The following is a 144,179-nucleotide window of genomic DNA, read 5'->3' as shown; positions in this document are numbered from 1 at the left end:
ACAGGAATCCCATACAATCCACAGGGACAAGGCATAGTTGAAAGAGCACATCAAACTATTAAAATGTACTTATTAAAGTAAGAAGACGAAATTGGGAAGTGGTATACATTCCCCAAAGAGAAACTTAAAATAACCCTTTTTACTCTAAACTTTTTAAATTTGGATTCATCAGGACTTAGTGCTGCGGAAAGGCATATGTGTCCAAAAAAATGTGTATAAGCCCAAGGTACTTTGGAAGGATATTCTAACAGGACAATGGAAAGGTCCTGACCCATTAATTGTCTGGAGTTGGGGGTCTGTTTGTGGGTTTCCACAGGAAGGACAGCAGCCGATCTGGATTCCAGAGAGATTAACTAAGGTTCTGACCCAGTGATTGCCTGGAGTCGGGGGTCTGTTTATGTGTTTCCACAGGGAGAACAGCAGCAGATTTAGATTCCAGAGAGATTAACTTAAGGGATTTCTATAGACCAAAATAAGATGATTTGGCTCAAATCCATAACAGCTGATATCCAAAACTCCAGTTTGTCTATCCTTACATCTTCGACAGAACAGGGATGCTTTTTTCAATATCTATTTTGTTATTCCCCTTTCCCACATCATGAAGTTCTATTTTGTTTATTTGAGCTCATACAGACCTAGGTAAATGTTTTGCTGATCAGTTCTATTTTTTGACTATAGAGTTTTTAAACATTGTAATGGTGATTTCACCTGTAAAAAGTTATAAGGCCTTTACTGTTATGTTATGTGTTGTATGTATTTATTATGTGTGCACACTTCTGTTTTGTGTTATATGTTTGAATGTACGTATGTCCATATATCATATATGATGAGTGCTCATGAAAAATTCATCCATTTTTTTTATTCACGTGATTTAAATGGTTTAATTTAAATTGGGTAAACAACTGTTAAGGATTGTTTTAATATGTGAAAAAATAGGAGGTTAACAGACCTGTTTGTTTACTTTCATTTTTCCTTTCCATTATATTTAATAATTCTCTTCAAGATAATGTAAATTGTTAAGAAAATTGTTTTCTTTTAGTGCTTTCTGGAATGTTACATAATTTTTTCTTTAGCCATTATTGCCAGAATTCCTATCTTCATCCCAGTGCCAGTGAAGACAAAGATAAAACCAATCTACAGCTTCTGCAATAGCCATCACTGAACTTCTTGCAGAACTTGCCTGGACTATGTATCACTAGTATGCATTTTGAACTCACTTGTATGCATTGTGAACTATCTGCTGGTGCAACAAATTGTGGTAGTGTTGGGATACTTATGCTGATGCTGTCATCAGTGCTACAATATTTCCAAAAGGAGCCATCAATTGGCTTGGTGTATCTTCCCTATTCACACTTGACAGAGGTGAGGAAGCTTACAGAGGAAGGCAAAAGACTTCATCCTCAATGACTGCTCTTTTGGCCATTTTGGTTTTGGATGCACACATGGGATATTTCTTTAGATCTATCAGGTTCTGAAAATCAAAGCCACAGCCTCACACAGGGCCAAGAGGCTGATTCAGACACAAATTGCCTTTCCAAAGCAATTAAGCAAAGAGCCACAGGTGATGCCCATTCATTTCCATTTCAAAACTGTTTTCTTCAGGCTTCACAAAGGGGTGGCCTGAGGCAAAGGCCTTCCTGATATTAAGGGCAAGGGAACCATAGGTAAGCAAATGGCCCAAAGCAGGGTTTCCCCACTGAGACTTTTCTGGTTACACTGATATCTGAGTTTTCTGAGATGTTCCCATTCCCTTCAGCTATTCAGTACATGGCCATGTCACAGAGTTTGGAGGTGGTACATATCTTGGACACAAAACCATGAGCCTATTCTGGAGACAGGCCAGAAATCAGGAATTGATTTCATTGTGAATGAATTCTATTGCCTTCCTCTGTTCGGTTTCTGAAATCCATCAAGTGAGAATAGGGATCCTTTGGGTCAAATGAGTTCTTCAAATCTCAGCAGAGGTGCTTAAATAATTCAATCCATTATTTAAAGTTGGAACCATTTATATTATATATTCACTGTATGGTCTATTCATGCATTATCTCTATATTCATAGACACAGGGTACACCTATTTGTACCCCAATACTAATTTATACATCTTCAAAATATTGCTCCCAGAAATGGTGGAAGAAATACTCATGTCACCTGATCTACATATACATTTTATCACAATAGTATTCTGGGCACAAAATGTAAAGGTCACACTTATGATTGTACCGAAGTCTAAATGGAAAGTGAGTACGAATTACTAAAAACATCCATGTCCAGGTTGCCTAATGCTCTCAAATGTCAATCCTATTGGTGACTACATATTTTTTTCTTCCTAAGATTATATATTCAACTTCAACACTGTTGAAAATGTCTGATCCTATCACTCACTTTATACTTTGCCTGATTTCCTAATGTCTCTATTGACATATGGTTTCTTACATATTTTCCAGAGTTCATCATTGTGACTGACTCTTCACATGTGCTGATTTTTACATTCATTCTCTACCAGAAACCCTACTGATAAAGAACTTTTGGTCCAAATCCTAAACTCACTCTGCCTTCTAAACCTACTGTCTATCTTCCTAATCCTATTGACTATACTTTTGACTGGATATTCTTTTCGTCATTCAATCAAACAAGGTATAAGGTCCTATGCCATTGTATATCGATTTATCTGAGACATCTGTGCAGAATATAATTCAAAACTAAGTATCTGAATCAATGGCTCAATGCACTTCTGGGCTTCAAATCTTACCTAGATTTCTGTTTTCACAATTATATTTCACCTATATATTCTTGTAAATATCTCAGGTTCCCAATACCATTATTCATCTCGCAGAATGATTCCTAACCCAAATCAAACCTGTTACGAATCCTAACCATACACTGTTCCCTCATTCGAACTTTACAATAGAGCAGGGACAGAATGTAGGGGATCTTCCACCTGCTGAGAACCTCAAAGGTCCATGCAGAAATAATACCTGGAGAAGACTTAGGCAGCTATGAAGGACCTGAGAGAGCAAAATCATCTTCCGTGGCAAAAACCCCGGTCAGGATGAAGTGTTGTGTCTGAATCAGCCTCTCTGTTCTTAATGTAGAGAAGATGGACCAAACCAGGCCTGTGTGGAGAGCTGTTCCCTGGTGCCTATGGTTTATATATACCATTCTAACTCGTGAATGTGTCACAGGAAGTAGGGGCAGCCTCCATCTCCTGGGACCCTTGTAAGCAACTGTTAGGACAACGTGGTTGCCAAGGTATTGACCTCACTAAATTCCTGAAGGAAGTGACCTACCTCACTTCCTTGGTGATGGAACTCTCTGAAGTTGTGATCCAGGAAGCCAGGCACCCAGAGCCAGTCTCAGTCCTAGTCCCAGTGGGCTCACCTCTTTGGATTTACCAAAGATAGAGACAATCTTTCTTCTAACCTCCTGATGTGAGGATGGCCAAATGCCAGGGGAGCTCTGAAGAGGGGCCTTTCCTGAGAAAGCAGGTAGTGGTTCACTGCTGGCTCCTGAAAACTTAAAAGAGTTGGCAAAGGAGGTCTGATCTGATACAGGACAGGCCATTTTGGGGGAACATAGTATGGTCCACCAGTCAGAAGACACTCCAGATAGTCACAGACCCACTTGTGAGAAGGAGGTGCCTTTGTGGGTGTGGGTGTGAGTTCGTGGTTTTGTCTCATGTTCTGAGAATAGGTAGGAAAGGTGGTTTGTTTCATTTGGAGTCAACTGTTCCTAGTAAGTTGTTAGACAAGGTGAGTTTTTCTATGTCTGTGTATTCACTGTGTCCGTGGTTGTAGTCTTTAAAAAAGAGAATGCATCAATAAAGGTGTCCTGTCTAGTAGGAAGCTTCCAGGCATTCATTCTGTCCATTTCATTCATTCACAATGAAGGGCAAGGGAACCATAGGTAAGCAAATGGCCCAAAGCAGGATATATTCACTGAAATTTTCCTGGTCATACTGATTTCTGAGTTTTCTGAGATTCTCGCCATTCCCTCAGCTATCCAGAACATCCAAGATCACAAACCATGGAGTTGGTAAATATCTCAGACACAAAACCATGAGCCTATTCTGGAGAGTGGCCAGAATTCAGGAAGAAAACAGGGACTTAGGAAGATAGTTGGTATTGCCCATCCATAAGGCAAGCCACACGCCATTCATAAATTTGGCAGCATGAATGCTGGGAAGCTGTCTTCTTGACAGGACACATCCATTGTTGCATTCTCTTTTCTCATCTCTACAACCACAGACACAGTGAGATACACAGACATAGAAACACTCACCTTGTCAAATGCCTTACTAGAAACAGTTCACTCCAAACCAAACAAACCGCCTTTTCTACCTATTCTCAGAACATGAGACAAACCCACAACCCCACCCACAAAGGCACCTCCTTCCCCAAGTAGGTCTGTGACTATCCGGAGTGTCCTCTGAGTGGTGGGCCATACTATGTTCTCCCGAAATGACTTGTCCTCTCTCCGATCTGGTTTCCTTGGCCAACTCTGTGAAGTTGTCATGAAAAAGTGGTGAGCCACTACCTGCTTTCTCAGGAAAAGTCCCTCTTCAGAGCTCTCCTGGCATTTGGCCATCCTCACATCAGTAGGTACCGAGAAAGACTGACTCTGTCCTTGTCAAATCCAAACAAGTGAGCCCACTGGGACTAGGATTGGGACTGCCTTTCGGTGCCTGGCTTCTTGGATACCATGTTCAGAGTTCCATCACCAAGGAAATGAGGTATGTCAGTTTCTTTGGAACTGAATGAGGCCACTGCCTTGGCAACCACTTTGTCCTAACAGTTGCTTCCAAGGGTCACATGAGATGGAGGCTGTCCCTACTTCCTGTGACACTTTCACAAGTTAGAATGGTATATCAGTCATAGGCACCCCGGAACAGTTCTCCACACAGGCCTGGTTTGGTCCATCTTCTCTACAATAAGAAGAGAGAGGCTGATTCAGACACATCTCTTCATCCTGACTAGGTTGTTTGCCATGGAAGATGACCTTTGCTCTCTCAGGTTCTTCATACCTGCCTACAACTTCTCCGGGTATAATTTTTGAATGGATCTTTGAGGTTCTCAGCAGGTGGAAGGTCCCCTACTTTTTTGTATTGTAAGAACAACTCTGTCCCTGATCTTCTGTAAAATGAGATTGAGGGAACAGTGTATGCTTAGGGTTAATAACAGGTTTGATTTGGGTTAGGAATCATTCTGTGCAATGAATAATGGTATTGGGAACCTGCGATATTTACAAGAATATAGAGGTGAAATATAAATATGAAAACAGAAATCTAGGTATGATTTGAAGCACAGAAGGTCAATGGGCCCTTGATTGGGGTACTTAGCTTTGAATTATGTTCTCTAAAGATGTCTCAGCTTATTCAATATGCAATGGTATAGGACCTTGTACCTGGGATGATTGAATGTAGAAGAGAACATCCAGTCAAAAAGGGATAGTCGGTAGGATTAGGAAGATAGTCCATAGGTTTAGGAAGCAAAGAGAGAGTATAAGATTTTCACCAAAAGTTTTTTAGCAATAGGGTTTCGGTTAGAGAGTGAATGTAAATGTCAGCACATATGAAGAGTCAGTCACTATGATGAACAGGGGAAAATATGTAGAAAAGCAGATAGCAATAGAGACATTACGAAATCAGGCAAAGTATAAAGTGAGTGATAGCATTAGACATTTTCAACAGGGTTGAGTTTGAATACATAATCTTAGGAAGAAAAAAATATGTAGTCACCAATAGGATTGACATTTGTTAGCATTAGGCAACCTGGACATGGATGTTTTTATTAATCCATGTTCACTTTCCATTTAGTCTTTGCTACAATCATAAGTGTGACCTTTACATTTTTTGTCCAGAATATTACTTTGATAAATTGTATATGTTGATCAGGTGACATGAGTATTTCTTACACCATTTCTGGGAGCAATATTTTGGAGACATATACAACAGTATTAGGGGTACAAAGAGGTGTACCCTGTGTTTCTGAATCTAGAGATAATGCATGAATAAACCATACTGTTAATAAATAATACAACTGGTTCCACTTTAATTAATGGATTGAATTGATTTCTGAAAATATATAAGAAATCTTATATTGATATACAATCATTCATTCCAACCAGTTATACATATAATAGTAATATTAGTGTTTTTGTTTATCATGAAGAGTGCGTGAGTTTTGCTTCAACAGTGATTATTGAAATCGAAAATAATGTTTTTGGAAAGAAGCCTCATGAAAATACCAGTCAAAAAACCCTGACAATACTCAGGTTCTGAAGTAGGAAGTGATTAAAGTTGAAACAAATGCCTATAAATTTGCGAACTTGTGGATGAAATATATATCCTATGATGTGCATAAACTGAGGAAATAATAACATACCTGTGTTGAATAAAAATAAACATCAAAATACACATCATGTCCCCTAGGAATCTACTTGCATTGATGTTAAACTGGGTCAGTAACTGTAGAAATATTAGAGTTTGTATGCACTATTCACTGAAGTTAGTTTTCAGTACTAGGAAACAAATATGTATTTCAGGTGGATGATTATTTCTGATAATAATCTTGTGGAAAGTTTGTTATAAATCCACATATATGAATATGAATGAATTTATGGAGTGTATAATATGACACATATATTTTATATTTTGAAAAATCTGGAGAGTATATATATATATATATATATAATATATATATATATATATATACACACACACACACACACGCACACACACAGACATTAAAAAGTAGCAATATAGGAGATCCAACATGGCGGTGGGCATGGAGAAATCGAGTCTCTGACCTCTTCAGCTGCACGGGCATAGGGAGTCGTAAACTGTCTAAATGCTGTTTGCTCAGAATCACTAGGCAATGCTGACCTTATGTGGATCTGCGGCGAACAGTCTGGCCCCCTCAGAACACACAAAGAGCCCGGATCAGCTGCATTCAAGCTCAGATTCACCTGTTTCTCATGACTCAGCACTAACTTTCTCACAGAAATAACTGGTCGGCCCTTCTGAATTTACAGAGGTAAAAGGCAACTGATCCTTCATAGGCAGTGGCCACAGGATTGAAATGGGGCTCGGGAGATACAGTCAGGACCCACTCGTTGAATTGGTCACCTGGGAAAGGGAACGAATGGTCACCATTTGCATGGGATACTACCATGGAAGAGAACTGACGTCATGGGCGGAGGAGATAACTTCATTGAAACCAGCGCGACAGGTGTGTAATCCCCTATCTATCTCTCTCCACACAGCGGGGAAACCTTAAGGGCCCCTCCCAGCTCTCCCATAAGGGCCCCTCCCAGCTTTCCCATGAGCAAGATAGCCAGACCGAGGAAATCAGGGGTGGCGCGGGACTCGTGGCAAGGAATTCCCGGCTACCGCTCCCACCAGTGCTGACAACTGAGGTCTCTTGCACCAGCTACCGGGGGCATGGCTACTGGAGGGCAAGCAAATTCGCTGGGGGTTCTCAGCCCCAAGCTCTACAAACTTAGGGTCTGAGGGAGGCATAGAGGGAGAGTGTGCCCAGGCGTTCATGAAAACAGGGCTACCAGGAGCAGAGACCTGGCATGCAGCCAGTATTGTGGTGAGTGTCACAGTTGAACGGGGCCTGGCTTGAAGAAACAGAAGAGAAGGCCCAAGGCACTCAGGATTGGAGACCCGCCCAGTCTGGGAGGAAGAGCAGCTGCACAGTGATTGGTTCCCACTTATTGAGAGGAGAAACTTGGCTCAGGGTGCACAGCTCCACCTACTGGAAGAGAAGTTAACTGAACTCTATGACTGCATGTATTATTATTATTTTTTTTTCTTTTTCTTTCATTTTCATTTTTTTGTTGTTGTTCTTTAACTTTTTTAAATGTGTTTTTTTATTATTTTAATTTTATTATTATTATTATTTTAAATTTTAAATTTCATTCTTTTAATGATCATTATTATTTTTAAAAAATTTTATTTCTTTTTTTATTTTCTATTTTTTTTCTTTTGTCTTTTCATTTCTTTTCAATTTTCTTATTTCCCCTTCCGTGAATTCTACCTGCCTACTCTCATTCTCTTTAGTGACTTCTTCCCATCCCTTCTAATATCTTTCCTCCCAAGCATCAAATAAATTTATAAGAGTAAGCAGTAACTCAGCAGTAAAACAAAACAAGAAGTAACATGAGCAGGATAAAAAATCAAGGAAGAAAAGGAGTACAAACAATGAAAGACAGCCTAAATATTCAGGAGGACCTAGAGTCATCAGAAAAATGGTCATATAAAGAACAAAAGGAATACCTTAGACAGATGGAATGGAACCTTAAAGAGGATACGAGACAGCAAATCCAAACAGTGAAAGAACACATTGAAAATGAATTACATAAACATATAAAAGAAGAAGTTAATCATCTTTATGAGGACATAGAGATTATAAAAAAAAATCAAACAATAATTCTACAAATAAAGGAAATGATAAACCAAATTAAAAATTCAATTGAGAGTATCACTAACAGAGTGGAGCAAGTAGAAGCCAAAACGTCAGATAATGAAGACAAAATGTATCATCTTGAAAAGAGTCGAGCCAACTCAGAAAGGCTGTTAAAAAATCACGAGAAAAACATCCAAGAGATATGGGATAACATAAAAAAACCAAACTTATGAGTCATCGGAATAGAGGAAGGTACAGAGATTCAAACCAACGGAATGAGTAACCTGCTGAATAAAATAATTACAGAAAAGTTTCCAGAAATAAAAAAAGAAAATGAATATACAAATTGTAGATACCTAGAGTACACCGAGCACACAATATCACAGTAGACCAATGCCAAGACACATTTTTATGAAGATATCCAATACACAGAAGAAAGAGAAAATATTAAAATCTACAAGAGAAAGGAGGCAGATTACATTCAGGGGTAAACCAATAAGGTTAACAACAGATATTTTATCACAGATGCTGAAAGCAAGAAGATCCTGGAACAACATATTTCAAACACTGAAAGACAGCGGATGCCAAACAAGAATTCTGTATCCAGCAAAATTAAGCTTCAGGTACGACAACGAAATAAAAATCTTTCATGATAAACAAAAGCTAAAAGAATTTGCAGCCAGAAAACCAGCATTGCAAAGTGTCTTGAGCAAAACACTACACGAGGAAGAAATAAAAAACAACAACCAAAACCATCAGTGGGAAGTGCCTCAGTAATGACAGAGGGCGGGGAAAAAGCTAATCATGAAGAAACAAACAAAATTTAAAAAAAAGATAAATAATCAAACATGGCTGGCAGTACAAACCATATACCAATAGTAACTCTAAATGTTAATGGCTTAAACTCTCCAATAAAGTAATATAGGCTTGTAACTTGGATTAAAAAACAAATCCAACGATATGTTGCCTCCAGGAGACACATCTGAATGGAAAAGACATACACAGGCTGAAGGTGAAAGGTTGAGAAAAAATATACCATGCACACAGTCCTCGTAAGCAAGCAGGGGTGGCCATCCTCATATCGAATAAAATTGACTTCAATACTAATTTAATCAAAAGGGATAAGGAAGGACATTATATACTGTTAAAAGGAACCATTCACCAACAAGACATAAAAATTATCAATATTTACGCACCAAATAATGGTGCTGCGACGTTCAGAAAACAAATTCTCCTCAAGTTCAAGAATCAATTAGACCACAACACAATAATTATGGGTGACTTCAACACACCTCTCTCACCATTGGACAGATCCTCCAAACAAAAGTTGAATAAAGAAACTATAGAACTCAATATCACAATCAATAACCTAGACTTAACTGACATATATAGAATATACCAACCATCATCAAGTGGATATTCTTTTTTCTCAGCAGCACATGGATCCTTCTCAAAAATAGACCATATATTATGCCATAGGGCAACCCTCAGAAAATATAAAGGGGTGGAGATAATACCATGAATTTTATCTGATCATAATGGAATGAAACTGTAAACCAATGATAAAAGAAGGAAGAAAAAATCCTATATCACATGGAAAATGAACATATTACTGAATTATCAATGGGTTACAGAAGACATAAATGAGGAAATAAATAAAGTCTTTGAGATAAATGAAAATACAGACACAACATATCGGAATCTATGGGACACAATGAAAGCAGATTTAAGAGGGAAATTCATCACCTGGATGTCATTCCTCAAAAAAAGAAAAAATCAACAAATAAATGAGTTCACACTTCATCTCAAAGCCCTAGAAAAGGAAGAGCAAAACAACAGCAAATGTAGCAGAAGGCAAGAATTAATTAAAATCAGAGTGGAAATCAACAAAATTGAAACAAAAGAAATTATTGAAAAAATTAACAAAACTAAAAGTTGGTTCTTCGAAAAAATAAATAAGATCGATAGACCCTTAGCCATGCTAACAAAGAGAAGAATAGAGAGAACTCAAATTACTAACATATGAGATGAAAAAGGCAATATCACAACAGATGCTACAGAAATACAGAAGACAATTAGAAATTATTTTGAAAACCTATATTCCAATAAAATAGAAAATAGTGAAGACATCGATAAATTTCTTAAGTCATATGATTTGCCCAGACTGAGTCAGGAGGATACACACAATTTAAACAGACCAATATCAATGGATGGAATAGAAGAAGCAATCAAAAGGCTACCAACCAAGAAAAGCCCAGGACTAGATGGGTATACAGCAGAGTTTTACAAAATGTTTAAAGAAGAATTAATACCAATACTGTTCAAGTTATTTCAGGAAATAAAAAAGAGGGAGCTCTGCCAAATTCATTCTATGAGGCTAACATCACCCTGATTCTGAAACCAGACAATGACACCTCAAGGAAAGAAAACTACAGACCAATATCTCTGATGAACCTAGATGCAAAAATCCTCAATTAAATTCTGGCAAATCGGATACAAAGGCACATCAAAAAATTGTGCACCATGATCAAGTAGGATTCATCCCTGTGATGCAAGGATGGTTCAATATACGAAAATCAATAAATGTTATTCACAACATCAATAGACTTAAAGGTAAGAACCATATGATCATCTTGATAGACACAGAAAAATCATTCAACAAAGTAGAGCATCCCTTTATGTTCAAAACATTAGAAAAAAACTAGGGATAACAGGAACTTACCTCGACATTGTAAAGCTATCTATGTTAAGCCTCAGGCTAGCATCATTCTGAATGGAGAAAAATTGAAGGCATTCCCTCTAAATTCTGGAACAAGACTGGGATGTCCTCTATCACCACTTCTATTCAATATAGTTCTCAAGACACTGGCCAGAGCAATTAGACAGATGAAAGAAATTAAAGGCATAAAAAATAGGAAAAGAAGAAGTTAAATTATCACTATTTGCAGATGGCATGATTCTATACTTAGCAGACCCAAAAGGGTATACAAAAAAATTACTGAAATGGAAATGAGGAAAAACACTCCATTCACAATATCTTCAAAAAATAAAAATAAAATACTTGGGAATCAACCTAACAAAAGAGGTGAAAGATTTATACAATGCAAACTACAGAACCCTAAAAAGAGAAGTAGAATAAAATCTTAGAAGATGGAAAAATATACCCTGTTCATGGATAGGCAGAACTAACATCATCAAAATGGCTATATAACCAAAAGTCCTCTATAGGTTTAATGCAATGCCAATCAAAATCCCAAAGGCATTTCTTGATGAAATAGAGAAAGCAATCATGAAATTCATATGGAAAAATAAAAGACTCAGAATAGCAAAAGCAACTCTAAGCAGGAAATGTGAATCAGGCAGTATAGCAATACCAGATTTCAAACTATATTACACAGCAATAGTAACAAAAACAGAATGGTACTGGTACCAAAACAGGCGGGTGGACCAATGGTACAGAATGGAGGACACAAGACTAATCCACAAAGCTACAAGTATCTTATATTTGATAAAGGAGCTAAAAGCATGCAATGGAGAAAGGATAACATCTTCAACAAATGGTCCTGGGAAAACTGGAAATTCATATGTAACAAAATGAAACTGAATCCCTTTCTCTTGGCATGCACAAAAGTTAACTCAAAATGTATCAGGGAGCTTGATATCAAATCAGAGACATGGCGTCTGATAAAAGAAAAAGTTGCCAAGGAGACCAGAACTGAGACAGCACAATCCATTTTGAGGAAACATAGAATGGCCCACCAGTCAGAGGACACTCTGGATAGTCACAGACCTACTTGGGGGAAGGAGGTGCCTTTGTGGGTGTGGATGTGAATTTCTGGTTTTGTCTCATGTTCTGAGAATAGGTAGGAAAGGCGGTTTATTTGGTTTGTAGTGGACTGTTTCTAGTATGTCCTTTGACAAGGTGAGTGTTTCTATTTCTGTGTATCCCACTCTGTCCGTGGTTGTAGTATTAGAAAAGAGAATGCATCAATGGATGTGTCCTGTCTAGTAGAAAGCTTCCCAGCATTCATCCTGCCAATTTATGAATGGACTGAGGCTAGCCTTATCAATGGGCAAAACCTACTATCTTCTTAAGTTCTTGTTTTCTTCCTGACTTCTGGACACTCTCCAGAATAGGCTCATGGTTTTGTGTCCAAGATAAGTACCACCTCCAAGCTCTGTCATATGGCCATGTACTGGATAGCTGAAGGGAATGGGAGCATCTCAGAAAACTCAGATATCAGTGTGACCAGGAAAGTCTCAGTGAAGAAACCCTGCTTTGGACCATTTGCTTACCTATTGTTCTGTTGCCCTGAATGTAAGGAAGGTCTTTGCCTCAGGCCACCCCTTTGTGAAGCCTGAAGAAAACAGTATTCAAATGTAAATGAATGGGCATCACCTGTGGCTCTTTGCTTAATTGCTTTGGAAAGGGATGTGTCTGAATCAGGCTTTTGGCGCTGTGTGAGGCTGTGGCTTCGATTGTCAGCACCTGATGGATGTAAAGAAAGATTCCCATGTATGCATGCAAAACCAAAATGGCCAAAAGAGCAGTCATTGTGGATGAAGTCTCTTGCCTTCCTCTGTAAGGTTCCTGACCTCCACCAAGTGAGAATAGGGATCCTTTGGGTCAAATGAGTTCTTTAAAGCCCTGCAGAGGGTAGTCCATTGGTGCTTGGGTTTTCTCATGACTCCAATACACATAAAGAATCTAAACCCCACAGTCAGTAGGCCTCAAATTGGAGAAGCAGAGCAGTATAAAATGCAGGCCTATTTGATCACTCCTGGTTCACAGGAAGGGTGTCCAGGCCACTCGAACTTTAGGCAAACGAGGGGCAAGGGAGCTTATTTTGGACACTGTCTTGGAATGTGCCCCTCATGGAAACCTCTAGCAAGAGGTTATGTTGAGTGTCTATATGGAAGAAAATGAGGGCCATGTGGGAGTGTTTTGGTTTCAATTGTGGTCATTTGTGTGGTGGTTGGAAGAGATGACTGGGTCCACCTGGGCTTGAACTCTGGTGTGATTCCCCTTAGAGACTGAGTTCTGAAACTGAGAAGTATTGCCATGAATTGTGTTGGGATATTAGGAGGACACACATGAGAGTCGCCCTTGGAATCTGAGATATAGGCCCAGGGTGGCTTTCCTCAGAGCACTGGGAATCTAAGCCAGGATATCACATGATTATATTCTTAAAGACACGTCAGCTATAATTGAGAATCAAAACAAACATGGAACTCACATTATGGACCTCAATGAGCCTGGCTTCATGTGACCTTTTGGCCACTGTTTGGAAAGCCTTGCCTGTGAGAGTTCTCCAGAGCATTCATTGAAATCAGCTTCCTCACCATTTAATGGTTCTTGAATGAATTGAAACCCACAGTGCCTCCAACTTCATCCTTGAAAAATGCCTAGATAAATACCATGAAATTTTTGAATTTCCCATGACCTGGTCACACTGGGAACCTTTGGATGTCATACGTCTGATCATGAGTGTATCAGGCAGTGCCTTGATTGACTGGGATTCATAAAAATGGTGTAGAACAGAGATACCAGTAAGTTGGAGCCTGCTGAGTGGTGGGCCTAGAGCAGAGGTGGGAAGGTGAATGATAAAACAACTGTGTGGGGCCATGTGGATCTGCCATTAGCTTCCAAATGGCTTGTGACTGACGTGGTGCAGCCAGCAGAATGTTCTATGTAAAGGCATATTTTTATATGGAGAGGTTTCAGGGCAATATTCAGAACCAGGTTGCTATGGACAAGGGGGCAAGCTATGAGGGATAGAAGCCTGGTTGATGCATTCTCCTGAGAACCCTGACTCAGCGCACATGACAGAACTCCCTCCAGCACTGTGTCCATTTGAACTCCTTGTATATCATGAAGCAAATACCAATGTCCCAGTGCAGCAGCAAGAAACACCATGAAAATTGGAGGATGACTAAATGGCTTCACAGTCCACATGGGGAGACACTTAGCCCACAATGGCCACAATTTACCTACAAAGAGAGGATTCAGCACTGCTGCCTCATGTTCATTGGAAAATAAGAAACCATGTCCTCCAGGTCACATAGATGCAGACCCAGCTTTGATGGTCACACTAGAAAGAAAGCAAAAGCTCCTGATAACAATATATATTTCAAGTGCCCAACCTCATAGGCAGTTTCCCAAGAAGTCTTTAGGGCACCAGAGCTCCACATTTGTGGAATGTTTACCATGTCCCTTACTTTGGGAAACTCCTCTAACACCTCCAAGGTTGTGAACTCCTGAGCATATTCCATTCCAGATATGTATTCACAGGTTTTCTAACTCTTCTCCTCTAATTGTGTATTACTTGGGGCAGAGGTAATTACAATGAATTGTTCTGAAAGAGAGTGGGAAGATTTTTGTGTAGCACATGTTTGCATACACATTGGATTTCATTTTCCAATTTTCCATTCTAAATACTGATTCCCTGAAACTAATTCATAGCCTACTAGATTCTGACTATTAATCTTAATATGATGGAGAAAAATAACTCAAACAGAATAGAAATACAAGCAGTTCAGAGGAGGGGTGGTGCATAGTTGGGCTTGCCTTTTGCAATATATAGGTTAGGAGTTATAAATCTGGTCAATTTTTAATTGAAGTAGTTCTCCGTGTGTTTTTAAAGTTAACAAATATGTGAATTCCTGTCTCCCTTTCTCTGTAGCCTATTGAGCACATGTATTTTATATGCACATATAGAATCCTACCTGGTATCACACGTAAATATTTGTGAGGTGGATAACTTGTCAGATACAAATTGTGAGAAGAGATCGCTCCTCCTAAACGCTATTGGAACTGAAAATTCAACCTATGGGGGAGTTTCTTAGTTGATCAACATCATATATAAATCCATGTTCAGTAAAATAAATACTTTTGGATCTGTGGACGATATATATTTCATGATGAATTTTGATTTGCATATATATTGCTACTTTTTAATTTCTCTGTGTGGGTTTTTTTTTTTTGTGTGTATATATATATATATATATATATATATATATATATATATATATATATATTCTCCAGATTTTTCAAAATGTGAAATATATGTGTCTTATTATACACTCCCTAAATTCATTAATGTTCATATATTTGGATTTCTAATCAACTTTTAACAACATTATTCTCAGAAATATTCATCCACCTGAACTACATATTTGTTTCCTAGTACTGAAAACTAAATTCAGTGAATGGTATATACAAATACTAACATTTCTACAGTAACTTACCCAGTTTAACATCAATGCAAGTAGATTCCTATGTTCCATGATGTCTATTTTGATGTTCATTTTTATTCAACACTGGTATATTAGTTTTTCTTCATTTTATGCACATCATACGATATATATTTCTTCCACAAGTTAGCAAATTTATAGGCATTTGTTTCACTTTCAATCACTTCCTGCTTCAGAACATATGTATTCCTCCATGTTTCTTGACTGGTTTTTTTATGAAACTTTTTTCCAAACACATTGTTTTCAATTTCCATAATCACTTTTGGGGCAAACTCACACACCCATCATGATAAACCATAACCCTATTATTATCATTAGATGTATAACTCTTTGGAATGAATGATTGTATATCAACATAAAATTTTTTATATATTTTCAGATATCAATTCAATCCATTATTAAAAGTGGAACCAGTTATATTATTTATTCACAATATGGTCTATTAAGGCATCATCTCTATATTCATAGACCCAGGGTCTACGTATTTGTATCCCCAATACTAATTTATAAGTCTTTGAAATATTGCTTTCAGAAATGGTGGAAGAAATACTCTAGTCACCTGATATACATATACATTTCACCACAGTAATATTCCTGACACAAAATGCAAGGGTCACACTTATGACTGTACCAAAGCCTAAATTGAATGTGAGCATGTATTACTAACAACATCCATTTCCTGGTTCCCTAATGCTCTCAAATATGATTCCTATTGGTGACTACATATCTGTTTCTTCCTAAGATTATATATTCAACCTCAACCCTGTTAAAAATGTCTAATCCTACCACTCACTTTGTACTTTGCCTGATCTCCTAATGTCTCCATTGATATTTGCTTTCAAACACCTTTTCTCCAGTTCATCAATGGGAATGACCCTTCAAAAGTGCTGACATTTACACTCACTTTCTCACCAAAACCGTATTGCTAAAGAACTTTTGGTCCAACTCCTAGACTCACTCAAATGGGTTCTTCAAAGCCCTGCAGAGGGCAGCCCAGAGGTGCTTGGGTTTTCTCATGACTCCAATTCACATAAAGAATCTAAACCTCACAGTCAGTAGGCCTCAAATTGGAGAAGCAGAGCAGCATTAATGGCAGGCCTATTTGATCACTCCTGGTTCACAGGAAGGGTGTCCAGGCCACCCTGACTTTAGGCAAATGAGGGGGAAGTGAGTTTATTGTGGACACTGTCTTGCGCTGCGCCCCTCATGGAAACCTCCAGCCAGAGTTTATGATGAGTGTCTATATGGAAGAAGATGAGGGCCATGTGGGAGTGTTTTGGTTTTAATTGTGTTCACTTGTGTAGCGGTTGGAAGAGATGAATGGGTCCACCTGGGCTTGAACTCTGGTGTGATTCCCTTTAGAAACAGAGTTTTGGAAATGACCTTAGAGATGTATTGCCATGAATTGTGTTGGGATTATAGGAGGCCAGGCATGAGAGTTGCCCATGCATGACAATAGGCCTCAAATTGGAGAAGCAGAACTTTATGTCCAAATCCTTCACTCACTCTTCTTTTTAATCCTACCATCTATCTTCCTATTCCTAGATAAATACCATGATATATTTGAAAATTCTATGACCAGGTGGCACTGGATAATCTTTGGATATCCTGTTTCTGATCATGAGTGTACCAGACAGTGGCTTGATTGATAGGTTTCATGAAAATGGTGTAGAACAGAGTTGCCAGTAAGTTGGAGCCTGCTGAGTAGTGGACCTAGAGCAGTGGTGTGCAGATGTGTGATAAAACATCTGTGGTGGGGTCATGTGGATCTTCCATTGGCTTCCAAATGGCTTGTGACTGAAATGGTGTAGCCAGCAGACCCTTATATGTAAAGGCATCTCGTTATATGGAGAGGTTTAACAGCAATTTTAAGAATCAGGTTGCTATGGTCAAGGGGACAAGCTATGTGGGATAGAAGACTTGTTGGTGCATTCTCCTGCAGACCCTGCCCCACCACACATGACAGAACTCCCTCTAGCACTTTGTCCCAGTTGAACTCATTGTATTTCGTGAAGTAAATACCATACTCCCAGTGCAGCAGCAAGAAACACCACAAAAACTGGAGGATGACCAAATGGCTTCACAGTCCACACGGGGAGACACTTAGCCCCGAGTGGCCACAGTTTACCTACAAAGAGAGAATTCAGCACTGTTCCCTCATGTTCATTAAAAAAATAAGAAACCATGTCCTCCAGGTCACATAGATGCAGACCCAGCTTTGATGGTCTCACTACAAATGAAGCTAAAGCTCCTGACAACAACATATATTTCAAGTGCCTGAACTCAGAGGCAGTTTCTCAAGAAGTTTTTAGGCCAGCAGAGCTCCATGTTTGTGGAGTGTTTACCCTGACCCTAACTTTTTGAAACTCCTCAACCACATCCAAGGCTGTGAACTCCTGAGCATGTTCCATTCCATATATGTATTCACAGATTTTCTAACTCTTCTCCTCTAATTGTGTCTTATTTTGGGTGAAGGTAATGTCAATTCATTGTTCTGGATGAGAGTGGGAAGTTTTTTGTGTGGCACATATTTCCATACACATTGTATTCATTTTCTTATTTTCCAATTAAAATACTGAAACCATGAAACTAAACGGTACCCTACTAGACTCTGACTACTAATCCTAATAGGATGGAGAGAAATAACCCATCAAAATAGAAATACATGCAGTTCAGTGGAGGCATGGTGTATATTTGGACTTGCCTTTTGCATGATAAAGGGTAGGTGTTATAAATCTAGTCAATTTTTGGTTAAAATAATTCTCCATGTGTTTTTAAAATTAACAAATATGTGAATTCCGGTCTCCCTTTCTCTACAGACTATTCAGCACATGTATATTTATATGCACATACAGAATCCTACCTGGTATCACAGGTTAATTTTTGTGTGTTGTCTGACTTGGCAGATACAAATTGTGAGAAGAGATCATTCCTCCTAACCGCTGTTGAAACTGAAAATTCAACATATGGGTGAACTCCCTAATAGAAAAACATTATACAAAAATCCATGTTCAGTAAAAAAATTATTTTTGCATATGTGAATGATATATATTTCATGATGAATTTCGATTAGCTTATGTATTGCTACTTTTTATTGTCTGTGTGTATATTTTGTGTATATTTATACACTCCAGATTTTTAAAAATATGAAATATATGTGTCTTATATACACTCCCTAAATTCATTCATGTTAATGTATTTAGATTTATAATCAATTTTTCACAAGATTACTCTCAGAAATATTCATCAACCTGAAATATATATTTGTTTCCTAGTACAGAAAACTAACTTCAGTGAAAGGTGCATACAAATCCTAATATTTCTAGAATAACTGATTCAGTTTAAAATCAATGCAAGTAGACTCCTATGGGACATGATGTGTATTTTGACGTTCATTTTTATTCAACACTGGTACAATATTTTTCTTCAGTTTATGCACATCATAGGATATATATTTCATCCACAAGTTCACAAATTTTTAGACATTTGTTTCAATGTCAATAACTTCCTGCTTCAGAACACATGTATTCCTCCATGTTTCGTGACTGGTCTTTTCATGAGATTTCTTTCCAAAAATATTATTTTTGATTTCCATAATCAGTTTGAAGCAAAACTCACACACCCTTCAGGATAAACCACAACCCTAATATTACCATTAGATGTATAACTGGTTGGAATGAATGTATGTATATCAATATAAGATTTCCTGAATATTTTCAGATATCAATTCAATCCATTATTTAAAGCTGGAACAAGTTATTTTATTTATTCACAGTATGGTCTATTCATGCATTATTTCTATATTCATAGACACAGGGTACATCTATTTTTACCCACAATACTAATTTATACATCTTCAAAATATTGCTCCAAGAAATGGTGGAAGAAATACTCATGTCACCTGATCCACATATACATTTTATCACTGTAATATTCTGGTCAGAAAATGCAAAGATCACTCTTATGATTGTACCAAAGCCTAAATGGAAAATGAACATGGATTACTAAAAACATACATATCCAGGTTGCCTAATGCTGCCACTTGTCAGTCTTCTTGGGTACTACATATTTGTTTTTTCCTAAGATTATATATTCAAACTCAATCATATTCAAAATGTCTAATCCTATCACTCACTTTACAAATTGCATGATTTCCTAATTTCTCTATGGATATCTGCTTTCCTACATATTTCCCCAGTTCATCATTGTGACTGATTCTTCACACGTGCTGACATTTATATTCACTCTCTACCCAAAACCCTATTGCTAAAGAACTTCTGGTCCAAATCATATACTCACTCTTCTTTTTAAACTTACCAACTGTCTTCCTAATAATAGCGACTATCTCTTTTAGCCTGCATGTTCTCTTCGACATTCAATAATCCAAGGTACAAGGTACTATAACATTGTATATCAATTTATCTGAGACATCTGTGCAGAACATAATTCAAAGCTAAGTATCCCAATGAAGGTCCCAATGTCCTTCTGGGCTTCAAATCTTACCTAGATTTCTGTTTCCATACTTATATTTTGCCTATATATTCTTGTAAACATTGCAGGTTCCCAATACCTTTATTCATCCCACAGAATGAGTCCTCACCAAAATCGAACCTGTTATTAACCCTAACTATACACTGTTCCCTGAATCTACCTTTACAGAAGAGAAGGGACAGAGTTGGTCTTACAATACAGGAATGTAGGGGATCTTCCACCTGCTCAGAACCTCAATGGTCCAAGCAGAAATGATCCCTGGAGAAGTTTTAGGCAGCTATGTAGGACCTGAGAGAGCAATAGTCATCTTCCATGGCAAACAACCTTGTGAGGATGAAGGGATGTGTCTGAATCAGCCTCACTCTTCTTAATTTAGAGAAGATGGACCAAACCAGGACTATGTGGAGAGCTGTTCCTGGTTCCCTATGGTTGATATACCATTCTAACTTGTGAAAGTGTCAGAGAAAGTAGGGCAGCCTCCATCTCATGGGACACTGGAAGCAACTGTTAGGACAAAGTGGTTGCCAAGGCAGTGACCTCATTAAATTCTTGAAATAAGTGACCTACCTCACTTCCTTGGTGATGGAACTCTCTGAATTTGGGATCCAGGAAGCCAGGCACACAGAGCCAGTTCCAGTCTCAGTCCCAGAGGGCTCACATGTTTGGATTTACCAATGACAGCCAAATGCCAGGAGAGCTCTGATGAGGGGACTTTCCTGAGAAAGCAGGTAGTGACTCACCGCTGGCTCCTGACAACTTCACTGATTTGACCAAGGAGACCAGATCTGAGACAGGACAGGCCATTTTGCGGGTACATAGAATGACCAATCAGTCAGAGGACACTCCATATAGTCACAGACCTACTTGGGGGAAGGAGGTGCCTTTGTGGATGTGGGTGTGAGTTTGTGGTTTTGTCTCATGTTCTGAGAATAGGTAGGAAAGGCGGTTTGTTTGGTATGAAGTGGAGAGTTTCTAGTAGTTGTTTGACATGGCAAGTGTTTCTATGTCTGTGTATACCACTGTGTCCGTGGTTGTAGACATTAGAAAAGAGAATGCATCAATGGATGTGTCCTGTCTAGTAGAAAGCTTCTCAGGATTAATCTTTCCCAATTTATGAAAGGATTGCAGCTTGACTTATGGATGGGCAACACCTACAATCTTCCTAAGTTTCTGATCTCTTCCTAAATTCTGGCCACTCTCCAGAATAGGCTCATGGTTTTGTGTCCAAGATATGTACCACCTCTAGACTCTGTGACATGACCATGTACTGGATAACTGAAAGGAATGGCGAGCATCTCAGAAAACTCAGATATCAGTGTGACCAGGAAAGTCTCAGTGGAGAAACCCTTCTTTGGGCCTTTTGCTTACCTATTATTCTGTTGCACTGAATGTCAGAAAGGTCTTTGACTCAGGCCACTCTTTTGGAAAGCCTGAAGAAAACAGTTTTCAAATGAAAATGAATGGGCATCACCTGTGGCTCTTTGCTTAATTGCTTTGGAAAGGGATGTGTCTGAATTAGCCTCTTGGCATTGTGTGTGGCTGTGACTTAGATTGTCTGCACCTGATGGATCTAAATAAAAATCCCATGTGTGCATACGAACCCAAATTGGCAAAAGGATCAGTCATTGTGGATGAAGACTCTCGCCTTCCTCTGTTAGGTTCCTGAACTCTATCAAGTGAGAATGAGGATTCTTTGGGTCAAATGAGTTCTTCAAAGCCCTGCAGATGTCCTTGGGTTTCCTCATGGATCCAAATTACATAAAAAATCTATATCTGACAGTCAGTAGTCCTCAAATTCGAGAAACAGTGCAGTATAAAATGCAGGCTTATTTAATCACTCCTGGTTCACAGGAAGGGTGTTTAGGTCACCCTGATTTTAGACAAATGAGGGGCCAGGGAGCTTATTGTGGATATTGTATTTGGCTGCGCCCCTTATGGATACCTCCAGGCAGAAGTTATGATAAGTGTCTATAAAGAAGAAGATGAGGGCCATGTGGGAATGTTTTGGTTTTAATTGTGGTCATTTGTGTGGCGGTTGGAAGAGATGACTGGGTCCACCTGGGCCTGAACTCTGGTATGATTCCCCTTAGACACTGAGTTCTGGAACTGACCTTAGAGATGTATTGCTATGAATTGTGTTGGGATTTCAGGAGGCCACGCATGAGTGTCACCCTTGAAAACTGAGATATAGGCCCAGGGTGGCTATCCACAGAGCACTGAAAAAATCAGCCAGGATATCAAAAGATATTATTCTGAAAGACTTGGCAGTCATAGTTGAGATCAAAACACTCATGAACCTCAATTGTAGACTTCAATGGGTCTGGCTTCATGTGACCTTTTGGACATTATTTGGGAAGCCTTGCCTGTGAGAGTTCTCCAGAGTTTTCATTGAAATGAGCTTCCTCACCATTTAATGGTTCCTGAATGAATTGAAACCCACAGTGCATCCAACTTCATTCTTGAAAAATGGCTAGATAAATACCAATAAATTTTTGAAATTCCCATGACCAGGTGGCATGCAGAACCATTGGATGTCCTATTGCTGATTATGAGTGTACCAGACAGTGCCTTGATTGATTGGGTTTCATGAAAATGGTGGAGAACAGAGATGCCAGTAAGATGGAGCCTGCTGAGTAGAAGGCCAAGAGCAGTGGTGGGCAGGTGTGTGATAAAACATCTGTGATGGGGCCATGTTGATCTGCCATTGGATTCAAAATGTCTTGAGACAGACATGGTGCAGGCAGGAGACCATTATAAGTAAAGGCATCTTTTTATATGAAGAGGCTTCAGGGTAATATATATATAATCAGGTTGCTATGGTCAAGGGGGCAAGCTATGTGGTATATAGGCCAGTTTGGTGCATGCACATGCATACACTGACACACCACAAGTGACAGAACTCCCTCCAGCACTGTGTCCCAGTTGAACTCCTTGTATTTTGTGAAGCAAATATCAAACTCTCAGTGCAGCAGCAAGAAACATCAGGAAAAGTGGAGGATGACCAAATGGCTTCACAGTCCACACAGGGTGTCACTTACCCCCCAGTGGCCACAGTTTACCTACAAAGAGAGAATTCAGTACTGCTGCCTCATGTTCATTGGAAAATAAGAAACCATGTACTTCAGGCCATATAGATGCAGACCCAGCTTTGATGGTCTCACTAAAAAGGAAGCTAAACCTCCTGACAACACCATATATTTCCAGTGCCCTACCCCAGAGGCAGTTTCTCAAGAAGTCTTTAGGCCCACAGAGCTTCGTGTTTGTGGAGTGTGTACCCTGTCCCTTACTTTTGGAACCTCCTCTACCACTTCCAGGGTTGTGTACTCCTGAGCATATTCCATTCCAGATATGTATTCACAGATTTTCTATGTATTCTCCTCTAATAGGTCTTACTAGGGGCGACGGTAATGTCAAGGCATTGTTTTGGATGAGAGTGGGAAAATTTTTGTGTAGCACATATTTACAAACACATTGAATTTAATTTCCAATATTCCAATTGAAATACTGAATCCACGACACTAAACCCTAACCTATTAGACTCTGACTACTAATCCTAATAAGATGGAGAAAAATTACCCAAACAGTATATAAATACTAGCAGTTCAGAGGAGGCATTTTGTATAGTTTGATGGGCCTTTTGCATTATATACGGTAGGAGTTATAAATCTAGTCAATTTTTTGTTGAAATAGTTTTCCATGTGTTTTTAAAGTTAACAAATATGTGAATTCCTGTCTCCCTTCCTATGTAGCCTATTCAGCACATGTATTTTGATATGCACATATAGAAAATTGTGAGGTGGCTGTATTTTCAGATACAAATTGTGAGAAGAGATCACTCCTCCTAAATGCTGTTGGAACTGAAAATTCAACCTATGTGTGAGCTTCCTGGTTTAAGAAAATTATGTATAACTTATTGGAATGAATGTATAAATGTATGTATATCAATATAAGATTTCCTGTATTTTTTCAGATATCAATTCAATTCATTATTTAAAGTTGGAACTAGATATATTATTTATTCACAGTATGGTCTATTCATGCATTATCTCTATATTCATAGACACAGTGTACACCTATTTGTACTCCCAATTCTAGTTTATACATCTTCAAAATATTGCTCCCAGAAATGGTGGAAAAAATACTCATGTCACCTGATCTACATATACATTTTATCACAGTAATATTCTGGACACAAAAAGCAAATGTCACACTTATGATTGTACCAATGTAAAGTTCGTTTGAGAGTCAAAGGATGAGACCACCAAGAGACTGTCTCATGCAACAGCAAAGAGTTTATGGGGGGTCCAGCTTACTGGGGCTCAGAGCTAACTTGAATAGAGCAGAGAGGCCTGAGAACAGCTTAAGCAGAGCTTATATACTTTCCTTGGAGAGGCCAGGGAGGGAAGTTATTGATGGGTCAGGGCGAGTGGGCGGTTTGCGTGAAACTGGGTGAGGGAGTGCATTCTGCAGTTTGGCAGTTGGGGACTGCACATTCTGGGAAAAAGATTAGCAAACAGTTTTCAAAATTTCAACAGTGTTTTGTTAAGCATACAGAAAAACAGGAAGTTGCAAATACCTATTTTATTAACCTTTCATTCCCCAATTCTTCTGGTTACTTTTAATCATAAAAGTGATCATTGGACGGCGTCATATTTTATGTCTGCTAGTGGGGTATATTGTTGTCTGATTACCAAAAGTTTAACTTGTCCAATTTGAGCTTGGAGAAATAAAACTACACAGTGGAGCAAGCGAGGTCCTACAGTTAGCAATAAATGAGGATTATTAAAGGACCGGCCAGGGCTGATAAAATGTAGTTAACCAGGGGGACTATGTTAACGAAGATTCAAACCACCCTTTTTGGGCCTCTCTCTCTCATTGACACTCTTCAAAGAGTCTTCTTAATTTACTCATAGATTCTTTTACAACCAGTATGGTCGGCATAAAAACAACATTCTTCCCACAATGCAGCATAAAGGCCCCCTTTTCTCATGAAAAGGAGTTCCAACCCTCGGGTGTTCTGTAAAACAACTTCAGAGAGAGAGGTTAAAGATTCCTGTAAAGCTGTGATGGAGGTTTTTAATATCTTTAAGCTTTGGTGTACTGCTGTTCTAATTGGGTCATTTGTTGTGTCCCATGGACTAGGGCAGTTGTTCCTGTGCCCACCCCTGCAGCAACTCCTATTCCTAATAGGATGGCTAAAGTGAGGGATACAGGTTCCCGGCAGAACCGGGTTGTATGCACCCCTATTTGAACTTTAAAAGATCCTGCGTCATGATAGAGCACTCTGGAAAACATCTGCACCATTACATACCTAATCACATCTGTTGACCATTTTATGAAAACATAAACAATGTTTAAGTATATAGAATTATACTGTTGTAGGTTTGAACAAGGCAAGGCACCTAAGATAGAACGGAAGACAGGGAAACAGTCCTATGTAGTTGCATCCTGATTTAGAAGGCTTTGCTTCTTTGTTATCAATTAATCCCCTGAACCCCCAGTTTAGGTAGTTTCAGAATTTTGTACCCAACATGTAAGGAAAGGGGCTCAGAAGTTCACAGTCTGCAGAAGTTCACAAAAAGCAGTTTTTTTTTTTGTTTTTTCTTTCCTCTGTTCTAGGCAAGTTACATTTTTAAGAACACCTACGAGGGGGAGAGCTTTTTTCTTCTCTTTTTTCTTTTCTCCATGCCAGCTATTGCCATGGAGCCCAGTTGGTAACTTATTTATCTTAGGAATGTTGCCATCTCTGTGAAGCCCCAGCACAAGGCCAGGGGCCTTGTTCACATATTTTGTGAAAAACTAGTAAGGGGGTGTCTAGCTTAGGAGTGCTGATTTTTTCAGCCAGTGCCCAAGTAGAACAGGCAACACAAAAACAGGAAGTTTATCTACATTGAACTCTTTTATAGGGACTCTTTTGCTGAAAGTCCTAAAGTCAGCCATGGTGAAGACTTCTGGAGAAGGTCAGTTAAGAATTTTCTGTGTGCCTCGTACAGAGGGGGAAGACTGGGAAGGCGGGGGTGAGAGCAGCTCCATGGATCTGAGTATGAGGAAGGAGAGATGTAAAAGAATAATTGGAAAGGGGTTTGGGATTTTCCTTGCAACAAAAACTTGAGCAGTAGAACAGATACAGCCAAGGGGAAGATGGGAGTGAGTATCCCACAAAGCCTGTGAGGGACTTTAAATTCTTAGTAACCTGTTTTCAGTGATGAAAAAGCAACTTTAAAGGCCATTTTCATTACATCTTGGATAGGGTCTGAGGGCTCTCCTTAGCTGGTTTGAGCTTTGGGTTAGCTGGTAAGAGGACCTGGTGGGACCTGGTGTGGGCACTGACAGAAGAAGAGAGGAGTGAGTGGGTGGAGGGGTGCCTCAGTACCTGCTACCTCAGCAAGGGGGCAATGGTCTGAGAACCGGCGGAGGTTTGGGTTTTTGATCTAGTATTTGGAGGGGAGAAATCAGGTTTCTGAGGTGGGAGTGACAGCAGAGAGTCTGGAGCAGAAGTCTGAGGGTGAGGATCTATTGGAGAAGCATAGTTCAGGATGTGAGTGAAGGAGGGAAATGGCCTCCACATAGGGAAATCTCCTTTTTCCCTTTTGAGCACTTGCAGAAGTTAAAAAGGTCACACAGAATTTGAGGATCTAGAGACCCCTCGGGGGGCCATCGGTTTTGGTTGTCTTATTGGTAATATGGCCAATGCTGTGTACTGAGTTTGATGAGCAGTTTTGGTTACACCAGGCACCCCCTGTATGCTCACATCCCCTTGACTCCCAGAAGAAGTCGGTTTTTCCCCCACATAGCCATGGCTATTTGTGGCTTTGATAGTCTGCTGGGCAGACATAGTAATCTAGTTTAGCCAACCTGCAACTGGCTCACGTGTCCCTACATTCATAATGTTTGTTTCCATTATCTATGGTACAGAAGGTATTTAATGGAATTTTAGTGGGATCCTCTCATCAGGGATATCCCAATCTGAAAAGACCTAAAGCCAGCTAAAAAATGTCTGGGTGGAGAGATGGCCACCAGGCCCCTAAGGGGGCTGTATCCAAGATAGACCATACTTCTTGTCTAGCAGGATTTGTGATCAGCCATCACTGCTGAGCTGGCTGATGAGGGTTAGGACTACTGGTGGCCATGGGGAGAGTCTATAGCCATATCCACATGGCGAATATGCAATTTGAAAGGGTTTCCAGCCTTTTCCAATTTCCAGCCAGAGTCTGGACAGTGCGCAGGCTTGAGACTTGAGGCATGGATCCAGGAAGTGATTCCATCTACTTTTACCGCTTTAGGTGTTATAAGTAGCACCTGGTATGGTCTTTTCCAGCGGGGTTCCAGGGATGACACATGATGTTGTCTTATGTAGATGAAGTCTCTTACTTGATAGCGATGTGGAGTCCCCTCATCCCCAGGTTGGTAGGCAGTGCCCAGCTGTTTCAACAGGTATCGCTGAGTTCTTCCGAGAGATTTTAGTCTGTCAAGCAAGAGGGTGTGGAAGTGATCATTAGGCCTTAGAGTTGGGGTTAGGTCCCTTACTGGAGGAGGGGCACCATAGAGAATTTCATAGCGGGTGAGGTTACACAAAGAAACAGAGGGAGAATTTCTTGCATGAAACAGTGCATAAGGCAGGAGCATAGTCCAATCTTTTATGCTGGTCTCTAAGCTTAATTTCTTTAAGGTCTCATTAATGGTTCTATTTATTTTTTACCTGTCCTGAGCTCTGGGTTCTAAAAGCACAATGTAACTTCCAATTAATCCCCAGGGTCCTGACTAACCACTGACTTATCTGGGCCATTAATGCCGGTTCATTATCAGACCCTGTTACCTTAGGCAGGCCGTTTCTTGGTAAAATATCATCCAAGATCTTCTTGACCACCATTTTCGCCATTGTTTTTTTTTTGTTTGTTTTGTTTTTTTTATTTTGTGGGAAAGGCTTCAATCCATCCTGAAAATGTATCTACAAAGACTAGGAGATATTTAAGTCCATACCTTGCTGGCTTAATTTCAGTAAAGTCCACTTCCCAGAATTGTCCTTGTCTGGTTCCTCGTAGGTGCTTTCCTGCAGAAAACTTGGAAGGGTAAGCACTAACCAATTGATAGACCCGACAGGCTTTTATTACCCATTCAGATATTTCCTTTCGCTGTGTGTCAGTAAGTCAAAATCTCTGTTCTTGATCCTGCAGGAAAGCCTGCAGTTTCTTTGAACCAAGGTGAGTGAGTTGATGTACATTTTTAAAGTAGTGTAGGGCTTTCTGTAATTGCAGGCTGGGCTCAGTGTAGTTGAGGAATTCAGTGTCAGTGTCCTTAGATGTTATCAAAGACTGCTGGTGCTCAGGGGTCCATTAGAATTGGGCATCCTCATTTAACAGCAGGTATAAAGGAGCAGCTAAGAACACAAACCCAGATATCCATAACCTGCAAAAGTCAGCAGTGCCAAGAAACTCTCTGAGTTGTCTCCTGTTAGAGGGGGGTGGTATCTGCACAATGGTTTGTTTTCTGGGCTCAGTGAGCCATCATTTACCGCTCCTAAGGGAATACCCCAGGAAGATTACTTTGCTGGCAAATTTGGGCCTTTTTGGCAGAAGCTCTATACCCGAGTTGAGCAAGCTCGGATAACTGTGCTTGGGTCCCAGACTCACAGTTTTCCTTGGTGTTGGCTGCCAGTAGCAGGACATCCACATATTCAAGCAGGGTGAATTGGGGGTGCATAGTTGTGAAGTTGTTGAGATCTCTGTGGAGGTTTTCATCAAAGAGAGTGGGGGAGTTTTTGAACGCCTGTGGGAGTCTAGTCCAAGTTAGTTGACCAGACATTCTGGTTTATGGGTATACCCACTCGAAAGAAAAAAGCAACTGACAATCTTTATGCAGAGACAAGAAAATGAAAGCATCTTTTAAGTACAGAAGAGTATACCATTTTCACTCAGCAACAACAAAGTTTTTATTAGGGCTCCAGCATGCTGGGGCTCAGAGCTCACTTGAACAGAAAAGAGAGCCTTGAGAACAGCTTAATCAGAGCTTATATACTTTCCTTGGAGAGGGCAGGGAGGAAAATTTATTGATGGGTCAGAGCAAGTGGGCGGTTTGCGTGCAACCAGGTGAGGGAGTACAGTCCTCAGTTTGGGTGTTGGGGACAGCACATTCTGGGAACAAAATTAGCAAACAGTTCTCTAGATTTCAACAGTGTTTTGTTAAGCATACAGAAAAACAGGAAGTGACAAGTACCTATTTTATTAACCTTTAACAAAACCGAAATGGAAAGTGAGGATGGATTACTAAAGGAACCATGTCCAGGTTGTCTAATGCTCTCAAATGTCAATCCTATTAGTGACTACATATTTATTTCTTCCAAAGATAATATATTCAACCTCAACCATGTTGAAAATGTCTAATCCTATCACTCACTTTATACTTTGCCTGATTTCCTAATATCTCTATTGATATCTGCTTTCCTACATATTTTCCCCAGTTCATCATTGTGACTGACTCTTCACATGTGCTGATATTTATGTTCACTCTCTACCCGAAACTCACTCTTTTTTATAAACCTACCGACTATCTTCCTAATCCTACCGACTATCCCTTTTTAACGGGATGTTCTCTTCTACATTCAATCATCCAAGGTACAAGGTCCTATGCCATTGTATATTGATTTATCTCAGACATCTCTGCAGAACGTAATGCAATGCTAAGTATACCAATCAAGGGCTGTGGGTTTTTTGTTTTGTCTCATGTTCTGAGAATAGGTAAGAAAGGTGGTTTGTTTGGTTTGGAGTGGACTGTTTCTAGAAGGAACTTTGACAAGGCAAGTGTTTCTGTGTCTGTGTCTCCCACTGTGTCCGTGGATGTAGACATTAGAAAAGAGAATGCATCAATGGATGTGTCCTGTCTAGTAGAAAGCTTCCCAGCATTCATCCTGCCCATTTTAGGAATGGACTGCAGGTTGCCTTATCGATGGGCAACACCTACTATCTTACTAAGTTCCTGTTATTTTCCTGACTTCTGGCTACTCTCCAGAATAGGCTCATGGTTTTCTGTCCAAGGTATGTACCACCTCCAAACTCTATGACATGGCCATGTAATGGATACCTGAAGGGAATGGCGAGCATCTCAGAAAACTCAGATATCAGTGTGACCAGGAAAGCCTCAGTGGAGAAACCCTGCTTTGGGCCTTTTGCTAACCTATTGTTCTGTTGCCCTGAATGTCAGGAAGGTCTTTGCCTCCGGCCACCCCTTTGTGAAGCCTGAGGAAAACAGTTTTCAAATGGAAATAAATGAGCATCACCTGTGGCTCTTTGCTTAATTGCTTTGGAAACCCATGTGTCTAAATCAGCATCTTGGCCCTGTGTGAGGCTTTCCCTTAGATTATCAGCACCTGATGGATCTAAAGAAACATCCAATGTGTGCATCCAAAACCAAAATGGCAAAAAGGTCAGTCATTGTGGATGATGTCTCTTGCCTTCCTCTGTTAGTTTCCTGACCTCCTTCAAGGGAGTATAGGGATTTTTTGGGTCAAATGAGTTCTTCCAAGCTCTGCAGAGGTGCTTGGGTTTAATTATGAATCCAAATCACATAAGGAATCAATACCTGACAGTCAGTAGGCCTCAAATTGGAGAAGCAGAGCAGTATTAATGGCAGACCTATGTGATCAATCCTAGTTCACAGGAAGGGTGTCCAGGCCACCCTGAGGTTAGGCAAATGAGGGGCAAGGGAGCTTATTTTGGACACTCTCTTGGGCTGTGCCATTCAAGGAAACCTCCAGCCAGAGGTTATGATGAGTGACTATATGGAAGAAGATGAGGGCCATGTGGGATTCTTTTGGTTTTAATTGTGGTCATTTGTGTGGTGGTTGGAAAAGATAACTGGGTGCACCTAGCCTTGAACACTGGTGTGATTCTCCTCAGAGACTGAGTTCTGTAACTGACCTCAGAATAGTAATTGCTTTGGAAATGGTTGTGTCTTAATTAGCCTCTTGGCCCTGTGTGAGGCTGTGACTTAGATTATCAGCACCAGATGGATCTAAAGAAAGATCCCATGTGTGCATCCAAAACCAAAATGGCCAAAAGAGCAGTCATTGTGGATGAAGTCTCTCACCTTCCTCTGTAAGGTTCTGAAAGAATAAAAGAAATTGAAATTGAAATGTAAAGAACCAGGTTTTGTAAACTTTCCAAGCTGCATTCAGCACCTGAAATTCCTGTGGCAGTTAAAACAATTCCCGGATCTGCCCATTAAATGTGTGTTGAAATCTTCCCTGACCCCCTAGTTACTTAACAACCCCTTCCCAGAATCCCTGCAGCTCAGCACGTATACATCTCAGGGCTTCATCCAATCAGTTTAAATGTATACCCCTTCTTATGGCTGACCAATCACCCCCTGCCCGAATTGTTCCCGCAAATGAATGTGCCAATCATGTTTTAGAGTTGTTATTTAATTTTCCCACGGTATATGATGATTTTCTAAAGGAGGCTATGATGTATGTAAAGTCCCTGCCCTCTCTAAAGAATGTATATAAACTCTGCTCAAGTTGTTCTCGGGGCTCTTTGTTCTTTGCTCCTCTGAAGTGAGCTCTGAGCCCCAGCATGCTGGACCCCCAATAAACCCTTTGCTGTTGCATGAGATAGTCTCTTGGTGGTCTTTTCCTCTGACGTTCGCCCCACCTTTTCATCTGGAGGCCCCAGGTGAGATATCCGGCAGCTGCGGACGAAAGACCCCAACAGACTCCTCTCAGGGTAAGTAAGGCGCCTCTTTCTGGTTTCGGGTTTCAGGTGATTGAGTGGCAAAATGGCTGTCGGTGAAGAGCATTGGCTCTCTCTGACGGTGGCTGACAGACGTGTCACAGAGCTACAGGCCACGTTCCTGGGGGACACTCCAGAGGACTAGGAAAATCAAGGAATACTAGTTTCCTCAACTCGGTTATATTTTGCTTCAGGATTCGTTTTGCCAGCCCATCAAGTTTTGCCGGCTACTCAGTTTTGGTCATTGTTCTGAACTCATGTTGAGTTTACTGCCTGTCTTTATTGTCTAACCCATCCGGTTTTGCCAGTTACTCAGTTCTAATCTTTGTCTTGAACTCATGTTAAACGTTTACTGTTTGTCTTTGTCTGTGTTGCGTTCATGTCTTCAATGTCCCTGTTTGAGTAACTCCCATTATGGGACAAAGCACTTCCACTTCTCTGTCCCTGACCCTTGATCATTGGACTTATGTCCGCTCAAGGGCCCAGAATCTTTCTTTTTCAGTAAAACGCCATACCTGGCAGACTCTCTGTGCTTCAGAATGGCCCATTCTCGGAGTCGGGTGGCCCCCAGAAAGATCCTTCTACTTCCCTCTAATGCGAAAAGTCAGAGATATTGTCTTTCAGCCAGGGCCATGTGGCCACCCAGATCAACATCCATATTCCCTTTCCGCCAGCATCCTATCATTCAAACCTTCCACTCCCCCCCCTCTTCCCTCCATTCTCCCTGAGTCACAAGACTGGACACTCCTCCCCCTCCTTATCCTCTACCCTCGCTCTCCAACCCCCAACACGTTCCAGAAGATACTCCCGCCGCTGACTCAGCCTCTCCACCGCTAGAGGCAATTGGGCCAGACCCAAGCCCTCCAGGGGACTTCTCCGAAGCAGCAGCAGCTCCTCCTCCCCTGGAGGAAGCTGGGCCACCTAAAGGAACGCGCCAGCGATGGATAATAGAAAACTCAGAAGCCCCTGTGATGCTCCCTCTCCATCCCTACGGGCACATGAACCGACCCAACTGGGACCCCAACACCTTTGAAGGTAGGTAGCATCTGTCCACTTATCGCCAGGCTCTAATAGCGGGTCTCCGAGTGGCCACCAGAGGGTCGACTAATTTGGCCAAGGTAAGAGAGATTATCCACGGGCCTAATGAGTCTCCCTCTATGTTTCTGGAGAGAATTATGGAAGCATACAGGAAATATACTCCTTTTGATCCTCAGGCAGAGGACGAAAAAGCATCTGTTGCAATGGCCTTTATCGAGCAGGCTGCCCTAGATATTAGAGAAAGTTACAACGTCTAGATGTATTACAAGATAAGACCTTAAGAGATTTAGTAAGAGAAGCTGAGAAAGTATATTATAAGAGAGAAACTGAGGAGGAAAGGGAACATAGGAGAGAGAAGGAAAGGGAACAAAAGGAGAATGAAAGGAGCAAAAGGCAGACTAAAGCATTGGCTAAGGTTCTGGTCAGAGCAGCAAATAGGCCAGAAGTTAAAAAGCAGGGAGACAGGAAGGGATACCTGGGCCCCCGCCAATGGCTGCCCCTGGCCTCAGATCAGTGTGCCTACTGTAAAGAAAAAAGGACACTGGGCCAAAGAGTGCCCCAAAAAGAAGCAGCCACGCCAGCCCGCCGTGCTGACTATAGAAGAGGACTAGAAAAGTCGGGGCCCGGATCCCCTCCCCAATCTCAGGGTTACATTTTAAGTGGAGGGGACTCCAGTGAACTTTGAAGTGGATACAGGAGCAGTATATTCAGCCTTTAAGACCCCACTGGGCCCCATATCAAATAAATGGTCCCTTGTTCAAGGTACTAATGGCAGTAGATATCGGGCTTGGACAACTAAGAGGACTTTGGACCTAGGAAATGGAAAAGTCCACCACTCTTTCCAAGTAATCCCAGAAGCCCAGCCACATTGATGGGCAGGGATCTTCTTACCAAACTCCGGGATAGAATAACCTTTAAACTTGATGGTCCCCAAGTGGAGTTTCTAAAGCCTTCAGTAAAAACTCCCATAGTCACGGCTTTGACAACGTCCATGGAAGATGAACATCAACACTTCATGCCCCCTAGGACTGATCAAACAGGCAAACTACCCCAGAAATGGATAAAATATTATCCTAATGCCTGGGCAGAAACTTCTGGGTTAGGTCTAGCCATATAACAACCTCCAATAGTAGTAGAATTAAAAGCCTCTACCTCTCCAATCAGTGTTAAACAATATTTTCTAATCAAAGAAGCTAAGGATGGGATAAGGCCCCATATTCAGAAATACCTGGCTCTTGGGATCCTAAGACCCTGTCATTCATCTTAGAATACCCCTCTGCTACCAGTAAGAAAGCCAGGAACTGGGGACTACCGGACGGTTCAATTCCTAAGAGAGATCAACAAGAGAGTGCAGGACATTCACCCCACTGTACACAATCCATATAATTTGCTTAGCACTCGGAATCCAGAGTGGGAATGGTAAACTGTGCTGGACTTATAAGATGCTTACTTCTGCTTGCCCCTACATAGGGACAGTCAGTTGCTGTTTGCTTTCAAGTGGATAGACCTAGAAACTGGAACATCTGTCCAACTAACTGGACTATACTCCCACAGAGGTTCAAAAACTCTCCCACTCTCTTTGATGAAGCCCTCCACAGGGACTTTAATGACTTCAGAACTGCACACCCCGACGTCACCCTACTCCAATATGTGGATGATCTGCTACTGGCAGCCGACACCAAGGAGAACTATGAGTCAGGGACCAAAGCACTATTATCCTAGTTTGCTCGGCTTGGATATAGGGCTTCTGTCAAAAAGGCCCAAATTTGTCAGCAAGAAGTAATTTTCCTGGGTTATTCTCTTAGGGGTGGCAAAGGATGGCTCACTGAGCCCAGAAAACAAACCTTTGTGCAGATACCGCCCCCATCTAATAAGAGACAACTCAGAGAGTTTCTTGGGACTGCCGGCGTTTGCAGGTTATGGATTCCTGGGTTCGCGTCTCTGGCTGCGCCTTTATACCCGCTGATAAAGGGGGATGCCCACTTCCAATGGACCCCTGAGCACCAACAGGCTTCTGATAATGTCAAAAAAAGGTGCTGCTATCTGCTCTGGCCTTAGCACTCCCAGATATAGAAAAACCCTTTACTCTCTACATCGAGGAAAAGAAAGCAATAGCACGGGTTGTGCTCACTCAGACTTTGGACCTTGGAAAAGGCCGGTAGAATACTTATCAAATAAACTGCACCCAGTGGCTAGTGGGTCGCTCCATTGCTTAAGAGCTATAGCAGCAGCACCCCTTCTAATAATAGATGCTGATAAATTAACGTTGGGACAGAAGCTAAGGATTATAGTCCCCCATGCCCTGGAGTGCATCATCTCTCAGCCTCCAGAGAGGTGGCTATCAAACTCCAGAATAACCCACTACCAAAGCCTCTTGCTTGACAAAGACAGAATAACTCTGAGACCCCCTGCTCCACTCAACCCGGCTACACTGCTGCCAGAAGAATCATCAGAACCCATCGCTCATGAGTGTCAACACATACTGGCAGAGGAAACCAGTATACGACGAGACTTGAAGGATCAGCCACTGCCTTTCCCTGAAGTCGTATGGTTTATGGACGGCAGCAGCTTCCTCCAAGATGGTAAGCGGCGGGCTAGAGCAGCAGTAGTTATTAAAATTAATGTCTTTTGTTTCTCTGATCTCCCAGAAGGGACATCAGCCCCAAAAGCAGAACTGATTGCCCTTACGAAAGCATTGGAACTAGCAACAGGCAAAAGGGCCACCATATACAATGATAGCCGCTATGCATTTGCCACTGCAAATGTGCACGGGGCTATTTACCAGCAAAGGGGGTTATTAACCTCCACCTGGAAAAAAATAAAGAACAAAGATGAGATCCTCCACCTTCTCTCAGCAGTGCAGGGCCCTAAGGAACTAGCTATAGTGCACTGTCCAGGGCACCAGAAGGGAAACGACCCCGTGGTGGTTGGAAACAGAAGGGCAGATGAGGAAGCTTAATTGGCATCCCTAAACGGAGTGACTGTGTTAACTTTTTCCACACCAGGGGGAACAACAATCAGGAGACTTGGCCGCACCGGAACATTCAGGCAACTTATCATCTGAGGAGACAGATACAGAACTCTGGGATCCTACAGAGCCAAGTTTACAATTTCAAAAAGCCCACTTTTATGTGAAAGACGTACACCAGCTCACCCACTTAGGCTCAGAGAAGATATAGGCACTCTTAAAAGACCGAAGAAAGGACTTATTATTGACTGACTCAAAGAGGAAAGAAATAGCTGAGCAGGTGAGTAGAGCTTGTCAAGTCTGCCAATTAGTTAATACTTACCCATCCAAGCTGCCTGCAGGGAAGCGCTTATGAGGAACCAGACCAGGACAATTCTGGGAATTGAACTTTACTGAAATTAAGCCAGCAAGGTATGGACTTAAATATCTCCTAGTCTTTGTAGATACTTTATCAGGATGGGTCGAAGCCTTCCCCATGAAGAAAGAAACGGCTCAGATGGTAGTCAAAAAGATTCTAGAAGACATTTTTCCAAGGTTCAGCCTGCCTAAGGTAATAGGGTCCGATAACGGACCGGCATTCATGGTCCAGGTAAGTAAGGGATTCGCCAGGACCCTGGGGATTAATTGGAAGTGACATTGTGCTTATAGAACCCAGAGCTCAGGACAGGTAGAAAGGATGAATAGAACCATCAAAGAGACCTTAACAAAATTAAGCTTGGAGACCGGCATGAAAAATTGGACTATGCTCCAACCTTATGCACTGTTTTGTGCAAGAAATACCCCCTTCGCCTCTTTGTGTAACCTCACCCCTTATGAAATTCTCTATGGTGCCCCTCCTCCAGTAAGGGACCTAACCCCAACTCTGAGACTTAATGATTCCTTTCACACCCCCTTGCTTGACAGACTTAAAGCCCTTGAACAAACCCACCACTCAGCGATACCTGTGGAAATATTTGACCTCTGTTTATCAGACTGGAGACGAGGGAACCCCACATCGATATCAAGTGGGAGACTTTGTCTACGTGAGACGGCATCAGGTTTCATCCCTGGAACTCCACTGGAAAGGACCATACCAGGTGCTGCTTACAACACTCACAGTGGTGAAACTGGATGGGATCACTTCCTGGATCAATGCCTCCCAGCTCATGCCTGCGCCCTGTACAGACTCTGGCTGGAAACTGCTACAGACTAGTAACCATCTCAAGTTGAGTGTCCGTTTTGTGGGTAGGGCTATGGATTCTTCCCATGACCACCAGCAGTCCTAATCCCCATTAGCGTGTTCAGCAACAAGGGCAAGTTATACATCCTAATGGGCAAGTAGTGTGGTCTATTTCACATACAGCCACCTTATGGACTTGGTGGCCATCTCTCCACCTGGACATTTGTCAGCTTGCCATATTCCTCTCTGACTGGGATCTTCCTGACATAGAGGACCCCACACAGATCCCACTCAAACCCAAACCAGGGCAACATAGACCACCTTACCCCATGAATTATGGATGTCATCTCCCCCAGCTCAGGTGTAAACTAGCCTGTCTTGACTATTATGTGTGCCCACCTGATTTTCAAAGTCGCAAACAGGCCCAAACCTGTGGAGGACCCAGTGACTTTTATTGTAGATCTTGGGGTTGTGAACAAATGGGAGCTGCATGGTGGAACTCCCCAGATAGTATGATTCCAGTAGGATGAAATGACACCTGGATTGATCCCAAGAAATGTGCCGCTAGCCAAGTGGTGTCAAAAACTCGCTGTGGAAAGAATAGTCTATGTTACCCCCTCAATATAACTTTCACTTCCAAAGGAAGGGGCTACCTCAGAAAAACATGGCCTATGGGAAATACGTGGGGAATGCGATTCTATATTTATGGCCCAGGTTATGACTTTGGTCTCTGGTTCACCATCCTGCTTAAAAAGGAAGAAAATCCCACAGCAATAAAACCCAATCCCCTCAAGCCAGGAATTCAGCCTCCTAAACCTCCCATGCCTAGATCTACCAGAACCCCTCTACTATCTCATACTTCCTGGTTTCCATCTTTGCCTACTTCCCCAGTACAGAGTACAGCTGACTCCTCCCCCTGGGAACTAATTAAAGGAACCTTTATGGTACTGAACTCCACACAGTCAGAACTCCTTGTATTTCAGCCCAGGTATTTGACAGCCCGGTAGATTATTGTGTAATGGTGCAGATACTACGCAGGGTGGTCTATCATGATGCAGAATCATTTGAAGGTCTACTAGGGGGACAAACAACCTGATATCAACGGGATCCATTGTCCCTTACACTAGCCATCCTATTGGGGATAGGAGCTGCTGCAGGAGTGGGTATAGGAACAGCTGCTATGATCTGTGGGTCACAAAAAATGGCTCAATTAGAAACAACAATAGATCAAGACTTGAAGACGTTAGATACCTCCATCACAGCTTTGCAGGAATCCTTAAACTCTCTCTCTGAAGTTGTTTTACAGAACAGGCGAGGATAAGACCTCCTCTTCATGAGAAAGGGGGGCCTCTGTGTTACACTGAGAGAAGACTGTTGTTTTTATGCTGACCATACTGGAGTTGCAAAATAATCCATGAGTAATTTAAGAAAATACCTTCAAGAGCTTCAAGGGTTCTTTGAGTCATGGTTAACCCAGTACCCCTGGTTAACTACAATAATATCAGACTTACCTGGACCCCTGATCATCCTTATGGTGTTGCTAACTGTGGGACCTTGTGTGCTTATCTGCATAGTTTCCTTTCTCCAGGCTCAGATTGGGCAGGTAAAACTCATGATAATCAGACAGAAATAGGCTCCACTGGCAGAAATAGAATGAGAGACACCGCAATAATTATGATTCATTACTTTTAAGATTAAAAGTAGTCAGAAAAAGGAGTGGCAAATGAAAGAATAAAAGAAATTGAAATTGAAACGTAAAGAAGCAGGTTTTGTAAAGTTTCCAAGCTGCACTCAGAACCTGAAACTCCTGTGGCACTTAAGACAATTCCCGGATCTTCCCATTAGATGTGTGTTGAAATCTTCCCTGACCACCTAGTTACTTAACAACCCCTTCCCAGAAACCATGCAGATCTGCACGTATACATCTCAGTGCTTCAACCAATCAGTTTAAATGTATACCCCTTCTCAGGGCTGACCAATCACCCGCTGCCCAACCTGTTCCCGCCAATGAATGTGCTAATCATGTTTTAGAGTTGTTATTTGATTTTGCCATGGTTTATGATGATTTTCTAAAGGAGGCTACGATGTATGTAAAGTCCCTGCCCTCTTTAAAGAATGTAATAAACTCTGCTCAAGTTGTTCTCGGGGCTCTTTGTTCTTTGCTCCTCTGAAGTGAGCTCTGAGCCCCAGCATGTTGGACCCCCAATAAACCTTTTGCTGTGGCATGAGACAGTCTCTTGGTGGTCTTTTCCTCTGACGTTCGCCCGACCTTTTCAGTTCCTGACTTACGTCAAGTGAGAATAGGGATCCTTTGGGTCAAATGAGTTCTTCAAAGCCCTACAGTTGATAGCCCATAGGTGCTTGGGTTTTCTCATGACTCCAAATCACATAAAGAATCTACACTTGACAGTCATTAGGCCTTAAATTGGAGAAGCAGTGCAGTATTAAAGGCAGGCTTATTTGATCACTCCTGGTTCAAAGGAAGGGTGTTTAGGCCACCCTGACTGTAGGCAAATGAGGGGCAATGGAGCTTATTTTGGACACTGTCTTGGGCTGCACCCCTCATGGAAACTTCCAGCCAGAGGTTATGATGAGTGTCTATGTGGAAGAAGATGAGGCTCATGTGGGGGTGTTTTGATTTAAATTGTGGTCATTTGTGTGGCGGTTGGAAGAGATTACTGGATCCTCCTGGGCCTGAACTCTGGTGTGATTCCTCTTAGACACTGTGTCCTGGAACTGAGCTTAGTGAAGTATTGCCATGAATTGTGTTGGGATTTGAGGAGGCCATGCATGAGAGTCGCCTTGAAACCTGAGATGCAGGCCCAGGGTAGCTTTCCACAGAGCACTGGGAATCTCAGTCAGGATATCACAAGATTTTATTCTGAAAGACTTGGCAGCCATCGTTGAGATCAAAACACTCATGGACCTCAATTGTAGACCTCAATGAGCCTGGATTCAGGTGACCTTTTGGACTCTCTTTGAGAAGCCTTGCCTGTGAGAGTTCTCCAGAGTTTTCATTGAAATTATCATACTCACCATTTAATGGTTCCTGCATGAATTGAAACCCACTGTGCCTCCAACTTTATCCTTGATAAATGGCTAGATAAATACTTTAAATTTTTGAAATTCCCATGAACAGGTGGCATACAGAACCTTTAGATGTCCTATTTCTGATCATGAGTGTACCAGACAATGCCTTCATTGATTGGGTTTCATGAAAATGGTGTAGAACAGAGATGCCAGTAATTTGGAGCCTGATGAGTAGAGGGCCTAGAGCAGCGGTGGGCAGGTGTATGATAAAACATCTGTGATGGGGACATGTGGATCTGCCATTGGATTCCAAATGTCATGAGACGGACATGGTGCAGCCAGGAGACCATTATAAGTAAACACATCTTGTTATATGGAGAGGTTTTAGGGTAGTTAACAGAATCAGGTTGCTATGGTCAAGGGAGCAAGCTATGTGGTATAGAGGCCGGTTTCATTCATGCTCATGCATACCCTGACCCACCACAGGTTATAGAACTCCCTCCAGCACTGTGTCCCAGTTGAACTCCTTGTATTTCATGAAGCAAATACAAAACTCCCAGTGCAGCAGCAAGAAACACGAGGAAAAGTGGAGGATTACTAAATGGCTTCACAGTCCACATGGGGAGACACATAGACCACTGTGTCCCAGTTGAACTCCATGTATTTCGTGAAGCAAATACCAAACTCTCAGTGCAGCAGCAAGAAACACAATGAAGAGTGGAAGAGAAACAAATGAATATACAGTCCACGCAGATAAACACTTAGCCCCAAGTGGCCATAGTATACCTACAAAGAGAGAATTCAGCACTGCTCCCTCATGTTCATTGGAATATTACAATTTATGTTCTCCAGGTCACATAGATGATGACCCAGCTTTAATTGTCTCACTAGAAAGAAGCAAAAGCTACTGAAAACAACATATATTTTAAGTGCCCAAACTCAGAGGCAGTTTCTCAAGAAGTCTTTAGGCCAGCAGAGCTCCGTGATTGTGGAATGTTCACCCTGTCCCTTACTTTTGGAAACTCCTCTACCATCTCCATGGTTTTGAACTCCTGATTAAATTCCATTCCAGATATGTATTCACATATTTTCTATCTCTTTTCCTCTAATTGTGTCTTACTTGGGACGAAGGTAATGTCAAGGCATTGTTCTGGATGAGAGTGGGAAGATTTTTGTGAAGCACATATTTGCATACACATTGGATTCATTTTCCTATTTTCCATTCAAAATACTGAATCCCTGACATTAAGACATACCCTACTAGACTCTGACTACTAATCCTAATATGTTGGAGAAAAATAACCCAAAAAGAATAGAACAACAAGCAGTTCAGAGGAGGCATGGTGTGTAGTTGGGCTTGCCTTTTGAATTATATAGGGTAGGAGTTATAAATCTAGTCAATTTTTTTTGAAATAGTTCTCCATATATTTTTAAAGTTAAGAAATATATGAATTCCTGTCTCCCTACTCTGAAGCCTATTCAGCGAATGTATTTTAATATGCACATTTAGAATCCTACCTGTTACCACACGTACATTCTTGTGTGGTGGCTGAATTGGCAGATACAAATTGTGACAAGGGATCACTCCTCCTAAACGCTGTTGGAACTGAAAATTCAATCTATGGGTGAGCTTCCTAGTTGAACAACATTATACATAAATCCATGTTCAGTAAAATGAATTTATTTGGATATATTCAATTGGCATATAGTGTTACTTTTCAATGTCTGTGAATGTGTGTGTGTGTGTGTGTGTGTGTGTGTGTATTTATATATATATATATATATATATATATATATATATATATATATATATATATATATAAACTCCCCAGATTTTTCAAAATATGAAATATATGTGTCTTATTTTACACTTCCTAAATTTTTCATATTCATGAATGTGGATTTATAATCATCTTTTCACAAGATTATTCTCAGAAATATTCACATACCCTACTAGACTCTGACTACTAATCCTAATATGATGGAGATTAATAATGGAAACACAATAGAAATACAAGCAGATCAGAGGAGGCATGTTGTATATTTGGACTTGCCTTTTGCCTGATAAATGGTAGGTCTTATAAATCTAGTCAATTTTCAATTGAAATAGTTCTCCATGTTTTTTTAAAATTAACAAGTATGTGAATTCCTGTCTCTCTTTCTCTGTATCCTATTCATCGCATGTATTTTTATATGCACTTATACAATCCTACTTGGTATCACAGGTACATTTATGTGAGGTGGCTGACTTGGCAGATACAAATTGTGAAAAAATAACACTCCTCTTAAACGCTGTTGGAACAGAAAATTCAACCTATGGTTGAGCTCCCTGGTAGAACAACATTATATATAAATCCATGTTCAGTATAATATATATTTTTTAATCTGTGGATGATATATATTTAATGATGAATTTTGATTGGCATATATATTGCTACTATTTAATGTCTGTGTGTGTGTGTTTTTTTTGTATATATATATATATATATATATATATATATATATATATATATATACACTGTCCAGATTTTTGAAAATCTGAAATATATGTGTCTAATTTACACTCCCTAAATTCATTCATGTTCAAGGACTTGGATTTATAATCAACTTTTCACAAGATTATTCTCAGAAATTTTCATCCACCTGAAAAACATATTTGTATCGTAGTACTGAACACTAAGTTGAATGAATGGTGCATGCAAAAACTAATATTTCTACAGTAAATGACCAAGTTTAACATCAATGCAAGTCGATTCCAAAGGGACAAGCTGTGTATTTTGACGTTCATTTTTATTAAACCCTGGTACATTAATATTTCTTCATATTATGGACATCATAGGATATATATTTTATCCACAAATTCACAAATTTATGCGCATTTGTTTCACTTTCAATCAATTCACGCTTCAAAACACATTTATTCCTCCAGGTGTCTTGACTGGTCTTTTCATGAGACTTCATTCCAAACACATTATTTTCGATTTCCATAATCAATTTTGAAGCAAAACTCACACACTCATCATGATAAACCATAACCCTAATATTACCAATAGATGTATAATTGGTTTGAATGAATGTATGTTTATCAATATAAAATTTCCTGTATATTTTCAGATATTACTTCAATTCATTATTTAAATTTGAAACCAGTTATATTATTTATTCACACTATTTTCTATTCATGCATTATCTCTATATTCATAGACACAGGGTGCACCTATTTTACCCCAAATACTAATTTGTATGTCTTCAATATATTGCTCCCAGAAATGGTGGAAGAAATACTCATGTCACCTGATCTACATATACATTTTATCAGTGTAATATTCTGGACACAAAACGCCAATGTCACACTTATGATTGTACCAAATCCTAAATAGGAAGTGAGCATGAATTACTAAAAACATAGATGTCCAGGTTGCCTAATGCTCTCAAATGTCTATCCTATGGGTGACTACATATTTGTTTCTTCCTAAGATTATATATTCAATCTCAAGCCTGTTGAAAATGTCTAATCCTATCACTCACTTTATACTTTGCCTGATTTCCTAATGTTTCTATTGATATATGCTTTCCTACATATATTTCCCAGTTCATCACTGTGACCGACTCTTCAAATGTGCTGACATTTACATTCACTCTCTAACCAAAACTCTATTGCTAAAGAACTTTTGGTCCAAATCCTATACTCACTCTTCTATCTAAACCTACACTATCTTCCTAATCATATCGACTATCCTCTTTTGACTGAATGTTTTCTTAGACATTCAATCAACCAAGGTACATAGTCCTTTGCCATTGCATATTGATTTATCTGAGACATCTGTGCAGAAAATAGTTCAAAGCTAAGTTTCCCATTCCAGTGCCCAGTGCACTTCTGGGCTTCAAATCTTACCTAGAATTCTGTATTCATACTTATATTTCACCTCTATATTCTTATAAATATCACAGGATCCCAATACCCTTATTCATCCAGCAGAATGATTCCTAACACAAATAGAACCTGTTATTAACCCTAACCATATACTGTTCCCTCAATCTAACTTTACAAAAGAGCAAGACTGAGTTGGTCTTACAATACAGGAATGTAGGGAAACTTTCACCTGCTGAGAAGCTCAAAGGTTCATGCAGATATGATCCCTGGAGAAGATGTAGGGAACTATGAAGTACCTGAGACAGCAAAAGTCATCTTCCATGGCAAACAACCTGGTCATGATGAAGGGATGTGTCTAAATCAGCCTCTCTCTTCTTAATGTAGAGAAGATGGACCAAACCAGGCCTGTGTAGAGAGCTGTTCCCAGGTGCCTATGGTTGATATAACTTTCTATCTTGTGAAATTGTAACAGAAAATAGGGGCAGCCTCCATCTCATGAGACCCTTGGAAGCAACTGTTAGGACAAAGTGGTTGCAAAGGCAGTGAACTCAATCAGTTCCAGCAGGAAGTGACCTCACCTAATTTCCTTGGTAATGGAACTCTCTGAACTTGGAATCCAGGAAGCCAGGCACCCAGTGGAAGTCCCAGTCCCAGTCCCAGTGGGCTCACTTGTTTAGATTTACCAAGGACAGAGTCCGTCTTTCTTGGTAAATACTGATGAGAGTATGGCCAAATGCCAGGAGAGCTCTGAAGAGGGGCCTTTCCTGAGAAAGCAGGTAGTGGCTCACAGCTGGGTCCAGACAATTTCACAGAGTTGGCCAAGGAGACCAGATCTGAGACAGGACAGGCCATTTCGGATGAACATAAAATGGTCCACCAGTCAGAGGACTCTCCGGATAGTCACATACCAACTTGAAGGAAGGAGGTGCCTTTGTGGTTGTGGGTTTGAGTTTGTGGTTTTGTCTCATGTTCTAAGAATAGGTAGGAAAGGCAGTTTGTTTGGATTAGAATGGACTGTGTCTACTAAGTCCTTTGACAAGGCAAGTGTTTCTATGTCTGTGTATCCCACTGTGTCTGTGGTTGTAGACATTAGAAAAGAGAATGCATCAACGGATGTGTCATGTCTAGTAGAAAGCTTCTCAGCATTCATCCTGCCTAATTTATGAATGGACTGTGGCTTGCCTTATGGATGTGCAACACCTAATATCTTCCTAAGTTTCTGTTTTCTTCCTGAATTCTGGCCACTCTCCAAAATAGGCTCATGATTTTATGTCCACCATATGAACCACCTCCAAGCTCTGTGACATGGCTATGCACTGGATAGCTAAAGGGAATGGGAGCATTCAGAAAACTCAGATATAATTGTGACCAGGAGAGACTCAATAGAGAAACCCTGCTTTGGGTCTTTTGCTTAACTATTTTTCTTTTGCCCTGAATGTCAGGAAGTTCTTTGCCTCAGGCCACCCCTTTTTGAAGCCTGAAGAAAACAGTTTTCAAATGGAAATGAATGGGCATCACCTTGGGCTCTTTGCTTAATTGCTTTGGAATGGGATGTGTCTGAATCAGCCTCTTGGCCCTGTTTGAGGCTGTGGCTTAGATTCTCAGCACCTGATGGGTGTAAAGAAAGATCCCATGTGTGCATCCAAAACCAAAATTGCCAAAAGAGTGGTCATTGTGGATGGAGTCTCTCGCCTTCCTCTGTAATGTTCCTGCCTCCATCAAGTGAGAATAGGAATCATTTGGGTCAAATGAGTTCTTCATAGCCCTGCAGAGTCTACCCCATAGGTGCTTGGGTTTTCTCATGACTCCAATTCACATAAAGAATCTAAACCCCACAGTTACTAGGCCAAAAATTGGAGAAGTGGAGCAGTATTAACAGCAGGCCTATTTGATCACTCCTGGTTCACAGGAAGGGAGTCCGGGCCTTTAGGCATATGAAGGGTAAGGGAGCTTCTTTTGGACATTGTCTTGGGCTGTGCCCCTCATGGAAACTTCCAGCCAGAGGTTAGGATGAGTGTCTGTATGGAAGAAGATGAGGGCCATGTGGGAGTGTTTTGGTTTTAATTGTGGTCACTTGCGTGGCGGTTGGAAGAGATGAATGGGTCCACCTGGGCTGGAACTCTGGTGTGATTACCCTTAGAGACTGCATTCTGGAACTGATCTTAGAAAAGTATTGCAATGAATTGTGTTGGGATTTTTGGAGGCCACGCATGAGGGTAGTCCTTGGAAAATGAGTCTTGACGCAGTTTTGCTTTCCACAGAGCACTGGGGATCTCAGCCAGGATATCACATGATTTTATTCTGAAAGACTTGGCAGCAATAGTTGAGAGTCAAAACAAACATGGACCTCACATTGTAGACCTTCATGGGCCTGGCTTCATGTGAACTTTTGGTCACTCTTTTGGAAGCCTTGCCTGTGAGAGGTCTCGAGAGATTTTATTAAAATGAGTTTTCTCAACATTTAATGGTTCCTGAATGAATTGAAACTCACAGTGCCTCCAACTTCATCCTTGAAAAATGTTTAGATAAATAACATAAGATGTTTAAAATTCCCATGAGCAGGTGGCATTGGAGAACCTTTGGATGTCCTGTTTCTGATCATGAGTATACCAGAAGTTGCCTTGATTGACTGGGTTTCATGAAAATGGTATAGAAAAGAGATGCCAGTAAGTTGGAGCCTGCTGAGTAGTGGACCAAGAGAAGTTGTGGGCAGGTGTGTGATAAAAAATCTGTGGTGTGGCCATGTGGATCTGCCTTTGGCTTCCAAATGGATTATGACTGATATGATGCAGCCAGCAGACCCTTCTCTGTAAAGGCATCTTGTTGTATGGAGGAGTTTCTGGGCAATGTTCAGAATCAGGTTGCTATGCTCAAGGAGGCAAGCTTGTGGGATAGAAGCCAGGTTGGTGCATTTTCCTGCAGACCCTGACCCACCACACGTGACAAAACTCCCTCCAGTATTGTTTCCCAGTTGAACTCCTTGTTTCGTGAAGCAAATACCAAACTCCCAGTGCAGCAGCAAGAAACAACACGAAAAGTGGAGGATGACCAAATGGGTAAACAGTGCACACGGGGAGACACTTAGTCCCCAGTGGCCACAGTTTACCTACAAAGAGAGAATTTAGCAATGCTGCTTCATGTTCATTGGAAAATAAGAAACCATGTGCTCCAGGTCACAAAGATGCAGACCCAGCTTTGATGGTCTCACTACAATGGAAGCTAAAGGTCCTGATAACAACATATATTTCATGTGCCAAACCTCAGAGGCAGTTTCTTAAGAACTCTTTAGGCCAGCAGAGCTCCATGTTTGTGGAGGGTTTACATTGTCTCTTACTTTTGGAAACTCCTCTACCTCCTCCAAATTTGTGAAAATTGAGCAGTTTCAATTGCAGAGATGTATTCATAGATTTTTCTAACTCTTCTCCTCTAATTGTGTCATACTTGGGGCGAAGATAATGTCAAGGCATTGCTCTGGATGAGAGTGGGAAGATTTTTGTGTAGCACATATTTGCATACACATTAGATTCATTTTCAATTTTCCATTCAAAATACTGAATCTCTGACACTATCCCATACCCTACTAGCCTCTGATTACTAATCCTAATATGAGGAAGAAAAATACCCAAACAGAAGAAATACAAGCAGTTCAGAGGAGGCATGGTGTTTAGTTGGACTTACCTTTTGCATGATAAATGGTAGGTGTTATAAATCTAGTCAATTTTTAATTGAAATCGTTCACCATGTGTTTTGAAAATTAACAAATATGTGAATTCCTGTATCCCTTTCTCTGTAGCCTATTCAGCACATGTATTTATATATGCACTTATAGAATCCTACCTGGTATCACACGTACATTTTTGTGAGGTGGCTGACTTGGCAGATACAAATTGTGAGAAGTGATCATTCCTCCTAATCGTTGTTGGAACTGAAAATTCCACCTATAGGGGAGCTTCCTAGTAGAACAACATTATACATAAACTCATGTTCAGTAAAATAAATATTTTTGCATCTGTGGTTGATATATATTTAAAGATGAATTTCGATTGGCATATATATTGCTACTTTTTAATGTCTCTGTGTGTTTTTTTGTATATATATATATATATATATATATATATATATATATATATATATATAAACTGTCCAGATTTTTCAAAATATGAAATATATGTATCTTATATACACTCTCTGAAATCATTCATGTTCATGTATTTGGATTTATAATAAACTTTCCACAAGATTATTCTCAGAAATATTCATCCACCTTAAATACATATTTGTTTCCGAGTACTGAAAACTAACTTCAGTGAATGGTGCATACAAATCTTAATAATTCTACAGGAACTGATCCAGTCTATCACCAGTGCAAGTAGATTCCTATGGGACATGATATGTAATTTGACATTCATTTTTATTCAACACTAGTACATTATTATTTCTTCAGATTTTGCACATCATAGGATATATATTTCATCCACAAGTTCACAAATTAATAGGCATTTATTTCAACTTTAATCACTTCCTGCTTCAGAACACTTGTATTGTCAGGGTTTCTTGACTGCTCTTTTCATGAGACTTCTTTCCGTACACATTATTTTCGATTTCCATAATCACTTATGAAGTAAAACTCACACACTCTTCATGATAAACCAAAACACTAATATTGATATTAGATGAATAACTGGTTGGAATGAATGATTGTATATCCATATAAGATTTCCTCTAATTTTTCAGATATCATTTCAACCCATTATTTTAAGTTGGAACAAGTTATAATATTTATTCACAGTATGGTCTATTCATGCTTTATCTCTATATTCATAGACATAGGGTACACCTCTTTGTACCCCCAATACTAATTTTATGTCTTCAATATATTGCTACCAGAAATGGTGGAAGAAATATTTATGTCACCTGATCTACATATACATTTTATCACAGTAATATTCTGGACAAAAAATGTAAAGGTCACTCTTATGATTGTACCAATGCCTAAATGTAAAGTGAACATGGATTACTAAAAACATCCATGTCCAGCTTGCCTAATGCTCTCAAATGTCAATCCTATTGGTGACTACATATTTGTTTCTTTCTAAGATTCAACCTCTAGCCTGTTGAAAATGTCTAATCCTCTCACTCACTTTAATCTTTGCCTGATTTTGTAATGTCTCTGTTGATATCTTCTTTTCTACATATTTTCCCCACTTCACCATCGTGACTGACTATTCATATGTGCTGACATATACATTCACTCTCCAACAAAAACCCTATTGCTAAAGAACTATTGGTCCAAAACATATACTCACTCTTCTTCCTAAACCTACTGACTATCTTCCTAATCCTACGGACTATCCCTTTTTGATGGGATGTTCTCTTCTACATTCAATCTTCCAAGGTAAAAGGTCCTATGCCATTGTATATCGAATTATCTGAGACATCTGTGCAGAACATAATTCAAAGCTAATTATCCAAATCAAAAGCCCAATGCCCTTCTGGGTTTCAAATCATACCTAGATTTCTGTTTTCACACTTATGTTTCATCTCTATATTCTTGTAAATATCCCAGGTTCCCAATACCATTATTCATCCAGAAGAATGATTCCTAACCCAAATCGAACCTGTTATTAACCCTAAACATACATTGTTCCCTCAATCTCATATTACAGAAGAGCAGGGACAGAGTTGTTCTTACAATACAGGAAAGTAGGGGACCTTCCACCTGCTGAGAACCTCAAAGGTCCATGCAGAAATGATACCTGGAGAAGTTGTAGACAGGTATGAAGGACCTAAGAGAGCAAAAGTCATCTTCCATGACAAACAACCTGGTCAGAATGAAGGGATGTGTCTGAATCAGCCTCTCTCTTCCTATTGTGGAGAAGATGGACCAAACCAGGCCTGTGTGGAGAGCTGTTCCAGGGTGCCTATGGTTGATATACCATTCTAACTTGTGAAAGTGTCAGAGGAAGTAGGGGCAGCCTCCATCTCATGGGGCCCTTGGAAGCAACTGTTAGGACAAAGGGGTTGCCAAGGCAGTGACCTCATTAAGTTCCAAAGAAAGTGTCATACATCATTTCCTTGGTGATGGAACCCTCTGAACTTGGTATCCAAGAAGCCAGGCACCCAGTCCCAGTCCCAGTGGGCTCACTTGTTTGGATGTACCAAGGACAGAGTTAGTCTTTCTTGGTACCTACTGATGTGAGGATGGCCAAATGCCAGGAGAGCTCTGAAGAGTGACCTTTGCTGAGAAAGCAGATAGTGGCTCACCACTTTTTCCTGACAACTTCACAGAGTTGGCCAAGGAAACTAGATCTGAGAGAGTACAGGCCATTTCGGGGAAACATAGTATGGCCCACCAGTCAGAGGACACTCTGGATAGTCACAGACCTACTTGGGGGAAGGAGGTGCCTTTGTGAGTGTGGGTTTGTGGTTTTGTCTCTTGTTCTGAGAATAGGTAGGAAAGGCGGTTTCTTTGGTTTTCAGTGAACTGTTTCTAGTGAGTCGTTGGACAAGGTGAGTGTTTCTATGTCTGTGTATCCCACTGTGTCCGTGGTTGTAGACATGAGAAAGGACAATGCAACAATGGATGTAGAAAGTCCTGTGTAGTAGAAAAAAAAAAGTCCTGTCTAGTAGAAAGCTTCCCAGCATTCATCCTGCCCAATTTATGAATGGACTGCAGCTTGCCTTATGGATGGGCAGAACCTACTACCTTACTAAGTCCCTGTTTTCTTCCTGAATTCTGGCCACTCTCCAGAATAGGCTCATGGTTTTGTGTCCAAGATATGTACCAACTCCAGGGTCTGTGACATGTCCATGTACTGGATAGCTGAAGGGAATGACCAGTATCTTAGAAAACTCAGATATCAGTGTGACCAGGAAAGTCTCAGTGTAGATACCCTGCTCTGGGCCTTTTCTTACCTATTGTTCTGTTGCCCTGAATGTCAGGAAGGTCTTTGCCTCAGGCCACCACTTTGTGAAGCCTGAAGAAAACAGTTTTCAAATGGAAATGAATGGGCATCACCTGTGGCTCTTTGCTTAATTGCTTTGGAAAGGGATGTGTCTGAATCAGGATCTTGGCCCTGTGTGAGGCTGTGGCTTTGATTCTCAGCACCAGATGGATCGAAAGAAAGATCCCATGTGTGAATCCAAATCCAAAAATGGCAAAAATTTCAGTCATTGTGAATGAATTCTATTGCCTTTCTCTGTTAGGTTCCTGAAATCCATCAAATGAGAATAGCGATCCTTTCGGTCAAATGAGTTCTTCAAATCTCTGCAGAGGTCCTTGTCTTTTCTCATGACTCCAGTTCACATAAAGAATCTAAATGCCACAGTCAGAAGGCCTCAAATTGGAGAAGCAGAGCAGTATTAATGGCAGGCCTATTTGATCACTCCTGGTTTACAGGAAGGGTGTCCAGCCCACCATGACTTTAGCCAAATGAGGGGCAAGGGAGCTTATTTTAGACACTCTCTTGGAATGTGCACCTCATGGAAAGCTCCAACCAGAGGTTATGATGAGTGTCTATAAGGAAAAAGATGGGGGCTATGTGGTAGTGTTTTGTTTTTAATTGTGTTCATTTGATTGACTGTGTGAAGAGATGACTGGGTCAACCTGGGCATGAACTCTGGTGTGATTCCCCTTATGGACTGCGTTCTGCAACTGACCTCAGAGAAGTATTGCCATAAAATGTGTTGGGATTTTAGGAGGCCACGCATGAGAGTCGCCCTTGGAAACTGAGATCTAGGCCCAGGGTGGCTTTCCAAAGAGTACTGGGAATCTCAGCCAGTATATCACATGATTTTATTCTGAAAGACTTGGCAAAGATAGTTGAGAGTCAAAACACACATGGACCTCACATTGGAGACCTCAATGGGCCTGGGTTCATGTGACCTTTTGGCCACTCTTTTGGAAGCCTTGCCTGTGAGAATTCTCCAGAGCTTTCTTTGAAATGAACTTCCTCAACATTTAATTGTTCCTGAATTAATTGAAACCCACAGTGCCTCCAACTTCATCCTTGAAAAATGGCTAGATAAATACCATGAAATTTTTAAAATTCCCATGACCAGGTGGCCCTGGAGAACCTTTGGATGTCCTGTTGCTGATTATGAGTGTACCAGACCGTGACTTAATTCACTGGGTTTCATGAAAATGGTGTAGAACAGAGATGCCATTAAGTTAGAGCCTGCAGAGTTGTGGGCCTATAGAAGTGGTGTGCAGTTGTGTGATAATACATCAGTGTTGTGGCCATGTGAATCTGCCATTGGCTTCCAAATTTCTTGTGACTGACATGGTGCAGCCAGGAGACCCGTATATGTAAAAGCATGTTTTTATATGGAGAGGTTTCAGGGTCAGGTTCAGAATCAAGTTGCTATGGACAAGGGGGCAAGCAAGTTAGAGCCTGCAGAGTATTGTGCCTAGAGAAGTGGTGTGCAGTTGTGTGATAATACATCTGTGTAATGGCCATGTGGATCTCCCATTGGCTTCCAAATTTTTTGTGACTGACATTGTGCAGCCAGGAGACCCGTATATGTAAAAGCATGTTTTTATATGGAGAGTTTTCAGGGCCATGTTCAGAATCAAGTTGCTATGGACAAGGGGGCAAGCCTGGTTGGTGCATTCTCCTGCAGACCCTGAACCACCGCAAGTGACAACTCCGTCCAGCACTGTGTCCCTGTTGAACTTCTTGTATTTTGTGAAGCAAATACCAAACTCCCAGTGAAGCAGCAAGAAACACCACGAAAAATGGAGGATGACCAAATGGCTCCACTGTCCACACGGGGAGACAATTAGACCCCAGTGGCCATTGTTTACCTACAAAGAGTGAATTCAGCACTGCTGTCTCATGTTCACTGGAAAATAAGAAACCATATCCTCCAGGTCACATAGATGCAGACCCAGATTTGATTGTCTCACTACAAAGGAAGCTAAAGCTCCTGAAAATAACATATATTTCAAGTGCCCAACCTCAGAGGCAGTTTCTCAAGATGTCTTTAGGCCAGCAGACCTCCATGTTAGAGGAGTGTTTACCATGTCTCTTACTTTTGGAAACTCCTCTACCACCTCCAAGGTTGTGAACTCTGAGCATTTTCCATTCCAGATATGTATTCACAGATTTTCTAACTCTTCTATTCTAATTGTGACTTACTTCAGGTGAAGGTAATGTCAAGGCTTTGTTCTGGATGAGAGTGGGAAGATTTTTGTGTAGCACATACTTGCATACACATTTGATTCATTATCCTATTTTCCATTTGAAATACTGAATTCCTGACACTAACACATAACCTACTAGACTCTGACTACTAATCCTAATATGATGGAGAAAAATAACCCAAACAGAATAGAAATACAAGCAGTTCAGAAGAGGCATGGTGTATAGTTGCACTTGCCTTTTGCATAAAAAAGGGTAGGTGTTATAAATCTAGTCAATTTTTTGTTGAAGTAGTTCTCCATGTGTTTTTAAAGTTAACAAATATGTGAATTCTTGTCTCCCTCTCTCTGTAGCCTATTCAGCACATGTATTTTTATATGCACATATAGAATTTTACCTGGTATCATACGTACATATTTCTGAGGTGGCTGACTTGGCAGATTCAAAATGTGAGAAGAGATCACTCCTCCTAAATGCTGTTGGAATTGAAAATTCAATGTATGGGTAAACTTCCTAGTTAAACAACATTATACATAAATCTATCTTCAGTAAAATGAATATTTTTGAATCTGTGGATGATGTATATTTCATGGTGAAATTCAATTGGCATATATATTGCTATTTTTATCGTCTCAGTGTGTGTGTGTGTGTGTGTGTGTGTGTGTGTGTGTGTGTGTATATATATATATATATATACACTCTCCAGGTTTTTCAAAATATGAAATGTATCAGTCTTATTATACACTCCCTGAATTCATTCGTGTTCATGTATGTGGATTCATAATCAACTTTTCACAAGATTAGTCTCAGGAATATTCATCCACCTGAAATACATATTTGTTTTCTAGTACTGAAAAATAACTTCAGTGAATGGTGCATACAAATCCTAATGTTTCTACAGTAACGGACCCAGTTTAACATCAATTCAAGAAGATTTCTATGGGACATGATGTGTATTTTAACGTTCATTTTTATTCAACACTGGAACATTACTATTTCTTCAATTTCTGCACATCATAGGATATATTTATCATCCACAATTTAGCAAATATATAGGCATTTGTTTCACTTTAAATCACTTCCTGCTTCAGAACACAGGTATACCTCCAGATTTCTTGACTGGTCTTTTCATGAGACTTCTTTCCAAACACACTATTTTCAATTTCCATAATCACTTTTGAAGCAAAACTCAAACACTCTTCATGATAATCCATCACCCTAATATTATATTTAGATATGTAACGGGTATTATTAAATGTATTATATCAATATAAGATTTCCTGTATATTTTCAGATATCAATTCAATCCATTATTTAAAGTTGGAACCAGTTATATTATTTATTCACAGTATGGTCTATTCATGCATTATCTCTATATTCATAGACACATGGTACACCTATTTCTACCCCCAATACTAATTCATACATCTTCAATATATTGCTCCCAGAAATGGTGGAAGAAATACTCCTGTTACCTGATCTACATATGCATTTTATTACAGTAATATTCTGGACACACAAAGCAAAGTTCACACTTATGATTGTACCAATGTAAATGTCAGGCGAGCGTCAGAAGAAGAGACCATGAAGAGACTGTCTCATGCAACAGCAAAGGGTTTATTGGGGGTCCAGCATGCTGGGGCTCAGAGCTCACTTGACTAGAGAAGAGAGCCCTAAGAACAGCTTAAGCAGAGCTTATGCAATTTACATGGTGAGAGCAGGGAGGGAAAGTTATTGATGGGTCAGGTCAAGTGAGTGGTTTGCATGCCAATGGGAGAGGGAATACATTCAACAGTTTGGCAATTGGGGACAGCACATTCTGAGAACAAGAATAGCAAACAGTTCTCAAGATTTCAACAGTATTTTGTTAAGCATACAGAAAAACAGGAAGTTACAAGTACATATTTTATTAACCTTTCATTCCCCACTTCTTATTCTGGTTACTTTTTATCATAAAAATGATCATTGGGGGGTCTCACATTTTATGTCTGCTAGTGAGGTATATTGTTGTCTGATTACCATAAGTTTAACTTATCCAATTTAAGCTTGTAGAAAGGAAACTAGACGGCTGAGCAAACAGGGTCCTACAATTAGCAATAATATGAGGATTATTAATGGACTGGCCAGGGCTGATAAAAGCGTAGTTATTCAGGGGGACTGTGTGAACAAAGACTCAAACCACCCTTTTTGTGCCTCTCTTGTAGACGCTCTTCAAGGCGTCTTCTTAATTTACTCATAGATTTTTTTTTACAACTCCAGTATGGTCGGCATAAAAACAACATTCTTCCCTCAATGCATCACAAAAGTCCCCTTCTCTAATGAAGAGGAGGTCCAACCCTCGCGTGTTCTCTAAAACAATTTCAGAGAGAGAGGTTAAAGATTCCTATAAAGCTGTGATGGAGGTTTTTAATATCTTTAAGTTTTGGTCTATTGCTGCTTTTCATCGGGTCATTTGTTGTGTCCCATGGACTAGGGCAGTGATTCCTGTGCCCACCCCTGCAGCAACTCCTTTTCCTAACAGGATGGCTAAAGTGAGGGATACAGGTTCCCAGAGGAACCGGGTTGTATACCCCCCTTTTTGATATTTAAATAACCTGCCTCATGATAGAGCACTCTGGGAAACATCTGAAAATTACATAATTAATCACATCTGTTGAACATTTTATGAAAACATAAACAATGTTTAAGTATATAGAATTATACTGTTGTAGGGACGGACAAGGCAAGGCACCTAAGATAGCACCGAAGACAGGGAAACAGACCTATTTGGTTGCAACGGATTTACAGGGCATTGCTTCTGTTGTAATCAATTAATCACCTGATCCCCAAGTTTAGGTAGTTTCAGAATTTTGTACCCAATATGTAAGGGAAGGGGCTCAGAAGTTCACAGTCTGCAGAAGTTCACAAAAAGAAGTTTTCGTTTCTGTTTTTTTTTTTTTTTCCTCTGTTCTGGGCAAGTTAACATTTTAAGGACACCTGGAGGGGGAGAGCTTTTTTCTTCTCTTTTTTTTCTCCCTGCCAGCTATAACCATGGAGCTCATTTGGTAACTTATTTATCTTAGAAATGTAACCATCTCTGTGAAGCCCCAGCTCAAGGCCAGAGGCCTTGTTCACATGTTTTGTGAAAAACTAGTAAGGGGGTGTCTAGCTTAGGAGTGCTGATTTTTCCAGACAGTGGCCAAATAGAACCGGGCAACACGAAAAGGGGAAGTTTATCTACATTGAACTCTTTTTATAGGGACTCTTTGGCTGAAAGTCCTAAAGTCAGCCATGGTGAAGATTCTGGAGAAGGTCAGTTAAGACTTTTCCGTGTGCCTGGTACATAGCGGGAAGACGGGGAAGGCGGGTCTGAGAGCAGCACCTTGGGTCTGAGTATGAGGAAGGAGAGATGTAAAAGAATAATGGGAAAGGGGTTTGGGATTTTCCAGGCAACAAAAAGTTGAGCAGTAGAAAAGATAGAGCAGAGGGAAACACGGGAGTGAGTATCCCAAAAAGCCTGTGAGGGACTTTAAATTCTTAGTAACCTGTTTTCAGTGATGACAGAGCAACTTTAAAGGCCATTTTTATTACATCTTGGATAGGGGTCTGAGGGCTCTCCTTAGCTGGTTTGAGCTTTGGGTTAGCTGTTAAGAGGACCTGGTGGGATCCGGTGCGGTCACTGACAGGAGAAGAGAGGAGTGAGTGGGTGGATGGGTACCTCAGTACCTCCTACCTCAGCAAGGGGGCAATAGTCTGAGAACCAGTGATGTGGGTTTTTGATCTAATAATTGGAGGGAAGAAATCAGGTTGCTGAGGTGGGAGTGACAGCAGAGAGTCTGGAGCAGAAAGCTGAGGGTGAGGATCTATTGGAGAAGCATAGTTCAGGATGTGAGCAAATGAGGGAAAATGCCTCCACTTAGGGGAATTTCTTTCTACACTTTTGAGCACTTGCCGAGGTAAAAAAGGTCATGCAGAATTTGAGGATCTGGAGACCCCTCTGGGGGCCATCGGTTATGGTTGTCTAATTGGTAATATGGCCAACGCTGTGTACTGAATTGGATGAGGAGTTTGGGTTCCACCAGGCAGCCCCTGTATGCTCACATCCCCATGACTTACAGAAGAAGTCGGCATTTGCCCCACACAGCCATGGCTGTTTGTGGCTTTGATAGTCCGCTGGGCAAACATAGTAATCTAGGCTAGCCAACCTGCATCTGGCTCACGTGTCCCTACATTCATAATGTTTGTTTCTATTACCTATGTTATGGAAGGGATTTATTAGAATTTTAGTGGGATCCCCTTCATCAGGGATATCCCAATAGGAAAGTCCGATAGCCAGCTGACAAATGTCTGGGTGGAGAGAGGGCCACAATGTCCCTAAGTGGGCTGTATGCAAGATAGACCATATTTCTTGTACAGTAGGATTTGTGATCAGCCATCACTGCTGAACAGGCTGATGAGGGTTAGGACTTCTATTGGCCAAGGGGAGAGTCTGTAGCCTTATCCACATGGCGAATACACAATTTGAAATGGTTACCAGTCTTTTCCAGTTTCCAGCCAGATTTTGGACAGGGTGCAGGCCAGAGATGAGAGGCATGGATCCACGAAGTGATTCTGTCCACCTTTACCACTGTAGGTGTTATATGTAGCACCTGATATGGTCCTTTCCAGCGGGATTCCAGGGATGACACCTGATGTCATCTTATGTAGACGAGGTCTCTTACTTGATATCCATATGGAGTCCCCTCATCCCCAGGTTGGTAGGCAGTGGCCAGATGTTTCCACAGGTATTGCTGAGTTCTTCCAAGAGCTTTAAGTCTGTCAAGCAAGGGGGTGTGGAAGGGATCGTTAGGTCTTAGAGTTGGGGTTAGGTCCCTTACTGTTGGAGGGACCATAGAGAATTTCATAGGGGGTGAGGTTACACAAAGAAACAGAGGGAGTATGAGTATTTCTTGCATGACACAGTGCATAAGGCAGGAGCATAGTCCAATCTTTTATGCCGATCTCTAAGCTTAATTTCGTTAAGTCTCTTTAATGGTTCTATTTATTTTTTTTTACCTGTCCTGAGCTCTGGGGTCTATAAGCACAATGTAACTTCCAATTAATCCCCAGGGTCCTGGCTAACCCCTAACTTACCAGGGCAATCAACGCCGGTCCATTATCAGACCCTATTACCTTAGCCAGTCCGTATCTTGGAAAAATGTCTTTCAGGATCTTCTTGACCACCATTTGTGCCGTTTTTTTTTTTGTTGTTGTTGTTGTTGGTTTTTTTTTTTTTTTTTTTTTTTTTTTTTTTTTTGTGGGGAAGTCTTCAATCCATCCTGAAAATGTATCTACAAAGACTAGGATATATTTAAGTCCATACTTTCCTGGCTTAATTTCAGTAATGTCCACTTCCAAGAATTGTCCTGGTCTGGTTCCTTGTAGGTGCTTTCCTGCAGGAAAGTTGGAAGGTAAGCATTAACCAATTGACAAACCCGACAGGCTTTTGTTACCCGTTCAGTTATTTCCTTTCACAATGAGTCAGTTAGTGGAAAACTCTGTTCTTGATTCTTCAGGAATGCCTGCAGTTTCTTTGAACCATGGTGAGTGAGTTGATGTACATATTTAACGTAGTTTATGGCTTTCTGAAAATGAACGCTGGGCTCAGTGAAGTTGAGGGTTTCAGTGTCAGTGTCCTTAGATGTTATCAAAAGCTTGCTGGTGCTCAGGGGTCCATTAGAATTGGGTGTCTCCCTTTAACAGCGGGTATAAAGGAGCAGCTAAGGACGCAAACCCAGGTATCCATAATCTGCAAAAGCCAGCAGTCCCAAGAAACTCTCTGAGTTGTCTGCTGTTAGATGGGGGTGGTATTTGCTCAAAGGTTTGTGTTCTGGTCTCAGTGAGCCATCGTTTACTGCCCCTAAGGGAATAGTCCAGGAAGATTACTTCTTGCTGGCAAATTTGGGCCTTTTTGGCAGAAGCTCTATACCCGAGTTGAGCAAGCTCGGATAATAGTGCTTGGGTCCCAGACTCACAGTTTTCCATGGTGTTGGCTGCCAGTAGCAGGTCATCCACATATTGAAGCAGGGTGACTTCACAGTGCATAGTTCTGAAGTTGTTGAGATCTCTGTGGAGGGCTTCATCAAAGAGAGTGGGGAAGTTTTTGAACCCCTGTGGGAGTCTAGTTCATGTTAATTGAGCAGACGTCCCGGTTTCTGGGTCTAACCACTCAAAAGCAAATAGGAACTGAATATCTTTATGCAGAGGCAAGCAAAAGAAAGCATCTTTTAAGTCCAGAACAGTATACCATTTCCTCTCATGGTTCAGAGTGCTAATCAGATTGTACAGATTATGTACTGTGGGGTAAATGTCCTGCACTCTGTTGTGGATCTCTCTTAGGTCTTGAACAGAGCAATAGTCCCCGGTTCCTGCATTTTTTTACTGGTAGCAGGGGAGTGTTCCAGATCGAATGACAGGGCCTTAGGACCCCTAAGTCTAGATTTTTCTGAATATGGGGCCTTATCCCATCTTTAGCTTTTTTGCACAGAGGATATTTTTTGACATTGATTGGGGGGGGCTGAAGTTTTTAACTCCACTGTTATTGGAGGTTGTTTCATGGCTAGGCATAACACAGCAGTTTTTTTCCCTAGGCATCTGCGTAATCTGTTATCCATTTCTAGGGTAGCTTGCCTATTTGATCAGTCCTGGGGGGTGTGATGAGTTGAAGTTCATCTTCTACGGACATAGTTAAAGCCGTGACTATAGGACTTTTAACTGAAGGATTTAGAAATTTCACTTGGAAGCCTTCAGCGTTAAAAGTTATTCTGGACTGGAGCTTGTTGAGCAGATCTGTGCCCATCAAAGGGGTCGGGCATTCTGGGATTACTAGGAACGAGTGTTGGATTTTTTCTTTCCCCAGGTCCATGGTCCTCTTAGTTGTCTTAGCCCCATATTTACTGCCATTAGCCCCTTGAAGTAGATTCCTTTTTATTTGATAGATGGCCCAATGGGGCCTTAAGGGCTGAGTATACTGCCCCTGTATCCACTTCAAAGTTTACTCCCCACTGGCGAGTTCTTTGAGTTCTTTTGGCCGGACCAGCTACCTCCAGGGAAGGAGGGGCTGTGTGTGCCGCGGGGTAGTCATCTGGAGGGCACTGGACTGACATAGATTCCTCCAATGGTGGAGAGTCTGAGTCAGCAGCAGGGGAATAACTTAGAGGGTGTTGGGGGTTGGAGGACAAGGGCAGGGCATAAGGAGGGGGAGAAGAGTCCATTAGAGTCTTGAAACTCAGGGAGAACAGAGGGTGGAGAAGGGGGAGCAGAGGGTTTGAGAGTTAGAATCATGGGGGAAGCAGTAGGAGCGGGGGCAGGGACAAGGAAAGGCTTCACCCATGGAAGAGGAGATTTGCAGAGGTCCTGCCAAGTAAAGATATATTGCTGTTGATCTGGATGGCTATGTGGCCCCGGCTGAAAGACAATATCTCTGAGTTTTCAAATTAGTGGGAAGTAGAAAGATCCTTCTGGGGTCCATCCGACTCCAAAGGTGGGTCATTCTGAGATTCATAGAGTCTGCCAGGTCCGGCGTTTTACTGAAAAAGAAAGATTCTGAGCCCTTAAGCAGACTTTGGTCCAGTGATCAAGGGTCAGGGACAGAGGCATTGAAGTGCTCTGTCCCATATGAAAGATACACAAACAGTGAAAGCAATGACACACGACACAGACAAGACAAGACAATAAAGACAGGCAATGGACGTCCAATACTGAGACCAGGACTGAGTAGCCGGCAAAACCTGACGGGCTGCCAATACCGAATCCGAAACAAAATATCACTGAGTCGAGGAGACTATTGTTACTCGATTTCCCGAGTCCTCTAGGTCGTCCCCCAGAGACGTGGCCTGTGGTTCTGTGACACTTCTGTCAGCCACCATCAGAGAGAGCTCACGCTCATCACCAATAGCCATTTTGCCAATCCCTAACCTGAAACCTGAAACCAAAAATTGGCACCTTACTTACCCTGAGAGGAGCCCATTGGGGGTCTTTCGTCCAACCCTGCTGGAACTCGCTGGGGCCCTCAGATGTAAAGGTCGGGCGAGCATTTGAGGTAGAGACCACCAAGAGACTGTCTCATGCAACAGCAAAGCGTCCAGAATTCTGGGGCTCAGAGCTCACTTGAATAGAGCAGAGAGCCCTGAGAACAGCTTAAGCAGAGCTTATATACTTTTTTTGGAGAGGGCAGGGAGGGAAGTTTATTGATGATTCAGGGCGAGTGGGCGGTTTGCGTGTAAACGGGTGAGAAAGTACATTTTGCAGTTTGGCAGTTGGGGACAGCACATTCTGGGAACAAGATTAGCAAAAAGTTTTCAAGATTTCAAGAGTGTTTTGTTAAGCATACAGAAAAAACAGAAAGTGACAAGTACCTATTTTATTTAATTTCAACAAAGCCTAAATGTAAAGTGAGCATGTATTACTAAAAACATTCATGTCCAGGTTGCCTAATGCTCTCAAATGTCAATTCTATTGGTGACTACATATTGTTTCTTCCTAAGATTATATTTTCAACCTCAACCCTGTTGAAAATGCCTAATCCTATGACTCACTTAATACTTTGCCTGATTTCCTAATGTCTCTATTGATATCTCCTTTCCTACATATTTTCCCCAGTTCATTATTGTGAGTGACACTTAACATGGACTGACATTAACATTCACTCTCTAACCAAAACCCTATTGGTAAAGAACTTTGGTCCAAATCCTATACTCACCCTTCTTTCTAAACTTACTGACTATCTTCCTAATCCTAACGGCTATCCCTTTTTGACTGGAAGTTCTCTTTGACATTCAATCATCCAAGGTACAACGTCCAATGCCATTGTATATCGATTTATCTGAGACATCTGTGCAGAAAGTATTTCAATGGTAAGTATCCCAATCAAGGTCCCGATGCCATTCTGGGCTTAAAATCTTACCTAGATTTCTGTTTCCATACTTATATCTCACGTCTATATTCTTATAAATATCACAGATTTCCAATTCCATTATTCATCCTGCAGAATGATTCCTAATAAAATCGTATCTGTTATTAACCCTAAGCACACAGTCCCTCAATCTAACTTTAGAGAAGAGCAGGGACAGAGTTGACCTTAAAATACAGGAATGTAGGGGATCTTCCATCTGCTGAGAACCTCAATGGTCCATGCAGAAATGATCCCTGAAGAAGATGTAAGCAGCTATGAAGGACCTGAGAGAGCAAAAGTCATCTTCCATGGCCAAAAAACCTGGTCAGGATGAAGGGATGTATCTGAATCAGCCTCTCTCTTTTTAATGTACAGAAGATGAACCAAACCAGGCCTTTGTGGAGCACTGTTCCTTGGTGCCTTTGATTGATATATCATTCTAACTTGTGAAAGTGTCACAGGAAGTAGGGGCAGCCTCCATCTCATGGAACTCTTGGAAGCAACTGTTAGGACAAAGTGTTTTCCAAGGCAGTGACCTCATTCAGTTCCTGAAGGAAGTAACCTACCTCACTTCCTTGGTGATGGAACTCTTTAAACTTGGGATCCAGGAAGCCAGGCACCCAGAGCCAATCCCAGTCCCAGGCCCAGTGGGCTCACTTGTTTGGTGTTACTAAGGACAGATTCAGTCTCTCTTGGTACCTACTGATATGAGGATGGCCACATGCCAGGGACCTTTCCTAAGACAGTAGGTAGTGGCTCAACACAGGCTCCTGACAACATCACAGAGTTGTCCAAGGAGACCAGATCTGAGAATGGATAGGCCATTTCAGGGGAACGTAGTATGACCCACCAGTCAGAAGACACTCCGGATAGTTACAGACCTACTTGAGGGAAGGAGGTGCCTTTGTGGGTGTGGGTGTGAGTTTGTGGTTTTGTCTCATGTTCTGAGAATAGGTAGGAAAGGCGGTTTATTTGGTTTGGAGTGGACTTTTTCTAGTAAATTGTTTGACAAGGTGAGTGTTTCTATGTCTGTGTCTCCCACTGTGTCTGTGGTTGTAGACATTAGAAAAGAGAATGCATCAATAGATGTTTCCTGTCTTGTAGAAAGCTTCCCAGCATTCATCCTGCCCAATGTATGCATGGACTGTGACTTGCCTTATGGATGGGCAACACCTACTATCTTACTACGTTCCTGTTTTCTTCCTGAATTCTGGCCACTCTCAAGAATAGGCTCATGGTTTTGTGTCCAAGATTTGTACCACCTCCAAGCACTGTGACATGGCCATGTACATGATAACTGAAGGGAATGGGAGGATCTCAGAAAACTCAGATACCAATGTGACCAGTAAAGTCTCAGTGGAGAATCCTTGCTTTGGGCCATTTGCTTACCTATTGCTCCATTGCCCTGAATGTCAGGAAGGTCTTTGCCTTAGGCCACCCCTTTGTGAAGCCTTAAGAAAACAGTTTTCAAATGGAAATGAATGGGCATCACCTGTGCCTATTTGCTTAATTGCTTTCGAAATGGATGTGTCTGAATCAGCCTCTTGGTCCTGTGTGAGGCTGTGGCTTAGATTCTCAGTACCTGATGGATCTAAAGAAAGATTCCATGTGTGCTACAAAAACAAAATGGTCAAAACAGCAGTCATTGTGTATGAAGTCTCTCGCCATCTTCTGTAAGGTTCCTGACCTCCATCAAGTGAGAATAGGGATCCTTTGGGACAAATGAGTTCTGTAAAGGCCTGCAAAGGCAAGACCATAGTTGCTTGGGTTTTCTCATGACTCCTATTCATATAAAGAATCTATTCCTGGCTGTCAGTAGGCCTCAAATTGGAGAAGTGGAGCAGTAATAACGTCAGGCCTATTTGATCACTCCTGGTTCACAGGAAGGGTATTCAGGCCACACTGACTTTAGGCAAAATAGGAGCAAGGGAGCATATTTTGGACACTGTCTTAAACTGTGCCCCTTATGAAAACCTCCAGCCAGAGGATTTGATGAGTGTCTACATGGAAGAAGATGAGGGCTATGTGGAAGTGTTTTGGTTTTAATTGTGGTCATTTGTGTGGCAGTTGGAAGACATTACAGTGTCCACCATGGCTTGAACTCTGGTGTGATTCCCCTTAGAGAATGCGTTCTGGACCTGACCTCAGAAAAGAATTGCCATGAATTGTGTTGGGATTTCAGGAGGCCACGCATGAGAGTCCCCATTGGAAACTGAGATCTAGGCCCAGGGTGGCTCTCCACAGAACACTGGGAATCTCTGCTAGGATATCACATGATTTTATTCTGAAAGACTTGGCAACCACAGTTGAAATTCAAAACACACATGGACCTAGCATTGTAGACCTCAATGGGCCTGGCTTCATGTGACCTTTTGGCCACTCAATGGGAAGCCTTGCCTGTGAGACTTCTCCAGAGCTTTCATTGAAATGAACTTCTTCACCATTTAATGTTTCCTGAATTAATTGAAACCCACAGTGTCTCCAACTTCATCCTTGAAAAATGGCTAGATAAATACCATGAAATTTTTGAAATTCTTATGACCAGGTGGCACTGGAGAACATTTGGATGTCCAGTTGCTGATCATGAGTGTACCAGACAGTGCCTTGATTGACTGGGTTTCATGAAAATGGTGTAGAAGAAAGATTCCTGTATGTTGGAGCCTGCTGAGTAGTGACCCAGAGCTGTGGTGTGCAGTTGTGTGATAAAACATCCCTGGTGGGGCCATGTGGATCTGCCATTGACTTCCAAATGGCTTGTGGCTGACGTGGTGCAGCCAGTAATCCCTTATATGTCTGACCTCTCCATATAAAGGCATCTTGTTATATGGAGATGTTTCAGGGCAGTGTTCAGAATCAGGTTGCAATGGTCAAGGGGGCAAGCTATGTGGGATATAAGCCTGGTGGGTGGACTGTCCTGGAGACCCTGACCCACCACACGTGCGAGAAACCCCTCCAGCACTGAGTCCCTGTTGATCTCCTTGTATTTCATGAAGCAAATACTAAACTCCAAGTGAAGCAGCAAGAAACACCATGAAATGTGGAAGATGAGCAAATATCTTCACATACCACATGGGGAGACACTTAGCCTTCAGTGACAACAGTTTCCCTACAAAGAGAGAATTCAGCACTGCTGCCTCATGTTCATTGGAAAATAAGAAACCATGTCGTCCAGTTCACATAGATGCAGACCCAGCTTTGATGGTCTCACTACAAAGAAGCTAAAGCTCCTGACAACAACATATATTTCAAGTGCCCAAGGTCAGGGGCAGTTTCTCAAGAAGTTTTAGGCCGGCAGGGCTCCATGTTTGTGGAGTGTTTACCTGTTAGACCAGGACACAAGAAAAGACCACTGACTCCAATTAAAATCAAATTAAAGCAAGCTTATTATTTCCACTGCTGGGCTGCCTCTCCCTCTCAAAATGGCAGAAACAAGACAGCAACCCCACCTGTCCTACAGCCCAGCTTTATAGTCCAGTAAGTTACACAAAAGGGGTGTTACATATAACAGAACTCAGAGAAGCATCACACTAATGCTAGTTTACATTTTTTTTTTTTTGCTGGCCCCATAACCTGAATTTACGAGGACCATTAGAGCCTCACGAGGGTCGTTGTCTGGCCAGAGAAGGCCAATATTTATGAGGTGTCACTAAATTTTCAGAGAGGGCTGCTATCTGGTCAGAGAGCCATGCATGGGTGAGTTCAAGGCACAGGCAGGCATTCCAAGTAGGTTCATAATTTGCAGTAATTTATAGTAAAGCAAAGTTATCTCTTCATGGTTTTGTGGCAAGATGGCTCCCAATTTTAATAAATGATCAGGTTGTGTTTATCATTCCACCTTTTTTAATGTGTCCCTTCCAAATCTTTGATAAGGTAGGGGAAGACCAATGAGGGAATTTTAATCCCTTCCAAATTTTTAGAACTCACCCAAAATTGGATTCCTGATTTTACCTGACTTAATTAATTACTTATATTGATAATCTATTTATTTTTGGCTCCATAGTTGTAAGATGAGAGGCATCACTCATTTTGGCTTCTTCTGAGCTGAGAGAGAGTGATGTGAGTGGGCACAGCATAAGGGACATGAGTTGCCTTTTAGAAGTCAGTTGAGGGACATGAGTTGCCTTTTAGAAATCAGTTCGTTTTGAAGTCTGGTTGGGGAAGAACAGGTTGAAAATTCATCTGGGGATGGGTTCTTCTATGTGAGAAACAAGAACCATGAGTACTGAAAAAATGTTGCAGCAGCTGGAACATGTCACTGTATAGAAGTTCCCTCAGAAGAATTTAATATTCCCAGTTATCAGGACTGTCAACTTAATATTTAACATTTAGTGTTACAGTTGTCCCTCTCCATAAGATACAGTTAAATAATTTAATATCATCTGATCTTGCAAAATCCTTTTACTAGTATGACCTCTGTGTTTAATAGAGAAACCTTTAATTCTGTTACTCAAGGCTGGATAATCGTACTAGCAAACACCAACCCTATCTGTAGGTTAGAAATATCTGTAGGCCTTAAACTAAAAATTTCTGCCTCTGGCAGCTCCTCTTGATAGTCTCTTTTTATAGTTATCAGGCATCCTTTCTGAGAATCCTTCTTTGTAGCCTCCAGTCTTACTTATTTTGGGAGGCTAACATAAAGTGTATACACTTAAATATTATTATTATTATTATTATTATTATTATTATTATTATTATTATATTAAAAATGCCCAGGAATGGCTGTACTTTGGTTTTAACTGTCTTTGCTAAGTGTTTAAGATGAAACAGTCAAACTGACTTTTGTTTCTATCTATTGTTAACAGCAGCTGAGCTTTTATGGGAGTCATTCCTGGGGAAACTTGAGAGCAGCTTCTCAGTTCTGCTAGTGCCATTTGCGCTAGGTGGGTCCAGGTCTTGCTTGATCATGTGGCTTCCCTCGGAAGCATCAGGGATGTCTCCCTTCTCTGATGACTCTCCTCTTTGTAGCAAATGCACTGATTGGCTTTCTGTTCTCCAGGGGTCTCATTAATCTCCCTGATTGAGAAGATATGAGGCCCAGAGTTGCAAAGCTCTTAGAGAAGTCCCCTGTTCCCTGGATTCAGACTGACTCAGAGGGCAAGAGCCAAATATTGTTTTTCTTGGCCCTTTTCATGTAACTTTAATTTTAAATCCTAATCTTAATCATCCAGCAAATAAATTTTAACAGCCTTATATTAAGAGTACTGGGCTTTAATGTCTATAACTTTATAATTATTTATCTTTTATTAATTGGGATCTGTATTATTCTGTCTTGTAGGTGATGATTTATTATCTTAAATTAACCCATGTTGTGTTCTTAAAGCAACACTTCTGTAAAACACCAACAGGGAATCTTTAGTTCACTTATAAGGAAATTAAAAAATAAAAGTTTTTAACAAGAGTAAAAATACTTAGTTCGTGTAATAGCTACCCTGAAGTTTTTAGCTGAGTTTTACATTATATCCCCTGTTTGAGATCCTAGTAATCTTGAGGGAAAAAAAAAACTTTTGAACATAAGTTTAAATGAAATAAAATCTGACCTACTGCTTTTGTAGTCATTCTCACATGTAGTAAGATGGGACACAGAGCCTTATCTCAGGTAAGGCAGGGCTCTTTATAAATCTTAAGTGTTTTACTTCTAAAGATGATCTTTGTTTTTTTTAAATATCATTTTACAAAGTTTACATAAATTATTTGAGGTCACATGAACATTAACTAACATCATATGATATCACATTTAATACATGAATTTAAGAAAGGCTGAAAGTTTTTAACCTTTACATAGATTAGACTCTCATTAACATAAAAATACATTTAAATTGTTCCCCAATGTAAAAAGGAACATAAAACTTTTCATATCTTATTGATAACAGGTAAATGAATGCCCAATATATTCTTTTTACCATACAACTTCAGAACACCAGCTTGATATAACGCTCTTTTAAAGTTTCTACCTTACAGACTCGTATACCTGAGAGATATGAGCACATTAATAGCATCACAATTACATTGAGATTTCTACATTAACCAAGTTTAGCTTTCAAATAAATGGAAGTACAGTGCTCTAAAATAACAGTTCTTATTTAATCAGTTGTTTAATTTTTATGGTTGCTTTCTCTAGAAAAAATAAAACTTAATAAACACAATGATATGGGTAAACTTATGTTTTAAGAATTTTTTGTCTCTTTAACACATGACTGATTTTTACAATCTTATACAGACTTTAGTACAAACTTATACAGACCTTAGTAAATCAATCAGATATCTAACAAAAGTACTCATGAATGAGTAATCCCATATCAAATTTACTTTACTTATTTATCAATATATTAGACAAATGTATTGAACAATGTAAACCATTTTTTTTGTTGAAGGAAAAGTCCTAGAACCAAGGCATATTAGAACTTTTGTAGACATTAATATTTTATTAGATTTTTGAATACCTAGAAAAACTTGTAAGCTTCAATTTAAAGAAATTTATTTTTATATGTTTATCCAATTTAAATTCAACTATTTAAATCACGTGAATTAAAGATGTTCGGATCCACTTTTTAAAGTTTGTTTTTATTAGCGTTTTTTTTTATGAGTGCTCTTTATATATGTTAATTTGTGTATCATATATATGATATACGGACATATGTATATATAGACATACAACACATAACAAAATTTTGCACAAATAATAATAGTAAAGGCCTTGTAGCTTTTCGCAGGTGAAATGTCCATTGCAATGTTTCAAAAACTAAACAGTTGGTCAAAGATAGAACTGATCAGAAAAACATCAACCTAGGTCTTTAGGATCAAAATCATGAGCTCAAAAAAAATAAAGAATCTAAGGAAAAAATAAGAGTCCTAGAAAAATTGACTGGCCATTAATTAGTAAATACCATACAATTTAAATTTTTTGGGGGGGCCTCAGATCACTCTCCTACTGAGCTTGCAGGCTTCTTTCATTTGCATTTCAAAATAAGTCCTGGCTGAGGTCTTGAAGGAGCAGGGAAAAACTGCTATTCTGAGCTGACACCTCAGGCCTAAGGCATTTCACCATAATTTCCAAGTTCGGATGTTGAAAATTATGATACAAGTTTAAGACACAATTCACAAAATTTTATATCTTTACATCTTGTTTTGTCAACAGATACCATACTATGATTTACTATCCTTGTCAAAATTAATGCACTGGTACACACAGTGAAATTTTCCCAGGCTACCCAATTAAAAATTGGTGAAAAAAAAGCCTGAATGATTGGAAAGTTACTTGCCAACTTGGAAGTAGAGTTCTCTAGTTTTCCATCCTAAGTATTTAAGTTCTCTGGCATGAATTATCTGAAATCATAAACTAAACAATTACCTAAACCCGACTTTTAACTGCAAGATTGTGCAATGTTTCAAAAACCCATTCAGATACCAGATTGTTACAATAAAACATCATCATTTAGATAAACATTGAGCTAAGATTATTCCCAAGAAACAATTTATAATATCAAAACATTATTGCACATGTCTTAAAGGGACAGAAACAAAGACACAAGACAGACAGAAAGGAGCTCCAGACTATGGCTGACAGACAGAAGCCTTTAAAACAGAGCAGATAAGAGAAAAATCTCCTACACCACTGGCACCATAGATTTCCCCACAAGGGAACCAGATGTTTTCACAGAGGGACAACCTGAAATGTAAAATCAAGGGTCTTCATGGTGACTTTACTGTATTTAGTGTCCCCTTTTTCTTTTCTGGCAAAATCCTTACAGTGCAGAGAAGGAAGGAGGTAATTCTCTGAAGAAACAGGGCTTCGACAGCTGCTTGAAGTCTCTCAGTCCCTCCTTTTACTTACAGAATTAGCTCCTCTGGTTCAGTTCTACCCCAAGCACACTCCATCTCCTAACATTTCAGTAGTCAGCTCTCAAAAAGTTCCGGGGTGGGGGGGTACCAAAATTTGTAACTTAAAGTTTGGTTCCTGATTTTGAAGCCAATTAATGCCAATATAATAATGAGGACAGGGTTTGAGAAAAAGAAAAAGGGAGATTTACTGCTTTGCTAACAAAGGAGAAACACAGGGGTCTCTTCCCAAAGGTTGTGATTCTCTTGATCTGAAGGTGAAAGACCCCAGCCCAGCAACCTTAGGCTTAGTTACAAAATTATTAGGGCACGTCACAAACCTGCAGACAATGTGTTTTTCAGATAATCAGTTAAGTGTGACCGATTGAAAAGGGAAAAACAGGATGGTTGGGAAAGAGCAGAAAAACAGATTCCAGGGCATGCCTGAATAAACAGGGGCTAATAAGCAGGAATAGAAAATGACCAAGAATGCTCATATGTAACTGTCATGTGGTATTTTTCCAGGAACATAAAATGAAAAATAACTTTACCCTTTAGGTAACCTATATGCTGGGTTCAAAATAGCCAATAAGAAACCTGTTGCTTACCACGCGCGTGAAACCTGCCCCTTGACCCTATAAAAGACCTGTACCCCAAAGCCCGGTGTGCCAGCTCACCGAAGCTCCGGCTGAGGTTTCGCTGAGCACCCACAGGCGTCTGTGTCTGAATAAACCTCATGCGTTTGCAGCCAGTGCCTCGTGCGTCTTTCCTGGACAGGGAATCGGTGGGTCTTTCATTTGGCGAGCCAGCCAGGAGAACTCCTGTAACCCTGTCCGGATCCCTGCCCGAGGAACACCCGATAACCACTGGGAGGTAAGCTGGCCAGTTCGTGTCATTTTGTGTCTCTGTCTATGTCTGATTGTTATCTGTTCACGCGCAGCGTCTGTACGATTACGCGTAATTGCTCTGTATTCTGGGCAGCTTGAGAAGGAGTTGACGAACTCAGACTTCTCCCCTGCCACCCTGGGAGACGTCCCAGGGGCTCAGGGAGGCCCATCTTGGGGGGCCTCCAATGTTCTGTAGAGTACACTGTACTCGTGGGTGATGGAGGTGACGGTATCCCTCCTCTCCCTAATCCGTTCGGTTTGTGCTCGAGCCGCGCAGCGTTCTCTGTGTCCAGTCTGATATTTGTGTCTGTCTTCTTGCCTTTGTACTTTCTCATTCCATCTAAGACTAATATGGGACCTTAAAACCAGTAGATATCCCTTAACACTTAGGTGGCTTCTTTAGTCTACAGATCCACCATGAGGAGAAAAAGAGTCAAGAGAGAAATTTGAGATGATCAAAGTACATACCCTCTTCCCCCTTCAAGACCTAAGACAGATAAAAACTGACTCTACTGGAAAGTTAGGAGATATGCCAGATTGCCTGAAATTGGGTCTATCCAAAGAAGTTAATCCTGTAAGTGAGGGAGAGACTGAGAAACTCCCAGCAGCTGCCAGAGCCATCTTCGCTCTGGGGAATTTCCTCATTCTTTCCCTGCACTGCAAGGATTACTCCACCTGAATGCAGTAAAGTCAGTCACACTGAGACCCTTGATTTTACACCTATAGTTGCCCCTATGTAAAAACATCTGGTCCAGTCATGGGAAAATCTATGGTGCCACTGATAGGAGTCATAATTAAATGGAAGTTCAAAACCTGGAGAGATATTTTCTTATCTAGTTGTCTGATTGTTTCTTGGGGATAATCTAGGTTAAATGTGTGTCTAAAAGATAATTTTTTTTTTAATTGTAACAATCTGGTACCTAAATAAGTTTGAAGCATTGCATAATCCTGCAGTTAAAAGTTGGGGTTAGATAATTGTTTAGTTTGTGATTTCAGATAATTCATGCCAGAAAACTTAAATACTTAGGATAAAAAAAAAATTAAAAGAACTCTACTTCCAAGTTGGCAAGTAACTCCCAATCATTCAGTTTTATTTTTTCCATCAATTTTGAACTGGGTAGCCTAAAAAGATTTCACTAGGTGTACCAGTGCATTAATTTGGACAAGGATAGTAAATTATGATTTGGTATCTGTTCCCCTTAGTGTGTAAGATTCAGAAAAAAAAAAGTTAAATTAAGATGTTGGTCTGACTTATTAAAATAACATTAAATAGCAACAGTCTTGGAAATATTTAAAGCTTAATTTTGGATATACAAGGTAGTGGTAGTGTGTGGTTCTCTTTTAAGATTTTTTAGTACTACTTTAAAAAACTTCAGAACAAAGAAAGTGACTTAATGATCCTGAAGGGATCTCTTCTGATGGTAACTTTATATTATTAAGTAAATTCCTATTTTCAGTTTTGTGTGAGCAAGTTTTTCTAGTATAAAAAAATAGTAAAAGTGTCTTTTTATGGGAACTCAAACTAGATTAAACCAGAGGGTAAATTGTATGGCATTTATTAATTACTGGCCAGTCAATTTTTTCTAGGATTTTTGCTTTTTCCTTAGATTTTGTATTTTTTTGAGCTCATGATTTTGATCCTACAGACAAGTTAATGTTTTTCTGATAAGTTCTATTTTTGATCAACTATGGAGTTTTTAAACATTGCAATGAGATATCACCTGAGAAGGCAACAAGGCCTTTACTATTGTATTGTGTTACACTTGTTACGTGTTATATGTCAGTATGTCTGTATGTGTGTATGTCTGTGTATCATGTAGTGATATGACAATTGACAGATGAGGAGCGCTCATAAAAAATTTTTAAAAATGGATCCAAATATCTTTGACTCACGTGATTAAAATTGTTCAATTTATATTGGGTAAACAGATAAAAAAAAACTAGAAGGTTCTAGATATAAATTTAATAAAAAAATTTCTGGATAAAAGTCTATATGATTAAATAATTTAAAAAGTTTAAGTAAATGATATAAAAAAAGGTCTGTATAAGTTGCTTATAAGTGTAAGTTTTTGAACAAGTAATCTTAAAAAAAAAATTAAACAGCTGGTTAAACAAGTGCTGTTGTTTTAAAAAATTGTGCTATGTTATCTCTTTAAAAAGCTAAACTTGGTTAATATAAAAACATCAATGTAATTGTGGTGCCATTAATATGTTTATATCTTTCAGGTATACAAGTCTGTAAGGTAAAAGCTTCAAAAGAACATTATATCAAACTGGTGTCCTAAAGTTGTATGGTAATTTTAGGCTTAAAAAAATGTTAGAGATTTATTTATATCATTTGTGTTCTATAACTGGACTTGTTATCAATAAGATATGTAAAGTTCTATGTTACTTTTTACACTGAGATACAATTTAAATATATTTTTAAGTTAATGAGAGCCTAATCTGTGTAAATGTTTTATTGCAAAACACAAAAGTACTTTGCCACTTTTCTACAAAAGGTTAAAAGCTTTCAGCCTTTCTTTAATTCATGTTTTAAATGTGATATTATGTTGTGTTTGCTCAAGTTCACAACAATTTATGTAAACTTTGTAAAATGATGTCTAAAAAGTAATGATCAGTCTCAGAACTGCAGTACTTAAGATTTATAAAGAGCCCCGCCTTACTTGAGATAAAGCTCTATGTCCCATCCCACTATATGTAAAAGTGACTATAAAAAAGTAGGCTAGATTTCAGTACATTTAAAGTTATGTCCAAAAGTTAGTTTTTGTTAAGATTACTAAGATCTCAAACAGGAAATTATAATGTATAACTCTGCCAAAATTCAAGGTAGCTACTATATAAACTGAATATGTTTTTACTCTTTGATAATTTTATCTTGTAGTTTTCAAAATGGCTGAAAGACTGCCTGTTAATGTTCTGCAGAGGTACTGATTTAAGAACTCACAACCTGGGTTAATGTAAGATAAAAAGTTATCACCTACAGGATAGAGAGATAGACATTAAAGCCCAGTGCTCTTAATATAAGGCTGTTGACTTATTTGCTAGATGTTTAAGATCAAGTTTTAAAATTAAAAATTTGGCTTTTGCCCTCTGAGTCAGTCTGAGTCAGGGGATAGGGGACTTTTTCCAAAGGGCTCTGCAACTCTAGGCCACATAACCTCCTGAACAGGGAGATTAATGAGACCAGTGAAGGACAGAAAGCCAATCAGTGCATTTGCTGTGAAGAGGAGGGTCATCAGAAAAGGGAGACATCCCTGATGCTTCCGAGTGAAGCCACAGGGTCAAGCAAGGCCTGGACCCATCCTAGGGCAAATGGCACTAGCAGATCTGAGAAGCTGCTGTAAGTTCCTGAGGACTCCCAAGGAAACTCAGCTGACTGTTAACAATAGATAGAAACAAAAGTCAGTTTGACTTGCTTCATCTTAAACACTTAGCAAAGACAGTCAAAGCCAAAACACAGTTATTCCTGGACATTTTAAATAAAATAGTAATTAAATGTAACTTCCATAAATAAGTAAACTGGAGGCTACAAAAGAGATTCTTAGGTAGAAATGCCTGATAACTATCAAAAGGAACTGCCAGAGTAGTTTTTAGTTTAAGGCTTTTATTTCTAACCTACACAGGTAGGCTTAATGTTTACTAATATGGTTATCCAGCCCTAGTAACAGAATTAAAGATTTCTCTATTAGACACAGAGGTCAAATTAGTAAAAAATTTTGCAAGATCAGATGACATTAAATTATTAAACTGTGTCTTAAAAAAGGACATCTGTAACCCTAAAAGTTAAATGTTATGTTTACAATCCTAGTAACTGGGGATGTTAAAGCCTGGTGAGGAAACTTATGTATAGTGACATGTTCCAGCTGCTGCAACACTTATTCAGTACTCATGGTTTTTGTTTCTCTCATAGAAGCACCCATCCCCAGATGACAACCTGTTTTTCCCCAACCAGACCTCAAATGGAACTGACTTCTAAAAGGAAACTCACGTCCCCCACGTCGCTCCCCAACGTCTTCAAGCCCCCTCATGTTCGACACCCATTTTTCAGCTCTGAAGCAGCCAGAACGAGTCATCGCCCCTTCTCCACACAGCAATAAAGTTTCTAAAATTAGGGGGGGAACAAAGCCAAAAGTAGATACATAGTGTAGATAGGTAAATCGAGTCAGGTTGGATCTAGGAGGTCAATTGTAAGTAAGTCTGGGAAGTTAAAGACTGTCCCCTGAGGATTACTGTTTACCAAGATGTAGAGCCAGCCCAAATAGGCCCCCAACTGAGGGAACCATGATTGGTTCCCAAGTTTCCAGACAAAGGGGGGAATGAAAGACCCCAGCCCAGCAACCTTAGGCTTAGTTACAAAATTATTAGGGCATGTCACAAACCTGCAGACAATGTGTTTTTCAGATAATCAGTTAAGTGTGACCGATTGAAAAGGGAAAAACAGGATGGTTGGGAAAGAGCAGAAAAACAGATTCCAGGGCATGCCTGAATAAACAGGGGCTAATAAGCAGGAATAGAAAATGACCAAGAATGCTCATATGTAACTGTCATGTGGTATTTTTCCAGGAACATAAAATGAAAAATAACTTTACCCTTTAGGTAACCTATATGCTGGGTTCAAAATAGCCAATAAGAAACCTGTTGCTTACCGCGCGCGTGAAACCTGCCCCTTGACCCTATAAAAGACCTGTACCCCAAAGCCCGGTGTGCCAGCTCACCGAAGCTCCGGCTGAGGTTTCGCTGAGCACCCACAGGCGTCTGTGTCTGAATAAACCTCATGCGTTTGCAGCCAGTGCCTCGTGCGTCTTTCCTGGACAGGGAATCGGTGGGTCTTTCAAAGGGACAAGGGGTTTTAAGGAGTTTCACGTGTTAACCTGGGAGATACTCAGTTCTTAGGTCCCCTGCAGGCATTGCCCTCTGCAGTGGGTGTGCTCCAGGCAGCCAGCTAGGGGCTTCTCTCATCCTGCTTAACAAAGGGGGGTAAAGTTCATCACAGTTCTTTAAAACACAGTCCAAAGGGGTGTCAGTTTACTTGCTTTATTACCCGTTTTCACTTCCAAAATTCTTAAGTTTTTACCACAGAAATCACACAACAAAACACACAAAAACAAACAAAAAAACATATAGAACACAGAACAAAACACACACACACAAAAAAAAAAAACACAGAAACCCAGCGCAGAAACAGAAAAACAGAGGAGCTAGGCAGCATCATGCTAAAGCTCTGGGATAGGAGCTCCTGCATGCCCGTTGACACCTCTGTACACTTTCAGAGGAATTCCATACAAAACAGAACAGAGGACAGAACGATTCTCGTTACTGTACCAGACAGGAGTATATGTGTGCCTCCCCAGGACACCTCTCTGTCATCAGAAAAAATCTCCCTTAACCGGATATCAGATGTTATATAGGCGCCACTTACCTATGGAGGCCTCCTCCACCATGTGCTTGCTAATAGTTTTAGTGCAGTGGTTCACTGCAGTGCTCCCTGGACCAAGAGCTCACTCCAAGGCCTTGGAAGTTGCCTCTCCATGCCGGAGCCCTGGAGGGAAGGCCAGCTTCAGAATATCCAGTAGTCTGGTCTTGTGATCTGTTGGGGCAGTGTCATCTCGCTGGGGAACTACAAAATGTTAGACCAGGACGCAAGAAAAGACCACTGACTCCAATTAAAATCAAATTAAGGCAAGCTTACTATTTCAAAGTGGATCCAAAGATCTTTAATTCAAGTGATTTAAATGGTTCAATTTAAATTCGATAAACAGATAAATATAAATGTCTTTAAATTTAAGCTTACAAGTTTTTCTAGGTGTTCAAAAATCTAATAAAATATTAATGTCTACAAAAGGTCTAACATGCCTTTGTTCTAGGACTTTTCCTTCAACAACAACAAAAAAATGGTTTACACAGTCTCCTACTCTAAGCCATTTTTTTACCATCAATGGTCCCTTCAAGGGGAAACCATGGACACAATTCTCCTATGTATGAAAAGAATAATTTTAAGTCATTTTTCTTATCATGTACCCCCTATGTCTTGAGGGCCTCCTTGAGGCCTGACAAAAACAAATCATGTGACGAAACTGCTTGTCCCATGGTGGGTCACTCACCGTGCGTCATCCCCACTCTCTTCCTGGATCTGTCTTTTGGTGGTGTCTGCTGAGGTGATCGCGAGCTCCGCTTTTTGAAGTCTTCCCGGAGGACAGGGTTCCCCCTCAGTCAAAGGCTCGAGCCCCAGTAGGTGGGTGCCAGATATCCCGGCTTGCAGGACATACCAACGGGGGTGGTGAACCTAGATGGGGAGTAATAAAGGGACAAGGGACACAAGAGATGACAGCAAGACAGGAGTTTTGATCAAGCTGAAAAATTTTATTGTTCACACAGGGGTATTTATATGCTGCGTATGAGAAAGCTCTCTTATCGGCAGTTCCTGGATGTCTTCACAAGGTGAGATAACCTCAGGATGTTTCAGTAAGACAGATGGCCGCAGGATGTCTCAGGGAGACAGATGGTTACAGGATATCTCATAGGCAGGATGTCTCCGAGGGGGCTGTTTCTTGTGTCAGGCTATTCTATGAAGGAGAACTTCCTTCTACACCTAACAGTCAGGGATTTAGTATTTCAAATGGAAATTTGTAAAATGAATCCAATGTGTATGCAAATATGTGCTACACAAAAATCTTCTCACTTTCATTCAGAACAATGCCTTGACATTACCTTCGCCCCAAGTAAGACACAATTATAAGAGAAAGTTAGAAAATCTGTGAATACATATCTGGAATGGAAAATGTTCAGGAGTTCACAACTTTGGAGGTGGTAGAGGAGATTCCAAAAGTAAGAAACAGGGTAAAAATTCCACTAACATGGAACTCTGCCATCCTTAAGACTTCTTGAGAAACTGCCTCTGAGGTTGGGTACTTGAAATATATGTTGTTGTCAGGAGCTTTAGCTTCCTTTGTCGTGAGACCATCAAACTGGGTCTGCATATATGTGACCTGGAAGACATGGTTTCTTATTTTCCAGTGGACATGAGGCAGCAGTGCTGAATTCTCTCTTTGTAGGTAAATTGTTGCCACTGGGGGCTAAAAGTCTCCCAGTGTGGACTGTAAAGCCATTTGGTCATCGTCAATTTTTCGTGGTGTTTCTTGCTGCTGCACTGGGAGTTTGCTATTTGCTTCATGAAATACAAGGAGTTCAACTTGGACACAGTGCTGGAGGGACTTCTGTCACGTGTTGTAGGTCAGGGTCTGCAGGAGAATGCACCAACCAGGCTTCTATCCCAAATAGCTTGCACCCTTGACCATAGCAACCTGATTCTGAACATTGCCCTAAATCCTCTCCAGGTAACAAGATGTCTTTACATGCAAGGGTCTGCTGGCTGCACCATGTCAGTCACAAGCCATTTGGAAGCCAATGGCAGATCCACATGGCCCCACCACAGATGTTTCACCACACACCTGCACACCACAGCTCTGGTCCCACTACTCAGCAGGCTCCAACTTACTAGCATCTCTGTTATACGCCATTTTCATGAAACCAAGTCAATCAAGGCACTGTCTGGTACACTTTTGATCAGCAACAGGACATCCAAAGGTTCTCCAGTGCCACCTGGTCATGGGAATTTAAAAAATTTCATGGTATTTATCTAGTCATTTTTCAAGGATGAAGTTGGAGGCACTGTGGGTTTCAATTCTTTCAGGAACCATTAAATGGTGAGGAAGCTCATTTCAATGAAATCTCTGGAGAACCCTCACTGGCAAGGCTTCCAAAAGAATGGACAAAAGGTCCCATGAAGCCAGGCCCATTGAGATCTACAATGTGAGGTTCATGTGTGTTTTGACTCTCAACTATGGCTTCCAAGTCTTTCAGAATAAAATCATGTGATATCCTGGCTGAGATTCCCAGTGCTATCTAGAAAGCCAACCAGGACTTAGATCTCAGTTTCCAAGGGCGACTCTCATGCGTGGCCTCCTAAAATTCCAACACAATTCATGGCAATACTTCTCTGAGGTCACTTCCAGAAATCAGTCTCTAAGGGGAATCACAACAGAGTTCAAGCCCAGGTGGACCCAGTCATCTCTTCCAACCACCAAACAAATGACCACAATTAAAACCAAAACACTCCCACATGACCTTCAACTTCTTCCATATAGACACTCATCATAACTTATGGCTGGAGGTTTCCATGAGGGGCACAGCCCAAGAGAGCGTCCAAATAAGCTCCCTTGCCCCTCATTTGCCTAAAGTCAGGGTGGCTCTGCTTCTCCAATTTGAGGCCTACTTACAGTCAGGTATAGATTCTTTATGTAAATTGGAGTCATGAGAAACCCCAAGCACCTATGAGCTAGCCTCTGCAGGTATTTGAAGAACTAATTTGACGCAAAGGATCCCTATTCTCACTTGATGGAAGTCAGAAACCTGACAGAGGAAGGTGAGAGACTTCATCCACAATGACTGCTCTTTTGGCCATTTTGATTTTGAGTGTACACACAGGATCTCTCTTTAGATCCATCAGATGCTGAGAATCTAAGCTGCAGCCTCTCACATGGCCAAAAGACTTATTCAGACACATCCCTTTCCCAAGCAATTAAGCAAAGAGCCACAGGTGATGCCCATTCATTTCCATTTGAAAATTGTTTTCTTCAGGCTTCACTAAGGTGTTGCCTGAGGTAAATACCTTCCTGACATTCAGGGCAACAGAACCATAGGTAAGCAAATAGCCAAAGAAGGGTTTCTCCACTGAGACTTTACTGGTCACACTGATATCTGAGTTTTCTGAGATGCTCGCCATTCCCTTCAGCTATCCAGTACAAGGCCATGTCACAGAGTTTGGAGGTGGTACATACCTTGGACACAAAACCATGAGCTTATTCTGGTGAGTGGCCAGAATTCAGGAAGAAAACAGGAACTTTGGAAGATAGCAGGTGTTGCCCATCCATAAGTCAAGCCGAAGTCCATTCATAAATTGGGCAGGATGAATGCTGGGAAGCTTTGTACTAGACAGGACACATCTATTGATGCATTCTCTTTTCTAATGTCTAGAACCACGGACACAGTGGGATACGCAGACATAGAAACACTTACTAGAAACAGTTCACTCCAAACCAACCAAACCGCATTTCCTACAAATACTCAGAACATGAGACAAAACCAAAAACCAACACCCACACCCACAAAGGCACCTCCTTCCCCCAAGTAGGTCTGTGACTATTTGGAGTGTGCTCTGACTGGTGGGCCATACTATGTTTCCCAGTAATGGCCTGTTCTGTCTCAGGTCTGGTCTTCTTGGCCAACTCTGTGAATTTGTCAGGAGACTGCAGTGAGCAACTGACTTTTTCTCAGAAAAGGCCTCTCTTCAGAGCTCTCCTAGGATTAGGCCAACCTCACATCAGTAGGCACCAAGAAAGACTGACTCTGTCCTTGGTAAATCCATACAAGTGAGCCTACTGGGACTGGTACTGGGACTCGCTCTGGGTGCCTGGCTTCCTGGATCCCAATTTCAGAGAGTTCCATCACCAAGGAAGAGAGGTGAGGTCACTTCCTTCAGTAAGTGAATGAGGTCACTGCCTTTGCAACCACTTAGTCCTAACAGCTGCTTCCAAGGGTCCCATGAGATGGAGGCTGCCCCTACTTCCTGGGACAGTTTGACAAGTCAGAATGGTATATCAACCATTGGCACCCTGAAAAAGCTCTCTACACAGGCCTCGTTTGGTCCATCTTCTCTACATTAAGAAGAGAGAGCCTGATTTAGACACAACCCTTCATCCTGACCAGATTGTTTGCAGTGAAAGAAGACTTTTGCTCTCTCAGGTCCTTCATAGCTGCCTACATCTTCTCCAGGGATCATTTTTGCATGGACCTTTGAGGTTCTCAACAGGTGGAAGATACCCTACATTCCTGTATTTTAAGAACACTCTGTCCCTGCTCTTCTATAAAGTTAGATTGAGGGAACAGTGTATGGTTAGGGTTAATAACATGTTCAATTTTTGTTAGGAATCATTCTGAAAGATGAATGTCAAAGAGAACATCCATTCAAAATAGGATAGTTGGTAGGATTTTGAAGATAGATGGTAGCTTCAGAAAGAAGAGTGAGTGTAGGATTTGTACCAAATGTTCTTTAGCAATAGGGTTTCGGTTAGAGAGTGAATGTAAATGTCAGCACATGTGAAGAGTCAGTCACAATATTGAACTGGGGTAAATATGTAGGAAAGCAGATATCAGTAGAAACATTAGGAAATCAGGCAAAGTATAAATTGAGTCATAGGATTACACATTTTCAGCATGGTGGAGGTTGAATATATAGTCTTAGGAAGAAACAAACATGTAGTCACCAATAGGATTGACATTTGAGAGCATTAGGCAACCTGGACTTGGATGCTTTTAGTAATGCATGCTTACTTCCATTTAGGCTTTGGTACAATCAGAAGAGTGACCTTTGCATTTTGTGTCCAGAATATTACTGTGACAAAATGTATATGTAGATCAGGTGACATGAGTATTTCTTCCACCACTTCCGAGAGCAGTATTTTGTAGACGTATAAAATAATATTGGGGGTACAAAGAGGTGTAACCTGTGTCTATGAATATAGAGATAATGTATGAATAGACCATACTGTGAATAAATAATATAACTGGTTCCACTTTAAATAATGGATGGAATTGATATCTGAAAATATATAAGATATCTTATATTGTTATACAATCATTCAATCCAACCAGTTATACATCTAATGGTTATATTAGGGTTATTGTTTATCAAGAATGGTGTGTGAGTTTTGCTTCAAAAGTGATTATGGAAATCAAAAATAATATGTTTGGAAAGAGGTCTTATGAAAAGACCAGTTGAGAAACATGGAGGAATACATGGGTTCAAAAAACAGGAAGTGATTGAAAGTGAAATTAATGCCTATAAATTTGCTAACTTGTGAATGAAATTTATATCCTATGATGTGCAAAAACTGAAGAGATAGTAATGTACCAGTGTTGAAAAAAAAATGAACGTCAAAATACACATCATGTCCCATAGGAATCTACTTGAATTGATGTTAATCTGGGTCAGTTACGATAGAAATATTAGTATTTGTATGCACCATTCACTGAAGTTAGTTTTCAGTACTAGGAAACAAATACGTATTTCAGGTGGATCAATATTTCTGAGAATAACCTTGTAAAAGTTTATTATAAATCCATATACATGAATATGAATGAATTTAGGGAGTGTATAATAAGACACATATATTTCATATTTTGAAAAATCTGTAGAGTGTACACACACACACACACACACACACACACATACACACACACAGACATTAAAAAGTAGCAATATATACACCAATCGAAATTCATCATGAAATATATATAATCCACAGATCCAAAAGTATTCATTTTAGTGAAAATGGATTTATATACAATGTTGTTCAACTAGGAAGGTAGCCCATAGGTTGAATATTCAATTCCAACAGTGTTTAGTAGGAGTGGTCTCTTATCCCAATTTGTATCTGCCAAGTCAGCCACCTCACAAGATTGTACGTGTGGCACCAGGTAGGATTCTATATGTGCATATAAAAATACATGTGCTGAATAGGCTACAGAGAAAGGGAGACAAGAATTAACATATTTGTTAAGTTTAAAAACACATGGAGAACTATTTCAACAGATAATTGACTAGATCTCTAACTCCTACGCTATATCATGCAAAAGTCAACTCCAAGTATGCAACATGCCTCCTCTGAACTGCTTGTATTTCTATTCTGTTTGGTTTATTTTTCTCCATCATATTATGATTAGTAGTCGGACCCCTGGGCTTGTTCTGCCGGTCGGTCACAGGTCTGGCTACCTTGCAGGCACGGTCGGCGTCTCTGCTCTGCCCTTACTCCAATTAGGGTGACGTGTCTACCACACTGGCGGGTCGCTGGGCCTGTTCCGGGCATGGGCGACAGTTCTGCTCTGTCCCTACTCCAATTGGAGTGATGTGTCTACCATGCCGGCAGGCTGCTGGGTCTGTTCCGCAGTTCGGTTGCAGGTCTGCCTACCTTGCGGGCTGGGGCAGCGGCTCTGCTCTGCCCCTACTCCAATTGGGGTGACGTGACTACCACGCCGGTGGGTCGCTGGGCCTGTTCCAGGCGCAGGTGGCGGCTCTGCTCTGCCCCTCTGGCTTGATGACAAAGTGAGAGAGACTTGGGTGTTTGTGAGTCACTTAATTTACCAAAAGACCAACTGTTTCTGTCGCCACTGGTATCGATGAAGTTATCTCCTCTGCCGCTTTGTGATGACATCAGATCTCTGCCATGTTGGTATCCCATGCAAATGCCAGCATTTTGTTCCCTTTGCCGGGTGACCAAAGCAACGGGTGAGTTCTGACTGGCCCTCACAAGCCCCGTCTCAATCCTGTTGCCACTGCCTATGAAGGATCAGTTGGTATTTACCTCCACATTATTCAGCAGGACCTGGACCGAGAAGCAGTTTCCGCGGGTTCTTTAGCCCTGGGCCAGAGCAGTTCCAGGAGCCAGAATTTGGCTGCTCCGTGCTTGGTGTATGTTTTGATAGGAGCAGGCTCCAAGAAGCAATTTCTGTGGGTTCTTTAGCACTGAGCCTGAGTAATTTGTCTGTGAGATGCAGGTGAATGGCAGCCTGAAATTACCTGTTCTATAGCTGAATGAGCTGTGATCAGTCGAAAACAGGGATGGTGATGTCAGCTCTCCAAGATGGTGGCTGCTGGCTTCCTCTGTGGTATGACTGGTGTGGAGAACTGAATTGGATCGCTTCCTTCCCCGTCTCAAACCCAGAATTCAGCACTGAGCACATTGATTGCACAGCTGGAAGGAGCCCACAGAATCCGCAGCGCTGTATCTTTGCGTTGCTATCTGGTCGTTTCCCGGTGCGCACCGCAGACTCTAGCCGCAGGGCGATTTGCTGAATAAGCAGCGTGACCCTCCCTGCGGACAAATCACTCACGTTTGAGCCCCTGTAGCTGATCTGCCTGCGATGGAAATCCTTCCTCTAGGTTTTGGAGCACCCCAATTTTGCTGGAAATTCATAACAAGATAGCTTTTAGCCGTTCTAACTCCTCATTCTCCTGCACAGTGATGCGGTACACTGGGGTGATGAACTCCCATTGCTGCCATCATTTGATCCCCTGAAGTTAGTTGTCAGTACTAGGAAACAAATATGTATTTCAGGTGGATGAATATTTCTGAGAATAATCTTGTGAAAAGATGACTATAAATCCACATACATGAATCTGAATGAATTTAGGGAGTGTGTAATAAGACACATATATTTCATATTTTGAAAAATCTGGAAAATGAATATATATATATATATATATATATATATACACACACACACACACACACACACAGACATTAAAAAGTAGAATTATGTATGCCAATCAAAATTCACCATGAAATATATATCATTCACAGATCCAAAAATATTCATTTTACTGAACATAGACTTATGTTGTTCAAATAGGAAGCTCACCCATAGGTTGAATTTTCAGTTCGAACAGCGTTTAGGAGGCGTGATCTCTTCTAACAGTTTGTATCTGCCAAGTTAGCCAGCTCACAAATATGTACGTGTGATACTAGGTAGTATTCTATATGTGCATATAAAAATAAATGAGCTGAATAGGCTACAGAGAAAGGGAGACAGGAACTCACATATTTGTTAAATTTAAAAACACATAGAGAACTATTTCAATTAAAAATTGACTAGATTTATAACACCAAACCTTCATCATGCAAAAGGCAAGTCCAACTATACACCATGTCTCCTCTGAACTGCTTGTATTTCTATTCTGTTTGGGTTATTTTTCTCCATCATATTAGGATTAGTAGTCAGAGTCTAGTAGGGTATGGTTTAGTGTCAGGGATTCAGTATTTCAAATAGAAAATAGGAAAATGAATTCAATGTGTATGCATATATGTGCTACACAAAAAACTTCCCACTCTCATTCAAAACAATGCCTTCACATTACCTTCACCCAAAGTAAGACACAATTAGAAGAGAAGAATTAGAAAATCTGTGAATACATATCTGGAATGGAAAATGCTCAGGAGTTCAAAACCTTGGAGGTGGTAGAGGAGTTTCCAAAAGTAAGGGACAGGGTAAACTCTCCAGAAACATGGAGTTCTGCTGGCCTAAAGACTTCTTGAGTAACTGCCTCTGAGGTTGGGCACTTGAAATATATGTTGTTGTCAGGAGCTTTAGTTTCCTTTGTAGTGAGACCATCAAAGCTGGATCTGCATCTATGTGACCTGGAGGACATGTTTTCTTATTTTCCAATGAACATGGCGCAGCAGTGATGAATTCTCTTTTTGTAGGTAAACTATGGCTATTGGGGCTAAATGTCTCCTTGTGTGGACTGTGAAGCCCTTTGGTCACCCTCCACTTTTCATGGTCTTTCTTGCTGCTACACTGGGAGTTTGGTATTTGTTTCGAGAAATACAAGGATTTTAAATGGGTCACATTGTTGGAGGGAATTCTGTTTTGTGTGGTGGGTCAGTGTCTGCAGGAGAATGCACCAATCAGGCTTATATCCCACATAGCTTGCCTCCTTGTCCATAGCAACCTGATTCTCAACATTGCCCAGAATCATCTCCATATAACAAGATGCCTTTTCATATAAGGGTCTGCTGGCTGCACCATGTAAGTCACAAGCCATTTGGAAGCCAATGGCAGATGAACATGGCCAAACCACAGATGTATTATCACACACCTGCACACCACTGCTCTTGGCCCACTACTCAGAAGGCTCCAACTAACTGGCAACTCTGTTCTACACCATTTTCATGAAACCCAGTCAATCAAGGCACTGTCTGGTACACTCATGATCAGCAATAGGACATCAAAAGGTTTTCTAGTGCGACCTGGTCATGGGAATGTCCAAAATTTCATGGTATTTATCTAGCCATTTTCAAGGATGAAGTTGGAGCCACTGTGGGTTTCCCATTCATCCAGGAACCATAAAATTTTGAGGAAGCTTATTTGAATGAAAGATCTGGAGAACCCTCACAGGCAAGGCTTCCCAAATAGGGGCCAAAAGGTCATATGAAGCCAGGCCCATTAAGATCTACAAGGTGAGATCCATGTGTGTTTTCTCTCTTAACTATGGCTCCCAACTTTTTAGGAATAAAATCATGTGGTATCCTGGATGAGATTCCACGTGCGATTTGGAAAGCCATCATGGGCCTAGATCTCAGTTTACAAGGGCGACTCTCATGCATGGCCTCCTAAAATCCCAAAGCAATTCATGACAATACTAGTCTGAAGTCAGTTTTGGAACTCAGACTTATAGGGAATCACACCAGAGTTCAAGCCCAGGTGGACCAAGTCATCTCTTCCAACCACCAGACAAATGACCACAATTAAAACCAAAACACTCCCACATGGCCCTCAACTTCTTCCATATAGACATTCATCATAACCTCTGGCTGGAGTATTCCATGAGGGTCGCAGCCCAAGACAGTGTCCAAAATGAGCTCCCTTGCACCTCATTTGCCAAATTTCAGGGTGGCCTGGACACACTTCCTGTGAACCAGGAGTGATAAAATAGGCCTGCCCATAATACTGTTCTGCTTTTCCAATTTGAGGCCTTCTGACTGTGGGGTTTAAATTCTTTATGTGAATTGGAGTCATGAGAAAATCCAAGCAACTCTGCAGGGCTTTGAATAACTCATTTTACCCAAAGGATCCCTATTCTCACTTGATGGAGGTCAGGAACCTAACAGAGGAAAGCAAGAGACTTCATCCACAATGACTGATATTTTTACCATTTTTTTTTTGCATACATACATGGGAACTTTCTTTAGATCCATCAGGTGCTGAGAATCTAAGCCACATCCTGACAGAGGGTCAAGAGGCTGATTCAGGCACATCCCTTTCCAAAGCAATTAAGCAAAGAGCCACAGTGATGCCCATTCATTTCCATTTGAAAATGGTTTTCTTCAGGTTTCACAAAGGGGTGGTCTGAGGCAAAGATCTTCCTGACATTCAGGGCAACAGAACAATAGGTAAGCAAAAGGTCCAAAGCACGGTTTCTCCACTGAGACTTTCCTGGTCACACTGATATCTGAGTTTTCTGAGATTCTCGCCATTCCATTCTGCTATCCATTACATGGCCATGTCACAGAGCTAGGAGGTGGTACATATATTAGACAAAACCATAAGCCTATTCTGGATAGTGGCCAGAATGCGGGAAGAAAACAGGAACTTAGGAAGATAGTAGGGGTTGCTCATCCATAAGGCAAGTTGCAATCCATTTATAAATTGGGTAGGATGAATGCTGGGAAGCTTTCTACTAGATAGGACATATCCATTGTTGCATTCTCTTTCACATGTCTACAACCACGGACACAGTGGGATACACTTACATAGAAACACTGGCCTTGTCAAATGACTTTCTAGAAACAGTCCATTCCAAACCAAACAAACCGCCTTTCCTACCTATTCTCAGAACATGAGACAAAACCAAAAACCCACAGCCACACACACAAAGGCACCTCCTTCCCCAAGGAGGTCTGTGAATATCCAGAGTGTCCTCTGACTGGTGGGGCATTCTATGTTGCTCCAAAATGGCCTGTCCTGTCTCAGATCTGGTTTCCTTTGCCAACTCTGTGAAGTTGTCAGTAGCCAGCAGTGAACCACTTTCTGCTTTCTCAGGATAGGCCCCCTCTTCAGAGCTCTCCTGGCATTTGGCCTTCCTCACATCTGTAGGTACCAAGAAAGATTTATTCTGTCCTTGGTAAATCAAAACAAGTGAGCCCACTGGGACTGGGACTGGGACAGGCTCTGGGTGCCTGGCTTCCTGGATTCCAAATTCAGAGAGTTTCCTCACCTAGAAAGTGGGGTAGGTCACTTCCTTATGGAACTGAATGAGGTCACTGCCTTGACAACCACTTTGTCTTAACAGTTGCTTCCAAGGGTCCCATGAGATGGAGGCTACCCCTACTTTCTCTGACACTTTCACAAGTTAGAATGGTATATCAAACATAGGCTCCTGGGAACAGCTCTCCACACAGGCCTGGTTTGGACCATCTTCTCTACATTAAGAAGAGAGAGGCTGATTCAAACACATCCTTTTATCCTGATAACTTTGTTTGCCATGGAAGATCACTTTTGCTCTCTCAGGTCCTTCATAGCTGCCCACATCTTCTCCAAGGATCATTTCTGCTTGGACATTTGAGATTTTAAGCAGGTGGTAGATACCCTACATTCCTGTATTGTAAGACAAACCCTGTCCCTGCTCTTCTGTAAAATTAGATTGAGGGAACAGTGTATTGTCAGGGTTAATAACGTGTTCCATTTGTGTTAGGAATCATTCTGTGGGATGAATAATGGTATGTGGAACCTGGTATATTTATAAGAATATATAGTTGAAATATAAATATGAAAACAGAAATCTAGGTAAGATTTGAATCCCAGAAGGGCATTGGGCCCTTGATTGAAATACTTAGCTTTGAATTATGTCCTGCACAGATGTTTCAGATCAATTGGTCTACAATGGCATAGGACCTTGTACCTTGGATGATTGAATGTTGAAGAGAACATCCAGTCAAAAAGGAATAGTCAATAGGATTAAAAAGATAGTCGATAGGTTTGGAATCAAGAGTGAGTATAGAATTTGGATCAAAATTTCTTTAGCTATAGGGCTTCAGGTACAGAGTGAATGTAAATGTCAGCACATGTGAAGAGTCAGTCACAATGATGAACTGGGGAAAATATGTAGGAAAGCAGATATCAATAGAGACATTAGGAAATCAGGCAAACTATAAAGTGAGTGATAGGATTAGACATTTTCAACAGGGTTGAGGTTGAATATATATAATCTTCGGAAGAAACAAATATGTAGTCACCAATAGGATTTACATTTGAGAGTATTAGGCAACCTGGACATGGATGTTTTTAGAAATCCATGCTCACTTTTCATTTAGACTTTGGTACAATTATGTGTACCCTGTGTCTATGAATATAGAGATAATGTATGAATAGATCATACTGTGAATAAATAATATAACTGGTTCCAACTTTCAATAATGGACTGAATTGATATCTGAAAATATACAGGAAATCTTATATTGATATACAATCATTCATTCCAACCAGATATACTTCTAGTGGTAATATTAGGGTTATAATTTTTCACGAAGAGTGTGTGAGTTTTGCTTCAAACGTGATTATGTAAATCGAAAATAATGTGTTTGGAAAGAAGTCTCATTAAAAGACAAGTCACGAAACCTGGAGGTATACATGTGTTTTGAAGCAGGAAGTGATTGAAAATGAAACAAATTCCTGTAAATTTGTGAACTTGTGGATGAAATATATATCCTATGATGTGCAAAAACTGAAGAAAATAGTAATGTACCAGTGTTGAATAAAAATGAACGTCAGAATACACATCATGTCCCATAGGAATCTACTTGAATTGATGCTAAACTGGGTCAATTACTGTAGAATAATTAGGATTTGTATGCACCATTCCCTGAAGTTAGTTTTCTATACTAGGAAACAAATATGTATTTCAGGTGGATGAATGTTTCTGAGAATAATCTTGTGAAAAGTTGATTATTAATCCACATACATGAACATGAATGAATTTAGGGAGTGTATAATAAGACAAATATATTTCATATTTTGAATAATCTGTAGAGTGTATATATATATATATATATATATATATATATATATATATATATATATCCAAAACACACACAGACATTAAAAAGTAGCAATATATATGCCAATTGAAATTCACCATGAAATATATATTATCCACAGATCCAAAAATATTCATTTTACTGAACATGGATTTATGTATAATGTTGTTCAACTAGGAAGCTCAACCACAGGTTGAATTTTCAGTTCCAACAGCATTTAGGAGGAGTGATCTCTTCTCACAATTTATATATGCCAATTCTGCCAAACTCACAAGAATGTACGTGTGATACCAGGTAGGATTCTATATGTACATATAAAAATACATGTTCTGAATAGGCTACAGAGAAATGGAGACAGGAATTCACATATTTGTTAACTTTAAAAACACATTGAGAGGGTGAGGGGCACAGCCGCCGCCCAGGCCTCCAAGGCAGATGGACCTCTGACCCACTGGTAGAACAGGCCCAGCGCCCACAGAGTGGCAGAGTCACCGCCCATGCCTGTAAGGTAGGCAGACCTGCTACTGACCGGCAGAACAAGCCCAGCGGCCTGCCGGCTTGGTAGGCACATTGCCCCTATTGTAGGAGGGGCAGACATTCGCCTACGCCTGTGAGGGAGACTTTGCAAGGATACAAGAGCAATATAAATATATAGGGGGAATATTCAATAACACAACAGTTTCACCAAGCTGAAAGAAATGCGAACAGTATGAAAAGACAAGGAAAGACAGGGCCACAAGCAATGCAGCTCAACTCAACGTTAGAAGAGGTTATATCTGCAGCAGATGGAATGTCTTGGGTGGTCAACAGGTCACATGAAGCCGGGCCCATTGGGGTGTACAGTATGAGGTCCATGTGTGTTTTGACTGTCAACTATGGCTGCCACGTCTTTCAGAATAAAATTATGTGATATCCTGGCTGAGATTCCCAGCACTCTGGGGAAAGCCACCCTGGGCCTAGATCTCAGTTTCCAAGGGCGACTCTCATGCATGGCCTCCTAAAAACCCAACAAAATTCATGGCAATACTTCTCTGATATCAGATCCAGAAATCAGTTTCTAAGGGGAATCACACCAGAGTTCAAGCCCATGTGGACCCAGTCATCTCTTCCAACCACCACCCAAACGAACACATTTAAATCCAAAACACTCCCACATGTCTCTCATCTTCTTCCATATAGACACTCATCATAACCTCTGGCTGGAGGTGTCCATGAGGGGTGCAGCCCAAGACAGTGTCCAAAATAAGCTCCCATGCCCCTCATTGGCCTAAAGTCAGGGTGGCCTGGACACCCTTCCGGTGAACCAGGATTGATCAAATAGGCCTGCATTTAATACTGCTCCGCTTCTCCAATTTGAGGCCTTCTGACTCTGAGGTTTAGAGTCTTTATGTGAATTGGCATCATGACAATATCCAAGCACCTATAGGCTAGGCTCTGCAGGGATTAGAAAAACTCAATTGATGCAAAGGATCCCTATTCTCACTTGATAGAATTCAGGAACCTTACAAAGGAAGGTGAGAGACTTCATCCACAATGACTGCTCTTTTGGCCATTATGGTTTAGGATGCACAAATGGGATCTTTCTTTAGATCCATCAGGTGCTGGGAATATAAGCAACAGCCTCACACAGGGCCAAGAGGCTGATTCAGACCCATCCCTTGCCAAAGCAATTAAGCAAAGAGCCACAGGTGATGCCCATTCATTTCCATTTGAAAACTGTTTTCTTCAGGCTTCACAAAGGTTTGGCATGTGGCAAAGACCTACCTGACATTCAGGGCAACAGAACAATAGGTAAGCAAAAGGCCCAAAGCTGGGTTTCTCAATTGAGACTTTACTGGTCACACTGATACCTGAGTTTTCTGAGATACTCCCAATTACCTTCAGCTATCCAGTACATGGCCATGTCACAGAGCTTGAAGGTGGTACATATCTTGGACACAAAACCATGAGCCTATTCTGGAGAGTGGCCAGAATTCATGAAGAAAACAGGAACTTAGGAAGATAGCAGGTTTGGCCCAACCATAAGGTAAGCCACAGTCCATTATCAACTGGGCATGATGAATGCTGGGAAGCTTTTTACTAGACAGGACACATCCATTGATGCATTCTCTTTTCTAATGTCTACAACCACGGACACAGTGAGATACACAGACATAGAAACACTCGCCTTGTCAAACTACTTACTAGACACAGTCCACTCCAAACCAAACAAACTGCCTTTCCTACCTATTCTCAGAACATGAGGCAAAACCTCAAACTCACACCCACACCCACAAAGGCACCTCCTTACCCCAAGTAGATCTGTGACTATCCGGAGAGTTCTCTGACTGGTGGGCCATACTATGTTCCCCCCAAATTGCCTGTCCTGTCTCAGATCTGGTCTCCTTGGACAATGTGATAAAGTTGTCATGAGCCAGCACTGAGCCACTACCTGATTTCTCAAGAAAGGCCCCTCTTGAGAGCTCTCCTAGCATTTAGTCATCCTCACATCAGTAGGTACCAAGAAAGACTGACTCTGTCCATGGTAAATCCAAACAAGTGAGCCCACTTGGACTGGGACTGGGTCTGGCTCTGGGGGCCTGGCTTCTTGGATTCCAAGTTCAGAGAGTTCCATCACCAAGGAAATGTGGTAGGACACTTCCTTCAGGAACTGAATGAGGTCACTGCCTTGGGAACAACTTGATTCTAACTGTTGCTTCCAAGGGTCCCATGAACTGGAGGCTGCCCCTACTACCTGTGACACTTTCACAAGTTAGAATGGTATATCAAACATAAGCACCCGGGAATAGCTCTCCACACAGGCCTGGTTTGGTCCATCTTCTCTACATTAAGAAGAGAGATGCTGATTCAGACCCATCCCTTCATCCTGACCAGGTTGTTTACCATGAAAGTTGACTTTTGCTCTCTCAGGTCCTTCATAGTGTCCTACATCTTTTCCAAGGATGATATCTGCATGGACATTTGTGGTTCTCAGCAGGTGATAGATCCCCCACATTCCTGTATTGTAATACCAATTCTGTGCCTGCTCCACTGTAAAGTTAGATTAAGGGAACAGTTTATGGTTAGGGTAAATAAGAGGTTCGATTTGGGTTAGGAAACAATCTGTGGGATGAATAATGGGAACTTGTGATATTTATAAGAATATACAAGGGAAATATATGTATGAAAACAGAAATCTAGGTAAGATTTGAAGCCCAGAAGGGCATAGGGCCCTTTATTGGGATACTTAGCTTTGATTTACGTTCTGCACAGATATCTCAGATAAATCGATATACAATGGCATAGGACATTGTACCTTGGATGATTGAATGTAGAAGAGAACATCCAGTCAAAAAGGGATAGTCAGTAGTATTAGGAAGAGTGTCAGTAGGTTTAGGAAAAAGAATGAGTATAGAATTTGGAACAAAAGTTCTTTAGTCATAGGGTTTTGCTAAGAGAATGAATGTAAATATCAGCACATGTGAAGAGTCTGTCACAATGATGAACTGGGGAAAATATGTAGGAAATCTAATATCAACAGAAACATTAGGAAATCAGGCAAAGTATAAAGTGAGTGATAGGATTAGACATTTTCAACAGGGTTGAGTTTGAATATATAATCTTAGGAAGAAACAAATATGTGGTCACCAATAGGATTGAAATTTGAGAGCATTAGACAACCTGGACCTGGATGTTTTTATTAATCCATGTTCACTTTCCATTTAGGGTTTTGTACAATCATAAGTGTGTACTTTGCATTTTGTGTCCAGAATATTACTGTAATAAAATGCATATGTAGATCAGGTGACATAAGTATTTCTTCCACCATTTCTGAGAGCAATATTTTGAAGATGTATAAATTATTATTGGTGGTACCAAGGGGTGTACCCTCTGTCTATAAATATTGAGATAATGCATGAATAGATAATACTGTGAATAAATAATATAACTAGTTCCACTTTAAATAATGGATTGAATTGATATCTGAAAATATATAAAAAATCTTATAATGATATACAATCATTCATTCCAACCCGTTATACTTCTAATGGTAATATTAGGGTTATGGTTTATCATGAAGAGTGTGTGAGTTTTGATTCAAAAGTGATTATGGAAATCGAAAATAATGTGTTTAGAAAGAAGTCTCATGAAAAGACCAGTCAAGATCATGGAGGAATACATTTGTTCTGAATCAGGAAGTGATGGAAAGTGAAACAAATGCCTATAAATTTGCGAACTTATGGATGAAATATATATCCTAAGATGTGCATAAAGTGAAGGAAAAGTAATGTACCAGTGTTGAATAAAAATGAATGCCAAAATACACTTCTGTCCCATAGGAATCTACTTGCATTGATGTTCAACTGGGAAAGTTACTGTAGAAATATTAGAATTCGTAAGCACCATTCTCTGAAGTTAGTTGTCAGTACTAAGAAACAAGTATGCAGTTCATGTGGATGAATATTTCTGAGAATAATCTTGTGAAAATTTATTATAAATCCACATAGGGGAAAATAATGAATTTTGGGAGTGTATAATAAGACACATATATTTCATATTTTGAAAAATCTGGAGACTGTATATATACATATATATATACATATATATATATATATATATATATATACATATATATATACAAATACACACACAGACATTAAAAAGTAGCAATATTATGCCAATCGAAATTCACCATGAAATATATATAATCCACTGATCCAAAAATATTCATTTTACTGAATATGGATTTATGTATAATGTTGTTCAACTAGGAAGCTCACCCATAGGTTGTATTTAAAGTTCCAAAAGCGTTTAGGAGGAGTGATCTCTTCTCACAATTTGTATCTGCCAAGTAAGCCACCTCATATGAATGTAAGTGTGGTACCAGGTATGATTGTATATGTGCATATAAAAATACATGTGCTGAATAGGCTACAAAGAAAGGTAGACAGAAATTCATATATATGTTAAATTTAAAAACACACAGAGAACTATTTCAACAAAAAAAATTGACTAGATTTATAACTCCTACCCTATATAATGCAAAAGGCAATCCAATTATACACCATGCCTCCTCTGAACTGCTTGTATTTAATTCTGTTTGGGTTATTTTTCTCCATAATATTAGGATTAGTAGTCAGAGTCTAGTAGGCTATTGGTTAGAGTCAGGGATTCAGTATTTCGAATGGAAAATTGGTAAATGAATCAAAGGTGTATGTAAATATGTGCTACACAAAAAACCTTCCCATGCTCATTGAGAACATTACCTTCGCCTCAAGTAAGACAAACTTAGAGGAGAAGAGTTAGAAAATCTGTGAATACATATCTGGAATGGAATATGCTCAGGAGAACACAACTTTGGAAGAGGTAGAGGAGTTTCCAAAAGTAAGGGACAGGGTAAATACTCCACAAACATGGAGCTCTTCGGCCTAAAGACTTCTTGAGAAACTGCCTCTGAGGTTGAGCACTTGAAATATATGTAGTTGTCAGAATCTTTAGCTTCCTTTGTAGTGACACCATCAAAGCTGGGTCTGAATCTACGGGACCTGGAGGACATGGTTTCTTATTTTCCAATGAACATGAGGCAGCAGTGCTGAATTCTCTCTTTGTCGGTAAACTGTGGCCACTGGGGGCTAATTTTCTCCCCATGTGGACTGTGAAGCCATATGGTCGTCCTCCACTTTTTGTGGTGTTTTTTGCTGCTGCACTGGAGTTTTGTATTTGCTTCATGAAATACAAGCAGTTCAACTGGGACACAGTGCTGGAGGGAGTTCTGTCATGTGTGGTGGGTCAGTGTCTGCAGGAGAATGCACGAAGTACGCTTCTATCCCACATAGCTTGCCCCCTTCACCATAACAACCTGATTCTGAACATTGCCCTGAAACATCTCCATATAACAAGATGCCTTTACATATAATGGTCTGCTGACTGCACCATGTCAGTAACAAGCCTTTTGGAAGCCAATGGCAGATCCACATGGGCCCATCACAAATGTTTTATCACACACCTGCCCACCATTGCTCTAGGCCCACTTCTCAGGCTCCAACTTACTGGCATCTCTGTTCTACACCATTTTCATGAAACCCAGTCAATCAAGGCACTGTCTGGTATACTCATGATCAGCAGCAGGACAACCAAAGGTTCTCCAGTGCCACCTGTTCATGAGAATTTCAAACATTTTATGGTATTTATCTAGCCATTCTTCAAGTATGAAGTTAGAGGCACTGTGGGCTTCAGTTCATTCAGGAACCATTAAATGGTGAGGAGGCTCATTTCAATGAACGCTCTAGAGAACTCTCCAAGGCAAGGCTTCCCAAAGAGTAGACAAAAGGTCACATGAAGCCAGGCCCATTGAGGTCTACAATGTGAGGTCCATGTGTGTTTAGACTCTCAACTATTTCTTCCAAGTTTTTCAGAATAAAATCATATGATATGCTGGCAGATATTCCCAGTGCTCTGTGAAAAGCCAACCTGGGCATAGATCTCAGATTCCAAGGACGACTCTCATGCCTGGCCTCCTAATATCCCAACACAATTTATGGCCATGCTTCTCTGAGTTCAGTTCCAGAACTCAGTCTCTAAGGGGAATCACACCAGAGTTCAATCCCAGGTGGACCCAGTCATCTCTTCCAACCACCACAAAAATGACCACAATTAAAACTAAAACACTCCCACATGACCCTCATCTTCTTGCATATATACACTCATCATAACCTCTGGCTGGAGGTTTTCGTGAGGGGCACAGCTCAAGACAGTGTCCAAAATAAGCTCCCTTGCCCCTCATTTGCCTAAAGTCAGGGTGGCCTGGACAACCTTCCTGTGAAAAAGGAGTGATCAAATAGGCCTGCTATTAATACTGCTCTGCTTCTACAATTTAGGGCCTACTGACTTTCAGGTATATATTCTTAATGTGATTTGGAGTCATGAGAAAACTTAAGCACCTCTGCAGGGCTTTGAATATCTCATTTGACCCAAAGGATCCCTATTCTCACTTGATGGAGGTCAGAAACCTTACAGAGGAAGGCGATAGACTTCATCCAAAATGAGTGCTCTTTTGGCAATTTTGATTTTAGATGCACACATGGGAACTTTTCTAGATCCATCAGGTGCTGAGAATCTAAGCCACATCCTCAAACAGGGCCAGAGGCTGATTGAGACACATCTCTTTCCAATGCAATTAAGCAATTAGCCACAGGTGATGCCCATTCATTTCCATTTGAAAACTGTTTTCTTCAGGCACCACAAAGGGGTGGCCTGAGGCCAAGACATTCCTGACATTTGGGTAACAGAATAATAGGTAAGAAAAAGGGCCAAAGTAGGGTTTCTCCACTGAGATTTTACCTGTCACACTGATATCTGGGTTTTGTGAGATGTTCGCCATTCCCTTCAGCTATCCAGTACATGGCCATGTCACAGAGCTTGAATGTGGTACATATCATAGACACAAAACCATAAGCCTATTCTGGAGAGTGGCCAGAATTCAGGAAGAAAACAGGAACTTAGGAAGATAGCAGGTGTTGCCTTTCAATAAGGCAAGCCACAGTCCATTCATAAATTGGGCAGGATGAATGATGGGAAACTTTCTACTAGACAGGACACATCCAATGATGCATTCTCTTTTCTAATGTCTAAAACAACGGACACAGTGGGAAACACAGATGTAGAAACACTCGCCTTGTCAAACGACTTACTAGAAACAGTTCACTCCAAACAAAACAAACCGCCTTTCCTACCTATTCTCAGAACATGAGACAAAACCACAAACACACACCCAAACCCACAAAGGCACCTATTTCTCCAAAGGAGGTCTGTGACTATCCAGACTGTCCTCTGACTGATGGGCCATATTATGTTCCCACAACATGGCCTGTCCTGTCTCAGATTGGGTCTCCTTGGACAACTCTGTGAAGTTGTCAGGAGCCAGCGGTGAGCCAATACCTGCTTTCTCAGGAAAGGCCACTCTTCAGAGCTTTCCTGGCATTTGGCCATGCACACATCAGTAGGTAATAAGAAAGACTGACTCTGTCCTTGGTAAATCCAAAGAAGTGAGACCACTGGGACTGGGACTGGGACTGGATTTGAGTGCCTGGCTTCCTGTATCCCAAGTTCAGAGATTTCCATCACCAAGGATGTGAGGTGAGGACACTTCCATCAGGAACTGAATGAGGTCACTGCCTTGGCAACCATGTTGTCCTAACAGTTGCTTCCAAGGGTACCATGAAATGAAGGCTACCACTACTTCCTGTGACACTTTCACAAGTTAGAATGGTATATCAACCATAGGCAACCGGGAACAGCTCTCCACACAGGTCTGGTTTGGTCCATCTTCTCTACAATAAGAAGAGAGAGGCTGATTCAGACACAACCCTTGATCCTGACAGGGTTGTTTGCTATTGAAGATGACTTTTGCTCTCTCAGGTCCTTCATAGCTGCCTACATCTTCTCCAGATAACATTTCTGCATGGACCTTTGAGGTTCTCAGCAGTTAGAACATCCCCTACATTCCTGTATTGTAAGACCAACTCTGTCCCTGCTCTTCTGTAAAGTTAGATTGAGGGAACAGTGTATGGTTACGGTTAATAACAGGTTTGATTTGGATTAGGAATCATTCTGCTGGATGTATAATGGTATAGGGAACCTGCGATATTTACAAGAATATATAGGTAAAATATAAGTATGAAAACAGAAATCTAGGTAAGATTTGAAGCCCAGAAGGGCATTGGGCCCTTGATTGCGATACATAGCTTTGTTTTATTTTCTGCATAGATGTCTCAGATAAATCGATATACAATTGCATAGGACCTTGTACCTTGGATGATTGATTGTCAAAGAGAACTTCCAGTCAAAAAGGGATAGTCGGTAGGATTAGGAAGATAGTCGGTAGGTTTAGAAAGGAGAGTGAGTATAGTATTTGGACCAAAAGTTATTTAGATATAGGGTTTCTTGTATAGAGTGAATGTAAATGTCCGCACATGTGAAGAGTCTGTCACAATGATGAACTGGGGAAAATATGTAGGAAAGCGGATATCAATAGAGAAATTAGGAAATCTGGCAAAGTATATTCGGTAGTGAAAGTTTAATAAAATAGATACTTGTCACTTCCTGTTTTCCTGTATGCTTAATAAAACACGGTTGAAATCTTGAGAACTGTTTGCTAATCTTGTTCCCAGAATGTGCTGACCCCAACTGCCAAACTGCAGAATGTACTCCCTCCCTCGTTTGCACGCAAACAGCTCACTCGCCCGGACCCATCAATAAACTTCCCTCCCTGCCCTCTCCAATGAAAGTATATAAGCTCTGCTTAAGCTGTTCTCAGGGCTCTCTGCTCTATTCAAGTGAGCTCTGAGCCCCAGTATGCTGGACCCCCAATAAACCCTTTGCTTTTGCATGAGACAGTCTCTTGGTTGTCTCTTCCCCCTACGCTCGCCCAACCTTTACATATGGAGGTCCACCGAGATCCGGCAGCGGCGGATGAGAGACCCCAACCGGCTCCTCTTGGGGTATGTAAGGTGCCTCTTTTTGTTTTCAGGTTTAAGGTTAGGGCTTGGCAAAATGGCTGTCGATGAAGAGTGTGAGCTCTCTCCAATGGTGGCTGATAGACGTATCACAGAGCCACAGGCCACATCCCTGGGGGACGCCCCAGAGGATTCTGGAAATTGAGGAACTATAGTCTCCTCGACTCAGTGATATTTTGTTTCAGATTCGGTATTGCCAGCCCATCGGGTTTTGCCGGCTACTCAGTCCTGGTCTCAGTGTTTGATGTCCATTGCCTGTCTTTATTTTCTTCTCTTGTCTGTGTCGTGTGTTGTTGCTTTTACTGTTTGTGTATCTTTCATTATGGGACAGAGCACTTCAATGCCTCTGTCCCTGACCCTTGATCACTGGACCAAAGTACACTTAAGGGCTCAGAATCTTTCTTTTTCAGTAAAACCCTGGACCTAGCAGACTTTTTGTGCCTCAGAATGGCCCACCTTTGGATTCAGATGGCCCCTAGAAGGATCTTTCTACTTCCCACTAATTTAAAAAGTCAGAGATATTGTCTTTTAGCCAGGGAAACATAGCCATCCAGATCAACAGCCATATATCTTAACTTGGAAGGACCTCTGCATATCTCCTCCTCCATGGGTGAAGCCTTTCCTTGCCCCTGCCCCCGCTTCTACTCCTTCCCCCATGATCTCTCAAATTCTCTGCTCCTCCTCCTCCTCCACCCTCTGTTCTCCCTGAGTCACAAGATTTGACTCTACTGGACTCTCCTCCCCCTCCTTATCTCCTGCCCACGTCCCCCAACACACTCTAAGTGATTCCCCTGCTGCTGACTCTGCCTCTCCACCATTGGAGGAAGCTAAGCCAGCCCAGCACCCTCCAGATAACTCCCCCGTGGCACACATAGCCCCTCCTCCCCTGGAGGAAACTGGTCCGGCTAAAGGAACTCGCCGGCAATGAATATTTGAAAACCCTGGAACTGTCGTGATGCTCCCCCTCCGTCCCTACGGGCCAGTGATTGACGACATCCTTGGGAGAAAAATGCAATACTACCAATATTGGCCTTTCTCATTTTCAGACCAATATAACTGGAAAAATAACAATCCCCCTTTTACTGATGACCCCACCCGGCTCTCAGGTGTGGTTGAGTCACTGATGTTTTCACACCAGCCTACCTGGGATGACTGCCAACAACACCTAGGGACCCTCTTCATGACAGAGGAACAAAAGAGAATCCTCCTGGATACTAGAAAAAAATATTCTTGGACCAGATGGGTGACCGACACAACTTCCCAACATATTCAACCCAGCTTTCCCTTGAACCAACCCAACTGGGACCCCAACACCTTTGAAAGTAGGGAGCATTTGTCCACTTATCACCGGGCTCTAATTGCGGGTATCTTAGTGGCCGCTAGGTGACCAACTAATTTGGCCAAGGTAAGAGAGATTATTCAAGGGCCTGATGAATCTCCCTCTATGTTTCTAGAGAGAATTATGGAGGCATATAGGAGATATACTCCTTTCGATCCTCAGGCAGAGGATCAAAATGCATACTCATGATGGCCTTTATTGGGCAAGCTGCCCTGGATATTAAAAGAAAGTTACAATGCTTAGATGGATTACAAGATATGACTTTGAGAGATTTAGTCAGAGAAGCCGAGAAGGTATACTATAATAGAGAAACTGAGGAAGAGTAGGGAGCAAAGGGAGAATAAAAGAAACAAGACAGACGAAGGCATTGACTAAGGTCCTTGTCACAACAACAAATAGGCCAGAAATAAGAAACATGGAGACAGGAAGGAATACCTGGGCCCACACTAGAGGCCACCACTGGCCTCAGATCAATGTGCCTACTCTAAAGAAAAAGGACACTGGGTCAAAGAGTGCCCTAGAAAGAGACAGCCACGCCAGCCAGCCATTCTGACTCTGGAGGATGACTAAGAACGTCGGGGCTCAGATCCCCTCCCAGAGGTCAGGGTAACTTTTGAAGTAGAGGGGACCCCAGTAAACTTTGAAGTAGATACAGGAGCAATATACTCAGACTTTAAGGCCCCATTGGGCTCTCTTTCAAATAAAAGGTCTCTAATACAGGGCCTAATGGCAGTAAATATCGGGCTTGGACAACTAAGAGGACCATGGACCAGGAGAAAGGAAAAATCCATCACTCCTTCCTAGTAATCCAAGAATGCCCAGCCCCATTGATGGGCAGAGATCTGCTCACCAAGCTCTGGGCCAAAATAACTTTTAACCCTGAAGGCCCCCAAGTGGAATTTCTAAATCCTTCAGTAAAAACTCCTATAGTTACGGCTCTAAATATGACAGTAGAAAATGTACATCAACTCACTCACCTTGGTTCAAAGAAATTGCATTCATTCCTGAAGTATCACGAACAGAGTTTTCCACTAACCGACTCACAGTGAAGGAAATAACTGAATGGGTAACAAAAGCCTGTCGAGTCCATCAATTGGTTAATGCTTACCCTTCCAAGCTTCCTGCAGGAAAACACCTATGAGGAGCCAGACCAGGACAATTCTAAGAAGTGGACTTTACTAAAATTAAGCCAGAAAGGTATGAACTTAAATATCTTCTAGTCTTTGTAGATACATTTTCAGGATGGATTGAAGCCTTCCCCAGGAAAAAAAAAAAAAAAAAAAAGGAAAAAAAAAAAGAAACAGCGCAAATGGTAGTCAAGAAGATCCTGGAAGATATTTTTCCAAGAAACGGCCTCCCTAAAGTAATAGGGTTTGATAATGTACCGGCGTTTGTGGCCCAGGTAAGTCAGGGGTTTGCCAGAACCCTGGGGATTAACTGGAAGTTACATTGTGCTTATAGACCACTGAGTTCAGGACAGGTAGAAAGAATGAATAGAACCATTAAAGAAACCATAATGAAATTAAGCTTAGAGACTGGCATAAAAGTTTGGACTATGTTGCTGCCTTATGCACTGTTTAATTCAAGAAATACTCCCTCTGTTTCTTTGTGTAACTTCACCCTGTATGAAATTCTCTATGGTGCCCCTTCTCCAGGATGGGACCTAACCCCAACTCTAAGACCTAACGATCCCTTCCACACCCCCTTGCTTGACAGACTTAAAGCTCTTGAAAAAACTCAGGGATACCTGTGAAAACAGATGGCCACTGCCTACCAAACTGGGGATGAGGGGACTCCACATCGATATCAAGTAAGAGACTTTGTCTACATAACACGACATCAGGTGTCATCCCTGGAATCCCGCTGGAAAGGACAATAGCAGGTGCTACTTATAACACCTACAGCAGTAAAGGTAGACAGAATCACTTCCTGGATCCATACCTCTCATCTCAAGCCTGCGCCCTGTACAGACTCTGGCTCAAAACTGGAAAAGACTGGTAACACTTTCAAACTGTCTATTCACCATGTGCATAAGGCTATAGACCCTCCCCTTGACCACCTGTAGTCCTAACCCTCATCAGCCCGTTCAGCAGCAATGGCTGATCACAAACCTACTGGAAAAGAAGTTTGGTCTATCTCTCATACAGCCCACTTAGGGACCTGGTGGCCATCTCTCCACCCAGACATTTGTAAGCTGGGTATAGGTCTGTCCTATTGGGATATCCCTGAAGAAGAGGATCCCACTAAAATTCCATTAAATCCCTTCCACACCATAGATAATGGAAACAATCATTATGGATGTAGGGACACATGAGCCAGATGCAGGTTGGCTAGCCTAGATTACTGTTTGCCCGGCAGACTATCAAAGACACAAACAGTCACGGCTGTGTTGGGGGATAACCAACTTCTTCTGTAAGTCATGGGGATGTGAGCATACAGGGAGTGCCTGATGGAACCCAAACTCCTAATCAAATTCTGTATAAGGCACTGGCCACCTTACCAATTAGATAACCAAAACCGATGGCCCACAGAGGGGTCTCTTGATCCTCAAATCTGCATGACCTTTTTAAATTCTGCAAGTGCTCAAAAAGGTGAAAGGTGATTCCCCTATGTGGAGGCCTTTTCCCTCCTTTGCTCACAACCTGAACTATGCTTCTCCAACAGATCCTCACATGCAGCCTTCTGCTCCAGACCCTCTGCTGTCACTCCCACCTCAGCAACATGATTTCTCCCCTCCAATTTCTAGATCAAAAACCCAAACCTCTGCCGGTTCTCTTTCTGAGGTAGCAGGTACATAGGTACCCCTCCACCCACTCACTCCTCTCTTCTCCTGTCAGTGCCCGCACCGGGTTTAAAGTCCCTCACAGTTTTTTAGGGATACTAACTCCCGTCTTCCCCTCTGCTCTACATGTTCTACTGCTCAACTTTTTGTTGCTCGGAAAATCCCAAACCTTTTTCCCATTATTCCTTTACATCTCTCCTACCTCATTCAGATCAACGGAGCTGCTCACAGCCACGCATTCCCCGCCTTCCCCCCTCTGTACCAGGCCCACAGAAAAGTCTTAACTGACCTTCTCCAGAAGTCTTCACCATGGCTGACTTTAGGACTTTCAGCAAAAGAGTCACTATAAACGAGTTCAGAGTAGATAAACTTCCTCTTTTGGTGTTGCCCTGTTCTACTTGGCCACTGGCTAAAACAATCAGCACTCCTAAGCTAGACACCTCCTTATTAGTTTTTCACAAAATATGTGAACAAGGCCTCTGGCCTTGAGCTGGGGCTTCACAGAGATGGCTAGATTTCTATGATAAAGATGTTACCAACTGGGCTCCATGGTAACAGCTTGCAGGGGAAAAATATAAAGGGAAGAAAAAGCTCTCCCTCACCCAGGTGTCCTTGAAAAGTTAACTTGCCCAGAACAGATAAAAAAACAGGAGAAAAACCTGCCTTTTGTGAACTTCTGCAGACTGTGAACTTCTGAGCCCATTCCCTTACATGTTGGGACCAAACTTAAAGATATTAGAAACCTTTATCACAGCTTTTCAGGAATCTTTAACCTCTCTCTCTGAAGTTGTTTTACAGAACAGTCGAGGGTTGATCCTCCTCTTCATGAGAGAAGGGCTTCTTTGTTCTGCATTGATGGAAGAATGTTGTGTTTATGCCGACCATAGTGGAGTTGTAAAAAAATCTATGAGTAAATTAAAAATGCCTTGAGAGAGTGTCAACGAGAGAGAGAGGCCCAAAAAGTGTGGTTTGAGTCTTGGTTCACACAGTCCCCTTCGTTAACTACGAATTTATCAAACCTGTCCAGTCCAATAATAATCCTCATATTATTGCTAACTATAAAACCCTGTTTGCTAAAACGTATAATTTCTTTTCTCCAAGCTCAAATTGGACAAGTTAAACTTATGGTAATACCCCACTAGCAGACATAGAATGTGACATCCCCCCAATGATCACTTTTATGATTAAAAGTACCCAGAAGAAGTCGTGGGGAATGAAAGGCTAATAAAATTGGGATTGTCACTTCCTTTTTTTCTGTATGCTTAACAAAACACTGTTGAATTCTTGAGAAATGTTTTCTAAACTTGTTCCAAGAATGTGCTGTCCCCAACTGCCAAACTGCAGAATGTACTCCCTCACCCAGTTGCACGCAAACTGCCCACTTGACCTGACCCATCAATAAACTTCCCTCCCAGCCCTCACAAAGGAAAGTATATAAGCTCTGCTTAAGCTGTTCTCAGGGCTCTTTACTTTATTCAAGTGAGCTCTGAGCACCAGCATGCTGGACCCCCAATAAACCCTTTGCTGTTTCATGAGGTAGTCTCCTGGTGGACTATTTCTCCGGCGCTCGCCTGACCTTTACTTGGATGATTGAATGTAGAAGAGAACATCCATTCAAAAAGGGAAAGTCGGTAGGATTAGAAATATAGCTGGTAGGATTAGGAAGAAGAGTGAGTATAGGATTTGGAACAAAAGTTCTTTAGCAATAGGGTTTCGGTAGGAGAGTGAGTGTAAATGTCAGCACATGTGAAGAGTCAGTCACAATGATGAACTGGAGAAAATATGTAGGAAAGCAGATATCAATAGAGACATTACAAAATCAGGCAAAGTATAAAGTGAATGATAGGATTAGACATTATCAACAGGGTTGAGTTTCAATATATAATCTTAGGAAGCAACAAATATGTAGTCACCAATAGGATTGACATTTGAGAGCATTAGGCAACCTGGACATGGATGTTTTTAGTAATCCAGTATCGTTTTCCATTTAGGCTTTGGTACAAACATAAGTGTGACCTTTGCATTTTGTGATCTGAATATTACTGTGATAAAATGTATATGTAGATCAGGTGACATTAGTATTTCTTCTAACATTTCTGGGAGCAATATTTTGAAGACGTATAAATTAGTATTGGGGATACAAAAGTTGTACCCTGTGTCTATGAATATAGAAGTAATGCATGAATTGACAATACTGTGAATAAATAGTATAACTGTTTCAACTTTAAATAATGGATTGAATTGATATCTGAAAATATATAAGAAATCTTATATTGAAGTACAATCATTCCTTCCATCGAGTTATACATCTAATGGTAATGTTAGGGTTATGTTTTATCATGAAGGGTGTATGAGTTTTGCTTCAAAAGTGATTATGAAAATGGAAAATAATGTGGTTGGAAAGAAGTCTCATGAAAAGACGAGTCAAGAAACATAGAGGAATACATGTGTTCTGAAGCAGGAAGTGATTGTAAGTATAACAAAAGCCTATAAATTTCCAAACTTGTGGATGAAATATATATCCTATGATGTGCAAAAACTGAAGAAATAGTAATGTAACAGTATTTAATGAAAATGAACGTCAAAATACACATCATGTCCCATAGGAATCTACTTGCATTGATGTTAAACTGGGTCAGTTACTGTAGAAACAATTGGATTTGTAAGGACCATTTAATCAAGTTAGTTTTCAGTACTAGGAAACAAATATATATTTCAGGTGGATGAATATATCTGAGCATAATCTTGTGAAAATTTGATTATAAATCCACATTAATTAACATGAATGAATTTAGGGAGTGTATATATGACACATATATTACATATTTTGAAAAGTCAGGAGAGTATATATATACAAAAACACACAGAGACACATTAAAAAGTAGCAATATATATGCGAATCAAAATTCATCATGAAATATATATAATCCACAGATTCAAATGTATTCATTTTACTGAACATGGATTTATGTATAATGTTGTTCAACTAGGAAGCTCACCCATAGGTTGAATTTTCAGTTCCAAAAGCGTTTAGGAGGTGTGATCTCTTCTCACAATTTGTTTCTGCCAAGTCAGCCACCTCACAAAAATGAACGAGTGATACCAAGTAGGATTCTATATGTGCATATAATAATACATGTGCTGAATTGGCTCCAGAGAAATGGAGACAGGAATTCACACATAAGTTAACTTTAAAATCAATGGAGAACTATTTCAATTAAAAATTCACTAGATTTGTAACACCTACCAAAAAATCATGCAAAAACCCAGTCCAAATATACACCATGCCTCCCCTAAACTGCTTGTATTTCTATAGTGTTTGGGTTATTTGCCTCCATCATATTAGGATTAGTAGTCAGAGTCTAGAAGGCTGTGGGTTAGTTTCAGGTATTCAGTATTTCGAATGGAAAATAGGAAAATGAATCCAATGTGTATGCAAATATGTGCTACACAAAAATCTTCCCACTCTCATCCAGAACAATGCCTAGACATCACCTTCGCCCTAAGTAAGACACAATTAGAGGAGCAGAGTTAGAAAATCTTTGAATACATATTTGCAATGGAAAATTCTCAGGAGTTTACAACCTTGAATATGGTAGAGGAGTTTCCAAAAGTAAGGGACAGGGTAAACACTCCACAAACATGGAGCTCTGCCTGCCTAAAGACTTCTTGATAAACTGCCTCTGAGGTTGGGCACTTGAAATATATGCTGTTGTCAGGAGCTTTAGCTTCCTTTCTAGTGAGACCATCAAAGCTAGGTCTGATTCTCTGTGACCTGAATGATATGGTTTCTTATTTTCCAATGAACATGAGGCAGCAGTGCTGAATTCTCTCTTTGTAGGTAAACTGTTGCCACGGAGGGCTAAGTGTATCCACATGTTGACTGTGAATCCATTTGGTCATCCTCCACATTTCGTGGTGTTTCTTGGTGCTGCAATGGAAATTTAGTATTTGCTTCACAAAATACAAGGAGCTCAACTGGGACACAGAGCTGGAGGGAGTTCTGTCACGTGTGGTGGGTCAGGGTCTGCAGGAGAATGCACCAACCAGGCTTCTATCCCACATAGTTTGCCCCCTTGACCATAATATCATGATTGTGAACATTTTTGTTAAACCTTTCCTTATAAAAAGATGCCTTTACATATAAGAGTCTGCAGGATGCACCATGTCAGCCACAAGCCATTTGGAAGTCAAAGGCAGATCCACAAGGCCCCAGGACAGAAATTTTATCACAAATCTGCACACCACTTCTCTAGTTCCACTACTCAGTAGGCTCCAACTTACTGGCATCTCTTTTCTACACCATTTTCATGAAACCCAGTCAAAAAGGCACTGTCTGGTACACTCAGGATCAGCAACAGTACATCCAAAGATTTTTCCGTGCCACCTGGTCAAGGAAATTTCAAAAATTTTACGGCATTTATCTAGCCATTTTTCAAGGATGATGTTGGTGGCACTGTGCGTTCCAATTCTTTCAGGAACCATTAAATAATGAGGAAGCTCATTTCAATGAATGCTCTGGAGAACACCCCCAGGCAAGTCATCCAAAAGAGTGGCAAAATGGTCACGTGAATCCAGGCCCATTGAGGTCTACAATGTGAGTTCCATGTTTGTTTTGACTCTCAACTCTGTCTGCCAAGACTTTCAGAAAAAAATCATGTGATATCCTGGCTGAGATTCCCAGTGCTGTGTGGAAAGCCACCCTGAGCCTAGATCTCAGTTTCCAATGGCGACTCTCATGTGTGGCCTCCTAAAATCCCAACGCAATTCATGGCAATACTTGTATGAGGTCAGTTCCAGAACTCAGTCTCTAAGGGGAAACACACCGGAGTTCAAGCCAAGGTGGACCAAGTCATCTCTTCCAACCGCCACACAAATGACCACAATTAAAACCAAAACACTCCCACATGGCCCACATCTTCTTCCATTGAGACACTCATCAAAACCTCTGGCTGAAGGTTTACATGATGGGTGCAGCCCAAGACAGTGTCCAAAGTATGCTCTCTTGCCCCTCTTTTGCCTAAAGTTAGGGTGGCCTGGACCCCTTTCCTGTAAACCTGGAGTGATCAAATAAGCCTCCTCTTAATACTGCTCTGCTTCTCCAATTTGAGGCCTACTGACTGTCAGGTATAGATTCTTTATGTGATTTGGAGTAATGAGAAAACCAAGCACCTATTGTCTAGCCTCTGCAGGGCTTTGAAGAACTCATTTGAAACAAAGGATCCCTATTCTCACTTGATGGAGGTCAGGAACCTAACAGAGAAAGGCAAGAGACTTCTTCCAGAATAATATTTTTTACCATTTTGGTTTTCGATACACACATGGGAACGTACTTTAGATCCATCAGGTGCTGAGAATCTAAGCCATAGCCTGACACAGGGCCAAGAGGCAGATTCAGACACATCCCTTTCCAAAGCAATTAACCAAAGAGCTACAGGTGATGCCCATTCATTTCCATTTGAAAACTGTTTTCTTCAGGCTTCAAAAAGGGGTGGCCTGATGCAAGGAACTTCCTTACATTCAGGGCAACAGAACAATAGGTAAGCAAAAGGCCCAAAGCAGGGTTTCTCCACTGAGACTTTTCTGGTCACACTGATATCTGCGTTTCCTGAGATGCTCGCCATTCCATTCCGCTATCCAGTACATGGCCATGTCACAGAGCTTGGAGGTGGCACATATCTTGGACACAAAAACATGAGCCTATTCTGGATAGTGGCCAGAATTCGGGAAGAAAACAGGAACTTAGGAGGATAGTAGGGGTTGCTCATCCATAAGTCAAGCTGCAATCCACTCATAAATTGGGTAGGATGAATGCTGGGATGCTTTCTACTAGACAGGACATATCCATTGATGCATTCTCTATTCTCATGTCTACAAACACGAACACAGTGGGATACACAGACATAGAAACACTCGCCTTGTCAAACGACTTTCTAGAAGCACTCCACTCCATACCAAACAAACTGCCTTTCCTACCTATTCTCAGAACATGAGTAAAAACCACAAACTTACATCAACAACCACAAAGGCACTTCCTACCCCCAATAGGTCTGTGACTATTCAGAGTGTCCTCTGACTGGTGGACCATAGTATGTTACCCTGAATTGGCCTGTCCTGTCTCAGATCTGGTCTCCTTGGCCAACTCTGTGAAGTGGTTAGGGGCCAACTGTGAGCCACTACCTGCTTTGTTAGGAAAGGCCCCTCTACAGAGCTCTCCTGGCATTTGGCCATCTTCACATCAGTAGATACCAAAAAAGACTGTCTCTGTCCTTGGTAAAACGAAACAAGTGATCCCACTGGGACTGGGACTGGGACTGGCTCTGGGTGCCTGGCTTCCTGGATCCCAAGTTCAGAGAGTTCCATCACCAAGTAAGTGAGGTGAAGTCACTTCCTTCAAGAAATGAATGAGGTCACTGCCCTGGCAACCACTTTGTTCTAACAGTTGCTTCAAAAGGTCACATGAGATGGAGGCTGCTCCTACTACCTGTGACACTTTCACAAGATAGAATGGTATATCAACCATAGGCAACAGGGAACTTCTCTCCACACAGGCCTGCTTTGGTCCATCTTCTCTACATTAAGAAGAGAGAGGCTGATTCAGACATATCCTTTCATCCTCTCCAGGTTTTTTGCCATGTAAAAGGACTTTTGCTCTCTCAGGTCCTTCATAGCTGCCTACAACTTCTCCAAGGATCATTTGTGCATGGAACTCTGAGGTTCTCAGAAGGTGGAAGATCACCTACATTCCTCTATTGTAAGACCAACTCTGTCCATGCTCTTCTGTAAAGTTAGATTGAGGGAACAGTGTATGGTTAGGGTTAACAACAGGTTCGATTTGGGTTAGAAATCATTTGTGGGATGAATAATGGTATTGGGAACCTGCGATATTTAAAAGAATATACAGGTGAAATATAAGTATGAAAACTGAAATGTACGTAAGATTTGAAGCCCAGACGGCTATTGGGCCCTTGATTGGGATTCTTAGCTTTGAGTTATGTTCTGCACAGATGTCTCTGATAAATCGATATACAATGGCATAGGACCTTGTGCCTTGGATGATTGAATGTGGAAGACAACATCCAGTCAAAAAGTGAGAGTCAGTAGAATTAGGAAGATAGTCGGTAGGTTTAGAAAGAAGAGTGAGTATAGGATTTGGACCAAAAGTTCTTTAGCAATAGGGTTTCGGGTAGAGAGGGAATGTAAATATCAGCACGTGTATACAGTCAGTCACATTGATGAACTGGGGAAATATGTAGGAAAGCAGATATCAATAGAGACATTAGGAAATCAGACAAATTATAAAGTGAGTGATAGGATTAAGCATTTTCAACAGGGTTGAGGTTGAATATATAATCTAAGGAAGAAACAAATATGTAGTCACCAATACGATTGACATTTGAGAGCATTAAGCAACCTGGACATGGATGTTTTTAGTAATCCATGCTCACTTTCCATTTAGGCTTTGTTACAATCATCAGTGTGATCTTTGCATTTTGTGTCCAGAATATTACTGTGATAAAATGTATATGTAGATCAGGTGACATGAGTATTTCTTCCACCATTTCTGGGAGCAATATTTTGAAGACGTATCAATTAGTATTGGGAGTACAAATAGGTGTACTCTGTGTACATCTAATGGTAATATTAGCGTTATGGTTTATCATGAAGAGTGTGTGAGTTTTGCTTCAAAAGTGATTATAGAAATCAAAAATTATGTGTTTGGCAAGAAGTCTCATGAAAAGACCAGTCAAGAGACCTGGAGGAATACATGTGTTCTGAAGAAGGAATTGATTGACTGTGAAACAAATGCCTATAAATTTGTGAAATTGTGGATGAAATATATATACTATGATAATATATATATATATATATATATATATATATATATATATATATATATATATATATATATATATTACTTAGGTGAAATATATGTATGAAAACAGAAATCTAAATAAGATTTGAAGCCCAGAAGGGCATTGGGCCCCTGATTGATATACTTAGCTTTGAATTACTTTCTGCAACGTTGTCTCAGATAAATTGATATACAATGGCATAGGACCTTGTACCTTGGATGATTGAATGTAGAAGAGAACATCCAGTAAAAAAGGGATAGTCGGTAGTGAAAGCTTAATAAAATAGGTACTTGTCACTTCCTGTTTTTCTGTATGCTTAACAAAACACTGTTGAAATCTTGAGAATTATTTGCTAATTTTGTTCCCAGAATGTGCTGTTCCCTACTGCCAAACTACAGAATGTACTCCCTCACCCTGTTGCACGCAAACTGCCCACTCGCCCAGACTCATCAATAAACTTCCCTCCCTGCCCTCTCCAAGGAAAGTATATAAGCTCTGCTTAAGCTGTTTTCAGGGGTCTCTGCTCTGTTCAAGTGAGCTCTGAGCTCCAACATGCTGGACCCCCAGTAAATCCTTTGCTGTTGCATGATAAAGTCTCTTGGTTGTCCCTTCCTCCAACGCTTGCCCGACCTTTACATATGGAGGTTCCACCGAGATCCAGCAGTTGTGGACGAGAGATCCCAAAGGACCCTTCTCAGGTAAGAAAGGCGCCTCTTTCTGGTTTCAGGTTTCAGGTTAGGGCTTGGCAAAATGGCTGTCAATGAAGAGTGTGAACTCTCTCCGAGGATGCCTGACAGTCGTGTTACAGAACTCAGGCCACGTCTCTGGAGGACGCCACAGAGGACTCCGGAAATTGAGGAACAATATTCTCCTCGACTCAGTGATATTTTGTTTCGGATTCGGTATTGCCAGCCCATCGGGTTTTGCTGGCAACTCAGTCCTGGTCTCAGTTTTGGATGTCCATCCCCTGTCTTTATTGTCTTGTCTGTGTCATGTGTTGTTGCTTTCACTGTTTGTGTATCTTTCATTATGGGACAGCGCACTTCAATGCCTCTTTCCCTGACCCTTGATCACTGCACCAAAGTCCGCTTAAGGGCTCAGAATCTTTCTTTGTCAGTAAAGTGCCGGATGTGGCAGACTCTCTGTACCTCAGAATGGCCAACCTTTGGAGTTTGATGGCCCCTAGAAGGATCTTTCTACTTCCCACTAATTTAAAAAGTCAGAGATATTGTCTTTCAGCCAGGGAAACATAGCCATCCAGATCAACAGCCATATATCTTAACTTGGAAGGACCTCTGCAAATCTCCTCCTCCATGGGTGAAGCCTATCCTTGCCCCTGCCCCCGCTCCAACTCCTTCCCCCAGGAACTCTCAAACACTCTGCTCCTCCTCCTCCTCCACCCTCTGTTCTCCCCGAGTCACCAGATTTGACTCTACTGGACTCTCCTCCCCCTCCTTATCCCCTGCCTTCATCCCCCTACCCCCAACACACTCTAAGTAATTCCCCTGCTGCTGACTCAGTCTCTCATCCATTGCAGGAAGCTAAGCCGGCCCAGCACCCTCCAGATAATTCCCCTGCGGCACACACGGCATCTCCTTCCATGGAGGAAGCTGGCCCAGCTAAAGGAACTCGCTGGCGGCGAAAGATTGAAAACCCTGGAACTCTTGAGATGCTTCCCCTCCTTCCTTATGGGCCAATGATTATCGATGGAAATGGGGGAAAAATGCAAACCTACCAGTATTGGCCTCTCTCCTCTTCAGACCTATATAACTTAAAAAATTACAATCCCCCTTTTTCCGAGGACCCAACATGGCTCTCAGGTGTGGTTGAGTCATTAATGTATTCTCACCAGCCTACTTCGGATGACTGCCAATAACTCCTAGGAACTCTCTTCATGACAGAGGAACAAAAGGGAATGCTCCAGGAATTTAGAAAAAAATATCCTCGGACCAAATGTTCATCCGACACAACTTCCCAACATAATCAAAGCCGGTTTTCCCTTGAACCAACCCAACAGGGACCCCAACACCTTTGAAAGTAGGGAGCATCTGTCCACTTATGGCTGGGCTCTAATAGTGGGTCTTCGAGCAGCCGCTAGTGACCAACTAATTTGGCCAAGGTAAGAGAGATTATTCAAGGGCCTGATGAATCTCCCTCTATGTTTTTAGAGAGAATTATGGAGGCATATAGGAGATATATTCCTTTCGATCCTCAGGCAGAGAATCAAAAGGCATCTGTCATGATGGGCAAACTGCAGTGGATATTAAAACAAATTTACAAAGCTTAGATTGATGACAAGATATCACTTTGAGAGATTTAGTCAGAGAAGCCGAGAAGGTATACTATAAGAGAGAAACTGACGAAGAGAAGAGAGCAAAGGGAGGATAAAAGAAGCAAAATGCAGACTAAGGCATTGACTAAGGTCCTGGTCACAACAACAAATAGGCCAGAAATTAAGAAACAGGGAGACAAGAAGGGATAAGTTGGCCCATGACAGAGGCCACCCCTGGCCTCAGATCAATGTGCCTACTCTAAAGAAAAAGGACACTGGGTCAAAATTGCCTTAGAAAGTGACAGCCACGCCAGCCAGCCATTCTGACTCTGGAGGATGACTAAGAAAGTCGGGTCTCAGATCCCCTCCCCGAGCTCAGGGTAACTTTTGAAGTGCAGGAGACCCCAGTAAACTTTGAAGTGGTTATGGGGCAATATACTCAGCCCTTAAGGCCACATTAGGCCCTCTATCTAATAAAAGGTCTCTAGTTCAAGGGGCTAATGGCAGTAAAAATCGGGCTTGGACAACTAAGAGGACCATTGACCTGGGGAAAGGAAAAATCCATCATTCTTTCCTAGTAATCCCAGAATGCCTGGCCCAACTGATGGGCAGAGATCTGCTCACCAAGCTCCAGGCCAAAATAACTTTTAACCCTGAATGCCCCCAAGTGGAATTTCTAAATCCTTCAGTAAAAATTCCAAGAGTCACGGCTCTAACTATGTTAGTAGAAAATGTACATCAACTCACTCACCTTGGTTCAAAGAATCTGCAGGCATTCCTGAAGGATCAAGAACAGAGTTTTCCACTAACTGACTCACAGTGAAGGAAATAACTGAATGAGTAACAAAAGCCTGTCGGGTCTATCAATTGGTTAATGCTTACCCTTCCAAGCTTCCTGCAGGAAAGCACCTACGAGGAACCAAACCAGGACAATTCTGGGAAGTGGAATTTACTTAAATTAAGCCAGCAAGGTATGGACTTAAATATCTCCAAGTCTTTGTAGATACATTTTAAGGATGGATTGAAGCCTTCCCCACAAAAAACAGAAAAAAAAAGAAAAGAAATAGTGCAAATTTTGGTCAAGAAGATCCTAGAAGATATTTTTCCAAGATACGGCCTGCCTAAGTTAATAGGGTCTGATAATGGACCAGCGTTCGTGGGTCAGGTAAGTCAGGGGTTAGCCAGGACCCTGGGGATTAATTGGAAGTTACATTGTGCTTATATACCACAGAGTTTAGGACAGGTAGAAAGAATGAATATAACCATTAAAGAGACCTTAACAAAATTAAGCTTAGAGACCAGCATAAAAGATTGTACTATGCTACTGCCTTATGCACTCTTTCATGAAGGAAATACTCACTCTGTTTTTTGTGTAACCTCACTCCCTATGAAATTCTCTATCTTGCCCCTCCTCCAGGAAGGGACCTAATCCCAACTCTAAGACCTAAAGATCCCTTCCACACCCCCGTGCTTGACAGACTTAAAGCTCTTGAAAGAACTCAGCGATACCTGTGAAAACAGCTGGCCACTGCCTACCAACCTGGGGACGAGGGGACTCCACAACGATATCAAGTAAAAGACTTTGTCTACATAAGATGACATCAGGTGTCATCCCTGGAACTCCACTGGAAAGGACCATACCAGGTGGTACTTATAACACCTAAAGTGGTAAAGGTAGACGGGATCACTTCCTGGATCCATGCCTCTCATCTCAAGCCTGCACCCTGTCCAGACTCTGGCTGGAAACTGGAAAAGACTGGTAACACATTCAAATTGCGCATTTGCTATGTGGATAAGGCTATAGACTGTCCCCTTGACCACCAGTAGTCCTAACGCTCATCAGCCCGTTCAGCAGCGATGGCTGATCACAAATCCTACTGGAAAAGAAGTATGGTCTATCTCACATACAGCTCACTTAGGGACCTGGTGGCCATCTCTCCACCCAGACATTTGTCAGCTGGCTATAGATCTTTCCTATTGGGATATCCCAGATGAAGAGGATCCCAGTATAATTCCATTAAATCCCTTCTGCACCATAGATAATGGAAACAATCATCATGGACGTAGGGACACGCAAGCCAGATGCAGGTTGGCTAGCCTAGATTATTATGTTTGCCCGGTGGACTATCAAAGCCACAAACAGCCATGGCTGTGTGAGGGAAAAGCCGACTTCTTCTGTAAGTCATGGTGATTTGAGCATACAGGGGCTGCCTGATAGAACCCAAACTCCTCATCAAATTCAGTACACAGCATTGGCCATATTACCAATTAGATAACCAAAACCGATGGTCCCCAGAGGGGTCTCTGGATTCTCAAATTCTGTGTGACCTTTTTAACTTCAGCAAGTGCTCAAAGGGGTGAAAAGTGTTTCCCCTATATGGAGGCCTTTTCCCTCCTTTGCTCACATCCTGATCCTCACCCTCAGCCTTCTGCTCCAGACTCTCTGCTCTCACTCCCACCTCAGCAACATGATTTCTCCCCTCCAGTTACTAGATCAAAAAACCAAACATCCGCTGGGTTTCAGACCATTGTCCCCTTGCTGAGGTAGCAGGTACTGAGGCACCCCTCCACCCACTCACTCTTCTCTTCTCTTGTCAGTGACCGCACCGGATCCCACCAGGTCTTCTTACCAGCTAACCTAAAGCTCAAACCAGCTAAGGAGAACCCTCAGACCCCTATCCAAGATGTAATGAAAATGGTCTTTAAAGTTGCTTGGTCATCACTGAAAACAGGTTACTAAGAATTTAAAGTCCCTCACAGGCTTTTTTGGATACTCACTCCCGTCTTCCCCTCTACTCTACCTGTTCTACTGCTCAAGATTTGGTTGCTAGGAAGATCCCCAAACCCTTTCCCATTATTCCTTTACATCTCTCCATCCTCATTCTCAGATTCTCGGAACTGCTCTAAGCCCAGCCTTCCCCATCTTCCCCCTCTTTTCCAGACCCACAGAAAAGTCTTAACTGATCTTCTTCAGAAGTCTTCACCATGGCTGACTTTAGGACTTTCAGCAAAAGAGTCCCTATAAAAGAGTTCAGTGTAGATAAACTTCCTCTTTTCATGTTGCCCGCTTCTACTTGGCCACTGGCTAAAAAAATCAGCACTCCTAAGCTAGGTACCCCCTTACTAGTTTTTCACAAAATATGTGAACAAGGCCTCTGACCTTGAGCTGGGGCTTCACAGAAATGGCTACATTTCTAAGATAAAGAAGTTACAAACTGGGCTCATGGTAACAGCTGGCAAGGAGAAAAAAAAAAGGGAAGAAAAAGCTCTCCCCCTCTCAGGTGTCCTTGAAAACTTAACTTGTGCAGAACAGAGTAAAAAAACAGAAACAAAAACTACTTTTTGTGAACTTCTGCAGACTGTGAACTCCTGAGCCCCTTCCCTTACATGTTGGGTACAAAATTCTGAAGCTACCTAAACTTGGGGTTCATGGGATTAATTGGTTTCAACAGAAGCAATGCCCTCTGAATCCGTTTGCAACCAAATAGGACTGTTTCCCTAGCTTCGGTGCTATCTTGGGTGCCTTTTCTTGACCGTCCCTACAACAGTGTAATTCCTACATACTTAAAGATTTTTACATTTTCATGAAATTGTCAACAACTGTGATCAATTGTGTAATGGTGCAGATGTTTCCCAGAGTGCTCTATCATGACTCAGGTTCATTTGAAGATGAAACAGGGGGGCATATAACCCTGTTCCACTAAGAACATATATCCCTCACTTTAGCCATCCTGTTAGGAATAGGAGTTGCTTCAGAGGTGTTCACAGGAACCACTGCCCTGGTTCATGGTACACAACAAATAACCCAATTAGAAGCAGCAATAGACCAAAACTTAAAGATACTATAAGTCTCCAACACAGCTTTGCAGGAATCTTTAACCTCTCTCTCTGAAGTTGTTTTAAACAACAGTCAAAGGTTGGGCCTCCACTTCATGAGAGAAGGGGGCCTTTGTGCTGCATTGAGGGAAGAATGTTGTGTTTCTGCCGACCATACTGGAGTTGTAAAAAAACCTATGATTAAAATAAAAGGATGCCTTGAAGAGCGTCAACGAGAGAGAGAGAGAGGCCCAAAAAGGGTGGTTTGAGTCTTGGTTCACACAGTCCCCCTGGTTATCTACGCTTTTATCAACCCTGGCTGGTCCAATAATAATTCTCATATTATTGCTAACTATAAACCCTGTTTGCTCAACTGTGTAATTTCTTTTCTCCAAGCTCAAATTGGACAAGTTAAACTTATGAGAATACCCCACTAGCAGACATTGAATGTGACACCTGGCAATGAACACTTTTATGATTAAAGTAGCCAGAAGAAGACGTGGGGAATGAAAGGTTAATAAAATTGTACTTGTCACTACCTTTTTTTCTGTATGCTTGACAAAACACTGTTGAAATCTTGAGAACTGTTTGCTAATCTTGTTCCCAGAATGTGCTGTCCCCAACTGCCAAACTGGAGAATGTACTCCCTCACCCCATTGCACGCAAACCGCACACTTGCCCTGACCCATCAATAAACTTCCTTCCCTGCCCTCTCCAAGGAAATTATATAAGCTCTGCTGAAGCTGTACTCAGGACTCTCTGCTCTATTCAAGTGAGCTCTGAGCACCAGCATGCTGGACTTCCCATAAACCCTTTGCTGTTTCATGAGACAGTCTCTTGGTGGTCTCTTCCTCTGACACTTGCCCAAACATTACTTGGATGATTGAATATAGAAGAGAAAATCCATTCAAAAAGGGATAGTATGTAGGATTAGGAAGATCGTCGGTATATTTAGGAAGAAGAGTGAGTATAGGATTTGGAACAAAAGTTCTTTATCAATAGGGTTTCGGTTAGAGAGTGAATGTAAATGTCAGCACATGTGACCAGTCACAATGTTGAACTGGGGAAAATATGTAGGAAAGCAGATATCAATAGAGACATTACGAAAACAGGCAAAGTATAAAGTGTGTGATAGGATTAGACATTTTCAACAGGGTTGAGATTGAATATATAATCTTAGGAAGAAACAAATATGTAGTCACGAATAGGATTGACATTTGAGAGCATTAGGCAATCTGTACATGGATGTTTTTAGTAATCCATGCTCACTTTCCATTTAGGCTTTAGTACAATCATAAGTGTGATCTTTGCATTTTGTGTCCAGAATATTACTGTGATAAAATGTATATGTAGTTCAGGTGACATGAGTATTTCTTCCACAATTTCTGGGAGCACTATTTTGAAGATGTATAAATTAGTATTGGGGGTACAAAGAGGTGTACACTGTGTCATAGAATATATTGATAATGAATGAATGACTCTCAACTATAGCTGCCAAGTCTTTCAGAATAAAATAGTGATAACCTCGCTGAGATTCCCAGTGCTCTGTGGAAAGCCACCCTGGGTTTACATCTAAGTTTCCAAGGGCAAATCTCATGCGTGGCCTCCTAAAATCATAACACAATTCATGGCAATACTTCTCTGAGGTCAGTTCCAGAAATCAGTCTCCAAGGGGAATCCCTCCAGAGTTCAAACCCATGTGGACACAGTCATCTCTTCCAACCGCCACACAAATGAACACAATTAAAATGAAACATTCGCACAGGGCCCTCATCTTCTTGTATTCAGACACTTATCATAATCTCTGGCTGACGGTTTCCATGAGGTGCACTGCCTAAGACAGTGTCCAAAATAAGCTTTCTTGCCCTCATTTGCCTAAAGTCAGGGTGGCCTGGACACCCTTCCTGTGAACCAGGAGTGATCAAATAGGCCTGGCGTTAATACTGTTCTGCTTCTCCAATTTGAGGCCTACTGACTGTCAAGTATAGATTATTTGTGTGATTTGGAGTCATCAGAAAACCCAAGCACTTCTGCAGGGCTTTAAAGAACTCACTTGACCCAAAGGATCCCTATTCTCACTTGATGGAGGTCAGGAATCTAATAGAGGAAGGCAAGAGACTCATCCAAAATGAATGATATTTTTGCCATTTCTGTTTTGAATGCACACATGGAATCTATCTTTCGATGCATCAGGTGCTGAGAATCTAAGCCACAACCTCACACAGGGCCAAGAGGCTGATTCAGACACATCTCTTTCCAAAGCAATTAAGCAAAGATCCACAGGTGATGCCCATTCATTTCCATTTAAAAACTATTTTCTTCAGGCTTCACAAAGGTGTGGCCTGAGGCAAAGACCTTCCTGACATTTAGAGCAACAGAACAATAGGCAAGCAAAAGGCCCAAAGCAGGGTTTCACCACTGAGACATTATTGGTTACACTGATATCTGAGTTTTCTGAGATGCTCCACATTCCCTTCAGCTATCATGGACATGGCCTTGTCACAGAGCTTGGAGGTGGTACATATCTTGGACACAAAACCATGAGCCTATTCTGGAGAGTAAGCAGAATTCAGGAAGAAAACAGGAACTTAGGAAGATAGCAGGTGTTGCCCATCCATAAGGCAAGCTGCAGTCCATTCATAAATGTGGCAGGATGAATGCTGGTAAACTTTCTACTAGACAGGACTCATCCATTGATGCATTCTCTTTTCTAATGTCTACAACAACGGATACCGTGGGATACACAGACATAGAAACATTCACCTCGTCAAACGACTTACTAGAAATAGTTCACTCCAAACAAAACAAACAGCCTTTCCTACCTATTCTCAGAACATGAGACAAAACCACAAACCCACACTCATTCTCACAAAGGCACCTCCTTCCCCCAAGTAGGTCTGTGACTATCCAGAGTGTCCTCTGACTGGTGGGCCATACTATGTTTCCCCAAAATTGCTTGTCCTGTCTCAGATCTGGTCTCCATGGTGAACTCTGTGAAGTTGTCAGGAGCCAGCGGTGAGCCACTACCTGATTTCTCAGGAATGGCCCCTCTTCAGAGCTTTCCTGGCATTTGGCCATCCTCACATCAGTAGGTACCAAGAAAGACTGACTCTGTCCTTGGTAAATCCAAACAAGGGAGACCACTGGGACTGGGACAGGGACTGGCTATGGGTGCCTTGCTTCCTGGATCCCAAGGTAGGAGAGTTCCATCACCAATGAAGTGAAGTCTGGTCACCTGCACACCACTGGTCTAGCCCCACTCCTCAAAACTACATGGAGAACTATTTCAATTAAAAATTAACTAATTTTATAATACCTACCCTTTATCATGCAAAAGGCAAGTCCAACTATACAACATGCCTCCTCTGAACTCTTTGTATTTCAATTATGTTTCGGTTATTTTTCTTCATCATATTAGGATTAGTAGTCAGAGTCTACTGGGGTATGGGTTAGTGTCAGGGATCCAGTATTTCGAATGGAAAATGGAAAAATGAATCCAATGTGTATACAAATATGTGCTACACAAAAATCTTCCAACACTCAATCAGAACAATGCCTTGAACTTACCTTCGCCACAAGTAAGACACAATTAGAGAAGAAGAGTTAGAAAATCTGTGAATACATATCTGGAATGGAAAATGCTCAGGAGTTCACAACCTTGGAGGTGGTAGAGGAGTTTCCAAATGTAAGGGACCGGGTAGAAACTCCACAACCATGGAGCTCTGCTGGCCTTAAGACTTCTGCAGAAACTGCCTCTGAGATTTGGCACTTGAAATATATGTTGTTGTCAGGAGCTTTAGCTTCCTTTGTAGTGAGACAATAAAAGCTGGGTCTGCATCTATGTGATCTGGAGTTTATGGATTCTTATATTCCAATGAACATGAGGCAGCAGTGCTGAATTCTCTCTTTGTTGTTAAACTGTTGCCACTGGGGGCTAAGAGTCTCCCCATGTGGACTGTGAAGCCATTTGGTCATCCTCCACTTTTCGTGGTGTTTCTTGCTGCTTCACTGGGAGTTTGGTATTTCCTTCATGAAATACAAGGAGTTCAACTGGGCAACAGTGCTGGAGGGAGTTCTGTTACATGTGGTGGGTCAGGGTCTGCAGGAGAATTCAACAACCAGGCTTCTATCCCACATTGCTTGCTCCCTTGACCGTAGCAACCTGATTCTGAACATTGCCCTGGAACCTTTCCATATAACAAGATGCCTTTACATACAAGGGTTGGCTGGCTGCACCATGTCAGTCACAAGCCATTTGGAAGCCAATGGCAGATCTACATGAAAACAAAACAGATGTTTTATCACACACCTGCACACCACTGCTCTAGGCCCACTACTCAGCAGGTTTCAACTTACTGGCATCTCTGTTTTCCACCATTTTCATGAATCCCAGTCAATCAAGGCACTGTCTGGTACACTCATGATCAGCAACAGGACATCCAAAGGTTCTCCAGTGCCACCTGGTCATGGGAATTTCAAAAAATTCATGGTATTTATCTAGCCATTTTTCAAGGATGAAGTTGGAGGCACTGTGGGTTTCAATTCATTCAGGAACCTTTAAATGTTGAGGAAGCTCATTTCCATGAAAGGTCTGGAGAACTCTTGTAAGAGTCAGGCGAAGCATCAGAGAAAGAGACCACCAAGTGACCACTCATGCAATTGGCAGAAGGGGATTTATTGAACCAGCATGCTGGGGCTCTGTGCCCACTCAAGAAGGGAAAACAGCCCAGAGTCCTGAGCAGGGGATGAGCACTGCTTAAGTACACTTTTGGGAGGGCGGGGATTTTTACATACATCACAGTCTTCTTTAACAAATCATTATACACCACGGGAAAATTAAGCAAAATCTCCTAAAATTGATTAGTTCATTCATTGGCAGGAACAGGTCAGGCTGGAGTGATAGGTCATTTCTAAACGGGGTACACATTCAAACTGATTGGTTTTAGCACCTAAAAGACTACGTGACCAGTTACACAGAGTCCCTAGTTATTGGACAACCAGAGAGTCTGTGGGAATATTTACTGGGCAGTTCCAGTATTGTCCTAACAGCTACAGGGTTTTCAGGTTCTGCAGGTAGCATAGAAACCTAACAATACCTAATCCTTTACATTTTAACTCAGACCTTGCAGGTTAGAAACTACAACACCCGGTCTTTTACCCTTTAACTTTTCTGCTTTAACTTCAATTTATTTTACCCTTACATTCCCCACTCCTTTTTTTTCTGACTACTTTTAATCTTAAAAGTAATTCATCATGATTATTGAAGGGTTTCACATTTCATGAGTTGTTTTGCATTCCCTGGAATCATTTTCAGCATGGCCTCCATTTTATATTTCACTCGGTATTAGACCCCAATTTATCTAACTACACTGACTACATAACTTTAAATCTGGCTTCATTCCCCCCCTCTAATTTGGGAACTCCTTACTGCTTTAAGGAAGGGGGGGCGAAGAGAATTTTTCTGGCTTCTTCAGGCTGAAAAGGGACCGTGTGGGGCAAGCAGTTTGGAGTCCCCCTTTAATAATCGGGTGTATCGAATTGTCCATGATAAAAGTCCAATTGAGAAGTATTAGGCTGGAGGGCCATTCGAGTAATGGGTGGTCAATAAGAGAAACAAGAATTTATTAATTTACTGGAACCATATTGATGCAGCAATGAATGTCACAGCACAGGAATATGCCAATGAGTATAATGGCCAAGACAGAGAATAACAATGTTTTTTACCAGGAAGTACCAAGAACCAGAAGCTAAGATATTGTTTTCACGACAAAGTTGCTGAGGACATGGCTTCTATCTGAGCATGTAAATCTTTAAGGGTATTTGTCACCTTGCTAGAAATGTCAGGGATGTAAACACAACAACTAACATTTAGGTTTAGAGATGTCTTTTCCTTTAAGATATAGTCTAATAATTTAATATCATCTGATCTTACAAAATCCTTTTACTAGTATGACCTGTGTGTCTAATAGAGAAACCTTTAATTCTGATACTTAGGGCTGGATAACCATACTAGCAAACACCAAGCCTACCTGTGTAGGTTAGGAATATCTGTGGGCCTTAAACTAAAAACTACTCTGGCAGTTTTTTTAATAGTTATCAGGTATTCCCGTCTGAGAATCTCTTTTGTAACCTCCAGTTTACTTATTGTTGGAAGTTACATTTAACTATTATTATCATTTAAAATGTCCAGGAACAACTGTGCTTTGGCTTTAACTGTCTTTGTTTAGTGTTTAAGATGAAGCAAGTCAAATTGACTTTTGTTCTTATCTATTGTCAACAGTCAGCTGAGTTTCCCTGGGAGTCCTCGGGGGAACTTTATAGCAGCTTCTCAGTTTTGCTAGTGCCATTTACCTTAGGATGGGTCCAGGCCTTGCTTGACCATGTGGCTTTCCTCGGAAGCATCAGGGATGTCTCCCCTTTCTGATGACCCTCCTCTTTACAGCAAATGCACTGATTGGCTTTCTGTCCTCCACTGGTCTCATTAATCTCCCTGCTCAGGAGGTTATGTGGCCTAGAGTTGCAGAGCCCTTTGGAGAAGTCCCCTATTCCCTGATTCAGACTGACTCAGAGGGCAAGAGCCAAATATTGGTTTTCTTGTCCCTTTTAATTTAACTAATTTTAAAAACTTGATCTTAAACATCCAGCAAATAAGTTAACAGCCTTATATTAAGAGCACTGGGCTTTAATGCCTATCTCTCTATCCTGTAGGTGATAACTCCTTATCTTATGTTGACCCAGGTTGTGTTCTTAAAGCAATATCTCTTTAAAACACTAACAAGCAATCCTTAAACCATCTATAAGCAAACTACAAAACAAAACTAACTAGGGTAAAAACATATTTAGCTTACATAATAGCTACCTTGAATTCTGGCAGGGTTATACATCATAATTTCCTATTTGAGATCCTAGTAATCTTGGCAAAAACCTACTTTTGGACACAACTTTAACTGTACCAAAATCTGGCTTACTTCTTTTATAGCCACTTTCACATGTAGTGAGATGGGACAGAGCCTTATCTCAAGTAAGGCAGGGCTCTTTATAAATCTTAAGCACTATAGTTCTGAAGCTGATCATTTTACAAAGTTTACATAAATTGTTTTTCAAGTTTACATGAACATTATCTAACACAACATAATATCACACCTAAAACATGAATTAAAGAAAGGCTGAAAGCTTTTAACCCTTTTGTAGAAAAGTAGCAAAGTACTTTGGTGTTTTAAAATTGTATCTCAGTGTGAAAAGTAACATGGAACTGTACTTATCTTATTGATAACAAGCCTAATTGTAGAACACAAATGATATGAACATATCTCGAACATGTTTTTTTTAAACCCAGAATTACCATACAACTTTAGAACACCAGCTTGATATAATATTCTTTTTAAGCTTTTACCTCACAGACTTGTATACCTGAAAGATATGAACTCATTAATAGCACCATAAATAACTTTGCAAAAAGCTGTGTGCTTATATAGAACTAAGGGCGAGATGGTAGGGCTTAGATAAATGGCAGGCAACCCGTTTATTGGTAAGTTCTTCCAGATAGGTGCCATGTTGGTGTTACCAGCACCTGAAGAAAATCAGAGTGAATAAAAACAGAATGAACATAAAGATTAAAGCAAAGGACAATTTTTGCAGAAGTTCCATGCTGGGGGACTGACAAAAAAGAGAGCAAGGACCATGAGGAAGCTTAGAAGGACATAAAGACTCATGAATCCAGGATGGCAGATTAAAAAGTTCTCAGAACTTGTTGTCTCCAACTGTCTGATGTCCGTTGCATTCCATCGTGCCTGGTAGTGAGCTTCAGCACTGAGTGAACTGTTCTCTTGAAGATGCTGGGGGTTCATTGGTCGTCAGAGGCCGGTAGTGCCTAAGCAGAAGCTGGTTGAAAGTCTAATTAGAAACTTTATGCAATTGGTTTTGGAAGAACTTCATTATGCAGAGTAAGAGAGCACAAGAAAAGTACTGAAAAATAACAGTTGTTGTTTAACCATAGTTGTATAATTTTTAATTTTTTTTTAAAGATTACTTGCTCAAAAACTTACACACATAACCAACTTACACAGACCTTTTTTAGTCACTTAATTAAACCCTCTTAATTACTTAATCACATAGACTCTCTTATCCAGAAACACATTTTCCCTCTATTAAATCCATATCTAGAACCTTTTAGTTTCTCTTTTTCATCTGTTAACCACCTTTTGTTCACACTTTAAAACAATATCTGTAAATTTCTGAATTTAAGCAGATTATTTAATAGACATCAACATTTTATTAGGGTCTTTTTGAACACCTAGAATAACTTATAAGCTTAATTTAAGACCTTTTTATTTTTATCTGTTTACCCAATTTAAATTGAACCATTTGAATAACGTGAATCAAAGATATTTGGATCCATTTTTAAAATTTTTCTATGAGCACTCCTCATCTGTCAATTGTCATATCACTGCAGGATATATGGACATACACACAAATCGACATACCGACATACAACACATAAAACAAGTGTAACACCCTTGTAGCTTTTTCAGGTGAAATCTCCATTGCAACTTTTCAAAACTCCACAGTTGATCAGGAAAACATTAACTTAGGTCTGTAGGACCAAAATCATGAGCTCAAAAAAATACAGAATCTAAGAAAAAGCAAGAGTCCTAAAAAAGATGACTGGCCAGTAATTAATAAATAACATATAATTTACTTTTTGGTTGGGGTCTAGTTTGAGTTCAGGTAAAAAGACACTTTAACCTTTTTTATTCCTTGGGCCTGAAATCTGTCTCCTGCTGAGTGCTCCAGGCTTCTTCTATTTGCATATCAGTTTAAGTCCTGGCTGAGGTCTGTAAGGAACTGGGAAAACTGGAATTCTGAGCAGAAACCTAATGCCTAAGGCATTTTAGCTATAAGTCATAATTTCCAGGTTTAAGATATAATTTTTAAATTTTATATCTTTATATCTATTTATATTAGAAACACTTGCCCACACAAAACTGAAAATAGGATCTTTTTCTGATAATATAAAGGCCACCATCAGAGGAAATTCCCTCAGGATCATTAAGCTGCTTCCTTTGTTCTGAAGTTCCTAAAGTAGTATTAAGTTCTACCATGTATATCCAAAATCAAGCTTTAAAAATTTTCAAGACTGTTGCTAATTAACGTCATTTCATTAAGCCAGACCAACGTTTTAATTTAGCATCCTTTTTTCCTGTGAATCTTACACACTGAGGGGAACAGATATCATATCATAATTTATTATCTTTGCCCAAGTTAATGCACTGGAATACCTAGTGAAATTTTCTCAGGCTACCCAGTTCAAAATTGAAACTTTCTAATTTTTTTAATCCTAAATATTTATGTTTTCTAGCATGAACTATCTAAAATCAAACTAAACAATTGCAAAAACCCAACTTTTAACTGCAAGAAAGTGTAATGCTTTAGAAACCCATTCAGATACCAAATTGTTACAATAAAAAAAATCATCTTTTAGATACACATTTAGCCAAGATCATCCCCAAGAAACAGTCTATAATATCAACACATTACTGTATTTATTGTCCCTTTAGTTAAGTAAACAGTGGTGGGGTAATCCCTAAAGTGCAGGTAATGAAGGAGGAAACTCCCAAAAGCAAAATGACTTTGGCAGTTGCTGGGAGCCCCTTAGTTCCACCTTTTACTTATAGGATTAGTTCCTCTGGCTTGGTCTGACCCCAGGCACTAGGCATTTCTCACATCTTCTAACTTTTCAGTAGTCAGCTTCCCAAAAAGTTCACCTTCTGCTTGCAGTTGTTTCGAATTTGAGAAAATTTTAAGCGAGATATCAAAGTTTTTAGACCCCAGGCATTTTCCTCTGCAGTGGGCGTGTTCAAGCCAACTACGGAAGAAAAGAAAACACTGTTTCCCTAATCTCGCTTAACAAAGTGGGGTAAAGTTTATCAAAGTTCTTTAAAACACAGCTAAGAGAGGTGTAAAAGGTGAGAACAGAAAAGCTGGTGGTTCTATTGACTTTTTGTCCCTCACAGGAGAAGCATTAGGTTAAAATTTAGCTAAAGTTACTTCCACACATCTAAGGCCATTTGGAATTTGGGACTCTTCATTGGTCCAAAGTAAAAAAATGCCATCACACTTAACAGAGACACAGACAAAAAGACACACAAAGATCATCATGCAGCTCCCGTTCGTTCACAATCCCAAAATCTACAATCTTGTGACTCAGGGAGAATGGAGGGAAAAGGGGGAGGAGCAAAAGGATTGAGTGATAAGATCTTGGGGAAAGGGGTCAAAGTGTAGGCAGGGACCAGGAAAGGCTTCACCCATATGGGAGGAAATTTACAGAGGTCCAGCCAGGTTTAAATATATGGCTGATGGTCTGGATGGCCACGCGGCCCTGGCTGAAAGACAATATCTCTGACTTTGCAGATTAGAGGGAGTTGGAAGGGCCCTCCTGGGGGCCATTCAACTTCGAAGGTGGGCCATTCTGAAGTGCAGAGTGTCTGCCAGTTTCGGCGTTTCACTGAAAAAGAAAGATTCTGGGCCCTTGAGCGGACATCCGCCCAATGATCAAGGGTCAAGGACAGAGGCATGGAATGGCTTTGTCCCATACTGGGAATTACTCAAACAAAGATAGGGACAGGACAATACGAACGTGACACTAACACAGACACACAGTAAACATTTAACACAAGTTCAGAAACAAAGATTAAAGGCAGACAGTGAACTCAACCTGAGAAGAAAACTAGCCGGCAAGACCTGACGAGTTGGCAGCAGAGTCCCTTCTCACCAAATGAGGGTCCATCTGCCTCTCCCCGAGTCCTTGCAAGGTGTGGCCTGTGGCTTAAAGGACACGTCTGCCCACCACCGCCAGGGGGAGTTCACACTCTCCACTGGCAGCCACTTGGCCAACCCAAACCGAGAAACCAAAACTGAACAAAAAAGCTTTGAGAGCTCACACTCTCCACCGAGCCAAAAACCAAACCTGACCAAAAAGCTCTGAGAGCTCCCACTCTACACCAAGCCAAAAACCAAAAAGCTCTAGGGATTGCAAAAAAAAAAAAAAAAAAAAAAAAAAAACAAGAAGGAGGAGAAGAAGAGGAGGAAGAAGAAGAAGAAGTGGCGCCTTACTTACCCCCTAAAGGAGTCTGTTGGAGCCTCTTTGTCCGGCGAAGCACACTTTCCGGCCAAAGCACCAAATGTAAGGATCAGGTGAAGCGTCAGAGAAAGAGACCACCAAGTGACCACTCATGCAATTTGCAGAAGGGGATTTATTGAACCAGCATGCTGGGGCTCCGTGCCCACTCAAGAAGGAAAAACAGCCCAGAGCCCCGAGAAGGGGATGAGCACTGCTTAAGTACACTTTTGGGAGGGCGGGGATTTTACATACATCACAATCTCCTTTAACAAATCATTATAGACCACGGGAAAATTAAGCAACTACTCCTAAAACATTATTAGTTCATTCATTGGTGGGAACAGGTCAGGCTGGAGTGATAGGTCATTTCTAAACGGGGTACACATTCAAACTGATTATTTTTATGGCCTAAAGGACTATGTGACCAGTTACACAGAGTCCCGAGTTATTGGACAACCATAGAGTCAGTGGGAATATTTACTGGGCAGTTCCAGTATTGTCCTAACAGCTACAGGGATTTCAGGTTCTACAGGTAGCATAGAAACCTAACAATATCTAATCCTTTACATTTTAACTCAGACCTTGCAGCTTAGAAACTTTACAACACCTGATCTTTTACTCTTTAACTTTTACGCTTTAACTTCAATTTCTTTTACCCTTAAACTCTCACAGGCAATGCTTCCCAAAGAGTGGTCAATATGTCACATGAAGGCAGGCCCATTGAGGTCTACAATGTGAGGTCCATGTATCTTTTGACTCTCAACAATTGCTGCCAAGTCTTACAGGATAAAATCTTGTGATACCCTGGCTGAGATTCCCAGTGCTCTGTGGAAAGCCACCCTGGCACTAGATCTCAGTTTTCAAGGGTGATTCTCATGTGTGGCCTCCTAAATCCCAATCCAATTCATGGCAATACTTCTCTGACATCAGTTCCACAACTAATTCTCTAAGGGGAATCACACCTGTGTTCAAACCCAGGTGGATCCAGTCATCTCTTCCAACCACCACACAAAAGACCACAATTAAATCCAAAACACTCCCAATGGCCCTCATCTTCTTCCATATAGACACTCATCATAACCTCTGGCTGGAGGTTTCCATGAGGGCACAGCCCAAGACAGTGTCCAAAGTAAGCTCCCTTGCCCCTCATTTGCCTAAAGTCATGGTGGCCTGGACACCCTTCCTGTGAATCAGGAGTGATAAAATAGGCCTGCCATTAATACTGCTCTGCTTCTCCAATTTGAGGCATACTGACTGTCAGGTATAGATTCTTTATGTGATTTGCAGTCATGAGAAAACCCAAGCTCTTCTGCAGTGGTTTGAAGAACTCATTTGACACAAAGGATCCATTTTCTCACTTGATGGAGGTCAGGCACCTAAAAGAGGAAGGCAAGAGGCTTCATTCACAATGACTGATTTTTTTCACATTTTGGTTTTGGATGCACACATGGGATCTTTGTTTAGATCTATCTGGTGCTGAGTATGTAAGCCACAACCTCACACAGGGCCAAAAGGCTGTTTCAGACACATCTCTTTCCAAAACATTTCGCAAAGATCCACAGGTAATGCCCATTCATTTACATTTGAAAACTGTTTTCTTCAGGCTTCAAAAAGTTTGGCCTGAGGCAAAGACCTTCCTGACATTCAGGGCAACAGAACTATAGGTAAGCAAATGGCCCAAAGCAGGGTTTCTTCAATGAGACTTTCTTGGTCACACTGATATCTGAGTTTTCTGAGATGCTCCTATTCCCTTCCGCTATCCAGTACATGGTCATGTCACAGAGCTTGGGGGTGGTATATATCTTGGACACAAAACAATGAATGTATTCTGGAGAGTGGCCAGAATTCAGGGAGAAAACAGGAACTTATGATGGGTGTTGCCCATCTAAAAGGCAAGCCACAGTCCATTCATAAATTGGGCAGGATGAATACTGGAAAGCATTCAACTACACAGGACAATCCACTGATGCATTCTCTTTTCTAAAGTCTACAACAATGGACAGAGTGTGATACACACACATAGAATCACTCACTTTGTCAAACGACTTACGAGAAACAGTACACGCCAAACTAAACAAACTGACTTTTCTACCTATTCTGAGAACATGAGACAAAGCCAGAAACTCACTCCGACACCCACAAAGGCACCTCCTTCCCTCAAGTAGTTCTGTGACTATCCGCAGTGTCCTCTGACTGGTGGACCATACTATGTTCCCACGAAATGGCCTGTCCTGTCTTATATAAGGTCTCCTTGGCCAAGCCTGTGAAGTTGTCAGAAGCCAGCTTTGAGCCACTACCTGCTTTCTCAGGAAAGGCCCCTCTTCAGAGCTCTCCTGGCCTTTGGCCATCCTCACATCAGTAGGTACCAAGAATGACTGACTCTGTCCTTGGTAAATCCAAACAAGTGAGACCACTGGGACTGGGACTGGATTGGCTCTGGGTGTCTGTCTTCTTGGATCCCAAGTTCAGAGAGTTCAATCACCAAAGAAGTTAGGTGAGATCACTTCCTTTAGGAACTGTATCAGATCGCTGCCTTGGCAACCTTTTTGTCCTAACAGTTGCTTCCAAGGCTACCATGAGATGGAGGCTGCCCCTACTTCCTGTGACACTTTCACAACTGAGAAAACAAACCATGTTTAGTAACAAGGCTGGAAGAACAACCCATATCTCAATAATAACCATAAATCTTAATGGCTTAAACTCACCAATTAAGAGACACAGGCTAGTAGAATGGATCACAAAACAAGAACCAACAATATGCTGCCTACAGGAGACGCATTTGATAGGAAAAGACATACATAGACTGAAGGTGAAAGGTTGGGAAACATCATATCACTCATATGGACTTCGGAAACAAGCAGGAGTGTCCATACTCATATCAAATAAAATAGATTTCAAGCCAAAGTTAATCAAAAGGGATAAAGTGGGACACTACATACTGCTCAAAGGAACCATACACCAACAAGACATAACAATCATAAATATATATGCCCCAAACAATGGTGCAGCTGTGTTCATCAAACAAACTCTTCTCAAGTTCAACAGTCTAAAAGACCACCACACAATAATCATAGGAGACTTTAACACATCTCTGTCACTACTGGACAGATCTTTCAAACAAAAGTTGAATAAGGAAACTATAGAACTCAATAACACAATTAATAACTTAGACTTAATTGACATATATAGAATATACCACCCAACATCAAGCAGTTACACTTTTTTCTCAATAGCACAAGGATACCTCTCAAAAATAGATCAGATGTTATGTCAAAGGGCAACTCTTATACAATATAAAGAAGTATAGATATACCAGTCATCTTATCTGATCATAATGGAATGAAACTGAAAATCAACGATAAAAGAAGGAAGGAAAATCATGCATCACTTGGAGAATGAACAATAGGTTACTGAATGATCAATGGGTTATAGAAGACATCAAGGAGGAAAATCAAAAATTCTTAGAGATAAATGAAAAGACATACACAACATATCGGAATCTATGGGACACATTGAAAGCAGTTCTAAGAGGAAAATTCCTTGCTTGGAGTTCTTTCCTTAAAAAAAGAAAAAACCAACAAATAAATGATCTCATAGTTCATCTCAAAATCTTAGAAAAACAAGAGGAAATCAACAGCAATAGAAGTAGAAGGCAAGAAATAATTAAAATCAGAGCTGAAATTAATGAAATCAAAACAAAAGAAACAATTAAAAAAACATTGACAAAACTAAAAGATGGTTCTTTGAAAAAATAAATAAAATCGACAGACCCTTAACCTTGTTAACGAAGAAAAGAAGAGAGAGAAATCAAATTACTAGCATACGAGATGAAAATGGCAAGATCACAACAGACACTTCAGAAATACAGAAGATAATCAGAAATTATTTTGAATCCTTATACTCCAATAAATTAGAAGATACTGAAGGCTTCGCTAAATTTCTTAAGTCATATGATCTGCCCAGATTGAGTCAGGAGGATATAAACAACCTAAACAGATCAATATCAATTGAGGCAATAGAAGAAACCATCCAAAGACTACCAACTAAGAAAAGCCCAGGACTGGATGGGTATACAGCAGAGTTTTACAAAACCTTTAAAGAGGAACTAATACCAATACTTTTCAAAATATTTCAGGAAGTAAAAAAAGGGAGAACTTCCAAATTCATTCTATGAGGCCAATATCACCCTGATTCCTAAACCAGACAAAGACACTTAAAAGAAACAAAACTATAGACCAATATATCTAATGAACCTAGATGCAAAAATCCTCAATAAAATTCTGGCCAATCAGATACAAAATATATTTAAAAAATTGTACAACATGATCAAGTAGCATTCATCCCTGGGATGCAAGGCTGGTTCAATATACAGAAGTCAAAAATTTTATTCACCACATCAATAGACTTAAAAATAAGAACCATATAATCATCCCGATAGATGCAGAAATACCATTCAACACAGTACACCATTTCTTTATGTTCAAAACTCTAGAAAAACTAGGAATAACAGGAACATTCCTCAATATTGTAAAAGCAATCTATGCTAAGCCTCAGGCTAGCATCATTCTGAATGGAGAAAAACTGAAGGCATTCCCTCTAAAATCTGGAACAAGATAGGGATGCCCTCTTCAACACTTCTATTCAACATAGTTCTCAAAACACTGAGCAGAGCAATTATACAAATGAAAAAAAAAAATAAAGGCATAAAAACAGGAAAAGAAGAACTTAAATTATTACTATTTGCAGGTGACATGATTCTATACCTAGCAGACCCAAAAGGGTCTACGAAGAAATTATTAGAACTAATAAATGAATTCAGCAAAGTGGCAGGATATAAAATCAACACGCATAAATCAAAGGCATTCCTGTATATCAGCGAAAAATACTCTGAAATGGAAATGAGGACAACCACTCCATTCAGAATATCCTCAAAAAAAAAAATACTTGGGAATCAACCTAACAAAAGAGGTGAAAGACTGATACAATGAAAACTACAGAACCCTAAAGAGAGAAATAGAAGAAGATTTAAAAGATGGAAAAATATACCCTGTTCATGGATAGGCAGAACTAACATAATCAAAATGGCGATATTACCAAAAGTTCTCTATAGGTTTAATGCAATGCCAATCAAAATCCCAAGGGCATTTCTTGTAGAAATAGATAAAATAATTATGAAATTCATATGGAAAAATAAAAGACCCACAATAGCAAAAACAACTCTAAGCAGGAAGTGTGAGTCAAGCGGTATACCGATACCAGACCTCAAACAATACTACAGAGCAATAGTAACCAAAAGAGCATGGTACTGGTACCAAAACAGGTGGGTGGACCAATGGTACAGAATAGATAACACAGAAACCAAACCACAGAACTACAACTATCTTATATTTGATGATGGGGCTAAAAGCATGAAATGGAGGAACAATAGCATCTTCAACAAATGGTTCTGGGAAAACTGGAATTCCATATGTAACAAAATGAAACTGAATCCTTTCTCTTGCCATGCATAAAAGTTAACTCAAAATAGATCAAACAGCTTGATTTCATATCAGAGACATGGCTTCTGATAGAAGAAAAACTTGGCTACGATATACATACTGTGGGGTCGGGCTTCAAATTCCTCAATAGGACACCCTTAGCACAAGAGTTAATAACTAGAATCAACAAATGGGACTTACTCAAACTAAATAGATTTTTCTCAGGGAAAGAAACAATAAGAGAGGTAAATAGGGAGCCTACATCCTGGCAACAAATCTTTACTCCTCACACTTCAGATAGAGCCCTAATATCCAGAGTATACAAAGAACTCAAAAAATTAAACAATAAGGAAAAAAATGACCCAATCAACAAATGGGCCAAGGACCTGAACAGACACTTCTCAGAGGAGGACACACAATCAATCAATAAGTACATGAAAAAATGCTCACCATCTCTAGGAGTCAGAGAAATGCAAAACAAACCCACCTTAAGATACCATCTCACTGCAGTAAGATTGGCAGCCATTATGAAGTCAAACAACAACAAGTGCTGGTGAGGATGTGGAGAAAAGGGTACACTTGTACATTGCTGGTGGGACTGCAAATTGGTGCAGCCAATTTGGAAAGCAGTATGAAGATTTCTTGCAAAGCTGAGAATGGAACCACCATTTGACCCAGCTATTCCCCTTCTCGGTCTATTCCCTAAAGACGTAAAAAGAGCTTGCCTCAGGGACACTGATAAATTGATGTTCATAGCAGCACCATTCACAGTAACAAGACTGTGGAACCAACCTAGATGCCCTTCAATAGATGAATGGATAAAAAAATGTGGCATTTATACATAATGGAGTATTACTCTGCATTTAAAAATGATAAATCATACAATTTGCAGAGAAATGGATGGCATTAGAACAGATAATGCTAAGTGAAGATAGCCAATCCCTAAAAAACAAATGACAAATGTTTTCTTTGATATAAGGAGAGTAACTAAGAACAGAGTTGGGAGGAAGAGCATGAGAAGAAGATTAACATTAAACAGGGGTGAGAGGTGGGAGGGAAAAGGAAAGCGAAGGGAAATTGCATGGAATTTGAAGGAGACCCTCATGGTTATACAAAATTAAATACAAGAGGAAGTGAGGGGAAAGGGGAAAAACAATGGGAAGAAATGAATTACAGTAGATGGGGTAGAGAGAGAAGATTGGAGGGGAGGGGATGGCAGATAGTAGAGGATAGGAAAGGCAGCAGAATACAACAGAAACTTGTATAGCAATATGTAACACAGTGGATGTGTAACCGATGGGATGCTGCAATCAGTATATGGGGAAAAATGGAATTTCATAACCCAATTGAATCAAAGTGTGCCATATGATATATCAAGAAATAGGTAACGTTTTGAAGAACCAACAATAAAATTAATGCAAAAAAAAACACATGAAGAACAATTTCAAATAAAAGTTGACTAGATTTATAATACCTACACTTTATCATGCAAAAGGCAAGTCCAACTATACACCATGCCTCCTCTGAACTGCTTGTTTTTCTATTCTGTTTGGGTTATTTTTCTCCATTATATTAGGATTAGTAGTCAGAGTCTAGTAGGGTATGAGTTAGTGTCAGGGATTCAGTATTTCAAATGGAAAATAGGAAAATGAATTAAATGTGTATGCAAATATATGCTACACAAAAATCTTCCCACTCACATCCAGAACAATTCCTTGACGATACCTTTGCCCCAAATAAGAAACAATTAGAGGAGAAGAGTTAGAAAATATGTGAATACATATCTGGAATGGAAAATGCTCAGGAGTTCACAAACTTGGAGGTGGTAGAGGAGTCTCCCAACGTAAGGGACAGGGTAAACACTCCACAAACATGGAGGTCTGCTGGCCTAAAGAATTCTTGAGAAACTCCCTCTGAGGATGGGCATTTGAAATATATGTTGTTGTCAGGAGCTTTAGCTTCCCTTCTCGTGAAACCATCAAAGCTGGGTCTGCATCTATGTGACATGGAGGACATTCTTTCTTATTTTCCAATGCACATGAGGCAGCAGTGCTGAATTCTCTCTTTGTAGGTAAACTGTGGCCACTGGGGGCTAAGTGTCTCCCCGTGTGGACTGTGAAGCCTTTTCGTCATCCTCGACTTTTCTTGGTGTTTCCTGCTGCTGCACTGGGAGTTTGGTATTTGCTTCACGAAATACAAGGAGTACAACTGCGACACAGTGCTGAAAGGAGTTCTGTCACGTGTGGTTTGTCAGGGTCTGCAAGAGAATGCACCAACAAGGCTTCATTCCCACATAGCTTGCCCCCTTGTCCATAGCAACCTGATTCTGAACATTGCCCTGAAAACTCTCCATATAACAAGATGCCTTTACATATAAGACTCTGCTCACTGCACCGTGTCAGTGACAAGCCATTTGGAAATCAATGGCAAATTCACATGGCACCACCACAGATGTTTTATCACACACATGCCCGCCACTGCTCTAGGCCCACTACTCAGCAGTATCCAACTTACTGGCATTTCTGCTCTACACCATTTTCATGAAACCCAGTCAATCAAGGCAATGTATTGTATACTCATAATCAGCAAGTGGACATCTAAAGGTTCTCAAGTGCCACCTGGTCATGGGAATTTCTAAAAAAATTATGGTATTTATCTAGTCATTTTTCACGGATGAAGTTGTTGGCACTGTGGGTTTCAATTCATTCAGGAATCATTGAATGTGGAGGAAGCTCATTTCAATGAAAGATCTGGAAAATTCTCACAGGAAAGGCTTCATAAAGAGTGGCCAAATGGTGACATGAAGCCAGGCCTATTGAGGTCTACAATGTGAGGTCCATGTGTGTTTTGACTCTCCACTATGGCTACCAAGTCTTTCAGAATAAAATCATGTGATATCCTGGCTGAGATTCCCAGTGCTCTGTGGAAAGCCTACCTGGGCCTATATCTCAGTTTCCAAGGGCGACTCTCATGCGTGGTCTCCTAAAATCCCATCAAAATTCATGGCAATTCTTCTCTGAGGTCAGTTCCAGAACTCATTCTTTAAGGGGAATCACACCAGAGTTCAAGCCCAGTTGGACCCAGTCATCTCTTCCAACTGCCACACCAATGACAACAATTAAAACCAAAACACTCCCACATGGCCCTCATCTTCTTCCATATAGACACTCCTCATAACCTCTGGCTGGAGTTTTTCATGAGGGGCGCAGCCTAAGACAGTGCCCAAAATAAGCTCCCTTGCCATTCATTTGCCTAAATTCAGGGTGGCCTGGACATGCTTCCTGTGAACCAGGAGTGATCAAATAGGCCTGCCATTAATAGTGCTCCACTTCTCCACTTTGAGGCCTTCTTACTGTGAGGTTTAGATTCTTCTTTTTTTTTTTTTAAATTTTTTGTTTGTGAAGGAAACCTTGTTTGTGAAGGAAACCTTGATGCCTTGCCAATTTGGTTATATGGAGACACTCAAAATTTTCTGTTACATACTACATGGATGAATGGCTACATTACATAGTTTTTTTAAAAAACTGAAAGGGAGATAACAGCAAGTAAGATAACAAATAAAAGACAATTTTATTAAAAAAATAAAGTTGTAAAATGACTCAATTATTGGAAATTCAATTTTTTTCTTTTTTTTTGTTTTTCAAAACATTATAAAGCTCATGATATATCATCTTTCATACATTTGACTCAATTGGGTTATGAACTCCCATTTTTACCCCAAAAACAAATTGCAGAATCACATCAGTTACACACTCACGATTTTACATAATAGCATATCATTGATTGTTGTATTCTGCTATCTTTTCTATCCCCTACTATACCCCTTCCCCTCCTCTCCCATCTTCCCTGTCTACCTCATCTGCTGTTGTTCAATTCTCTCCCTTGTTTCCCCCTTTCCCCTCACAACCTCTTATATATAATTTTGTGTAACATTGAGTGTCTCCTACAATTTCCATATGCTTTCCCTTCGCTCTCCCTTTCTCTCCCCCCACTCATCTCTTTTTAGTGTTAATATTTTCCTCATGCTCTTCCTCCGTGTTCTGTTTTTATTTGCTCTCTTTATATCAAAGAAAACATTTGGCATTTGGCTCTGCTTCTCCAATTTGAGGCCTACTGAATGTCAGGTATAGATTTTTTATGTGATTTGGAGTCATGAGAAAACCCAAGCACATCTGCAGAGCATTGAAGAACTCATTTGACCCAAAGGATCCCTATTCTCACTTGATGAAGGTCAGTAACCTAACAAAGAAAGGCAAAAGTCTTCATTCACAATGACTGCTCTTTTTGCCATTTTGGTATTGGATCCACACAAGGGATCTTTCTTTAGATCCATCAGGTGCTGAGAATCTAAGCCACAGCCTCACACAGGGCCAAGAGGCAGATTCAGACACATCCCTTTCCAAAGCAATTAAGTAAAGGGCCACAGGTGATGCCCATTTATTTCCATTTGGAAACTGTTTTCTTCAGGCTTCACAAAGGGGTGGCCTGAGGCAAAGACCTTCCTGACATTCAAGGCAACAGAAGAATAGGTAAGCAAAAGGCCCAAAGCAGGTTTTCTCCACTGAGGCTTTCTTAGTCACACTGATATCTGAGTTTTCTGTGATACCCACCATTCCCATCAGCTATCCAGTACATGGCCATGTCACAAGGCTTGGATGTGGTACATATCTTGGACACAAAACCATGAGCATATTCTGGAGAGTGGCCAGAATTCAGGAAGAAAACAGGAACTTAGGAAGATGGCAGGTGTTGCCCATCCATAAGGCAAGCTGCAGTCCATTCATACATTGCACAGGATGAACGCTGGGAAGCTTTCTAGTAGACAGGACACAACCATTGATGCATTCTCTTTCCTAATGACTACAACCATGGATACAGTGCGATATATAGACACAGAAACACTCGCCATGTCAAAGGACTTACTAGAAACAGTCCACTCCAAAACAAACAAACCACCTTTCAAACCTATTCTCAGAACATGAGACAAAACCACAAACACACATTCACACCCAAAAAGGAACCCCCATCCCCCAAGTAGATCTGTGAATATCCGGAGTGTCCTCTGACTGGTGGGCCATACTATGTTCCCCCGAAATGGTGTGTTCTGTCTCAGATCTGGTCTCTTTGGCCAACTCTGTGAAGTTGTCAGGAGCCCATGGTGAGCAACTACCTGCTTTCTCTGGAAAGGCCAGTCTTCATTGTTTCCCGGCATTTGGCCCTCCTCACATCAGTAGGTACCAAGAAAGACTGACTCTGTCTTGTTAAATACAAACTAGTGAGCCCACTGGGACTTGGACTGGGACTGACTCTGGGTGCCTGGCTTTCTGGATCCCAAGATCACAGAGTTCCATCACCAAAAATGTAAGGTGAGGACACTTCCTTCAAGAACTGAATGAAGTCACTGCCTTGAAAACAATTTTGTTTTAACAGTTGCTTCCAAGTGTCCCATGAGATGAAGGCTGCCCCTACTTGCTGTGACTCATTTATAAGTTAGAATGTTATAACAACCATAGGCACCCGGGAACAGCTCTCCACACAGGCCTGGTTTTGTCCATCTTCTCTTCATTAAGAAGAGAGAGGCTGATTCAGACACAACCCTTCATCCTGAGTAGGTTGTTTGCCATGGAAGATTACTTTTGCTCTCTCAGGTCCTTCATTGCTGCCTACATCTTCTCCAGGGATCATTTCTGCATGGGCCTTTTAGGTTCTCAGCAGGTGGAAGATCCCCTATATTCCTGTATTTTAGGAACCACCTCTGTTCCTTCTCTTCTGTAAAATTAGATTGAGGGAAAAGTGTTTTGTTAGGGTTAATAACATGTTCGATTTGGGTTAGGAATCATTCTGTGGAATGAATAATGGTTTGGGGAACCTGCGACATTTATAAGAATATATAGGTGAAAGTATGAAAACAGAAATCTGGGTAAGTTTTGAAACCCAGAAGGTCATTGGGCCCTTGATTGGAATTGTTAGCTTTGAATTATGTCCTGTACAGTTATCTCAGATAAATCAATATACAATGGCATAGGACCTTGTACCTTGGATGATTGAATGTGGAAGAGAACATCCAGTCAAAAAGCGATAGTAGGTAGGATTAGGAAAATAGTCGGTAGGTTTATAAAAAAGAGTGAGTACAGGATTTGGACCAAAAGTTCTTTAGCCACCGGGTTTCAGGTAGAGAGTGAATGTAAATGTCAGCACATGTGAAGAGTCAGTCACAATGATGAACTGGGGAAAATATGTAGGAAAGCAATATTTTGAAGATGTATAAATTTACTGGGGGTACAAATAGGTGTACCCTGTGTCTATGTATAGAGATAATGCATGAATAGACCATACGGGGAATAAATAATATAACTGGTTTCAACTTTAAATAATGGATTGAATTGATATCTGAAAATATACAGGAAACCTAATATTGATATACAATCATTCATTCCAACCAGTTATACATATAATGGTGATATTCGGTTTATGGTTTATCATGAAGAGTGTGTGAGTTTTGCTTCAAAAGTGATTATGGAAATCAAAAATAATGTGTTTGGAGAGAAGTATCATTAAAAGACCAGTCAATAACCCTGAAGGAATACATGTGTTCTGAAGGAGGAAGTGATTAAAAGTGAAACAAATGCCTATAAAATTGTGAACTTGTGGATGAAATATATATCCTATGATGTGCAAAACCTGAAGAAATAATAATGTACCAGTGTTGAATGTAAATGAACATCAAAATACACATCATGTCCCATAGGAGACTACTTGCATTGATGTTAAACTGGGTCAGTTACTGTAGAATTATTAGGATTTATCTGCAACATTCACTGAAGTTAGTTGTCAGTACAAGGAAACAAATATGTATTTCAGGTGGATGAATATTTCCGAGAATAATCTTGTGAAAAGTTGATTATATTTTCTCATACATGAACATAAATGAGTATAGAGAGTGTATATAAGACACATATATTTCATATTTTGAAAAATCTGGAGAGTGCATATATTTATATATATATAAATGTGTGTATATATATATATATATATATATATATATATATATACACACACACACACACAAAACACACACAGAGACATTAAAAAGCAGCAATATATATGCCAATCAAAATTCATAATGAGATATATAACATCTACTGATGCAAAAATATATACTTTACTGAACATGGATTTATGTATAATGTTGTTCTTCTAGGAAGCTCACCCATAGGTTGAATTTTTAGTTCCAACAGCGTTTAGGAGGGGTGATCTCTTCTCATAATTTGTATCTTCCGTCAGCCACCTCACCAAATGTAGATGTGATACCAGGTAGAATTCTACATGTGCATATAAAAATAAATGTGCTGAATAGGCTACAGAGAAAGGGAGACAGGAGTTCACATATTTGTTTACTTTAAAAACACATGGAGAACTATTTCAATTAAAAATTGACCAGATTTATAACACCTACCATTTATCAGGCAAAAGGCAAGTCCAACTATACATCAAGCCTCCTCTGAACTTCTTGTATTTATGTTCTTTTTGGGTTATTATTCTGCATCATATTAGTATTTGTAGTCAGAGGCTAGTAGGTTATGTGTTCATGTCAGGGATTCAGTATTTCGAATGGAAAATAGGAAAATGAATCTAATGTGTATGCAAATATGTGCTACACAAAAATCTTCTCACTCTCATCCAGAACAATGCCTTAACATTACCTTCACCCCAAGTAAGACACAATTAGAGGAGAAGAGTTAGAAATCTGTGAATACATATCTGGAATGGAAAATGTTCAGGAATTCACAAGCTTGGAGGTAGTAGATGAGTTTCCAAAAGTAAGGGACAGAGTAAACACTCCACAAACATGGAGCTCTGCTGGCCTGAAGACTTCTTGAGTAACTGCCTCTGAGGTTGGGCCCTTGAAATATATGTTGTTGTCAGGAGCTTTAGCTTCCTTTGAAGTGAGACCATCAAAGCTGGGTCTGCATCTATGTGACCTGGAGGACATTCTTTCTTATTTTCCAATGAACATGAGGCAGCAGTGCTGAATTCTCTCTTTGTAGGTAAACTATGGCCACTGGGGCCTAAGTGTCTCCCTGTGTGGACTGTGAAGCCATTTGGTCATCCTCCATTTTTATGGTGTTTCTTGCTGCTACACTGGGATTTTGGTATTTGCTTCAAAAATACATGGAGTTCAAATGGGTCACAGTGCTGGAGGGAATTTTGTCACGTGAGCTTTGTCAGGGTCTTCAGGAGAATGCATCAACCAAGCTTCTGTCCCACATAGCTTGCCCTCTTGTCCATAGCAACCTTATTCTGAACATTGCCCAGAAACCTCTCCATATAACAAGATGCCTTTTCATATAAGGGTCTACTGGCTGCACCATGAAAGTCACAAGCCATTTGGAAGCCAATGGCAGATCCACATGGCCACACCACAGATGTATTATCATACACCTACACACCACTGCTCTAGGCCCACTACTCAGATGGCACCACCATACTTGCATCTCTGTTGTCAATCATTTTCATGAAATCCATTTAATCAAGGCACTGTCTGGAACACTCATGATCAGCAATAGGACATCCAAAGTTTCTCCAGTGCCACCTGGTCATGGGAATGTCTAAAATTTCATTATTTTTTCCAGCCATTTTTCAAGGATGAAGTTGAAGGCACTTTGGGTTTCCCATTCATCCAGGAACCATAAAATTTGAGGAAGATCATTTCAATGAAAGCTCTGGAGAACTCTCACAGGCAAGTCTTCCAAAAAGAGGCCAAAATGTCACATGAAGCCAGGCCTTTTGAGTTCTACAATGTGATATCCATGTGTATTTTGTCTCTTAAAAATGGCTGCCAAGTCGTTCAGAATAAAATCCTGTGATATCCTGGCTGAGATTCCCAGTACTCTGTGGAAAGCCACCCTTGGCCTAGATCTCAGTTTCCAAAGGCGAATCTCATGCATGGCCTCTGAAAATCCCAACACAATTCATGGCAATACTTCTCTGAGGTCAGTTCCAGAACTCAGTCTCTAAGGGGAATCACACCAGAGTACAAGCCCTGGTGGACCCAGTCATCTCTTCCAACCGCCACACAAATGACCACAAGTAACAGCAAAAGACTCACACATGGCTCTCATAATCTTCCATATAGACACTCATCATAACCTCTGGCTGGAGAATTTCATGAGGGGCACAGCCCAAGACAGTGTTCAAAATAAGCTCCCTTGCCCCTCATTTGCCTAAAGTCATGTTGGCCTGGACACCCTTCCTGTGATCCAGGAGTGATCAAATAGGCCTGACCTTAATTCTGCTCCACTTCTCCAATTTTAGGCCTAATGACTGTTGAGTACAGATTCTTTATGTGAATTGGAGTCATGAGAAAACTCAAGCACCTATGGACTAGCCTCTGCAGGGATTTGAAGAAATCATTTAACCCAAAGGATCCGTATTCTCACTTGATGGAGGTCAGGAATCTAACAGAGGAAGGCAAGAAAATTCATCCTCAATGACTGCTCTTTTTGCACTTTTGGTTTTGAATGCACACATGGGATCTTTTTTAGATCCATCACGTGCTGAAAATCTAAGCCACAGCCTCACACAGGGCCAAGAGGCTGATTCAGACACATCCCACAGTGTCCAAAATAAGCTCCTTTGCTTTTAATTTACCTAAAGTCAGGGTGGCCTGGACACCCTTCCTGTGAGCTAGGAGTGATCAAATAGGCCTGCCATTAATACTGGTCCACTTCTCCAATTTGAGGACTACTGACTGTGGGGTTTAGATTCGTTTTGTGAAGTGGAGTCATGAGAAAACACAAGCACCTATTGGCTATCCTCTGCAGAGCTTTGAAGAACTCATTTGACCCAAAGGATCCCTATTCTAACTTGATGGAGGTCAGGAACCTTACAGAGGAAGACAAGAGTTTATCCAGAATGACTGATCTTTTTGCCATTTTGGTTTTGGATGTACACATTGGATCTTTCTTTAGATCCATCTGGTGTTGATAATCTAAGCCACAGCCTCACACAGGGCCAAGTGTCTGATTCAGACACATCCCTTTCCAAAGCAATTAAGCAAAGAGCCACAGGTGACGCCCATTCATTTCCATTTGAAAACTGTTTTCTTCAGGCTTCCTTAAAGGGGTGGCCTGAGACAAAGTCCTTCCTGACATTCAGGACAATAGAACAACAGGTAGGCAAAAGTCCCAAAGCAGGGTTTCTCCACTGATACTTTCCTGGTCAATCTGATATCTGAGTTTTCTGAGATACTCGCCATTGCTTTCAGCCATCCAGTATATGCCCATGTCACAGAGCTTGGAGTTGGAACATATCTTGGACACATATCCATGAGCCTATTCTGGAGAGTGGCCAGCATCCAGGAAGAATACAGGAACTTCAGAAGATAGTAGGTTTTGCCCATTGCTAAGGCAAGCCGCAGTGCATTCCTAAATTGGGCAGGTAGAATGCTGGTAAGCTTTCTACTAAACAGGATACATCCAATGATGCATTCTCTTTTCTAATGTCTACAACCACGGACACAGTGCAATACACAGACATAGAAACACTTGCCTTGTCAAACGACTTACTAGAAACATTCGACTTCAAACCAAACAAACCACCTTTCCTACCTTTTCTCAGAACATGAGACAAAATCACAAACTCACACCCATACCCACAAAGGCACCTC

The sequence above is a fragment of the Callospermophilus lateralis genome, chromosome 18 (genome assembly GCF_048772815.1).
Source record: "Callospermophilus lateralis isolate mCalLat2 chromosome 18, mCalLat2.hap1, whole genome shotgun sequence".
NCBI lineage: Eukaryota > Metazoa > Chordata > Mammalia > Rodentia > Sciuridae > Callospermophilus > Callospermophilus lateralis.
This window is presented reverse-complemented; position numbering follows the sequence as displayed.